This window comes from Acomys russatus, chromosome 29, assembly GCF_903995435.1.
Source record: "Acomys russatus chromosome 29, mAcoRus1.1, whole genome shotgun sequence".
NCBI classification, from domain to species: domain Eukaryota; kingdom Metazoa; phylum Chordata; class Mammalia; order Rodentia; family Muridae; genus Acomys; species Acomys russatus.
In genome coordinates, this window is record NC_067165.1 from 24,318,637 (window position 1) to 24,458,440 (window position 139,804).

The window sequence follows — 139,804 nt, forward strand, 5'->3', positions numbered from 1 at the left end:
GAGGCCCAGCATGGTGAAATTTGTGTCTTAACAGGGTTTCTCTGGGTGGGCGAGCAATGAGTTGGGAGGGCACTGAAGAGTGACGGTGGCCACAGAGAGACCACCAGGGAAGCCATCCAAAAGGAGAGACTTTGTAGGAATGGCCACTGAAAAGAAAGGTGGTCTGTGTGCATGCATAGGCAGAACTCTCTGTCCCTTCCTGTGGATGGGATGAGGTAAGGAGCGGTGGCTCTTGGGCCTCTCTCTTGCCCAGCTGGTCATGCTTCTAGCTTTGGAGCACAAGAAGAGATGCTTTGGGAGACAGTTGTGAATTTGGCCTTGGACGTGTTAACATTAAAATACTTAAGGGGAGAGACATCAGGAGAAAGTAGGCGGTTGGACATACAGGGCTGAAACACAGGAGGGAACTGGCTAGAGATAGTGACATGGCAGGAATCTGGGTTGGAGTGGGTTGCTGAGCAAGTGGGAGGGGAAGAAATGAAAGCAATGTAGAGAGTTCTTGACACAAAGCTTTGAAACAGGGGAGAGAAAACTCAGGCCCTGCTGTAGATGCTAAAGGTGAGTTCCCTGGAGACAGTTACCCCACCCCCTCCTCCCTGGCAAGTTCTCACATAACGAGAAATAACCAGCCGTTCCATGCTGAGGCAGGGTCCTCAGGCCCAGTAATGGGGGCTCATCACAGAGATCGATTTAAACTCGTTGGATGGGCTGCAGGCCAGGTACAGTTCCTAGAGAGGGGAGGAAGGGAGTGCTGGGGGTGGAGGCATTTGATACTGCTTGAGGTCTAAGGCATCTGGGAGGAGGATGCTGCTGGGCGCCATGAGGAAGCTCCCAGGCATGAGAAGAACAAGTCCCACACCCTGCAGCCCCTGCTCCTGCTCCTCCCAAGCAGGAAATGGCAAGGGGAATCCTCCCCACAGCCCTCAGCTTCCTACAGTGCCTGCTCCAGGCTGGTATGTCCCCCTTCTGCTATGGTGGCACTGCACAGCTCCAGCCATCAATCCAGACATCCCTAGAGTCAACCAGGAAAGTCAATATTTAATTTGGGCACCATGTTAATGCCATCGATCGGCAGCCCCCTCCCACCCCCACTTCCTCGGGCTTGTTTGCCTCTTCCTACTCACTGCATGCTCCGGGGTGGGATGCTAGAACCCAGCGGAGGCACAGCTCAGCTTGGAGTTGGCTGTGAGAGGCTGGCCTGTGTCGGTCTGCTGTTTGGAGATGCCCTGCTTTCTATCCTCTCTGAGAATCAGCTCTGCTCTGAGTTTCCCGAGATGACAATGAGTTTGGGGGATGAAGACTTGGAGGGTGTCAACTTTCTCCTAGCTGGGAACTGGGTCTAATTCCCTTAGTGATGCCGTGGAACCCACATGAGGACTCTAAGATAAGGGTATCTCTCTCTAGATCCTAGAGGGGAGATTGGGGGGGGGGTGGTTATTATTGAGCTTAGAGGCTCAGAACCCAAGCCCAGCAGCAAAAAATAAATAAAAGAGGATGAAGAGGAGGAGGAAGAGGAAGAGGAGGCAACTGGAACAAGGGCAGGGCTCCCTTCTTTAAGGCTGGTCTGCTCTTCCCCTAACTCCCACCAACACAGGCTCTTATGTAGCCCAGACAGGCTTTGGTCTTACTACACAGACCCCTCCTGCTCTGGAACTAATTGCGCATCCCTATGTCAGTCTGTGTCCTGGTAGCCGAGGATGACCTTGAACTTGTGATCGTCCTGCCTTTGCCTCCAGAGTAGTTAAGATTCTAGGCATGAGCTACCACGTGGTTCTGGGAATCGAACCCAGGGCCTCTTGCATATTAGACAAACACTCTGCCAACTGAGCTACATTCTCAGACCCTCTGCTTTGTTTTTGTCAGTTCTGTGGATCAGATGGGGTGCTGTGCCTCTCAGACAGATGCCATATCACTGATGGCATTGTTGGGCAAGCCCTGACGCCTAGCCCCTCGGTGACTTGGAGGGCAGTCTATATCCAACTTGGAATATATCTTCCAGCCAGCTGCAATGTGCACAAAATTGTGCTTTGATGAAGATATCCGGGGGTTATTTCTTATTTCAAGAACTAGTATGGTTTCCACTATGGACCTGCATAGAAATGCCAGACTCTTCTAAATGAATAGGACATGTATATATATTCACCCGGTCCAGATGACCGCTATCCTGAGCTATCCGAGGACTCCTTAATAACTCAGATGATCCACTTTGGGCCTTTTAATCAAGCCTTGGGCTAGGAGAATGTGGCTTGATCATTTGGTAAATATTGTCTGTCTTGGGTCACAAGTAGGGCAATGATAACACAAAGTGAGGAGGATACAGTCTCTAAGGATACCAAGGTGGCCACGCTGGGGGAGAGCCACATATATTCTCTTCAGAGGCCTCCGGCTGCCCTTTGAAATGAATGTCAATCTTCTCTCACAGTTCAAGAGACCCAGAACGATTTGGTCTCCACCACTGGTTGCCAGTGTCTCCATTGCTCTTCTCAGACTCAGCTGTGGCTACCTTGGCTGCTTCTGGAACTTGTTCCATGGTTTGTCTCCCGCTAGGGTCTTTGAATTTGCTGTGTCCTTTGCTCCAAATACTTCCTATTTCTCCTTTTCCCCATGGTTCCTGTTGTTTTTTGTTGTCCTGGAAGGTAGTCAGCACGCTCTCGGAGGAGAAAGGTAACCATCAGCATCTCCCACACATACAGTTCCTCCAGTCTGTAACAGCGACCTGCCTACAAGACATCCTGGTGCAACAACAGTGGCACAAATGTTGCAGGCACAGCCACCCACTTTTTGACTGGCTTTAAGGCCCATTCCATGAAATTGAACCCATAGCTGACACTGCTAAAGTGGACAAGAAGCTGACACCAGGTAGGGTCACAGGCCTAGGGTGAAACCTACTACTATTATTCTGCTAAAGGAACAGAACGATAAAATGATTCCTGGTGACATTTTGCTACACCCACAAATCAGTGCCTCACTTAACTCTCGTCAGAGAAGCTTCTCCCTGCAGTGAGTGGGAACCAACACAGAGACCCATAACTGGACAATATACAGAGAGAGAGTGAGAGACTTTGGAGCACTCCTAAGTCCTAAACGGGATGTTTTCATCAAAGCCCTTCCCCTCAAGGCTCTGGGACTCACGTGGAAGAGGAAGTGGGAAGATTGTAAGAGGCAGAGGTGGTGGATGAAACAGTGTCTTTCACTGATGCATTTATAAACTCACAGACGCTGCGGCAACATGCACAAGGCCTACATCACGCATAAGTTCAAGGCAGACCGGGTCCTGAGACTGAGAGGAGGAAGTGAACACAGGGTTCCACCCCGATCGAGAAGCTTGCTGAAGCCAGGCGTGTAGTGGCGCACGCCTTTAATCCCAGCACTCAGGAGGCAGAGGCAGGCGGATCGCTGTGAGTTCAAGGCCAGCCTGGTCTACAAAGTGAGTCCATGACAGCCAGGGCTAACACAGAGAGACCTCTCTCAAAACAAACAAACAAACAAAAAACAAAAAGAAGCTTTCTGCAATTGAAACTTGCTGGCAAAGAAAAGTCAGTTTTCTCTAGTGGAGTTTCACTGAGCATATTCACCACACTTCAAGTCAGGCCCCATGCCTGGGAGTAGTTGGACAACACAAAACAAACTCAATGGGGTTTTTATAAACATTACTTTATTTTACTTTTTTAATGGTCTTTGTTTTTTTTTTTTTTTTTTAGATTTATTTATTTATTTATTTATTATGTATACAGAGTTCTGCCTGCATGTACACCTGCAGGCCAGAAGAGGGCATCAGATCACATTACAGATGGTTGTGAGCCACCATGTGGTTGCTGGGAATTGAACTCAGGACCTCTGGAAGAGCAGGTAGTGCTCTTAGCCGCAGAGCCATCTCTCCAGCCCCAACATTACTTTATTATTTTGCTTTGTTTTTTTGTTTTTTTGTTTGTTTTTTGTTTTGTCTTATTGGTCTTTTGCTTGTTTATTTTTATTTTCATTTTTGTGGAAAAATTTTTTTGTTTCTTGGCTTTGTTTTTGTTTCTTTTTAAGGAAAAAGAACATAAAGCCAGGTAGGTAAGGAGGTGGGAGGGACTAGGAGGTACTGGGGGAGGAGAAACATGATTATATTTCACTAATACATTGAGTGAACAAAAAGTTTGATAAAAAAATTAAAATAAATAAGAAATTTTATTTATTTTATGTTTATGAATGTTTTTGCCTACATGTATGTATGTGTACTATGTGCATGCCTGGTACCCATGGAGACCAGAAGAGGCCACTAAATACCCTGGTACTGGAGTTACAGATGGTTGTGAACCACTGTGTGGGTGCTGGGAACCAAACCAGGGCTCTCTGTAAAAATAAGTATTTTTTCCAGGCATGGTGGCAAATGCCTTTTATCGGGAGGCAGAGACAGGTGGATCTCTGAGTTCAAGCCCAGCCTGGTCTACAGAGAGAGAGAGTTCCAGGACAGCCAGGGCTACACAGTGAAACCCTGCTTCAAAAAACAAAAACAAAATAAAAAAATTTCTTTTCTTACCCACTAAACCATTTCTCCAGTCTCATAACTAACTTTTGATGGTTGTTCTCTTTAAATCATTATAAACAACACACACACACACACACACACACACACACGTGTATATATAACTATGTGTGTGAATATACATGCATATGTATAGAGATGTGTATCATTTACGTGTATGTGGAGGTCAGAGAACAGCTTGTGGGGCCCAGTTCTCTCTTTCCACACTATGGTTTCCAGGGTTGAATCAGGTGGTCAGATCAGGGAATGAATGAATGAATGCCCTTACCCACTGAGCCATTTCACCAGTTCTGAATCATTTGTTTTAAAAATCACATCATATTAATCTTTCCAAAGCACTATTTCTTTTCTTTTTTTCTCTTTCTCTTTTGTTTTTTGTTTTTGTTTTTTGAGACAGGGTTTCTCTGTGTAGCCTTGGCTGGCCTGGACTCACTTTGTAGACCAGGTTGGCCTTGAACTCACAGCGATCCACCTGCCTCTGCCTCCCAAGTGCTGGGATTAAAGGCATGCGCCACCACACGCGGCTGTGCTATTTCTTTTGATGGGAAATTATATCTAGTATGTTCTTGTCTCTGCCCCTGGCCTATGACCTGGTTGGAGTCACTAACATGAGTGCTGTTTGGCTGGCACGCCATAGGGACTTCAGAGATGACACTGAGCGAAGAAATGAAGAGACACTGGGGGGCCGGGGAGGGAAGTGACTTAAAAGCAAACAGAATGGAGGGTCTGGGTCTTAGTGGCTGGCTTGCTGCAGGTGGGCCGTATCTGTGTCTATAGCTGGGATGGGTGGGATGGGATAGGAGGCCAAAGGCTGTGCAGGCTTGAGAAAGGGGAGCCCCAGAGGACACCAGCCTCAGGGCATGCATATTGCAGAAGGCTCATTCCTTGAATATTAACTCGATGCTTGGACCGGCAATCCTGACTGCTTCGGAATTTTTCACTGTCAAAGCCAGTGGCTGACTGGTGATGGGGGGTTGGGAGGCCTTCTGCACGTACATGCAACCTTTGGTTTGCACCAGGGGCTTGCTCCTGGTGGCCGTGTGCTTTGTTATGTGCGTCCACCTGTCTCAACATGCACTGCAGGGGCACAGGTGAGCTGGGTTTTACACGGCATCATTGCCCAGCTCAAGTGGGGGTGGGGGGGGGGGTGGGGGGGAAGACCCATGGACCGCTGAATTCCCTTCCCTCTGCTGTGCGGGGAGAGGGAAACCGAGGCTGGAGAGATGCTGAGGCCACACTACTAGTCCAAAGGGGGCAGAAAGCCATGCCACTGTGCTGGGCACAGGGGACTTGCTACACTAGAGGAGCGGGGATATGGCCTGAGGAGGAGACAGACATGGAGCAATTGGTTCCAGAGCAGGAGGAGTCTGTTCTGCCTTGCAGGGAGGGGGCGTGTGCCTGGGAAGAGCAGGAAGAGAAGACTTGCACTGAACTTAGACTAATTGAAAGCTCAGCAGGCAGAGAGAGGGGAAAGGGCATGAGAGGCGGAGGTGCTGCATAAGCAAAGGCATGGAGGCATGAAGCAACCTGGCAAGTTTGGAGAATTACAAATAGTACCATTTGGCTGGAGAGGAGGAGTTTTCATGGAGGGCGGGATGTAGACACAAGGCTGCGAGGGTGGAGTGAGGGTCGGGCGCACGCTACCATCCCAGGAGGCTTTGTGGGCCACGAAAGCGGATTGTGTGTTAGCTTATTTGCAGGGCTCTACAGGAATACCCTTGTGTATAGCACTGAAACAGACTTGCCTTTTTGACTCTACTGAGGAAAAATGAATTCAACAGAATAAGCCAGACCCCCACGCTGGACCCTGAGGCGGCAATTCTGAGCAAACACATGGTCTCAGCTCTGTATCTGAGATATACACAGGCAGGTGGAGCAGACAGGAATCTTGGCTCAAGAAATACCCTGTCTATATTCTCTTAAAACCTCCTCCAAAAGCCAGGCGTGGTGGCGCATGCCTTTAATGCCAGCACTCAGGAGGCAGAGGCAGGTGGATCGCTGTGAGTTCGAGGCCAGCCTGATCTACAAAGCGAGTCCAGAACAGCCAAGGTTACACAGAGAAACCCTGTCTCAAAACAACAACAACAACAACAACACAACAACACCCCTCTCCAAACTGATCCCCTCTTAGCCCTATCTGGTGAGTTTGCAGAAAATCCCATCTCAGCCATTACTGGGCTCCCCTCCTTCTTCCTCCATAGGCTTGTGCCAGAATCTGATGCTGCTGCCTGCCACCGTGGAAGAGCTGCCTCCTGTCCTGGCTCATCTTAGCCCCATGGAGAGGCCCGCTGTGCTGGTCCCTGTGGGATTCTTGAGATTCACTGAGCCAGCTCTTCCTCTGCCACCAGGGGAAACTGAGGCCAGTTTCCAGGTTCCAGTTTCCCCAGGTGCATTACTGCCCACCCCCATAGATCCTGTCATCTATCAAGGACACCTCTACTCTCAGTGCCCCCCACTGTGGCTCCCTGTGCAACTAGTTGCCAACCTCTTCTCTCTTTGTCCTGTTCTGTGCATCCCTGGAGAACACCTGGCACAGTTGTTTCCAGAAGGTTAGCTTTTTCAAAAGTAGGCAGGAGCCATCAGACTTCAAGCAGCTCTTGTGCGCTACCCAGCACAGTTCCCCCAGGCTAGGAAAATCAAAGGCCCTGGCTACCAGCTTGGAAGTGGGAGGGGAGGGAGAGGCAGGAAGAGCAAAGCAATTAATATCTCCATAAGCCATCCAGCAGTATGACTGGCAGCTAGAGTCCTAGGTGTAGGCTGCCCTGCAAGCAATAGAGATGTGCTGGGGGCCATGTAAGCTCACCTCCTCAAATGACAAGGAGTAGGCCAATGTCAGGGAGGGTTCAGGTGGGATGGGAAGACGGAAAGGAGCCATCAGAGGAATGAAGTCCACAGAAGGTGGCGTTAATGGTGAAGAGGCCACTGAATTCCAAGTGCGAAGTTCACCTGGATCCCGAGAAGCTATGGGGATATTTTAATCATGAGAGTTAACACTGCTAGATTTCTGCCGTAGAAACACTGCGTGTCTATCAGGAATAGATGGGGCAAAAAAAAAAAAAAAAAAAAAAGTAAGATAGGAGGCAGCAGCTGGCAGGTGCTTCAGGGACCAGTGGCTCAGATAGACAGAAAGCAGCTTGGAAGTAAAGCCGAGCAACACGAGACCGGCATGGCTTGGAGCTGGAAGACAGCCATGAGAATGGCTCCTGTTGCCAGCGAGGGAAACCCTATGGATATACCCTAGAAGGATGGTATGCTGGTCCTGGAAGGAGAGAGAGAGAGAGAGAGAGAGAGAGAGAGAGAGAGAGAGAGAGAGAGAGAGAGAGAGAGAGAGAGAGAGAGAGAAGAGGGAGACTCGGAGGGAGGGAGGGGGGTGGAAGAGAGAGAGAGAGAGAGAGAGAGAGAGAGAGAGAGAGAGAGAGAGAGAGAGAGAGAGAGAGAGAGAGAGAGAGTGAGTTAGCGCCCCCCATCTGTCCTCCGCGATTCCTCTACTTCCCACTAGATGGTGCCGGGAGAACGGGCTCCACCTCCCATCCTCCTCCCCCTCCCTCCAGAAGAATGGCCCTCTACTTGGACCTCCCAAAAGCCAGGTCCCATGTGTGTTCAGCTTCCTTCATCCCTCAGAAATATGGCTTCAGCCTCTGGGGCTTAGTAGTGGGGCACCGGCCTAAAGACCTCAATTTGCCTGAGTGCCATCATGTGGCACCCCGGGTCTGTCTAAGCGAGCCTGTTCCAGTGCTTAGAGTTGTCTCGGCCCCTCTAGTTTCCATGTCTGTCTGGCTCAAGCAGATATGTCCTATACCTTAGGTGTCCAATGGCCTCGCCACCGCTGACTTCCTATCCCTCACGCCCCAGGCCTTTCCTCTCTGATCCACCGCCAGAGAGGAGGAGGAGTTGGGCAGGAGTTGAAGGTGGAGTCTTATTGCTCTCATATCAGCCCCGTGTTCCGTATCCGGCCCCTCTAAACCTTGAGATAGGGTGGAGCGGAACGTTCATCCAGGGATGGGCAGAGCCAAGTTGGAAGCGAGACCTAGTGTTAGCTCCTGGCGAGGAAGACTCGCCTTCCGTAAAGGAGGCCAAAGGCGGATGGGGCGTGGCCGGTGGGCGTGGCTATACTGAGGCTGGGAGCGTGGCCGACGGCTGGGTGGGATCTAGGTTCCTGAATCTGGCCGCTCTCTCCTCTCTCTAGCCCGATCGGTAGCCAGAGGCCCTCCAGCCCTGGCCTTCAGTCCAATAGACAGGCACTTCAGCAACTGGAGGCTCCCCGGCGGCTTCACTTAACAGAGCCCACACCCAGCTCTCTAGAACTGCCAGGCCTGGTGGGAGGAGGAAAGGAGACTCATCTCTGTGCCTGCGATGCACCCTCTGCGTAGGTGATGACGCTAGCACCCTCGTGCTTCTATTCATTTCTAGGTGGACAGCTGGAGGGCCTCAAGGCTTGAGCCCCAGAGGAGGAGCTGCTCAGGCGCTGGCGTCTCAAACTCCCCCCACCCTCCTTCCTGCTATCCTGTGCTCAGACCTGGAGCCAGGACTAAAAATAGACACAGGCACTGGAAAATGCCCACCCAGGAGGGGGTCAGGGAGGTCTGAGTCACTAGGGCCTTTTCTCACATCGCCCCGGCGTAGGAGCAGAGTCAGTCTTGATGGCCAGGCATCACTCCTAGTCTTTTGGCCAGACCGTGCTCTTGGCCATGCTGTGCCCTGCTCCCAGGCCCTGTGAGCAGTAGCAGCCACAGCCGGGAAGGATTAGGAGTTCCTTGGCCTGATTTATTTGGTTGTTTTTGTGTGTCTGGCTGCTGCGCCCACCCCTGGCTGAACAGTCACATCTGCACCTGCCTTTCACTACTACCCCAGTTCATTAGATTGTTCTGGGCTTCTGGGTGTGGACCTGGTCTAGACAAATGGCCCATTTGGGGATCTTAGAAGTTCTGGAACAAACACTCCCCATTCTACAGATGAGAAAGCTGAGTTACAAGTGGAAGAAAGGACCAGCACCCAGCAGACAGTGTGTGATCACTTGATAATCTAAATCTCTGCTCTGCCTCTTAGCTGGCTTACTTGTGCCTGTCCAGTAAAGCATTTTCACACCAAGGATGACGCTAGGCTGACAGCTTGCTGACCTGTAAGACGAGGGCAATGAAACTTACTTAGTACCATGTTGCTGCTGAGAATAATTTTTAAAAAGCAGCAGTAGGAGCCGAGCGGTGGTGGCACACGCCTTTAATCCCAGCACTTGGGAGGCAGAGGCAGGTGGATCGCTGTGAGTTCAAGGGCAGCCTGGTCTACAAAGTGAGTCCAGGACGGCCAAGGCTACACAGAGAAACCTTGTCTCAAAAAACCAAAATAATAATAATAATAGTAATAATAAAAAGCAGCAGTAGGTGCTGGCAAGATGGCTCAGCTGGTAAAGTATTTCCTGCACAAGACTGATGACCCGAGTTTGAACCCCAGTCTCATGTCAAGATGGGAGAACTGACTCCACAACAATGACCTGTAACCACATATGAATGCTGTGTTATGTTCACCTGCCCCTCCATCACACACATTAATCAATAAAAGTTGTTACGTCTCAGTGATGGGTTGGGAGCAGCGCTTGGTTCAGTCCCAGCTTGGGCAGTCAGCTGCCATGTCTGACACCTTTGTCTCTTCCCTCCGCTGTGTAATGTGGGCCCTTCTCATCCCTGAAGGAGTTCAGCTAAAGTGAGATGGGGCCTCTGGATGAATATGGGAGAACTGGTACACTGAGGCATGTCCTGGGCCTGAATGCGGGGAGAGGGGATGGCATGCTGAGCCTCACACAGGTCTGGGTTTCTCAGCCCATTCTCAATCCTGAGTTGTGAACATATTTGGGCCCTTAAGATTGCAGATTTGGAGGATGAAGGGGCTCAAAGACCCCTAATTCAGCCTTTCCTTTTGGCCAAAGGGCATAGAGCCACCACCTAAAGCCAAAGGGTCCCAAACAGACCCTGGCCTTGAATACAAACACATACCCCTAACTCTAATCACTGTTTTCTTTTGCCTCCAAATCCTGGTGTTAGGCCTGTACTGAAGGTCAAAGCTGACAGATCCCAAAGTCAATTTTTATTTTTTTATGAGTTATTTAGGCCATTTCACAGGAATAACTATCATATCAATCGGAAACATCATTGGCTTCTTTTGTTTTGGTTCGTGTGTGTGTGTGTGTGTGTGTGTGTGTGTGTGTGTGTGTGTGTGTGTGTTATTTTTTGTTTTTGTTTTTGTTTTTTTCATACGGTGTTTCTCTGAGTAACCTTGGCTGTCCTGGACTCATTTTGTAGACCAGGATGGCCTTGAACTCACAGAGATGCGCCTGCCTCTGCCTCCTTGAGTGCGGGGATAGGAGGCTTATAGGAAGTGGGGGCTTAGAGGAAATGTTGGATGACCATGGCTGTGAGGTGCAGGACAAAGAGTCTTCAGTACATTACCAGCCCCCTCAAATAATGATGATGACCACTGTGACAATTAGCATCTTTGAGTGTTTCCCACAGACTTGGCCTCATCTCATACATGGCCTCACTTAAGCCTCTCAACAGATCGTCCCATTCAACAGACATGGAGGCTGTGGCTCAGAGAACTGAATGGATTAGCCTAAGACAGCAGTTCTTACCCTGTAGGTCGTGACCCCTTTGGGGGTCACATATCAGGCATCCTGTATATCAGATATTTACGTTATGACTCATGACGGTAGCAAAACTACCATCATGAGATAGCTATGAAATAGCTTTATGGTTGGCGGGGGGGGGGGGGGGGGGGGTGGTCACCACAACATGAGGACCTGTAAGAAAAGGTTGCAAGCACTAGGAAGACTGAGAGCCACTGGCCTAAGAGAACAAAGGCAGGAAATTGCGGGACCCTGGGGCAAACCCTTTCTGATCTCTTATTTTCTCTCTTGATGAAAATGTTGGCTGCATCCTTGCCTCGCTGCGGCAGCTTGTCTTGCTAGCCAAGTTGTCAGGCCTCCACAGCTTAGCCGTCAGCACCATTAGAAGGAAATGAAGCCAGCATCAGTCAGAGCTTTTCACTGCCCATAAATTCTAGGATTCTACGAATTTGTGACTCTATGAGTCCAACTGTCTGAGGCAATTGCATGCGAAGAAAGAATGTTGGAGGCATCTCTGGCTACTCCCATCCTCTCATACCTCACCAAGACACTGACTGGCTTGTCCTTAGAAGTGTGTGTGTAGGGGCGGCAGTGGGGGTGGTGCCTTCTTTACACTTGTATTAAGAAAAATAAAACCACTTAGGCTCTACCACTGGCTTTGGGGAAATGGTACCCAAAGCAAGTCCTTCTAGGCCTCTTGTCCATCAGGGCAATAAGTGGCCACTGCTTCCTGGTTACCAAGCATCTCTCTTGGATCTCCTCTCTCTCCTCCAATCCAAGCATCTGTTCAGACGTACCTATGTGCGAGGTTAGTCCGAGTTGCCTTCCCTAACCCGAAGGGAGAAGGAAAACAAATCTAAAGCTATGGCTGAGAGGAGAGGACAGGGAAGGGGGAAGGCATCCAGGAGCTTGTGTGTGCTGTGGTGTAAGGTCGCAAACATGTCTGGAATGGCTGATGTTTATTGGGTTCCAGGAACTATGATCTGTGCTTTACGGGCACTCTCTTAGCAACCCTCCTTGTGAAGGGTGGGCAATTCTATTTTGGCCAACAAAAAGAGGATACTCACCCCATGACAGGGGAGTAACTTGTGAAAACTCAGTGCTAAATATATGGTAGGGGTGAGATCCAATCCCACTTATCCCAGCTGGGGTCAATCCTTACTAGATTTGTTTGTTTGTCTGTTTGTTTGTTTGTTTGTTTTTCAAGACAGGGTTTCTTGGGGTAGGCCTGGCTGTCCTAGAACTTGATCTCTAGACCAGGCTGGCCTCAAACTCACCGAGATCCTCCTGCCTCTGACTCCTCCTGAATGCTGGAATTAAAGGCATGCACCACCACGTCCGGCTTTTACTTGATTTTTATAGGTGAATGAACTTTTTGTTTGTTTGTTTTGACAGAGTCTTACTATGCAGCTCAAGCTAGCCTTGAACTTATGACCCACTCCACCTCCTGAGTGTCCGGGAGTCTAAGGCCTTGCCATTGTGCTAAGCTTTACCATCTCCTTTAACAGTAACCATGAAGTGCTTTGAGTCAAGCGGCAGCCCCAAGTTAGAGTCAGCAAGGACCAGAGCAGAGTGTAAGCCCAGGCCCAGACTCTGACATCACGCTTGCCTAGGCTTCTCCGTGTGTTTCTCTAGGTCAGTGTCACCTGGGAACTTGGTGGGTCTTATGTATGTAGATGCCCAAGACTGTACCAAGCCTTTCCCACATGACAACAGCTTCTACTTCGCAGCAACTGCAACTGCCTGACTCACAGAAGACGTGAGCAGAGCTGAGCTCTCAGCCCTCACTGTGATAGTTAGATCTCCGAATCCCCGCTGTCCTGGTGCAGCAGCGGTGGTGGTGTCACACCATCGCAGGGCCTTTTGACAAAGGAGTGAAAGAAAGAAAGGATTTGCTGGGCCTCCTGTCACGTGGGCTCTTCCTTGGATAGCACTCTGTCCTTGGGACCTATCCCCAAATGACCAGTTCAAATCCATGTTCCGCCTGTGTCCTCTGTGAGACCTTGTGCCGATGACTCTCCTCTCCGCTTGTTTCCTCACCCTTAGAACAGAGCTGGTAATAGCGCCGGGGCCTCCCGCGGTGTTGTGAGACTAAATTGAGTTTTCCTAGACAGTACCAGCCAGTGCTTGATATGGGCTCGATAAATGTTAGCAGAGGTTATTAAAGGCAGGAGTAGGGTCAAATTCTGAAGTCTTGGGTCTTCTAATGTCTCCCATCCCTGGTTAGCGTTTAAAGGAGGTCATTGGATTCTGCAGAGCTGCACTGGTCCTGGGAGGTAGGGAGGGTCTGTCTCTAAGCTTTTCACTCTTGATTTTGGGTCCAGATGCTTCCATATTAGAAAGAATGTCCTGGACACTGGAGGGTGCTCAGCAACAGCTCTGGCCTCTACTCTAGATGCCTATGGCACTGTTCTCTTCTCTTGTGACAAAATCTCCATACGTTGTCCATGTGTGTCTGGAGGGGTAGTGGGAAATTGCTCCCCTGCTGAGGCCCACAGTGTTAGAGCAATTAAGTTTTTTTGTTTTGTTTTGGTTTTGTTTTTGTTTTTGTTTTTTTAGCTGCTTCCACACCAGGCAAGGTGGGTCAAGCTGTGACTGACAGCTTACCGTGTATTACAATAGGGACTGAGGACTGGGGTTGCAGAATAAGTAGAGGTGAGATTTTTGCACCTGCCATTTCTCCGTGGTTCATTCGAAAGAAGAAGAAAGAAGCCAAAGAGCAGCAAGGCTGGGCGGTTGCAAGCATCTCCCTCTTCTAACGCGATCGCCATGTCTATAGCTTAGCCTCCTGGGATCTGGGCTCACCTTTCCAGAAGATCCAAGGTAGCCATATTGAGCAAAAGCCTAGTAAGATGAGCCGCCTGAATGCCCTGACCAGGTGTGGGTAGTGGGTGACCGTTGCCAGTCCTTAGTCTGCTGTGGTTCTGCAGGGCAGGTTGGCATTAGCAGGGCGGAGCACTAAGCCTCCCACCAGGACCATAAAGCTGGTAAAAGACAGGTCCCCCTGCCACAGGAACGCAGCAGGAACGCAGGCAGCTGTGGGGACCTGGTGCTGTTGCTGATCTAGGCCAGGGAGGAGCATGGAGAATGAAAGACAGAAGCAATCAAAGACAGAACGCCAGACCTGGAAACAGTAATGGCCGCATGAGGTACTGCGGTAGTAGGCAGACTGAGGCAGGAGGATCATGAATTCAAGGATTGGCTCGGCTACAGAGTAAGACCTTGGCGACGGTCGGGGGTGGGGAGAACACTAGAGGCAGACATATTGGACCTAGAAAGAGACGCAAAGTGACAGAGACAGGGCGGCGGGGGGGGGGGGGGGGGGGGGGGGGGGGGGCCAAGAGACAGAGAACCGCGTAACATAAAAGTCAGCAGCAGGGACAGGAGGTGGGGACACAAACTCAGAGAAGGTGAGAACAGCAGAGATATGAGAGAGAAATGCAGATTTGGAGGCACAGATCTCAAGGCAGAAAGACATGGGAGAGTTTGAAACAGAGGTGACAGTTGAAAGGGAGACCAGGACAAAGTCACGATGGAGGAGGAAAGAGATAGACCCTATTAGACCCTATGAGACAGGACAGAGACACCAGCGACATGGAAGGAAGGAGAGAAGAGCTCTGCCAGGTTCAGTCTCTTTTCCCTGACTTAGGAGCTGTGTTTGCATGTATGCATGTGTGTACATGTGTGTGCACATGGGCAACGACACCCCCCCCCATGTGTGTGTGTGAACAAGGTAGACAAGAGTACAAGCATAACCCACTCAATTGCTCCTGGGTGCCTGTACGGAGCCAGGTTTAGCCATAGAGCGCTAGGAAGGGCGACAGGGTCAGTCAGAGAGATAACAAGCAGAAACTTGTTATCTTTGGAACGTTCCACAGGGGCCATGTGACAAAGGCCCACCCACTGTGACTCCTCCACAGTGGGAAGTCAGGGAAGGCACTCAACAGAGATCTGGGTATCTAAGAGCCAGGCTGCAAAGACCAGGGGCAGACCCCTCCCCTAGGAGGAGAGGCATAGATACAAAATCCTTGTGCCAAGCCAATGTGGGGGGTTCAAGGCTGGGAAAGAAAATGGGAGGGAGCTTGGGGGGTAATGTGGGGGGGGGGCAAAGTAGAGACTAGATCATGAAGGACTTGGTAAGGCTGGAGGTAAAAATTGGGGTTTTAATTTTGTTTGTTTGTTTTATTTTTCAAGACAGGGTTTATCTGTGTAGCCTTGATTGTCCTGGACTCGCTTTGTAGACCAGGTTGGCCTAGAACTCACAGCGATCCACCTGCCTCTGCTTCCCGAGTGCTGGGATTAAAGGCGTGTGCTACCACAGCCTGGATTTGGGTTTTTTTTTTGTTTGTTTGTTTTTTGTTTTTTAATTTTAATTTTAATTTTAATTTTTATTTTGAGACAGGGTTTCTCTGTGCAACCGCTCTAGCTGTCCTGGAACTCACTCGGTAGACTAAGCTGGTCTTGAACTCAGAGATCCGCCTGCCTCTACCTCCCAAGTGCTGGGATTAAAGGCATGCACCACCCATTTATTATTATTTTATGTATGTGAGTGTTTTGCCTGCATATATATCCATGTGCTTGGTTCCCATGGAGGCCAGAAGAGGACATTTAATCCCCTGGAACTATAGCTACTGATGGTTGTGGTCCACCATGCAGGTGCCAGGAATTAAATCTGGGTCCTCTGGGAGGGCAGCCAGTGCTCTTAATTGTTGAGCCATCCTTTCTCCAGACCCCAAGACTGGGGGGTTTTATTCTAGGTATAAAGAGAGCTGGAAAGCAGCTGAGAGGGGCTGGGAAGGAGCTTCTGGTCTGCTGGGCTAGGGTTCCGGGGTGGGGTGAGCGGTCTGTGAGTAGCAGGCAGAGCATTGGAGCTTTTGCAGCAGTTTCTGGTAAAACGGTACTGGTGGCTTGGGCAAGGGTGGTAACAGTGGACGTGGATGGATATGAACCTATACTGTGGGGGTAGAGGTGACTGGCTTGGGCGGGGGGTGGGGGTGGGGGCTGGGGGCGGGGAAGAGGAACGGAAGGCAGGAGCCAAGTGTAGTCTTCAGCCTGAGCATCAGAATGAATTATGGTGACATTTGCTGGGAGGAAGGAGCCGAAGCAGATCTCTGATGGGCGATCCATCAGGTGCAGTATGTCTCGGGGTGTGTATGCGTCTGTGCTCATCTAGGCCCGAACCTAGGTGGTGTGCGTGTGTACATGTGTGGTCCCTGAGCAAGCCCAAGACACCCAGGTCACTTCTGCATGCATGTGTGGGGGCTCCTGGGTCTGTCCTGAGACCAGGCTTTATCTTGGTCCTTACTTAACCCTCCTCCTAGCCCCCCCAAGGATTGCCCCTGCCAGGTGGGGAGCCCCAGTGGCAGGCTGGGGTAATGGAAAGGCCCCTGAGCTTTGCCAACATCTGTCACATTACCCCAGGCCCAGGAGGCTTTGGTAGCCCCACCCAGCAGCGGCAAGCAGGCTCCAGGGCAGCTGGTGGCGATTAGCAGCATTGATTACCTCGTGGCGAAGCCATCTGGGGTGAGGGCACTGAGCCCAGTCCCATGGGATCCCCTACTTGCTCATGTGTGGGGCTTTCTGGGGCTGAATGCATACAAATGTGGTGGCATAGCTGCATACACGTCTGCGTGTATGTGTGGCAATGTGTGTGTATCTCTGTGTGTCACAATTCTGAAAGTCCCTCTGTTTGCATAGTGGACATGTCTGTGTGAACACATCTACATACATACACGCACATGTATGTCTACATACATGTATGGACACTCAATCTATACAGACTGTTTTTGTTGTAATACTGAGGACTGAGTCTGGTCTTGTATATGAAACTGGTCTATCTACCACTGACCTAGCATTCCCAGTCCTTAAAACAAAACCAAGCCAGGCAGTGGTCCCAGCACTTGAGAGGCAGAGGCAGGTGGCTCTCTGTGAGCTTGTAGCCAGCCTGGTCTACAAAATGAGTCCAGGACAGCCAAGGCAACACAGAGAAACCCTGTCTAGAAAAACAAAAAACAAAACAAAACGATAAAACCCAAACTTTTCTTTGAGACAAGGTCTTGAACTCGCAATCTTCCTGCCTCACTCCTGGGTCGCTGGAGTTTCAGGTGTATAATATCCCACTTCATGCCATATATTTTGGTATTTTTGAGACTCACAGTGATCTGCCTGCCTCTGCCTCCCGAGTACTGGGATTAAAGGCGTGGGCCACCATCACCAGCGCATATATTTTCTGAAAAGATGCACTTGCTTGTATTTGGATACATTCAGTAATCTAACTGTGTGTGTGTGTGTGTGTGTGTGTGTGTGTGTGTGTGGTGGGGGGTCACATCTGTCTTAAAAAATGTGCTCTGTGTGCGCTCATGTCCATATGAACATGAGTGCCTAGAGATACACATGGAGTGAGCACACACAAGGGCTGCGTGCACATATGTCAGAGTGAAGAAAGACATGAGCTCATCTCTAGAGGGTGTTCCCTAGGTTTGGCTGTTCTTTTTGTTGCCGTTTTGTTTTGTTTTGTTTTGTTTTGTTGTTTATGAGACAGGGTTTCTCCGTGTAGCCCTGGCTGTCCTGGAACTTGGCTCTATAGACCAGGCTGGCCTCGAACTCACAGAGACCTGCCTGCTTCTTCAACTCTGAGAGCTGTGGCATCCGGCATGAGTAAGTGAAAGCTGGGGATGGCACAGATGGCAGAAGGGGTGCTCGTTTCTGCTGTTAAGGTTTGTTGGCCAAGGTCTTCACTCTGCCACTAATGGGTTATGCGATGCCAGGCAACTTGTGTTGTGCCTGTGCTCTGGGTTCCCCTTCAGCGAGATGAGATGAGGTGTAGAACGTTGCCCCTCGGTCTCTGTAGATGTGAGGATATCCTACTGGGACTCTAGGTGAGAGAAGTATGGGAGAATAGGGAAATAGAAGGATCCAGAGGGTCCTAGAAACTACAAGAAGAACATTATGACAGGCAAATCTGGGCCCAGGGGTTCTGCTCAAACTATGGCACCAACCAAGGACAATATGTGCAGTAAACATTGAACCCCTACCCAGATCTAGCCAAGGGACAGGACATTCTCCACAGTTGAGTAGAGAGTGGGGACTGACTCGGACATGAACTCTGGTGCCCCATATTTGACCACATCCCCTGGATGGGGAAGCCTGGTGGCACTCAGAGGAAGGATAGCAGGCTACCAAGAAGAGACTTGATACCCTATGAGCATATACAGGGGGAGGAGGTCCCCCTCAGTCACAGTCATAGGGGAAGGGAAGTAAGGGGAAAATGGGAGGGAGGGAGGAATGGGAGGATACAAGGGATGGGATAACCATTGAGATGTAATATGAATGAATTACAAAAAAAAAAAAAAAAAAAAAAAAAAAGACTGCAGGAATGAGCAAGGGTAGAGCTCTCAGGACAGGGCCTGACCTGTGTGTTCCTTCTTCTTCCTTTGAGGCCCAGAGCTGAGCAGGACTCCATTAGCAATCTGCCTGTGCCTGCCCACTCGCCTCTTCTGACAGAGCTTCTGAAAACCCCACCTCCTGCACTTCCTGCCTGCTGAGCTCAGCACTTCCCAGCCCCTACCACTGCCACCACACATCTGGGCCCAGGCTCCGTGCGAGGGGACCACAGTGGGGCGCCTCCGTGGCAGAGCAGCGGTAGTTAGGGATTCCACTAACTCAGCATCTCCAGGGGTGGAGGTGGGAAATCCCAGGCCTGTCATGGCTGTGCCTGGGTTAGATGGATCACAGGTCCCTAGCTAGACTACATGCTCCAAAGGGAAGCCCACCCTCACAGATCAGGATCTTCAGTTTTTGGCTTCTTTAGACCCTGGAGGGAAAGCAAACTCCCCATCACTTAATGCTCACACCGCCCCTACTCACTCTGTCCGCTGCTAAGCATCCAATAATGAAAATAGCAGCAAGTATCCAGCAAGTATCTCCCCCTCTTATGTGCCAGACCACGGCTTAAGCATTCTCACAGATGCTAATGAGTTTCCTTTAACACTGGTCTACACTGGGCAGATGCCATCATCTCATCTCACAGATGTGCAAATGGAATTAGAGATTAAAAAAGTAGATTTGAACCAGGCCTGCTGTGCCCAACCACTCAGGAGGCCGAGGCTGGAGGGTTGAAAGATGTAAGTCTAGCTGGGTGTGGTAGTGCACACCTTTAGTCCTCATGCTCTGTAAGCAGAAGCAAGGGGGATCTCTGTGAGTTCGAGGCCAGCCTGATCTACAGGGTGAGTTCCAAGACAGCCAAAGCTACACAGTGAGAACCTATCTTAGAGAAAAGAAAGTTCTAAGTCTGCTTCTGCTACAGAACAGCTCAAGGCCAGGTTTCTTTGTGTAGTCTTGGCTGTCCAGGAACTCACTCTGTAGACCAGGCTGGCCTTGAACTCACAGGCGTTCACTTGCCTCTGCCTCCTTAGTGCTGGGATTAAAGGTGACCACTAGTAGGTGAGACCTTGCCTTAAAAAAACAGGGCTGGAGCCAGGCGGTGGTGGCGCACACCTTTAATTCCAGCACTTGGGAGGCAGAGGCAGGTGGATCACTGTGAGTTCAGGGCCAGCCTGGTCTACAAAGTGAGTCCAGGTCAGTAAAGGCTACACAAAGAAACTCTGTCTTGAAAAACCAAACCAAACCAAACCAAACCAAACAAACAAAAAAACAAAAAATACACCACCACCACCAACAACAACAAAGAAAACAGGGCCGGTGGGGAAGGGAGGTTGGCAGAGATGGCTCAGCCAGTAGAGTGCTTATCTGCAAGCTTGTGGACCTGAGTTTGCACGGCAGCACCTGGCACTGCAGGGTGCACCAGCAGTTCTATCACTGGGGAGGTAGAGACAGGTGGACGCCCTAGAACTTCTTGGCCAATTAATATGTAGCTGAATCAATGAATTCCAGCTTCAGTGAGAAAGCCTGTCTCAGAGAATAAGAGAGAGTGATTGAGGAAGACATCTCTGGCCTCCACATGCACACGCACACGTGTGTGCACACCTGCACAAATTTTTACAACACACACACACACACACACACACACACACACACACACACACACGGCCTAGGATATATGAACTCCAGCTTCAATCTTCAATTAAAAAAAAAAAAAGCCCAAAGGCCACGGAGAAGGCTCAGCTGGCAGGGGCGCTTGCCACCAAGCCTGACAATCTTTGTTCGATCCCCAGAACCCATATTGTGGAAGGAGATAACCGATTTACGAATTCTCCTCTGACTTCCGGACATGCGGCATGGCGTTTACGAATGTGCCTGTGTACATGTTTCCGCGTGCACACGTACAAAATAAACTAAACTTTTTAAAAAGTCTGTTTAAAGTCACTAAGCTGGAGCAGGGAGTAAGGAACAGGGATCTGAACCTGTTCACTCTGTGGAGTTCAAGAGGACTCATTGATTCTGTAGAAATTGGGGCAGAGCAGAAGGGGTTAATTTAGCGCAGGTTTTTTTTTTTTGGGGGGGGGGGGTTGCTCTATCCCTCCTTCCAGTGCAAACAGATGCACTACAGCCTAGGAATGCTAGGCCCAGGCACTGGAAAAAGCTGACCACTGAGGCTTGGTCAGCAGCCACGTCGCGGGTTCCATGGCTATGGAGGAGGGTCCTTCAGCCCTCTTCAGCTTTCTGGGGTCTGAGCCAAGGAAGAGGGGGGCACGAAGGAAGTCCCTTAAACCCCAGGCCTGACTCTGGGCGCGTCTAGCCTGGCTTTCCTCCTGCCAGCCCGCCGCAGGCGCCCCTTCCAGGGCAGCTCTGGGCACGCAGGGTCCCGCCTTGCCCCGCCTGCCCGCGGGCTCACCTGGCTGGGGAAGCGGGATTGGCGCGCCTGGGCGCAGGGCCAGGCCAGGAGCGCGACGGTGCAGCCCAGCGGCCAGCGCCTCCGCAGCCGCCGAGCCCTCGCGGCCTCCCTCCTCCTCCAGCCTGGCAGGCCGACCCCAGCTGTGTTCCATTAGCCTCTTGGCAGGCCCCCAGCCCCCTGGAACCGCCCTCTTCCCCCTCCCAGAGCGGCCGGCAGTCCCGGCAAGCGTGCGCTACGCTGCACTCAGCCGAGAGAACCCGGGACGCGGAGAGGCTGGGGAGACCGGCAGGGAAAGATCGAGGATCCCCCTGCGGGCCGGTGGACCCTGGGTCCGGCTTCCCATAGCTGGCGGCCTTGGGGCCGCCAGGATTGCTCAGTGAGGGGCTCCCCGGGCCATTGGTAAGTGGGCCAGGTCTGGTCTGCTTCTCGCTCTGGGCTGAAAGGGCATTTTCTGCCACTGACTCACTATGTGGACCTGGGGCAAGCGGCATCGCCCTCTCTGAGGGCCTCGGTGCTCTTCTCTGAGGCAGGGTGATCTGGAAACTCCATTGGTCCTGCCGTTTCTGCCTCAATCTGTGTCTGTGTTGAGGGGGCGGGGTCTCCTTGGAAGCATCTCTCTAGCTATCCCTACAGCCCGCCACCGCTCAAACGGAGGCCTTGGAGTGGAAGCCAGAAGTGAAGAAGATAAGCACGTCTATGTTCACGCCTCCATATGCACCCTCGTGCTGCGCGTAGCCGGCTACCTTTCCGTTGGCTGTCAGGAAGGGAAGACCAGAGGAGGAGATGTGGCAGACGGGGAGATGCAAACCCCTAAGATGGAAGATAACTAGGGTGGGGTCACAGTTCCGTCCCAAAGAGAAGGGAGGAAGAGTCCCGACTGGGTGAGGGGGATTCCTTTCTGTTGTCACTGCGTATCCAGCAACAAGGAAGATAAATTCGGATGGCACTGGACGAAATTGGACTTGCCTAAGAAAGACCAACAGGAAGGCCCCCCGGGGGGGAGGGATGCTCATAGGCTGGCTCTGGACAGGAGTGTATGGGCAAACTGTGGGTTTATCAGTTCTCACATCTCTAAGCATGCTTGCCTGCAGCTAGGCTTGATTGCATACTTATGTGCCTGTACGCCTGTGTGTATTGTACTGGCACACGGGGCTTCTTGTGCTCATGATCTGCCTGTCCTGGAAGGGGCCCGGATGATATATAGCTCGACTGGCCACTTGCTGAGCCTGCATTGATTTATCTGGGCCCATCCATCAGGGTTTAATAAAACAAAAAAAAGACGAGCATCCATCAGCAGGAGAGATTGGCAACAAGGTCCTGAGCCCTGGTGACCTGCTCTCCCGCCCCTGGGCACATAAGGGGAAGCTTTCTTGGCCCATACACAGCCCCTGTGATCCCTGCCAAGAGACTCAGTTCGGCCTGCAGCCCCTGACCTTGTGGGTCCCTGGCAGAGCTACCTGTGCTCAGCTGAGCACTGCTCTTCAGGTACTGGGTTACTGTGTGCTGATGCCAGCACAGAGCACAAGCCGTTAAAGCTCTGGGATTCATCGAAGCATTTTGATAAATTGCCTCTGCTCAAGGCCCCTCACTGTCTCAGCCTCTCTGGTCTTCTAGGACCCTCTAGACCTCTTCTGAATCCAACAACCAGTTCCTGACACAGCCAGAAGCTGCCTGGGCCTTGTTTCTGTGCTTCAGCCAGCCTTCTGCTCTGGCTGGTGGATGGATGTCTGGGCCATACCGGTGGTTAAATATTTTCATTAACACCACCGCCAGATTCTCACCCTGGGCCTGTGTGGGGGCCCATGAGAGGGACCGATGCCAAGTCCTTACCTCTGCAATCCTCGGTGCATGGGCCCCACAGAATGCTGTCACTTACCCACACATGCAGTTGTCCTTTGGGCAGTCTGAAGCCTACCGCCCCTGTCTCTGGTTGTCAGGTACTGAAACTGCAGCTGATCTCTCTGGACCAGCAATGTTGGCATCTTGGGCACCTGGCTTGTGGCTGCTCGGGCTCTGGGCCACCTTCAGCCATGGCACAAATATAGGTGAGCTGCTGACACAGACCTGCATCTGGCTCCCTGAGATGCTTGGGTCTTTGCACATATGTTTAAAAATATGTGTGTGTGTGTGTGTGTGTGTGTGTGTGTGTGTGTGTGTGTACCACATGACTGATGTAGATCCTATATCAGTCATGTGACATTTATGGGCAAATTTATGGGCTGGGCTGAGGTTAACCTGAGGTATCTGCATACTTGAGCCTGTATGAGTGAGTTGGAGTGTGTGTATCTTGCCTCTGAATATCTATGTCTGAGTTTGCAACTTGAGAAGCTCAGTGCACGGTTCTGTACTCCAGGATCTCTGCAGGGAGTGGGGAGAACAGGCCCCCTCTGCTGCGCATCTTTGTACTTCTTGCTGGCTAGCAGGATGGGCAGGGGCACGCACCACATTCTCCCTACAAAAGACAACACTTCCAGAAAGCTGCCCAGCCCTTGTTCCTTCTCATGATGACTCCATCCTCTGATGACTGCCCACCCTACAGCCCAGCCTCTGAACAGGGAGAGGGTGCAGCTTTCCAGGGCCCGAAGCCAAGGGAAATTGACCAGGCAATCTGCCTGGCCTTGCTGGGTGCCCTCTGGATGCAGTAGCCGTACCACCTAGCCAGGAAGGATCTGAACTCCTAGGGCCTAAGTCCAAGCATCTAGGGTGTGTGGGACTGCCAATGGCTGTGTACACATGCGTGCATGTGTGAGTGTGTGTGTGTGTGTGTATGCACATGTGTGTTTCTGCGTACGTATTGGAGAGTTCAGCACTCCTCTCCCTCACTGGGTCCCCTAGAGAGGCTGGGGCAGAGGATTTCAACATCTGTAAGGAATCTAGGCCCATTGCCAAGGGTGAGTCACCCATTGCTGCAGCGATGCTCAAGGCTGTGATGGTCTTTCCGGCCAGACTTGGGGGGGGGGGCGGAGATTCCAGTGGGTCACTGTGCCCAGGGACACAGGGCTTTGTCTTTCTGCTAGACTGGACAGGGAGTTGGAGATCTTCTGAGAGGTGACTTGACTGGCTTGGCCCAGCCTTCCCATCAGCTTTGCTGGAAAGGCTGTTTGAGCATTGCCCCTGTCTCTTTGATGTAGCACCTCCATCAACATTTCTGGTCTCAGGAGGGGGAGCTCAGCTTCAGGGAGAAGGAGGCTCATAGCCACCAGCCTGTCCCTTTGGGGCCTTAGAGACTTGTGCTCATATCCTTTACTATGCCTTGTCTGGAGCCTAAGGCCTTGATGATATCCTTGAGCTTGTGGTCCCCTCAGCCTGTCTCTTTCTGTTGTGTCACCAGCTGGGTATGCAGGCGACAGACAAGTCATTGCGTTTTCTACTTTGAATATGGGATGTAGACTGCCACCCATTGCCTAGGACACATGTGCCAGCGCACGTGGCAGCTGTGGGGACATGGGTACGCATAGCTCATGCGTGTATAGTCATGCACACATAGTTGCACATAACACCAAGTATGCACAAAGCTAACACTTCCTCACCCCTGCAGTGTTCGTCTGTCTCCACCTAGGCACATGGAGGAACATATGCATATCCATGGCTCCCCACTGTGTCTGCTCTAAGCCACCTAAGGGGTTCTTTCACTCCTCAGCTCGGGGTATTGGCGGACTGGGGTCCCTGGGCTCTGGAGCTATTCTGCTTTTGACTCACCCAGTGGCTTTGGGACAGGTCTCAGTGCTCCCAGCTCTGTGTGAACACAACCTCAAAGTAGTCTAGGCTGAAGGTTCACAAGGAAGACTACAGACTTGCCGCTGGGCAGCTGCCCTCCTGAGTTCCTAATGTTCCAGGCCAACTCTCTCCCAGGTGAGCCGTGCCCAAGTTCACAGCAAGAAGGACTCAAGCTGGAACACAGTAGTGACCCATCAACCAATGTGACTGGTAAGTGCAGCCTCAAGCAGCCCCTACCCGCTTCCTGGAGTACCCTGCACTTCTCACCCGCTCTCCCTCCTCTGGTGTCCCCAAAGGCTTCAACCTAATCCGCCGACTGAACCTCATGAAGACATCTGCCATCAAGAAGATCCGCAACCCCAAGGGGCCGCTCATATTGCGCCTGGGGGCTACCCCACTGGCCCAACCCATGCGGTAAAGTATTCAGGGTGTCCCCTGGGGATCCGTACTGACTTCAGCCCCACCCCTGCAACTCTGGATGTGAGACCTAAGCCCAGGGCCTATCTGGAGACTGTTTTTGTGCAGTCCCTTGCCAAAAGTCTACCCCTGGGCCTGCAGGGTGGGCTGTGTGTGTGTGTGTGTGTGTGTGTGTGTGTGTGTGTGTGTTGCCTGGAAACCCAGGATGGATCTTGTTGGCAATGGCAGGAGCAGGTTTGCATCCCACTGTCACCATGATAACTCTAGGGTGGTATCGAGAACCTGTGTCTCCGTGAATGTGACCTTGTATGAAACCCAAACCCTCTGCCCCCTGCAATCTGGCTTCTGTTGGCCAATGTTTCCTTGCTGCTGTATTTATTCAGAACCTCCTTGGTCTTTTTCTCAGCATCTCTCCTTGCACCCCAGGCCTATACATCATGATGGCTTCCTTGGGAGCCCCCTCACCAAAGTTGGAATGCAATGCTGAAATGGGGGAAAAAATTATTTATTTAGTATGGTATATGTGTTGTGACACATTATCTGCATCACATGCATGCAGTGCCTGTAGAGGCCAGAAGGGGGCACTGCGTTTCATGAGAATCCAACTACAGAGGGTTTAAGATGCTATGTTGGTGCTGGGAATCCAAGCCTGGTCTTCTGAAAAAGCAGCCAGTAGTCTTAACCATTGACCCATCTCTCCAGTCCCCAGAGACATGATTCAAGGATTCCCTATTAATGTCCTCCTGCCCCATCAGAAACCCATGAGATTTTATGGGGACAAACTCCTCCGTATTTTCACCACCTGCTTTCCCAGCAGCCAGCCGCCCCTTGTCCAGAAGGTGCTTAGTGACTATGTTAGGACGAATGTGCACATGCTTTGGATGTGTGAGCTCTGCTTGTTTCCTGCAGGCACATCAGTCCTAAGTGCCAGTGTGCTCAGTGGCTGCATGTCACCGAGCCTCAGAGTGCCCCCCCCTTCTCCACTGCAGGCAAGTGTTCCCTCGGGGCCTCCCAGAGGAGTTTGCCCTGGTCCTGACAATCCTTCTGAAAAAGCACACCTTCCGGAACACGTGGTACTTGTTCCAAGTGACTGATGCAAATGGGTACCCGCAGGTGAGCCCACCCCTTCCCTCCCACTCCCCGACTCCTTGGGCAACAGTTGTGTTAGTCCAACTGTATTCAAACTTGTGCTTCCTAGGGCTCCTCTGCTCCATCCCAGGGCCCACTGGGATGCCCTTCTCTGTGACCCCAGCTAGCTTTCTCCCCTCCTGTGAGATGAGCTTGAGGCCCTCGGATTTTGCTATGCTATGCCTCTAGGGCTCTGAATCTCTGTCCTTTTCTCTTTCCCAATTTGTCACAGATCTCCTTGGAAGTCAACAGCCAGGAGCGGAGTCTAGAGCTCCGGGCACAGGGCCAAGATGGTGACTTTGTGTCCTGCATCTTCCCAGTGCCCCAGCTCTTCGACCTGCGCTGGCACAAGCTGATGCTGAGCGTGGCAGGTCGTGTGGCCTCTGTGCATGTGGACTGCATCTCAGCTTCCTCCCAGCCTCTGGGGCCCCGGCAACCCATTCGGCCTGGGGGACACGTATTTCTGGGCTTGGATGCTGAGCAGGGCAAGCCGGTTTCGGTGAGTACTGGGTCCTGGTTTCTGCTCCCACCTCTCGGGGAGCCTTGAGCCCCTGAGGGTGTGTGTGTTTCAGAGCCCTCTTTGGGGGCTGTTGCCTTCCGTGTGCATGCAGCCTAACCATGCGAGCTGACATTCCAGGCCCTCCACCATCTGGGTTCTACGTTTCCCCAGCATTTTCCTTGCATCTTTCTATTGACCACTGTGGTCAGTTCCATCCTAGTCTGATGGATTACCTACTAAATTTCCATATTTGTGCCTTTGCTTGTGTTTTCCCTTTGCTTGCAGCAATACTTTTCCTGGCATATTCATTTATGGGATGGGCCGAGTTTGAATGGAGCCCCTTCTTCCTGCCTGCCTCCATCTTCCTCTGGGAATATTCTCTCTCTCTCTCTCTCTCTCTCTCTCTCTCCTCTCCTCCCTCTTCCTCCTCTCCCTCCTCCTCCCTTCCCTCTCTCTCCCCCTCTCTCTCTCCCTCTTCTCCTCTCCTCTCTTCTTCCTCTCCCTCCCTCCTCTCTCCCTCCTCTCTTCCTTCCCTCCCTGCTCTTTCTGCTTTTGGCAACTGCCCTATTCTTAATGCCCTCCCTGACCAGCCTGGAAAGACCCTAAAGTCAAATCCTGGGGCGAAGACGTCTTTGAGCTTCTTTGGGGAACCATGGAAGAGCTATTTGATCATCTGAAATAAGATGAACTTGTGTGTCCCCCGCAGTTTGACCTTCAGCAGGCGCACATCTACTGTGACCCAGAGCTGGTGCTGGAGGAGGGCTGCTGTGAGATCTTACCGGGAGGGGTGAGTAGCTGGCTCTCAGCGCGTGCTGCAGAGAGGGCAGCCTGCACAGGGATGGCAGAGGTCTGAGGATGCATCTGCCTCTGTACTGACCCTGGCCTTCCCCCCCCCCCCGCCCGACATTGAACAGTGTCCCCCAGAGACCTCCAAGGCCCGCCGAGACACCCAGAGTAATGAGCTCATTGAGATCAATCCTCAGACAGAGGGCAAGGTCTACACTCGCTGCTTCTGCTTGGAGGAACCTCAGAACAGCAAGGTGGGTGAGCAGGGAAGGCACAAGGGAGACTGTCCCACCCCCAACGTGCCTGAGGCCTGCCACCATGCTCAGCTGGCCGTGTGCCTGGGCTGGGGGAGAGTCCTGAATGTGGGCTCAATTTAGATCTTACTTTATGGAACTCAGGGAGGCAGAGAAAGAGGGAGGGAGGGAGGGAGGGAGGGAGGGAGAGAAAGAGAGAGAGAGAGAGAGAGAGAGAGAGAGAGAGAGAGAGAGAGAGAGAGAGAACCCATGGGGTAACCCTGTGCCTGCTACTTGTTGCCATTACGCAAGATGCTGCTCTATTTTTTGACTCTGGCTAGACCATTCTGTGGATGATAAGACCCTGTTGGCAATTTCTCTTGTATGGGGATATCTGAGCCCACAGGCCAGGTTGCACTGCTTTGTCCAGGGCTTGTCCACTCTCCCAGCACCATGGCCAGCTGCCCTGTCCACTTTCAGGTTCTTTGGAGACGGCAAGGGAGCCCCATCCTTCTCTCAGCTCCACCCTCTCGCTGGGCAGTGTTCTTGCCTACCCAGGCACCATGCCCAGCCTTTGGCTGCAGAAACACAAGATCTCATTGATTCAGTCCCGTTTTCTCTTACATCACATGGCAAGGAGGGGAGAAGGGGTGCCTGTAGGGGCAGCCTCAGGGGGCCCAAGCAAACCCTTGATGTCCTGGGAGGTGCCAGATGCCAAACTGAGGGGGTGCCTGGCATCCATGTGCTCTGCACAGACCCCAGGACTGTCTCTCTGTCTGCCCAGGTGGATACACAGCTGCTGGGAAGAAACATACAGAAGACAGAAAGAGGGACAAAGGTAGAGATGGTGGGTGGGGGGCGGGGCCCCCGGTGCCCTCTGTCTGCCCTGCATGCCCTCTCTAATGCCCTGGGAGAAGATGCTGCCCTCCCACTCTCTTCCTGCCCGAATAGAGCTCGGCTGTGTGGTGCCAGCTCTGAGAAGGGAAGACAGACTGGGCGGGACACAGCACTGGGAATTCTCTAGAGAGCTGGCTCCTGCCTGCTCTTGTACAGGGGCTTGGAGCAATGCTTGGTCTCAGATCCCATGCCCACGTCCACTCCCGTGTCTTCCTTTTCTCAGGCCCACCAGGAGTCTGAAGTCAATGAGGTGAGACTTTTGTCTGGGCTGGCTGAGGGACTCTGGGCAGGGAGGTGTCAGCACTAACTCTTTGGGTAAAGCTTTGAGTCCTGAGGTGTGGGGGTGATGGATGACTGGGAAGCACCCAACATTCCTGAAGGCCTAACACTAGGCCCTGTCTGCCTTGCTGAGTTGAAAGCCAATGGCCACGGGCATCATGGGAAAACCTAAAACCCTTCTTCACTGACATGTTGTATAGGGCTGGGCTTGTTACTGTTTCTGTCTGGGCTAGGGTTTTTTTGTGTTTATTTGTTTGATTTTTTGTTTTTGTTTTTTGAAGAGGTGCTATTTTGAGCCTTGACAATGTGTGTGTGTGTGTGTGTGTGTGTGTGTGTGTGTGTGTTATGCACGCTCATGCTGGACAGGGCTACCTTCAGAATTGACAAGCAGGCCTGTTCTCCCTTTTCAGTGCCCGCCCTGTGTCCACGGTGCCCCGGAGAGCAATGTGAGTGAATGGAGGGGTGTGGCCACAGTCTGGGAGTGGTCTTTGCCTGGAGTAGACTGGAGCTTCCTGGTGGAGGACAAGGGGGGCTTTGTTCACTTTCCCAGCCCTCCCCTGCTGGATTCCCAGAGCTGGGCTTTTCTCCATCCCTGAGCCCACCAAACCAGCGCTGCCTCGAAGGCTCCATCCCAGTGGAAGCTTATGATCCAGGGTGGTGGCCTGCTTGCGGGTCAGGGGCAGAGGATGGGTCTTACGACTTTGCTTGCTGGTTCCAGCTGTGCACTTGCCTCCTGATCTCAGATCCACTTTGATTGGAAAGCATTGCATGTCACCTTGGAGGCCTAGAGTAGGGGAGGAGTAGCTCTGTGTCACCCAGCTCAGAGCCTAGGCGTGCCCCACTCTTCTTCCTTGAAAGCTAGCCTAGCCGAGCCTTCCCCTTGGGAGTTTGGGAGGACAGGGCTCGGGCCTCATTTGGTGCCTGTTGTGCCCGCCCCTTCCATGGACAGCAAGAGTTACCACGCTATATATCGATTCACAAAGAGCCTGAATCCCCTAACTTTGTGTGTGTGTGTGTGAGAGACTTAGAAGTACTCCCATTTCTGCCTTCTTCTCTGTCTCTCCAGTCTCCCACCCAATCTGGTAAGGCAGTGGTTCCCAGATGTGCTGGGGTTTCCATGGCAACCGAGTGGCCAGCTTTAGCCTAACAACCTGAGGTGGGACTAGCCAAAGGCGGGCAGTTTAGAGAAGGTAGATTAGACCCTTCCCTTGACTTTACAGCCTGGGAAAATAGAGTCAGCACACTGATTGGCCTGGCGGGCAGAATAGGGGCTGGGACTCTGGTGTTTGGTGCGACCATCATGGGTGTGAGCCTTGATGACTTGTTTGCTCCCTCTGGGCCCCTGGCTCCTTCTTGCTCCCTAAAGTTCAATGTTCTCCTCCTTCTTCTGTTCCCTTAGGTCACACTTGGTCCCTCGGGCCTCAAGGTAAGACCCAGTATGGAACAAACTTCTTCTGACTTCCTTGGTGACCTCATGTGGCCCTGCAGTTTCATGTTTATATCAGGACTACCCCAGTGCGTTTAAGTGCGTTTTGGAGCAAGTGGGTATGTGTGTAAAGTCCAGAACTACCCTTTGCTGAGGCCCTCTGTGTACCAGGCCCTGGGCCCTGTGTGCGCTATACTCAGCCTCTGAGGTGAGTGCTCTCCTTTGGCCTCAGGGGAGACTGAGGGCTCACCATGCCAGACGTTTGTCAGAGTGATTGTGTGTGGGTGTGCCTGTGTGTTCTGAAACATGCATCTGCACCTATGTGGTCCACAGGTTGAGGGTTGAACCTCACTGGTCCCAATGAGTCCAAAGCTTATGAGTGACAGGGTGGGTGTGACTCATGTAGGCACGTGCTGTACTTCCTTTGCCAGTGTGCGAGTGTATGGGCTCTGCCCATCATGTTGCTTACAGCATTCCTTGTCGTTTTTATTGTTGTTGTTGTTGTTTTGGGTTTTCGAGACACGGTTTCTCTCTGTCCTAGACTCACTTTGTAGACCAGACTGGCCTTGAACTCACAGTGATCTCCCACCTCTGCCTCCCAAGTACTGGGATTAAAGGCGTGCGCCACCACGCCCAGCTGCATCCTCTGTCTTTTTTGCACACACCCGGAGGCGGGGTTTTTGCATCAATTCTATTTTATTGATGAAGAATCTGAGTCTCCGTGACATGAGTCTGCCCTGAGTCCTGTGTCAGCAAACACGAGACTTGAGCTCAGGAAACTTGACAATTAGCTGCCATGGGCTTATGTCATTCTGCGTGTCTTCGCAATGTGTTCACGTGCCATGGATACGCTGTGTGTTTGTTAATGTGCATGCCTGTGGGTGTGGGGGAAGGGCTACTCCCTGCATGAGACTGTAGGCTTGCCAAACAGCCTTTTAGTGTATATGGAATCCATATACTGCGTGTAATGAGGGGGTGGGGGATTATGTGTCTGCATGCCTGTGTGTGTGTGTGTGTGTGTGTGTGTGTGTGTGTGCGCGTGCGCGTGGGCGCTCGTGTATTGGCATGGTAGATGAGTGGAGGCAGCCAGGGGTGGGGAGCACTTCCCAGAGGCTCCCTTCAGGCACAGTCTTCATCCTGGTTTCACCCACAGGGAGGGAAAGGTGACCGAGGCCTGACTGGACCATCAGGCCCCAAGGGAGAGAAGGGAGCACGGGTAAGTGGCCTAACCAAGTCTGCATCAGTGCCTCTCCCACCTAGCTGGGGGCCTGGTGTGATGTAAACCAGCATGCCCCTGTCTCAGTGGGAAGAATGGCCTCGTGGGTGGGCCTCTGGACAGGGTTCCACAGGGGCTAATGTGTAGAAGCCTATATTCTAGGGGAACTTAGGCCTTCACAAAGGCAGGGTTTTGGTTTTTTTTGTGTGTGTGTGTGACTCCCCCCAGAAGGCCTTGCCTTGACCCCTGTTTGTTTACTCACAGGGCAATGACTGTGTTCGAGTCTCCCCAGATGCCCCACTTCAGGTAAGACTGGGAGGTGAGGCCTGTTTCAGGGCTAAGCCAGAGCCATTCTGGCCACTTAGCCCCTCTGTCTCCCTTGTCAGTGTGCAGAAGGCCCGAAAGGAGAGAAGGGAGAATCAGGAGACTTGGTAAGCCTCGGACCAATCACAGGGCATGGATGATGGGTCCTGGCCCAGCCTCACTCATTCATTTGTGGCCCCCTCCTCATCTTAGGGACCCTCAGGACCCCCAGGCTTCTCAGGCCAGAAGGTAATGGGCTTGTGTTTGGAGGGGTGGGTGCCTGGATGCACCGCAGCCCCTACGTCCAGGAAGAGGGAAGTGTTTAAGGTTTCCCTAGAGGCCCGAAACAGTCAGCAGAGTTGACTAGCCCCTCCTCGCCTCTTCTGATCTTCTGCGTGGTCCAAACGGCCACCACATCTAGAAGGAAACACCACATGCTTGTGGAATGAGTTGTCTGGAAGTCCTTTCTGTTGCCCACCCTGCTGTGGAAGGCATTCCTTTTCTGAAGAAGTAGAATTAGTTCGGTGTGTGTGTGTGTGTGTGTGTGTGAGAGAGAGAGAGAGAGAGAGAGAGGAGAGAGAGACAGAGAGAGAAAACGCTTGCCCCTCTCCCCATCTGGAGCTGCTGTTTCTTTTCCTCAGTCCCAGTCTCTTCCTTTCCCAGGGCCAGAAAGGCGAGAAGGGGGATGGAGGCCTCAAAGGACTGCCAGGGAAGCCAGGCCGAGATGTACGTTTCCTGGGGACCCTCTCCCCTAGGCCTCAAAATGCTAGAATGTAACCAAGAGATCCACCCCCTCCTCCTGGCCAAGGAGGTTAGGGTGCTATGTCCCAGGAGGCATAGCAAGGCAGGTCCAGGTGCTAAACCCAGGCCTCCTGACCCTCATGCTTCAACGGCCTGTTAACATTTGATGGTCCTGGGCTGGAGAGTTGGCTCAGTGGTTAAGAGCACCGGCTGCTCTTCTAAAGGTCCCGGGTTCAATTCCCAGCACCCACATGGCAGCTCACAACTGTCTGTACCTCCAATATCTGACACCCTCACACCAATGCACATAAATTTAAAATTTAAATAAAAATATTTAAAAAAAAAAACATTTGATGGTCCTACAGCACCAGGATGGGGTCTGGCGTGGAGAAAGGACAGTGAGGGTGGGACAGGCAGGGATTTAACTTTCCTGTCTCAGTGGGGCAGATGCCAGGCCCCTGACTGGCCCTACCTCTACTCTCTTTCCCACAGGGCCGGCCAGGGGAGATCTGTGTCATTGGGCCCAAAGGGCAGAAAGTGAGTTGTGGGCCTGGGTGTGGAAAGAGGTGGTAGGGCTAAAGTGTGGGTCTCTAATACTCACTTACTTGTGTGCCAGGGAGACCCTGGCTTTGTGGGGCCAGAAGGACTGGCAGGAGAGCCTGGGCCTCGCGGTCTCCCCGGGCTGCCTGGGATAGGATTGCCTGGAACTCCTGTAAGTATCCCTTTGCCTCTCTGGCTGCCCTCTCCTGAGGCCTTTGCTGGGGGCGGGGGTTGGGGCTTAGTTAGGGGATTAGACCCAGTTCTAGGGGTGCAGATTGGAGGGTGGCTGAAGACCAAACCCCTCATGATGCTGTAGAGAGGAATCTTGCATCATCCTGTCTCTGCCATCAGGGAGAGCCGGGAGCTCCAGGTGGCCCACCAGGCCCTAAAGGAGACAAGGTAAGCACAGGGGCGCTGTGGGCATGGCAGGGAAGGGGAATGTGACCCTGCAATGGGCATGTCTCAGGAGGTGGCCAGGCCTTGTCTGAAAGAGGTTCAGTTCAGCCAGGGTTGTAAAGGGGGTGTCTCTACTCTGGTACTTGCTGAGGTCGGGGTGGGGGGCCTTTGGTCTTGGTGAGCGGCAAGCCCTGGAAATATCTGTCTGTCTGTCTGTCTGTCTGTCAGTGGGAGCCTGCCCTTTAACCTTTCTTCTGATTACAGGGCAGCTCTGGGATACCAGGAAAGGAAGGCCCTGGAGGGAAGCCTGTGAGTGAGCACAAGTAGAGGAGGGGGTCCTTGCTCACCATGCCCAAGTCCGCTCTTCTGGGGCTCCCAGGGCTAGGGGGCTTGGGTCCTCAGCTCTTTGCCAGCATACTAATCCCCCTGCCTGGGCATTAATGACCCTGATTTTTTTTTTTTTTTTTTTTTTTTTTTTTTTTTTAATCTTTCCCAACAGGGGAAGCCAGGAGTGCCCGGAACTAAGGGAGAGAAGGTGAGCTCCATGCCTGGCTACCCTAGCTTGAGGTGGGAACAGGATTCGCTCTGAGTAGCAGGGGCACCCTGCCCAGGTGCTGGGCCTATCTCAGGCTATACCCTCGCTTTATTACTGTGGAAGGTATATGATTAGATCGGGAGCCTGCCTGGGAGGCCAGCCCAGACCCAGACTTTGCCTCTGGCATCTGCGTGGTGTATGAACATGGGGGATCACTTAGCTTCTCTCTTCTGCTAGGGTGACCCCTGTGAAGTGTGTCCAACGCTGCCAGAAGGGTTCCAGAATTTTGTGGGGCTCCCTGGAAGACCAGGGCCTAAAGGGGAACCAGGTGATCCTGCTCCAGTCAGGGTGAGTACCCAAGTGGCCACTGAGGGACAATATACAAGACAGACCCCCCCCGTCCCCGAGGGATTGGGTACTTCTCAATGCCACAGAGATTGTAGGCAGAATATAGCCCAGAAGGGGGAATTTGAACCATAGGGCTTGGGGCTGCCTAGAGTGTCATCCCAGGTTTCCATGGCAACCTCCCAGCACATTCCCCTATCCCCAATAGACTCTAGGATACTTTTTGGCCAAGATAGAGGAGCCATCTCTTATTGTGAGTGAAGCTTGACCCTGGGCTTGGGCGTTGGCTAGAGATGGTGGAAGAAAGTGGTCAGGGCAAGGGTTAAGGTCCTGGTCCAGCCTCCTCACCCCACTCTTTCATGTACCCTTTCTTTCAGGAGGGCCTGGAAGCTGTTGGACTGAAAGGTGACCGGGTATGTAAGGAACTTTCTTTCTTTTTTTTTTTTTTTTTTTAAGTTTTTCAAGACAAGGTTTCTCTGTGTAGCCTTGACTGTCCTGGACTCACTTTGTAGACCAGGCTGGCCTCGAACTCTCAGCGATCCACCTGGCTCTGCCCCCTGAGTACTGGGATTAAAGGTGTGCACCATGATGCCCAGCCCTTGTAAGGAACTTTCTAACGGGGACATTTAGCCTAAGTTTATTTCCCTTTTGGCTATATGGGCTGATGGGCACTGCCTCTGGGGCACTGGCTTTGAATCCCACAGGAATGGAGCAGTTCAAAGGACACATATGTGGTGTGTCACACTACTGTCCTTAATAAATACAGGTAGAGAGTCTGGGGTTCCAACACACCCAGTCTCAACCTACAAACCATTTTTTTTGTGTGTGTGTACAGGGAGATCCAGGCATCCAAGGGATGAAAGGAGAGAAGGTAGGAGACCCCTATGCCCTGGTCTTTGCCTTCTGTCCACCGGAAGGACTTTTAATCCTTCTCTTTCTTCCTAGGGGGAGCCCTGCTCATCCTGCAGCTCAGGGGTTGGGGCCCAGCATCTTGGGTCCTCCACTGGAGTCAATGAAGACTCCCTTAGCTATGGTTTACCTGGCCTTCCGGTGAGTGGCCTGTCCTTGGCACAGTAGTGGCTGTCCTGGCTCTTTGGATCCCATGCTTTGGGGCAGGAACCAGGAAGTAGCCAGGAAGCAGCCCTGTGCTAGGCTGCTGCTTGTAAAGTAGCAAGTGTCTAGCAAGCCCCGCCCCCTTGTTCCTTCATCTTGCTGGTTGGACACTGGGACCCTGCGGCTTGGAGGGGAGTCAGGCAAAGGCACTGTAACTCCATCTTGGCTTTTTGTTTTGTTTTGTTGTTTTAAGGGGAAATCTGGAGTTCCTGGGCCAAGAGGGCTGAAAGGAGAGAAGGTGGGTGCTACGCTGGGTGTCAGGGACACGGGCAAGGTAGTGGGAAACAGCCCTGAGAGGCAAGTGAGGCAGAGATCGCACTGTAACTTCACGGTGAAGCTCGTCCATCAGGGTTTCCCTGGGCAGAGTCAAGGAATTTATTTCCAAGAACCTCATGTTCTCCAGGAGAGTTCCTTAGTGTTGTATTTTTAATCTAATGATAATCTAAAACGATTAAGCTCATCCAAGACTACCTTATAGCAAAATAATATTTAACTCTTCTTTTCTGCTTATTATGTGCCGGGCACAGTTCCAAGCCTTGTGTGTGTTTTATATTCTTGTTTCATTCTCCCCGGTTCTAATGGAGAACATTTCTCTGCTAGTCCCATCTTATGGATAAGGAAAAGGAGACAGAAAAAGGCCAAGGGAATCTCCCGTTGCCCTGTGGGTGTTTGGATACAGAATTGTGATTTGAGCCCGGGAAGTCTGGCTCCAGAGTCTATAATCTACACTGCTCAGCTGGTCGGCTAGATGTCGATGGCCATGTTAACATTTGTATTTATGGTAGTGTTAGAAACAAATGGCAGCATTGAACTTCTAATAGAATGGTGCTCAAATGAGGGGTTCTGTGGACGAGAGAGTGCTCAAGGGAGAGACACACTGGGGTGTGTGTTCAGACTCACCTCTAATAGGCAAATCACATGAGGCATTTCTCTAATGGAGTTTTAGTACCCCTTGCCAACTGCTGCTCTCTCTGTGTGTGCGCACACACATGTGCATATGTGCATGTGTGCTAGCATGTGTGCATGTGTGTGCATGCATGTGCACATGTATGCTAGTGTGTGTGTGTGTGTGTGTGTGTGTGTGTGTGTGTGTGTATGTGTGTGTTACTGAGATTGAACCAGGGTCTAGCACATGCTTTGTAAATATTCTACCACTGAGCTACATCTTCTGCCCCATAGAGACCTGAGGAACCCTTATTTTACTCTTTATTTTGAAGTAGGGTCTCATTAAGCTGCCCAGACTGACTGGATTAGAGGCCCGTGCCACCAAGCATGACCAGGCTTTTCCATCGCAGCAAATAGCATAACCCAAATCCCCAAAGCCCAAAGCTGACGTCATCCTTCTCCTTTCCCCACATCTTTTCCTCTTCATCCATCCCAGACACAAGTCCTGATGGCTCTGCCCACATCTTCCCCGGCTCTGCCCTCCTCTCTCCATTTGTGCCACTGGGTCCCCATGGTCCCGCTCCTGACGGTAGTGACCTCCTCTGGCCTCCATGTGTCTGCTCCGGCCCTTCAACAGCTCGTTTATCACTGAGCAGTTAATGTGCTTTTGTAGAAAGAATTCCAGTGACAGAACGTGCTGCTTACAGGCCTGCTGGGACTTGACTCTGGGCCACAGTCCTGCTGGCCGTCATTGGGAACAACCTTCCTTCTAGATTCTCATCCTCCTTCTCTCTCTGCCTTCCTTGGCTTTAGCCACCTGACCCTCCTTCCATTCTGGAATATGTGGAGACTGCTCCCACTTCCAGACTTCAAGCCGGTCCCATAGCAACCCAGAATGCTCCCACCTTCTTTCACTGGCTGGCCTCATTCCCATCTTCTGGTAACTGTGGTCCGACTTCGCTGGGATTTCCTCTTGGTCTGTGTCGTCCCTTTTCTTCCTTCATGGCCCTCACGACCGCTGAAAATTACTATTTTAAGAAGCTCCAGTCATAAGGTGCTTGCCACGCAAGTTTAAGGACCTGAATGTGAACTTCCAGGAGCTGGCACTGTGTGTGAGGGAACAGGCGAAGAAGCCCTGTGACCCATTGGCTGAGCTGAACTGATGAGCTCTGGGGTCAGTGAGAGAGCTAATCTCAAAATGTATGTGGAGAATGATTGAGGAAGATGTCTGATGTCAACCACTGGCCTCTCCCCACCTGTGTGCATGTGTACATAACACACACACACACACATACACACACACACACATACACACACACACACACAGGTTGGGGGAAAAGTTGAGAATATAGCTCTGTTGGTAGAGTATTTGTCTAGTATTCACAAAGCCCTGAGATTGATCCCCAACACTATATAAAATGGGCAAGGTGTTACAGATAGGAGGATCAGAAGGCCAAGATTATCCTTGACTATATAGCATAGGGTTACTTTTGGAAAACAACAACAAAAACTCTTTTAAAAAATTTTATTTATTTATTGAGTATACAGTGTTTTGCTTGCATGTGTGCCTGCACATCAGAGAGGGCACCAGATTTCATTATAGATGGTTGTGAGCCACCATTGATTGCTGGGAATTGAACTCAGGACCTTTGGAAGAACAGGCAGTGCTCTTAACCTCTGAGCCATCATCTCTCCAGCCCAACAAAAACTCCTAAGTGTGCAAGGTCCAGGAGGCACCTTTTTTGTGCTGTAGCACCTAGCCCAGTGCTCATGAACAGCTATTGGAGAAAAGACTTCATGGTCTCCCCCTGGCTAAAGGCAAAGTTTCTGGGGTGGGAGCTGGTTGTAGAAACATAGCTTTATGACTGTGGCTGGCCAGGGACTCCCTGAGGAGTTTGGAAGCCTCACTTTCCCTTGCCAGTAGATCTCAAAGGTCTGCTCATGTACCTGGCACCTCTGCCCTGTTCTCCCTATAACTGTATGCTCTCTGCTTGGCTCTCAGGGTAATTTTGGTGATGCAGGGCCGGCTGGAGCTCCAGTAAGTGTTCTTCAAATGGCAGTGGCTTAGGGAAGGGCAAGGTGGGAGGTGCTGCCCTCCACAGAGGAACTGAGAGGCTTGGGCTGTGCCTCTGCACAGGCTAGCCTGGTACTGGGCATCATTTCACATGGCTTCTCATACAGGGGCCCCCAGGACCAGTGGGACCAGTGGGCACCAAAGGAGCAAAGGTGAGTCTGGGGCATCCCTTGCATGCTGTCAGGGCATGCCTCTGAAGAAGATGCCTCTGTTCTGGCCTATTCTACTCCAAATCCTGGCTTCCCTGCAATCTGTGGGGGTACATTCTGGCTCTTAGCAGCATGGTCTTGCTTCCATCTTTGCTTTTCCCCATGCTCCCGGTCTCTCCTGAGACACTCCTCACTCGGCAGAGGTTCCATGTTGGAGCTGGCTACGTTCCACAGCCCAGGACCCGGGGAAACCCTTAACCCAGTATATCCTTGCTCTGCAGGGGGAGCCTTGTGTGCCCTGTGAAGACTTGTCTAAACTTCAGAACGGGGACAGCAATGTGCTTCACTTGCCTGGCCCAGCTGGCGAAAAAGGAGAGCCTGGGCCCCCAGGCTTCGGGTTGCCTGGGAAGCAGGTAAATCCTGGAGATGGATGTGGGCAGGATGCAAGAAAGAGCTCTGGTCCCTCCCTCCACCTTGCACCTCTAGACTTCTTGGGCAGGAGGGCAAAGTGGGATGGGGTCAGCATGCCTGTCTACTGCAAGCTGCTTGCGACCGTCACACAGACCTCTCTGCCCTTCTTCATCCCGGAACACAGAGTGGCACAGGAAGGACAAGGCACAGCCTGGAGGAGCTGGGGTTTGATTCCGACTCTGGCTTTTATAAGATCTTTGACTTGAGCGAGTCACTCTTGTTCTCTGTCCCTCTGGGTCCTGTCGTTAGAGGCCCAGTCATGGTGTGCGCGAAGCCCTGAGCAGTACACAAGGGACGCTGGAGAGATGCCAGTTTGGTACGATGGTTGCCGCTTTAATGACGGCAGCAAACGCTGGCCCAGCAGAAGAAAAATCTCACAGGAACCCTATGGTGCAGAAGCCTACACTATCTTATCATCCCCCACTTGACAGGTGGGGAAACTGAGGCTAGGTGAGGGACTAGAGGAGGTAGCTTGCCTAGGACATAACAGGCAGAAGTGTCTCCAGTGCTAGACTGGTTCTCTATCAAGAGAACAGATGTCATAGTGTCTCATATTCTGCCACATGCCCTGGGTCTCATGCAGTGCAGGGTAGCCAGGAGCGTCCACTCTGAGCGAATGAGTGTTGTGACCGTTTTCTCCACAGGGCAGAGCTGGAGAGCGTGGACTCAAGGGGCAGAAGGTGAGAGGTTGTGTGTGGGCATAGAGATGGATGGGTGTCTGGTTGTCTTAGAATCCTCTCTGCCCTCTTCCTTCCTTCCTTCCTTCCTTCCTTCCTTTCTTTTTTTCTTTCTTTCTCTCTCTCTTTCTTGAAAATAAAATTTTGATGGAATATATTCTGATCACAGCTTCCCCCCAGCATCTCTCATTTCCTCTCTACTTCCCCACCCATCCATCTCCATGCACCCACTTCCACCCATATCTCCCAACCCCCTGCCTCCCCTCACGCCCCCCTCAAACAATCTGCTCCCTTGTGCCAATCTCCACTCCCTTCTTAGATCCCAGCCCCTAGCCCCTGGAAGGGACTGTGTTTGCCCACAGGTCTCAAGGGCCAACCTGCCCCCGAGTAGGGTGACACCTATCCTCCTTAAACACTGTTCCTTACAGGGGGAGGCTGGGAATCCAGGAGACCCTGGAACGCCTGGCACCACGGGGCAGCCTGGACTGTCTGGAGAGCCTGGGGTTCGGGGGCCTGCTGGGCCAAAAGGAGAAAAGGTCAGTCAGCCAGACCTGGGAGAGGAGTTCGTTGCATAGGCAAATAGAAATCAAGGGGCCAGTTAATGAGGAATAGAACTGCAGAAAACCTCAAGGGAGCTGGGCAGCACCAGATTCCTTGGGTCGTTACTGCAGTTTGGAGAATCTGCGATCTATTTTGTTTTCTCAGAAGAGGAGGTCTCTCAGAGGATGCGGGGCGGGGGGGGGGGGCTGGGGGTCGGGTGGGGAGGTGGGGCTTTATGATGCCCCTTGGCCTGGCTAATCCTGGCTCACAGGCTCCTCTTTCTCTGACCAGGGTGATGGCTGCACTGCCTGCCCTAACCTGCAGGGGACGTTGACCGATGTATCAGGACTGCCTGGGATACCAGGTCCCAAAGGAGAGCCAGGTCCTGTAGGTGTGGGTCGACCTGGTAAACCAGTAAGTGCCATTGGCTCATCCTCTCATTGTAAGCCGCCTGTGTGTTGCCTTCTCTATCCACCCAACATACCGAGGGTATCCATGGGTTCCCTTGTGCCTTTTAGGGCCGACCTGGTCTACCAGGAGTCCAAGGGCCCCCAGGACTGAAGGGCACTCAGGTGCGTGTGGGAATGAAAGCCCCGGGCTGCGGCTCTGGGCAGAGGAGGATGGGAATGCCAGACCGAAGACCCATGTGATAAGGGTTTGAGGCACAGAGTGATGAAAACAGAGGAGGCTTCTGAGAGGCTCCTCGGGAGAAGTTGGGAGATGGGCTGGGAATTCTCAGTCAGGGGTTATATCCTTTTACCTCCTCAGGGAGAGCCTGGACCTCCAGGCACTGGTGCTGAGGGACCCCAGGTGAGTAGCTCACCTCACCTCTGCCTTCCTGCTTGCTTCCAACACGTCCATAGCTGCCAGCTCCCTAATCCTAGGATTCCCCCAATCCTGGGGTTCCCCAATCCTGGAGTTCTGCTTGTTGTTAGACACTAAGGGCACAGCTCTGTGGCCAGGGTCACATAGCTCTGTGGCCAGGGTCACACAGCAAACAGCCTTGCCCTGATGTTGCTCTATACAGGATTTGTATTTTATTTATTTGTTTTTTTTGAGACAAGGTCTCTCTGTGTTAGCTTTGGCTGTCCTAGATTCGCTTTGTAGACAGGCTGGCCTCGAAGTCACAGTGATCTGCCTGCCTCCGTCTTCCAAGTGCTGGGATTAAAGGCATGTGCCACCATGCCCGGCATGATTTATTTTATTTTGTTCTGTTTATTTTTATTTGAGACAAGGTCTCTCTATCCCATCTGTCCTGGAACTCATTCTGTAGACCAGACTGTCATTGAGTTCTCAGAGATCTGCCTGTCTCTGCTTCCTGAGTGCTGGGATTAAAGAAAGGCATGTGCCACCACGCTCTGGCAGAATTTGGCTTTGCCCTCGTTACTCTAACCCTTGAGTCTTTTCTGTGGGGGGAGCCTCCTTGAGTTGGGGCTGGCAGACACTCTCCCAGGTCTGCCAGTGACACAGGTTCAAGGGGCAGGTGGCTTTGGCCGCTGTGCCTCAGACTGCCCATTCTTACTTGCAGGGGGAGCCTGGAGCCCAAGGATTGCCTGGCATTCAGGTAGGTCTCTTACAGCCTAGAGGTGGCTGGCAGGGGAAGGGGCCATTTTACAGTAAGGGATAGCCAACTGTACTTCCATCTGCAGGGGTTTCCAGGACCTCGGGGACCACCTGGCTCAACTGGAGAAAAAGGTACCCAGGTAAGTGAGCATCTTCTGCTGTGGTTGTTGGAACTGCAGGCGGGGACCTGGTGATGCCCGTCAGAGGGGTGTCTGAGATCCAATTATGGACATCTCACTGCCGGATTGTGCTGGCTTCAAATCAGGCCTTGGTGGTCTATCTATCCTCTCCCCACAGGGACCTCCAGGGCTCAGAGGAGCCACAGGACCCATGGGACCTCCTGGTGCTAGTGTCTCTGGGCCTCCGGTAAGAATCTTTCCTACACATGACTCTACTGGAGCTGTTGTTGGGCTCATGACAGTGTTGATGGAAAGAGGGCTTGGAACTGACACTGTATGTCTCAGCAGCCTGGTGTGGGAGGAGACAAGCCTTCTGGGCCATCCTCAGGGTAGGAAGATACACTGGGTTGCCTTTAAGTGATAACGTGTCGCTACCACGTTTTTCCGCTCTTCCCCCCCCCCCCCCCCCCCCCCCCCCCCGTGTGTGTGTGTTGCTGTCTGTCTGTCTGTCTGTCTGTCCGTCTGTCTCTCTCTCTCTCTCTCTCTCTGTCTCTCTCTCTGTGTGTGTGTGTGTGTCGCTGTCTGTCTGTCTCTCTCTCTCTGTGTCTCTGTGTCTGTCTCTCTCTGTCTCTCTCTCTCTCTGTGTGTGTGTGTGTGTGTGTGTGTCGCTGTCTGTCTGTCTGTCTCTCTCTGTGTGTGTGTGTCTCTGTGTCTGTCTCTCTCTGTCTCTCTGTGTGTGTGTGTGTGTGTGTGTGTGTGTCGCTGTCTGTCTGTCTGTCTCTCTCTCTCTGTGTCTGTCTCTCTCTGTCTCTCTGTGTGTGTGTGTGTGTCGCTGTCTGTCTGTCTGTCTCTCTCTCTCTGTGTCTCTGTGTCTGTCTCTCTCTGTCTCTCTCTGTCTCTCTCTCTCTCTCTCTCTGTGTGTGTGTGTGTGTGTGTGTGTGTGTGTGTGTGTGTGTGTAGCTGTGGGTGCTCAGAACTGAACTGGGGTCCTCTGGAAGAACAAGTGCTCTTAACTGCGTAATCATCTCTCCAGTCGGCCTCTCTTAAAATTTTTTAAAAAATATTTTTTCAAGGAGCAGGGAGCTGTCCAACAGGTAAAGTGCTTGTTACGCAAGCACAAGGCCCTGAGTTTGATCCTTTTACCCCCATATCCATGTGAAAAGTCAGATGTGTGAGGTATGGGGGTGCATGCCTTTAAACACATCATTCAAGAGGCAGATGCAGCTGGGTCTCTTCAAGCTCGAGGCCAGCTTGGTCTACATAGCCTGTTTCTGGCCAGCCAGAGCTACATAGAGAGATCCTGTCTCAAAAACGAGCAACTCAGAAGGCAGAGGCAAGCGGATCTCTGAGTTCAAGGCTAGCCTGGTCTACAGAATAAGTTCCAGGACAGCCTGGGCTACACAGAGGCATTCTGTCTTTAAAAAAAAAAACAAAAACCCACTACCACCACTACCAATAGCGATGATGACCAAACTGAGGTCAGATGTGACTGGTCGTGTCTATAACCCCAATAATGTAATCCCTAGAACTCACTTACCAGTCAGCTTAGACTAACTGAGAAAATCCCAGGTACCTAAGAGAGACCATATCTTAACAACAAACAAACAAACAAACACAAGGTAAGGTAGATAGCTTCTGCAAAATGACAGCCGAAGCTGACTTCTGACCTCCTCTCATGCATGCACATATATATGTGCACACACACACACACACACACACACACACACACACACACAGTATTTTCCCTTTAATTTTTGTTTTATGTATATGAATGTTTTGCCTGCATGTGCATCCCTGGTGCCTGCAGAGGTCAGAAGAAGGCATCAGATCCCTGGATCTGTAGTTGCAGATGTAGGTTCTCAGAGGGCTCTATCCTGGGTCCTTTGCAAGAGTAATAAGTGCTTTTAACTGGTGAGCTGTCTCTCCAGTTGCACAGTATTTCACTTTTAAAACCAGCCCCTCTAACTATCCATGTACACAGAGTGCATTCACACGAGGCATGCCGAACAAAGCTGGGCGATTAGCATCCCATCTTATGATCATTTCTTTGTGTCTAGAACCCTCAGCCACTCTGCTGTTCTTAAACTGGGTTCGCCCTTCCTGTTCGGCAGGGGAATAGAAAATGTCTAGCCAAACTATTAGGGATTTGATCTCCAGTATCTGTTCCTTCAGCCTCTAGGAATCACTGTCTCACTCCCCTCTGCTTGGAGATGCACATTTTTAGCTTTTGAAGAGTGAGAACACAGCCATCCCCATTTTTGGAACGGTGGCCCGCTGAGCCCTGTGTGCAACCAGCTCTGAACATACAGAAATGTGCTGTTGAGATTATTACTCTTGTTTTAGAGACAAGAACTGACACTCCAAGCCAGACTTACCTGGAACTCCATTGTGCAGTCTAGGCTTGTACCGAACTCTTTTTTTTTTTTTTAAAGATTTTATTTATTTATTTTATATATATGAATGCTCTATCTGCATGTACACCTGCAGGCCAGAAGAGGGCATTAGATCACATTATAGATGGTTGTGAGCCACCATGTGGTTGCTGGGAATTGAACTCCAGGACCTCTGGAAGAGCAGACAGTGCTCTTAACCCCTGAGCCATCTCTCCAGCCCTTGTGCCGAACTGGCAATCCCCCTTTCCTAGCTTTCTAAATGCTGGAATCACAGGTATGAGCCACCAATATGGGCTGGGAGCTGCTGTCATTTTTCATATCCGTACTCAAGGAGGGCAAAGGCCAGAGAGTAGAGGGTGGAACTGGGAACTCGAAGCCCACCCCTTATCGCAACCCTGGAGCACATAGGGACCATCCACTGAGTGTCTGTGGGGATGGGAAGGGTCTATTCTGCGCTGCCCAAGACAATGACTCCTGTGCTTAAGAGACGTGTCTATTGAGCAAATTGCATAGCTTAAGTAATAATAAGTGCATTTTCTCATTTTAGTCATCAAAGACCTATCTAATAGTCAGCTTTTACTCCGCGTGAACCCACTAGAATTCTACAAGATGATAATTTTAGCCCAAATCAAAGAAACACCACTTTCCAGCCAGCCCATACCATGCTGGGCCGTGGGCAAATGTATAATTTTTCTTGAGCTTTTGGTAATGTTGAAAATAGGATTGTGAGCCTTATCCTTTCCCTATCCTTTCTCTAGAGAAATTGTTGTTTGAGCTTGGAGAGCATTGATAGATTCTGCCTGGTGCTGTGCCAAAGCCTGGGGGGTGGGGGCACGGATTTGCCCAAGCCCATGTGGCCAATCTGCTTTGCCCAGCAGAAGTAGACAGTCAGGGTCCCTGCTGGTCTCAGAGAGTTCCAGGGTTAAAGGTGGAGTTGCAGGCTTGTCCCAGGATGGCTTGGAGCCCTGAATGCAAAGGTGGAGCACCCCCCAGGAAGGCAGACGTGGGATGTCTGCTGTGCAGCGAGGCTGATCTCTGGGGCCTCAGCACATCTGTGTGTTTGCTTAAGCTGCGTTCCTAATCAGAAGCACTGACAGACCCCATCCCGTTATATCCTTCCCCACACTCACTGTGTGTCACTCACCAACTGTGCATCACACTCACTATCTATGTGTCATACTTAGTATCTGTGTGTCACACTCACCTTGTGTCACTCACCAACTATGTATCACACTCAACTATCTGCGTGTCATACTCACCAACTGTGTGTCATACTCGCCATATTCACACCACAGTCACTATCTGTGTATCACACTCACAAGCCATTTGTCACATTCGCTATCTGCGTCACACTCACTATCTTTGTCACACTCAGCAGCTGCTTGTCACATTCACCATCTGTGGGTCACCCCCAACAGCTGTGTGTCACGCTCATCATAATCAGGTTACACTCACTTTCTGTGTATCACACTCACAAGCTGTTTGTCACATTCACTATCTGTGTCACACTCACTATCTGTGTGTCACATTCAACAGCTGTGTGTCACACTCACCAGCTGTGTGTCACACCCAACAGTTATGTATCACACTCATTAGCTGTGTCATATTCACCAGCCATGTGTGATACTCACTATCTATCTGCATGTCACACTCACTATCTGCGTGTCACACTCACCAGCTGTGTCACACTCACTAGCTGTGTGACTTTAGGCATGTGATAAGGTCTCAGAGTTGATAAAACAAGGTCTGAACCCCTATTCCCCCAGCTCAGCGCACAGAGTCACTTAGATAGGGTGCGTGTGTGCAAAGAGAAAAAGAAAATGGGGATTCTGGGTCCACAGCTTTCTGGGCCAGGTTTCTGTGCTTGGTCCTGTGGCTCTGAAGGTTCTTCAAGCCTCAGTTTCCTAATTTGCAAAGCAAAACAGCACTGCCCTGCAGGGGTCAGCAGGGGGGTAGGTGTTCCCTGATAGGTGCAGTGCCCGCTGCTTCCACAGCCGCTCCTTCCTCCCTCCTGCCTCCTCTCCTTCCTCCCTCCTCCTTCCTCCCTCCTGCCTCCTGCCTCCTCTCCTTCCTCCCTCCTGCCTCCTCTCCTTCCTCCCTCCTGCCTCCGCTCCTTCCTCCCTCCTGCCTCCTCTCCTTCCTCCCTCCTGCCTCCTCTCCTTCCTCCCTCCTGCCTCCTCTCCTTCCTCCCTCCTGCTCTCTCCTCTCCTCCTGCCTCCTCTCCTTCCTCCCTCCTGCCTCCTCTGGAACCTGAGCCCCAGGGAGCCTGAGGCTGCCTCCATTTGTCCTATGGTTCTCTCCTCTAGACAGGCCGAATCCTACTGACTCTGGGCTCTTTCTCTTCAGGGCCAAGTTGGGCCGAGAGGACAGACTGGGCTTCCAGGAGCACCGGTGAGTATAGTGGCCCAGGCAGCAGGATTCTGAGGCTGGACCTGCCTCCTGCTCCCACCTACTCAGTTCTCTGTGTTTTCTCTCTGCAGGGTGAAAAGGGATCTCGTGGAGAGAAGGTAAGTCTCAAGGGCCTGGGGCGGGGGGGGGGGGCACTGCTCTTTAGGATGGGCTCCTGCAGTCCTATAGCTCCATAGTAGCCATTCGGGATGGAGGATGGAGGATGGGTGGGGCCACCTTGCTGTTCACGCGCTTCCTGATTCCAGGGACTGTGGGTACCACTCTGACTTCACGTAGGTGATGATGACTGAGAACTCAACCATGATCTCAGGAGACCAGAGAACTCCAAGGTCCCCTTAGTGGACAGCTATACTTTCACACGGAGGCTGGGTCAGAAGATGAGGCAAGAAGAGAGAAAGGCAGAGGGACAAAGGACCAAGGCAGAAGAGTACAGAACCAGGCAGGGCTTTGGAGAGTAGGATACAGTGATACTATGTGGGCAGCTGCTGATGGTGACTTAGCCAAATGACCTCTGCATCCTGTACATTACCCATCCCCTGGTAGTCTATGGAGTTGAAGTTACTATTAGCCACATTTGGCAGCCGAGGAGGTGGAGGCCTGTGGGTACCCTGACATAGGAGGCTAACCCAGATCTCTCCATCCCTAAAGCCTATGCCACTCCTCCCAGATAAGGTTTCCAAGAGGACTTTTGCCACCTTAGACCAAGCTTCTTGTCTTTCCAGGGTGAACCAGGAGAGTGTTCCTGTCCTTCTCCGCCCATCTTCTCCGGCATGCCGGTGAGTGGGCTCAGAGATTCTTTCCTCGCCCTGCCCAGCCTTCCCCACTTCAGGGAGAGGCTTGGCTCCTTGCCTCACCTGATGCCAGTGAGCAAGAGCCCTACCAGGCTTTGTGTCCCAGCCAGCCCCCTTCCCATGCAGCTCTGTGCTTGGTGTAGACGTCTATAACCTGTCCCCTTCTTTTGCGACCCCCCACTCCCACCCAGGGTGCTCCTGGACTCTGGATGGGCAGCCCCTCGCAGCCGGGCCCGCAGGTGTGTGTGCCTTGTCATCTTTGTCTTGCCTCCTGTCGCGGCTTTCCCACCCTGGCACTACTGCCATCCACGGTGGCATCCCCAACTCTGATTTTGTCTTCTCTCTCCGCAGGGGCCCCCAGGTGTCCCCGGACCACCAGGTCCCCCTGGAATGCCTGGAATACAGGTAAAAGGGCTAGAAGAGAGGGGGGCAAGGCCCAAGCTATTGTGGGTCCCTTCCAGGCTAGACCTGAGTACATTTTCCCTTCTCACAGATCTGTCAGGGTTTCTCCATGCTATCGCTTCCCAGCATGGTGTGGAGGGCTCGCAGATCCCTGGGCCAGGCTTGTGGACTCATTTTGAGGAATGTCCTGTTATGTTTTAGCCCAAGTACCCCACTAATAGGATTCAAGCCCAGGCCTGGCAGGAACCCAGGCTTTGAGGGAGAGCTTTACCCTGGTTCAGATTGCACTGTTGCCTGTGTGATCTTCTCCAGGCTTGGTTTTAGATTCTGGGGTGTAGCAGTGGGCCAGGCATTAGTATCCCTGCAAGAGAGACAGGCAACAAGCAGGAAATATCAACTTGATATGTTAGAGAGCTGGGTACGGGATGGACAGTGGAAAAAGAGCAGGGAAGACATTTGTGAAAACGTGACATTGGGAGCTGGGAAGATGGCCTAGTCAGTAAAATGCTCTCTGTACAAGTGTAGAGACCTGCATTCAGATTCCCAGCACCCACATAAAAAGCCAGACATGGTGGCCTGTGCCTGCAACTTCCCGTGCTTGGCAGGCAGAGACAGGAGGATCCCTGCCTGGGTCTTCCTGGCCAGCCAGTCTAACTGAATTAGGGAGCTTCAGTTTCAACAAGAAACCCTGACTCAGAAATTAAGGTGGAGAGCTGATGAAATGATTCCACTGATAAAAGTGCTCGCGTGCAGGCCGGCTGGCTGGCCTCCCTTCCATGCCACCATTCCACAAGGTGAAAAGAGAGGACCAAATTCTCAGCTGTCCTCTGACATCCACATGCTTGCTGGGGCACTGTGTGCCAGTGCAAATGCATACACACATGCACTCACACACATGCACATACTCACACATATACACACAGAGCACACATGCACTCACACACAGCACACATGCACTCATGCACACACAAGAAAATTAAAATAAGATAGAGAGAAAAATAAAGTGGAGAACAACTAAGGAAGACCCACAATGTTAACATCTGGTCTCAACACGCACATAAATCTGCACATACATGTGCACATACATATAAACATGTACACACATGCAAATAAAATAAAAGATGACATTAGAATCAAAATGTAAAGAAAATGCAAGTGAACCTGTTGAGGTGAGAACACACTCTGGGAAGGAGCACACCTGGGGAGGAACACCTTTGAGGAGGAGCATCCTTGGGGAGGAGCATCCCTGAGAAGGAGCACCCCCTGGGGAGGAAGAGCATCTTAGGAGGAGTATCCCTGAGAATGAGCACTCCCCTGGGGATGAGCATCCCTGAAGAGGAGCATCCTTAGGGAAGAGTATCCCTGAGAAGGAGCACCCCCTGGGGAGGAGTATCCTTGGAGAGAAGCATCCCTGAGAAGGAGCAACCCCTGGGGAGGAGGAGCATCTTAGGGAGGAGTATCCCTGAGAAGGAGCACTCCCCTGGGGATGAGCATCCCTGAGGAGGAGCATCCTTGGGGAGGAGTATCCCTGAAAAGGAGTACCCTAGAGAGAAGCACTCCTAGCAGGGAGAGCAGCAGGTGCAAAGGTCTAGAAGTGAGGATGCCCACGAGGTCCTCAGGAAACAGCACAGAGGCCAGAGGTAGTAAGGAGAGAATTTCAGGATGAGCCGAGATCTGTGTCACATTTCATTCTCAGAGCCAGGCAGCTTCAGCATGAATCTCTTTTCTGCCATGTGGTCTGTGACGCTGGGCAAGTTCTTAACCTCATGGTCTCTCCATACCTTTACCTATTAAATATAGGTAATTATAGCAGCCACCTTACTTGGGCTTCTTGTGGGTATTAAATAAGCTTGTGTGTACAATGTGTGTGACATCTTTCCTAACACACAATAAATGCCCCAGAGGCGTTGGCTGTCGCCACAGTGCTTACTACGACTATTATTATACAACCATCCTCCTATCCTGTTTGAGCCTTATGTTAATCCCAGAAGGAAGATGGTGCTGCCCCTGTGTCACATCTTGGCCAGCTTAAGCTCTGAGAGTTGAGGTGTCTTGCCCTATGTCACCCAGCCAGGTATTAAAGAGCCAGCTCTGGGCTCCCCCGAGTGGAGTGCTTCCTCCTCCCTTCCTCTGCCTTTTAGGACAGTTCTCAGGGGTTCGCTCACCAGGAACCAGAGCCCACACCACACACTTGGCAGTCTTTGCACTTGATGAAAGTGTCCAAGCTTCCAGTGCAGTGGCAGCACTCAGTGCTCTGTCAGCAGGGGGCATGGAGTTTGCCGAGGGAGGCTGAGTCACCTCAAAGTTACCCATTAGCCAGGGAGAGCTAGGGTAGTGTGAGCAGTGCCAAGCCACACTGGGCGGCGGGTGGGGGGGAGAGTGCTCAGCGGACTCCCAAGACCCAGAGTCGAATCCAGTGCCAGTGCCCGCGACCAACCTGAGGCTTCCACAAACAGGCACCTGTGCCAGACTTCTCTGTGCAGAGAGATGGGCTCTGAGGTGGACGACATTTATTTGCCCAAGGCTGAATCATTCCAATGCCTGTGTACACCGAGGCTAAGAAATGTGCCCAAGATTTTTATAAGTGATAGGTGGTAGTCAAGCTTGGGAGAACACGGGTAAATGATTCTATCAGAATAAGAATCACTCTCAGGCTTGAACTAACATAGCACTAGTGAGTGGAACAGTGGATAACAGGGCTGGGGTGTGGCTCCGTTGGTAGGGTGCTTGCCTAACATTCAAGAGTCCTGGGTTAGATCCCCACCACCCCATAAACTGGGTGAGGTGGCACACGCCTGTGAGTCCAGCCTTTAGGTAGTAGAGGGATCAGAAATTCAAGACCATTCTCAGCTACCTAGTGAGTGTGATGAGGTCATCCTGGCTGCACTACCCATGTGCTAGGCACTGGTGGGTACTAGAGGGGGCTGGTGGTTACCTGGGAGTAGGATAGCCTGCTTTACATAGGATGGGACGACTCAGCGGTAGCTGACCTGTCCTAGTGCATGGAGCTGGGTCTTGAAGGGAAGCCTGATCTCACAGCAGGCCCAGGAAATCCTGTACCTGTACTGGGGAGGAGCAGGCTGTGATGCGTTCATTCAACACATATTTAATGTGCACCCTCCTCCTTGTGGGATGCTGGGGATTCCAAATGGAACATCCTCCCTTCCTCAGCAGAGTATTTAATATGCAAATGTGCATTGTGAATATGCAAGAAAGCCAGAGTCTGGGTGGCAAACTCTTAACGGGAGTATCCGGGTACATCCTACATGGGGGCTCTGTGCTGTGTGCCTCGCAGCATGACCTCCTTGAAAGCCACACATGGTGGCTGTTTTACAGAGAAGGAAACTGAGGCACAGAGTCGGATTTACACTCTTCCAAAAGTTCCTCAGGTGGTGACTTGCACCCAGAGGGTCTGATTGGCAAGCATCCGATGCTCCAGGGACATCTTTCAAGGGATGAGGCACAATTAGCAGATGAAATGGATGTTGGGAGGCAAGTGGTCCTCACTCCCAGTCTCATCTCTGTCTCCCAATAAAATGTTTGTTACCTCCAGGAAACTATGATGATGATTAATGAGAAAATATAGGAAGGTGACAGGACAGACCATAGCAGTTTCCCTATAGAAGACCCTCTGCCCAACCTCTGAACTGCTGCGCAAGAGTGCAGACCACCCCTCTGTGACTCCTTGGCTCCCACAGCCCCCAACTGTGTGAGGCCTTCAAGCTAAAGTGGCCAGGTGGTCAGGGTTCCCACCCATACAGGAGCGGGTGACAGGTGGCAGGGCTGTGAGCCAGTGCATGGAGAGCACTAGGCTAGGAGAGGCGTCTGATCTCCCCTTTCTTTTCTGCTTCAGGGAGTGCCTGGACACAATGGCTTGCCAGGACAGCCTGGGCTCACTGCCGAGCTGGTGGGTATCAGCCAGGACACACTGGCCATCGTCCTTCCTGTCCTTCCCGGGGGATGAGCTGGCCATGCAACCCCTTGAGCTCTGGGGGTATCAGGGGGAGGGGGGCGTCCTCCTTCCATCCCGATGATCTTGAAGCTGGATGCTCCACTGGGCTGTATAAGCTCCCCATCCCGGCCAGCGAGGACTTACATCTGTTTCTTGTAGGGATCCTTGCCCATCGAGCAGCACATCCTCAAGGTAAGAGGGCACAGAGAGAGGCGCCGACAGGTGCTGCCAAAGGGGAGTCTCACAGCAGGTGCTCAGTTGCCTGCCACCTAACGAAATAGCAGGAGGTTGAGCCTGCTGGTTCCCTGCTGGTGGGGGAAGGGCCTGGTAAGCAGCTGTGAAGGAGGGCCTGGCTGGGGCTGTGCCTCTAGGCAACATTTGCTGAACGAGTGCTTAAAGGAATGGTGCGGAAGGCCCCCACCAGGAGCGTGCTTGGTGACAGAACCCAGCCTGAAATCAGGCCCCCATCAGATGGCAATGAAGCACCATAGCACCTGGGTCGCCTGGGTCATGCCAAGGCAGGGCAGAGTGCAGAAGGTGACAGTGCAACTGTAAGGGGCTGGGTGGGTGTCACTTTGAAAATAATTCAGTGGAGGGGGAGTACAGGGGTGGTGGGCAGGGAGAGACACTTAAAAAAGCAATTGTGGAGGAAGAGTCGGCCTGCAGTCCTACCAAAGGGCTATAGCCTGGTCTGGCTGACCAAGCTCTCAGGGTCCCCTGGAAACCAAGCTTCCTATAGCCCACTCCCTGCCCCCTGCTCAGTCACCTCCAGAAATGACAGTCCAGTTGGGTCATCCCTGTAGGCTGACTTCAAGTTCTGGGACCTCTCTCCAAGAGCTCAGTATCCTCAGGATGCCCTTTCCCATCCCTCCTCCTCTAGCTACCCTCTAGCTAGTCAGTGTTATGGTGCAGTACGAGGGCCGCCTGCCCTGCCCCTCTCTGAGCCACAGATGTTTCCAGAAACAGCTGGTGGAGGTAGTCAAGATAACCTGGCAGCAGCCATGAGCTGCATCACGGTGAGGTTGTGCCTCTGAGAGACCCCAGCTCTTCTCTCCTAGCCTTAGTAGAGCCTGAGTCCTCCCCAGGTCCTGTCCCCACCTCTACCGCCCAGGCAGTGATTGTGTGACTCCAACCCCAGACGGGACACACTTCTAGCACCTCACATGCTGGCTCTGTAATCAAGCACCCCACAAAGGGGCTCGCACAGGAACTGAACTCAGGCCTGGAATAGAGTCAAACGGCAGCCAGGAGAGGCTGCCGGGAGTCCCAGCAGTCACCGTGTCCACAGGGCAGAGAAAGTGGTGACTTCACACAGACAAACAGGGACCAATCCCAGCTCATCTGGACAGATCACACCACCTTTTTTGAATACCAGTTTTCTTATCTCCACAGTGCTCATATCATACACAGCCTCTCAGTGAGTCCGTGTCCTTATGGGTGCTGAGGAAATAAATGGTCATTATCCTTGAGTGTTGCTCTGAATGGTGAGCATTGGGGCTCCTGCCTCAGGTCCCATTTGCCATGCCTGGTGACAGGGAGGCTCCAAGCTCCCAAGGACCTTGGAACAAGAGGCTAGCTTCCCTAGTTCTGATGGAGAGAACCCTTAGCTTCTGTCAGTCTCTCAGAGAGTCTGTGACCAAAGAAAGACAAAGCCTGAGTGAGACAGAGGAAACCTTTCCTGGAAGGACAGTTCAGGCCCAGGGACCAGGGGAGCCTCTGACAGTCGGTGAGCCGCAGGCCTGCCCCAGGAGTGTCCGCCGAGGGCCTGCTCCCCACGAGGCCGTCTCCTGGCATCCCCAGGCAGAGGGGCTAGCCCTGGGAGCCAACCTTTTCATCCTGGATCCTTGGGGCTTGTCCTCGCTGCGGGTGCAGGTTGCAGGAACAGCCGGGACAGATGGTCCCTCTGCGGGTCCCTCCACCTCCTCCCACGCGCCTGTCTGGAAAGCACTCTGGCTTGGCCCTACCTGAGCCTCTCTTCCTGGAGGAAACTCAGAGCCAATTGCTGGGATTGGGTCCCCTGAGGACAGAGCAAAGCTGCTGCAGGGGTGTGGCTGGGGAGGGAGAGGGTGAGGGTGAAGGACTGCTGGGCAGGGTGCCCAGGCCCTGGATTCTATGAGGGAATTCCCCCCAGGAAGCTCTTCCTACCCATCTCTGACCCAGGTCCCTCTGACCTTCCCATTTCTCTCAACAGAGCATCTGTGGAGACTGTGCCCAGGGCCAGATGGCCCAGACAGCCTTCCTCCCGGAAAAAGTGGATAGGGGAGAACAGGGTATCCCTGGCGTGCCAGGCCTCGACAACTGTACCAGGGTAGGCACTGGACAGAGGCAGACTGGTGCTGGGGGGGGCGGGGGGGATTCCCTGGTGCAGGAGGGCTCCCAGGTGCAGGAGGGCTCCCAGGTGCAGGAGGGTTCCCTGACACAGGAGGGTTCCCATGAGCAGGAGGGCTCCCAGGTGGAGGAGGGCTCCCTGGTGCAGGAGGGCTTCCTGACACAGAAGGGTTCCCAGGTGCAGGAGGGCTCCCAGGTGCAGGAGGGCTCCCAGGTGCAGGAGGGTTCCCAGGTGCAGGAGGGCTCCCAGGTGCAGGAGGGTTCCCAGGTGCAGGAGGGCTCCCAGGTGCAGGAGGGCCCCCAGGTGCAGAAGGGCTCCCAGGTGCAAGAGGGCTCCCTGACACAGAAGGGTTCCCAGGTGCAGAAGGGCTCCCTGGTGCAGGAGGGCTCCCTGACACAGAAGGGTTCCCAGGTGCAGGAGGGCTCCCTGGTGCAGGAGGGCTCCCTGACACAGAAGGGTTCCCAGGTGCAGGAGGGCTCCCTGGTGCAGGAGGGCTCCCTGACACAGAAGGGTTCCCAGGTGCAGGAGGGCTCCCAGGTGCAGGAGGGCTCCCTGGTGCAGGAGGGCTCCCTGGTGCAGGAGGGCTCCCAGGTGCAGGAGGGCTCCCTGGTGCAGGAGGGCTCCCTGGCACAGGAGGGCTCTCTGGTTCTGGCCCTGCCATCTCCATCTGGTAGGTACCTGGCCAGGATAGCTGGCAAGCCTGGTGTGGTAGCGTGTACATGCCTCAGGCCTCCTGACCAGCTTATGTAACAGAGCCTCTCTTTTCTGCCACAGTGCTTCACAGGGAGGGAGCGCCCAAGAGATGAGGCCAGGGTGAGTAAACTCTTGCTTCCCTTCGTCTGTCCCTCCTGCCCTGTCCCTGTCCCCTTCCATCCCTTATAATCACTCCCGCTGTGTCTACTCCCCACCCCAGGGAGACAACAGTGAGGGAGGACCGGGCTGCCCTGGGAGCCCTGGCCTGCCTGGTCCTCCAGGACTGCCAGGCCAAAGAGGAGTAGAGGTAAGTCCCTTATCCAGGTGGGGGTCTCAAAGACACAGGGGTCCTCATCTATCTGGAGCACCCGCCTTGCTCCTCAGGGTTTCCCATAGCCTGGAGTCCCTCCCCTCCTTGGCCTCCCTAGGCACTCTGGTTCCTGGCTGCTTCCTCTCCTGGCACCGCCCCCCCCAACCCCCTAACCCCCCAACACCCCCTCCCCAGCTTCTCCAGGCTTGCCTCCCCACTTAGCAATCAGGTCACATGTTAGCTTCTCAGTGAGGCCTCCATGCGTCAGCCTTTCTAATACGGAAGCTCCCCCCCCCCCATCCCATGCACTCCCTCCCCAGGCTCTTTTGCCTTCATTGTACTCACCACCATGCAACATTCTGTGCCTCTGCTTCCTTCAGGAACATTCCACAGGTATGGACTGAGGACCAGCTATGTGCCAGCTGCGTTCTATTTGTTACCGTTCACCTCAACTCTAGGACATAAGTGCCGTGAGGCAGAGATTTTAATGTTTTGTTTATGGCTGTGTTTCCAGCCCCTGGGCTTGTGCCCGGCACATAATAGCTGCTCAATAAATGTTTGTTGGATGACTGAATGAACTGAATGAAAGGCCATTTTAGAATCAGCTAAATGGTTCTGCTTTGACATCCGTGGCCCTCTCCTGTCTGCAGCTGCGGGGAGCTGGAGGAAGGCGCCACAGCACCAGTTGTTGTAGGGGGGGTGGCCTTCTTCATCTAGTTGCTTTGGTTTTTTCTGCAGGGTCCACCCGGTATGAGGGGCTCTCCAGGTCATCCAGGCCCTGTTGTAAGTATCTCTGGTCTGTCTGAGCAGATCTCAGAAAGTCCCAATCCACACACCATTCTGTGGGCAGGCAGGAACACCCTTTGCCCTTTCTTTTCTCTCATGAGAGCATCTTTTGCGACTGTGGTCTCTCACTTGGAATGCCCTGAAACACCCTGCTCTGGCCCTGCCTGTGGACCCACTTCGGGAAGGCCCTCGGGTCAGGCCATGTATTTGGGCCCCTTTTCTTACCTGCTGCATTTAGTGCCACACTAGAGGGCCCAGGTAGCTTACAGCTAGCGTGGTGTATGGCTCCCCAGCCGGATCTCTTTCTTTGCTCACCTTAACAGTAGTTCCTACAAGAGTCTGGGATGGTTGCCCTCCATGGCTCTATGGAGCCATCTCTTGGGAAGTCTGCAAAGACCAGGCCAGGTGTTGTTACCCAGAATCCTCAGGGATGTTGATAAAGCAGGAAAGACATGGCTAGAAAAGTGGGAAGTGCTGGCAATGCGTTCTTTGGAGGAAAAAAAAAATGGCCCATAGAGGCCTTGGAACTACTCTCCCAGGGGACTTCGGTGGTCAGGTGGCAGGGGTGGGGGTGAGGTGGGCGACGGAACCAAAATGAACAAACTTTGCACTCCACCAAAGACTGACTTGGGGAGCCCTGGGAAGGGCTTTCCGGCTAGAGAGGCTGCTGGTATCTCTGCCTCTGAAGGATCCCATCCAGCGATACCTTCTGCTAAGACTCCTTTTCAGCAACCTTGGAAAACTCCAGAACCACCTCCCCTGCAAAACTCCCAACTACAGACTGCCTCCAGGCTACCCCAGGGTGACTGTTCTAGTGAGATGTGACCTGCCTGTTTCTCCCACCAGGGCCCCCCAGGTTTTCCTGGTGCTGTTGGCTCCCCCGGATTACCTGTAAGAATCTAGCACCACCGCCAGCCAGGTCTCTGTGGCTTCAGCTTGTGTCCCCCCCCCCCCGCCTGTCCTGTCACGCCATCCCCCCCCCCCCACCTCCGTGTTCTGGCGTCCTGTTCAGTGTCCCCTGCAGGCACGGTAGCTAACGACACAGGTTCCCCTAAGTCCCAGCGGCTTGGAGACCACCGTCCCAGTCTCTGATTTCTTTCCGTGCTCCCTCGGCCTCTCCTCCAGCATCCTTTCTCCCATCTCCTCACTTTCATCTCCCTCTATTTCCACTTCTCTTCCCATCCAAGCCCACACACCACTCCCCGCATGTCCCCCAGGCTTCTTTTAACCTTCTTACTGGAAGTTGGTGCCTCTAAGGAAGGAGCCCAAGCCCCCTTTCTCTTTCCAGTCTCCCTCCTGCCTCCCTCCTGCTTCCCACCACGGCTGGCCATGTGGACTGAAGATTTGCTGAAAGTAGTTCTTGGGGCGCTGCCAGGCACCTGGCTTTGTGCCCAACAGAGATGCCAAAGCTTTAGGGCTTCACACTGCAGGCTGGCACAGGTTGGCTGCCCTGCTGCCCGGTAGGACTGTCCAGAGGCGCCCTGGAGATTTACAGGCAGCCCTGCGTGCACCCTTCCCCGAGGCTAGAGGAAGCCTCTTCTTCTTTGGCTCCAGGCCCAGCTTGCTCCAAGGCTGGTTGGGTCTGTGGTGTTAGGGCCCTGCCCCTCTGTGCCCAGGGCCTTGGGCTCATCCTTCTGCCAGGTGTCGTTAATTGCTCTGCCTTGTCATTGTCCTTGTCACAGGTGTGTTTAAATTGTAAACCTCTTCCCCCGCCCCCCCAACCTCCCACCTCAGCTCCAAACCTCGCTGTTGCTCTCTCCTGGGTCATGGAAGCTAAACCTCTTGTTTGTTGGATTCATGTTCTCGGGGCTGGTGGTGGAGGCCAGGGGCCAGCGTCCCTCCTTGTCACATTTCCATCTGGACCCCACGTCTTCATCCCCAACCGGGCCATGTCCGTTTCTGCTTGCTTGGGTGAAGGGGCCATCTGTCTGTCTAGCCATCTGTCTTGTGTCATGAAGAGGTTTGGGTGCTATTTCTAGAGGGCACAGGGGAGAAGGGGGCAGAAAAGATGTTTTCAATGGTGAGTTGGAACTGTGATGGTCAGGGTGAGGAATGAGGCAGTTTGATTGACACTGATGGCCAGTTCCGTGTTAGTGTTACCGAGTGCCATGAGATTGCTCTGGAGAGAGCCCTCTTGTGCCTGTCCCTATAGATGGTGCTTTGGGGCTTGGGTGGGAACTGGGACAGGTAAGATCTAGGGATTTGGTGAGACTCTAAGAATATCATTTGTGTGGGGGGGGGCACCTATCCTGACAACCTTCCCTCATAAGGCGCACACCTCCCAGGCAGCCTCCACAAGAGGGCACAGCAGTAAGAGTCACTCACTTAGAGGCAGGTGTCTCTGCTGCTGCCTGCCTGGAAGCTGTGGTGCTGAAAGGCACCCATACATTCAAATTTACTCATTTACCCTCCCAAAGCACACCCAATACAGTCACTTTGCCAGAGACACTGGGTTGCCACTTGTGACCTTTGTCCAGTGTGGAAAGAGGCAGGCACGGGGCAGGCAAGAGTCTGGGCTAGGTAGGGATTAGCCTCCTCTAAAGTGTCTCATGATCTCTCTTTCTAAGGGCCTTCAAGGAGAGCGTGGCCTCAGGGGCCTGACTGGAGAAAAGGGAGAACAGGTAAGAAAGATGCCGGAGGAGCCCCGCGGAGCTGGCTGAGGGGGCAGCCACTGAGTGGAAGATGGGGAGATGGCTTCTTCATCTTTCTTCTTCTTCTTCTTCTTCTTCTTCTTCTTCTTCTTCTTCTTCTTCTTCTTCTTCTTTTGCTGCTGCTGCTGCTGCTTCTTCTTCTATCTTCAGCCACTCATCCCTTATCTAGAAGGGCCTGGGTGTCCATGTACCCTACACCCTGGGAGCACATACAGCTCCGGCTCCTATATAGCACTGTCGGGGACCCTCTTCTTCCCTCAGCTCACAGCATTTGTGCACCCTTCCTGTATATCTGGTCCTGCCCACCTCACTCTGAGCCTTCTTTCCTGCTCTGATCCCTCTGTTGAGCCTAGGGCTGGCTTGGGAAATGGCCTAGAGTGATAGCTGTACCCAAGTGGGTAGGCACTTGCTGGGTAGTAGTGTCAGGTGTTCAGGCTTGGGTCACTCTCACACAGGGAAGAGGAAACAGAAATGCTGAGAGCTGGCCCATCATCAGCTCTGCCTCTCTTTGTAGGGTCCTCCAGGACAACCTGGCTACCCAGGTACCATGGGCCCCCCAGGACTGCCTGTAAGTAAGAGGGCTCTGGTGCTAGGGGTACTAGAGGTACAGGCTGCTAGTGAGAACAGGACCAGGCAAGGTGTCCCTCAACTGGGTTCCTCCTTTTCTATGCCATCCATATAGACCCCCCTCAACTCCACTTTGACCCCTTGGGTAATAAGGTGTGGCTCCGCCATTGTGATGGAGGAAGAAAAGGGACACTCTCAGAACCCATTATGAGTACCAATCTCAGAAAGAACTGAGATTTGCTTCCCGAAGGGTTCTGGGAGAGTGAGGGAGACACCTGAGAGGTGCCAACCCTTGCCCAGGTGCCCTTCAAAGTGGGTGTGTCCCACTTTCCAGCGTGGGCCACAGTGATGGGTAGGAGGCCCCACTGGCTACTGGCTACTAGCTCTTCCCTCTAGTGCCCCACCTTGGTGCCCTCAGCCTTCAAGTGCCAGTCTGGGTGCCAGCTGCAGCCCCACCCCTTGCATAAGCACCATAGGCAGGGCCACAGAGCTAATTCTGCTATCGCTTGTCAGGGCATCAAGGGAGAGCGAGGATACACTGGCCCTGCGGGAGAGAAGGGGGAGTCGGTAAGTTGCAGCATGGGTGCAGCATGTGAGGGTGAGAGAAAGGGCTTCAAACAGGGTGCCCCCCACCACCCACCCCACCCCTCGGCCACCTTCATCAACAGTGCTGGAGATTTTCCTGTGAGGAGGAGCCCCTGTGACCCCCACTGCCCCTACCCAAGAGTTACTCCAGCTGCGTCTCTGCACACGATGGTGGCTGCGGAGGCGGAGGCAGAGGCTGTGAGGAGATCCCAGCAGGCTTTGGGCAGAGAAGGCAGCTGAGGGAGGGGAAGGGCCCAGTCAGCTGGCAGAATTCCCTCCCTCCTGCCAAATCAGGGCCAGGAGCTTTTTTTTCTATTGAGGCCACCTTCATGGGGGGCTCCTACACTGACTGAAGGAGCTGGGGACTGCTAGCACACGTGGTCACAGGCTCCTGCAGCCTGCTAGGGAGTTAGTAGCAGGGAGGCCTGGGCTGGAGCCCAAATCTTTGTGGTAAGGAACCTCAACTCTCACATCCGGGACCTGCCAAGCTAGAAGTGGAGCCTTGCCTCTCCACCCCCCCCCCCTCACGAATGTCAGCGAGGCCTCGTGGGACTCTGCCAACACTATCGCACTTTTATTCTGCAACAAGATGGTCTCCTGGGCATGCTGAGTGCTGCAAGTCCTGAGGGTTCTGCACTGAGCAAAGCAGGCCCTGTGTACCTTGGCCTGCAGCTGAAAGCGGATAAAATATGAATAGATAGGTAGAAATGATGAGAGTTGAGACCCTTGAGCCTGCAGGGTGGGGGGAGCGGAGTGGGGCTGGGGTAGTACAAAGATGCTATCTGTGTAGAAGAGGAAGAACGAGGTCTTCATGGAGGATTCTCAGAGTTCTGAATGGCGGTGGGAGGAGCTATGCGGTGGGAGGAGCTATGCGGTGGGAGGAGCTATACCGTGTCCATACAGAGACCAAGGTCGCGGGGTGGGTCCAGGCAGGGACAAAGCTATGCACTGGTTTCCTAAGGGTTCAGGAGGCACTGAAGGAGATGACCAATGATGGCTGTTCCAAATAGAAGGAACAGCAATGCACAGGTCTAGGGGTACGAACCTCCGGGAGCATGTTTAGGGAACAGCGGTTCTGCGCTGAGCAAAACACAGCAGAGGGAGCGGGGAGAAGGAAGTGAGGCAGGAAAAGGTGGTTGGTGACAGATTACAGGATGCCTGTGAGCCCAGCATGAGTGGATGGGCGTACGCCTCACTCATGAGACAGAGGGAAGTCGTGGAAGGCTTTTGAACAAGAGAGTGACATAGTCAGAGCTGTGCCTAAGTGAGATCAGCTGTTCCTTCTTGGCCATATTGGCGCAGGCCAGGAGGTAGCAGGGTTAGTTAGGAGGCTAGTTCCAGGCAACTGTGGCGGGGGTGGGGTGGGGGTGGGGTGGGGTGAGGTGGGGGGGGCGGGGGCTTCCCAAGTGAAGAGGGCACTGCCACCACATGCCCTGCCTACCCCCAGGCCCCATTCCTCATGTTTCTGAGCGACTGATTCTGTTCCTTTGAGTCCCCAGGGCCCACCAGGATCTGAAGGCCTTCCAGGTGCCCAAGGTCCAGCGGTGAGTGAGTGAGCGAGCAGGGACACGGAGATGCAGAGGGGGAGGCCTCCTGGTCCCTTCCCTGTGGCCCGCGAGGACAGGAAGAGTGGGTTTCAGCTGCATTGTTCTCTATGGTGACAGGGTCCCCGAGGAGAGCGAGGCCCCCAGGGGAGCCCTGGGGAGAAGGGTGACCAGGTAAGTGATATCAGGGGGACTGAAGGGGCTGGTCGCTACCCACCCTCCCTCCCACCCAGACCCTCACCTATTGGCCACCTTGGGGAACAAAGCCTATAGACATGAGGCCACCCGACCTGTTCCTCTCTCCACTGAGTGGCCAGGTGGAGGGGTGACCTCCTCACTTCTTCTCCTAGGGATTTCAAGGCCAGCCAGGCTTTCCAGGCCCACCGGTAAGTAAAGATAGAAAAATCTCCTGTAATGTGTTTCCGTTGGGAGGAGCAGGTCTGCCCAGGTCTGGATGAAGGTGAACTTGGCAGGGTGGGGCGGCTGGGGGGGCCGGGCAACAGGTGATAGAAACAGTCTACGTGGCCATGAGAGCCAGACAGATAAGGGAGGGAGAAGAAGTAGCCTACTTTTTTTTTTTTTTTAAGATTTATTTATTTATTTATTTATTAAGTATACAGTGCTCTGCCTGAATATACACCTGCACGCCAGAAGAGGGCACCAGATCTCATTCTAGATGGCTGTGAGCCACCGTGTGGTTACTGGGAATTGAGCTCAGGACCTTGGGAAGAGCAGCAGTGCTCTTAACCCCTGAGCCGTCTCTCCAGCCCCAGGAGGAGCCTACTTTTATTCCTGCCTGCTTCTTTGTTGCTACAGGGTCCCCCAGGATTCCCAGGCAAAGCTGGAGCCCCTGGCCCACCCGGCCCCCAAGCAGAAAAGGTAAGCAAAACCCCACATCTGCCAAAGGCACAGATGTGAGCCATGCAGCTCTCCGTGAATCTGCTCAGGCCCCCAGGAAGTCCACAGTCAAGGCTGTGCCTTTAAGGCTGGGCCCACCAACCGCTGGCTCCGTGGATGGCGCTGGCACCTTCTCCTAGCCCTCCCTATACCTTCTAACAGCCTCTGGATAGCCTGCACTCCCATTTGCCAGGGAAGTAGCAAAGGCAGGGAGGGGAAGGAAGCAGGGAGTGGGAGAGGTGTATAACTGGACTGTGACAGGCCGGCTTCGCCCAGCTTCCCCTCTCAGGAGGAAGCTGAGAGGTCATGGAGCCAAAGGAAAGGATGAAACCGGGATCCCTTGAATTAGGGCATACCTGGAGGAGCAGTGTGCCTCTTCCTGTAAGCGGTCTCCAAGGGCCCAGAAGACACAGGACTTGCCTGTGACTTTGTAATAAGATAGGGATAGCAGCCTTGGAGCTCCACAGCAGTTGACTCTGAGACTGCCTTGATAAGCTGGGCACATAGCCCCACTGTTTTTTGGCTCAGAAGCTGGGGCTCCCTTGGGTGCTGGGTGGGACCCATCAGAGACACCAAGCTTGACTTCTAAACGTTGGGTGGAGACGAGGTCCATAGGGAGCCGTGATCATCTGCAGTCTCTGGGAGCCTCTTTCCTCTCCTCTCTGTACAGTGAGGAAAAACCAGTGGAAGGACCCAAAAGATAGGGAGGCACCCAAGGCACAGAGTCTCAGAGAGAGCAAAGTCCCTTGACTGCCCCCTTCTCCCGCAGAAGCTAGTGCCTATCAGCCATAGGTGGATCTGTGGTGGCTGTCAGCTCCCTCTCAAGCCTTCCCTATGAAGGATAGAGGTGGCAGCCAAGTCATGCATAGGCTGATCATTGCAGTGAATCCCAAACTGCTGGATGGAGGCGCTTCATGGCAACTCTCTGTGGGGGCTGACATTGGCTAGAACTGTGCTGACCCCTCCTGGCAGATGGTAGTATTGCAGTACCCCTGGCTTCTGTCTTGTAGCTGTGTTCTTTTTCTGCAGCATTCCCCTCCTGCCCCCCCCCCCAAACACACACACACACACACACACACACACACACACACACACACACACACACACACACACACACACAGATATAGGGCAGTGCCTCTCTCCAGGGGAAATAGGAACCTTTCTTTGAGCATCTTGTCTTCCGATCTGTTCTCATCGCTGCCCTGCTTTGGGCTTTCGGTGGCTGCTGAGGGTCTATGGCTGTGTTTGCAGGCTGTTTTACAGTCCCCGAGCCTTTCATTAGACAAAAGTTTGTGTAAAGCCTCATATAAAATAGGCACAGGAGAAGAGACTCTATATAAGACCCAGAAGAAGGTTCTGAAGTCCCATCCTCTGGGCCAGAAACCTGCTTCATACTCCTGGCTTCAAGGCTCCCCATAACAACCCCTAGGGACACTGAGAAGTGATTTCAAAGCCACTAGTTTCTTGACAAAGTGCAGCATGCTATTCAAGGCCCCCTCCTAGTCATGTGCCCAACTTCCCAACCTCATCTTCCAATCCATCCTACCATAAGGGTCCTGACACCCAGGTCAGGCAGACACGTGACCACTTCCTCCTGCCTCACCCCAGGCATCCTTCAGAGTCTACCATCTGGAGACACACCTGTGACATTGTCCCTGAGCCCTGGCCACCATGGGCTTCCACCCCCCATATCCTTGAGCTCTGCAGCTCCATCCTCGCAAAGCAGATGGGGTACTTACTGCACTGCCATGGACTTCAGCAGGCCCATGGCCCTTGAGGGACCCGTGAAACCCTGGAGTCTCCCCACATTTTTCATCTTGAGTCATCAAAGCCCATATACGTGACATGTTATTAGAGCAATATAAATTAAACACATGCACCCACCCATGTACCGGTTCCTGGGACAACTCTGAGAAGGGGCTGATTAAGCAAACTCTTGCTCCCCATAAAGCAATGAGGAAAAGGGGGCCTTGGAAGATGAGGACATAGGTTCTCAGGCAGCTAGCATATAGAATATGTCAGTTAGGCCAAGACAGAAGTAGGGCTGGAAACCCAACTGTCCTGACTCCCAGGGGTCCCTAGCATCCCTGGCCCTGACGTCATCGGATGTTCTGGTTTCAGGGCAGTGAAGGGGTTCGAGGCCCATCAGGCTTGCCTGGCTCCCCTGGGCCTCCAGGCCCTCCCGGGATTCAGGTGAGTATGTGGCCCTCTGGGCCTGGCAAAGATGGGGGACCGGTACCTGTGTGGGTGTACGCATTATGGGAAGGGTGTGCGTGAGTTGGGTAAGAGGTAGAGAGGGCCATGGGGCTGGGTCAGATGTCCCTCCTCCTAAGCCAGAAATGCCTCTCTCCCGTGTGCAGGGCCCTGCTGGGCTGGATGGACTGGACGGGAAGGATGGCAAGCCTGGCCTGAGGGTAAGACAGGGCTGGGTGGGAGGCGGGAGCTTCCTCCTTCCCCTCATGAATGAGCTGAGGAGCCCTCCACCCACCTTCATCAGGGTACCCAAGTCTCCCTTGCATGTCTCCTCCTCTCTGCTGGCATCAGACTCCCCCGGTCTCTCACTCCTCCTAATAGATTTACCCAGGTTAGATGAATTGGTCTCACCAAAGACAGGATGGTGACAAAGATGCCAATTATATCCAAAAACTTGGGGCAACTGGAAAAAGCAGGCTGGGTTCTGGAAAAACTCTGGCCGTAGCCATGACAGTCCTGAGCCAGCCCTGGCTTCTCAGTTGAGGTATTTTTTCTGGGGAATCTGAGACAGATGGGGGCATGGCAAAGGGGGAACACAAAGGTCAGTTCCCCTCCTTTTGTTTGTTTGTTTTTTGTTTTCGAGACATGGTCTCTCTGTGTAGCCTTGGCTGTCCTGGACTCGCATTATAGACCAGGCTGGCCTCGAACTCACAGGGATCCACCTGCCTCTGCCTCCCGAGTGCTGGGATTAAAGGCACAATTCCCATCCTTAACCAAAAGAAAGAAAAGCAAGGCCCACAGGGGCCTTGGGACCCATTCACAGGCCCCAGAGGCCAAGCCAGGCTGAGATGTCCGCCCCCTCTGCCCCCATGAGGTCTCCATGAAATCCAGGAATGGGAGATTCAGAGAGGCAGAGAGGGTGGGGAATGAATTAGGACAAAGCTGAACCAAACTGACTCAGCTCTCTCTTCTCTTTCCCTAGGGGGACCCAGGTCCTGCTGGCCCTCCTGGACTCATGGGACCCCCGGTAAGTTGAGCTGCAGGAAGGAGCTGGGAGCTCTGAGCCTCCTTCCAGCTATCCTTCCAGCCTCTGTGTCCTCAAGTACAACCTCGGCCTCCTCACGCTATGACTGCAATAGGCCTCATTGATTTAATGTGAGCAGGAAAGTGTGTGAGCATCTGGGGTGGGAGGTGAGAGAAACAGCATCTGTTTTCCCTTACAGGGTTTCAAGGGGAAAACGGGGCATCCTGGCCTCCCTGGGCCTAAGGTAAGGGGGACTTCTGGTCAATAGGCTTTCCTATTCTCCTCAGGCCCAGTGTCAGGGAGACATTGCTGCATGTCAGCCAATCCCCGGCTGAGATGTTACTCCAGCATCCTAGCTTCCTGAGGCCACTAGGGCCTGGTGCACTGGGTTAGGACTCTGCTATCTTCCAGCTGAAGGGTCCCAGAGTCCCTCTGGCCAAAGCCAGGGCAAGGTGGCAGAGTCCCCTTGCTCCAGGGTCAACATGAGGTAGAAATACCAAACTCTACTGTCCCCTCTGTCTTTTAGGGTGACTGTGGAAAACCAGGTCCTCCTGGCAGCAGTGGCCGGCCAGGTGCAGAGGTAAGGCCCAGGGTTCTGTGCATGCATCTCCGACACAGCCTTGGGCTCCACTAAGTTCAAGAATGTAGCCTCGGGGCTGGAAAGATGGCTCAGTGGTTAAGAGTGCCCTCTGCTCTTCCAGAGGTCCTGAGTTCAATTCCCAGCAACCACATGATGGCTCACAGACATCTATAATGTGATCTGGTGATAAAGTACTCATATACAATAAATAAAATGAAAAATAAAAAGAGTGTAGCCTCTTCCTCCCTCTTAGTGACAAAGTGGCTGCCTTCTCTCCTTGGCCTCCTGATGTGAAATTTTGCGCCTCGCTGCCCATCTTGACCCTTCTCTTGACAGTTAAAACTGGTCCCCTCCCTAGGAGCACCATTGGACGACCACCCAAAAGGCAGGCCAGGCCTTCTTAAGCCTTGGAAGGCTAGACTCTATAAAGTTCTGAGCTCCGTCGGCCCTCCAGCTATTGCTCCATGCCACCACCACCCACAGCTCTGCTCAGCCCTCTCCTCCATAGCAGGTACACACGTGCAGGTCAGTCCCTTTCTGAGTCACCTCTTTCTTTCTCTTCAGGGTGAGCCAGGTGCCATGGGACCCCAGGGACGACCAGGACCCCCAGGGCATCTTGTGAGTTTAAACTGCTCTTGTTTCTGTTTCTATGAATTAGGGTGCCACTGGGGTGGGGGTGGGAATGGGGCAAGCTGGTGGTGGCCACAGGAGCTGTTCCAACCGTGCAGTGATATGGGGGGGGCTTTAGACTCGTCTAATTGAGTGCTTTTTTTTTGCTTTTCACCACTTCTTGGGTTCTCTGGGCACATTCACATTTGCTTACCAGAGACAAGTCATTCAGTTAGTCAATAAGTAATTATTGACCATCTGCTCCAAATCAGGCCCACAACACGGAGCCAGATAGACAAGGGCCCTTATCCCACAGGCACGGGGAAAGAAGTAAAAGAAAGGTTCAAGGGATGGAGCGATGTTACAGGGAGGAGGAACCAGGAGGAAGCTTTAGGGCAGCAGTTCTCAACCTGTGGGTCACGACTCCTTTTGGGGGTGGGGGGGCAGCAGAGCGTTACACATCTTTTTTTTTTTTTTTTTTTTTTTTGCTTGTTTGTTTTGGTTTTTGTTTTTTGAGACAGGGTTTCTCTGTGTAGCCCTGGCTGTCCTGGACTCACTTTGTAGACCAGGCTGGCCTCGAACTTGCAGAGATCTACCTGCCTCTGCCTCCCAAGTGCTGGGATTAAAGGTGTGCGCCACCACTGCCCAGCCTCACATCAGATATCTTGTATGTCAGTATTTGCATTACGATTCACAACAGTAGAAAAATTAACAGTTATGAAGTAGCACCGAAAATAATTTTATGGTGGTGGCGGGGTCACCACAGCATGAGGAGCTGTAGTAAAGGGCTGCAGCATTAGGAAAGTTGAGAACCTCAGGGGAACCCTTGCTGGAGAAATAACTGCACTGGAGCCAGAACGAAGAGAGGAACCAGCTATTGAGTAGCCTGGGAGAAGAGTCCCCGGCAGAAGGGACAGTGACCCATACAACCAAAGGCAGCCAGGAGCTTGGTGTGTCTGAGGGACCTCAAAAACACCCTCACCCTGGGCACGGGAAGATGGGGGGGGGGGCAGTGTGGCCTAAGAAGTGCTTGAAGGACCAGAAAAGTTGAGCTTCAAAAAAGATGCCTCAGAGGTAGGTTAAGGAGCCTGGAGCTCGCATAAGCATACTCGGGAAGGGCTGGTAAGTGGCAGGTGGGTGGGGGGAAGGGAGGGGGAGCAGAGGGCTCAGGGGATCTGGGGTATACTTAGAGGTGCATGGCTTGCTCCCTTGGTCTGAGGCAAGGGAGGGCTGAGTGGTAGAAACAGAGGAACCAGGGAGTTGGGCTGAGCAACTGGGTGGGCAGTTGGTGTTTTTACCATTAGGGTGAATTGGGGAGAGCATTTATTTAGTAGCGTCGCATTTCCCATCCACTTTTCTCATCAGTGACACAAACAACTGCCAATTGGTGCCTTTGATCAGTGTGACGGCACCAAGCAGATAGGGCTCCAGAGAAAGCAAAACCTACTTGTGTGCTAGTATAGGACAGCTGTATGATTTTCAGGATGCATTCGGGAACATTAAAAGTAGTTCATGACAAAAAAAATTTAAAAATTAAAAAAAGGAACTCTTGGGTCCCCATTTTTATGTATCTCAAGGAGTTCAGAGGCCCCGTTCTGGGCACCCCAAGTCTCCCCAAGTCCCCTTCACAGTAAATATGAGAGAGTCACACACTGAATGGCAGCCTCAGTAGAGACTCATGGTAGAGGGTAGAGGGTCGGGGGAGGGGGGGCTGTGGATGAGGACCTCCTGGGTTCCTCCTGTCATCGCTCTGTCTAACCCAGGTCCCCTGCTATGTACTGGTCCCAGCGATGACCCATTCCCTCCCCAGGAGTCTTGCATGAACAGTGTAGGAACCATGGCCTACCCTGTGTGTGGAGAAGTATGCTCTGAGAAAGAGCTGAGTGTTCTTAGGTTCAGAGAAGGTGTTGTTCTGAGGAGGAACATGACCTCTGGAGTGTGGGCATTTCAGACACAGCCTCAGCAGTGTCAGGAAGGGACATCCCTGGGGGGATTAGTGTGTCATTGCTCCCCAGGGTAAGGGGCCACCGAGCTTTCACATATGGATGTTGGGTCAGGCTTTTTTTGTCTGCCCCAGGGACCTCCCTGATGATCCGTGATCTGGCAAAAGGCTTCGGAGACAGCAGGAGTCCCTTCAGTGGCTGTGGGAGGTGGGGGACACATGTGGACCCTTGCTGTGCAGACCCTCCCCCATAGGACAGCAGGACGCTGGGCCCACCTTCAGGAAGCATGGGAGATACCCCGGCTAGTGGTTTTGTTCTCTCCTGCCTTTGACCTCTGCACCTCACAAGCCTGGGCGCACCAACCATTGAGCCAACACTGGTCACAGGACCCTGTACACTTAGCCCTTCCCCCGCCTCTGCTCTGAAACCAGAGCTCCTGGAAGGAGTTCAAGTGTAAGATCAGAAAGGAAGGATGAGGGGGCTGGAGAGATGGCTCGGAGGTTAAGAGCACTGACTGCTCTTCCAGAGGTCCTGAGTTCAATTCCCAGCAACCACATGGTGGCTCACAACCATCTATGATGTGATCTGATGCCCTCTTCTGGCCTAAGGTGTACAAGCAGGCAGAACATTGTATACATAATAATAAATAAATAAATCTTAAAAAAAGAAAGAAAGAAAGAAAGGATGGAAGAGAACACAGGCAATGCGGTGTGGGGATGTTCTTGCCGCCTAACTCCCCTCAGCCCGGGCTTTTTGTTAAAGTCCATTCCATCCTTTGACTCTCTTCTTCTTCTTCTTCTTCTCAGGGGCCACAGGGGCCTCCAGGCCAGCCAGGTCCACCTGGGATCTCCACCATGGTGAATGACTTTACCCTGCCACCCCCACCCCCTGCGGGCCCCCCTCCAGACAACATCACTCTTTTGGGATGAGGCAAAGGGGCTTGGGAGGTAGCTCACGGCCATCCTAGGGCCACGCCACAGGTGCAGGCATGCTACCTGCCCCTCTGGGTCTGGCCTCTGGAACATGGTGAGGGGTCTGCCTCTGGCTTTGTGGGTTCTGCGTCTCCTACTCTCCACTGATCTTCATCCTATTGTTTTAGGGCATGAAAGGAGATCAGGGAGCCCCTGGAGAAAGGGGCTTGGCTGGCCTCCCAGGCCAGCCTGGTACACCTGGACACCCAGGCCCACCGGTAAGACTCCACATCCTTATAGCTCAGGCCAGGGGAAAGGACCGTTTGGCTTTGCATAGCACACCTGGGGTCCTTAGAGAAAGAGAGGGTTGTTAGCATGGCAGAGCGGCTACACGGGGCCTACATCCGGGGATTGTATGGCATTAAAAAAAAAAGACGAGCCCTGCAAAGCCAGCACTGAGCCAGCTGCAGACAAGAGCACTGCCTCTGAAGACACACCACCAACCTGACAAGGTATCAGAAAGAGAAGCCTTGGTCCATGTGTTACCTCTGCCCCTGCCCCTGCCCCTGCCCCTGGCCCTGGCCCTGGCCCTGGCCTTGCCCTTGCCCCTGGCCTCTCCCCTGCTCCTGCCCCTGGCCCTGCCCCTGGCCCAGTAGAGCTTGTAACTACAGAAAATATCAGGAACCAGAAACACAGCACATTATTACAGTAACTTACTGAGCTCCTCAGAAGCCAGCCTTGATCTCAGCCCATTTAGCACTCAGAATGAAGCTGTATTGGTCCCTGGCTAGGCCGAAGTGAGCCTTAGCTTAGGTTGGATGTGTGTTTTCTTTTTTTCTTTTCTTTTCTTTTCTTTCTTTTTTTTTTTTTTTTTTTTTTTTGTGGCGGGGGGGGGGGCATTTTTGAGACAGGGTTTCTCTGTGTAGCCTTGGCTGTCCTGGACTCACTTTGTAGGCCAGGCTGGCCTCGAACTCACAAAGAACCACCTGCCTCTGCCTCCCAAGTGCTGGGATTAAAGGCGTGCGCCACCACGCCCCGGCTTGGATGTGTGTTTTCTTAAGGTGTTCTGCAACAGTATATGGAGGTGCAATTGTCCCTGGGCATTCAGACGAGGAAATGAGAGCTCAGCGTGGCTGAATTGATTTGCTCCAAGTCACACAGCTAGTAAAAGGAAGAGCTGAGACTTGATCCCCAGCCTGCTCCATTGCACAGTTTGCACCCCTTAGCCAACCTGTGGAGCTTTCCCTGTATAGAGCTCTAGAGAGGCAAACCTCAGGAGGTGGAGCTGACTACTTGTCTCAGGGATGCAAAGCTTCTGGGAAGCCAAGGAAGGGGGCTCAGGTTTCCATGACAGTGGCTTCCCACCAGGCAGACTCTCTGCCAGGGCACAGTAGCAGACTAGGGCTGGTAGGCCCTGCTGAGATGGATGGCTCCAGTCATGTGGGCATGCTCACTAGGCCCATTTCCCAAAGGGCCTGGGGTCAGCACTCCTGCTCACCTTGAACTCTGCCCACTGTCCCTGAAGACGTCCTCACTTCCTGGCTCCCTCCCTACCCACAGACTCAGGAGCTGCCCAGGGCCTTGGATTTGTCCACTCCTTGTCCTGCTATCACAGATTTCTCTTCTCCCGCAGCCCACCAGAAGGGCCTAGGCAGGGGTTCAGAGCTGGACAACATTTGCCGTGGTGTCACGGGGAAGGGAGGTCGTCAGCTTGTCCTGGCCAGTCTCATGGAGGACAAGGGTCTCACGGAGGACAAGGGTCTCACTGTTCATGTGGTTCCTCAGCAAACATTGAATGCTCTCTCAGAGCCAGGGACTGCGTACAGATTTCAAGAAAGGGCACCTAGGTCTAGCTCAGGAAGGCTGGGGGGAGGGTGTGGGGGATTGGGTGCGGGAACTGCAGGATCAGGGCTCCTCGTTGGGACCAAAGAGAAGAGTGGGGCAGGGTGTGAGGCCCAGGAGGCTGTGTTGGGTGACAACTCATGTTTTCGATGCCCTCTGCTCCTCAGGGAGAACCTGGGTCAGACGGCGCAGCTGGCAAAGAGGTACCGTTGCATCCTTCTCCCTCTCCCTTGGGGACATCCCTTCCTGACTCATTTTCTAGTCCTCGTCCCCTCAGTAAGCACACTAAGTGGGCACAGACTCTCTCCTACAGAATCTACACCCGCAGTTCCCACAACAAGAAACCCAATCAATCTCAAGTTGGTTGAAAATATTCAGGGGAAAATCGCAGGTGTATTGAATATATACTGATACAGACGGTTTCGTTCTTTGGTTTTTTTGTTTTGTTGAGACTTTGTACCCATGCTGGCCTAGAACTTTATACCCCCAAACTGGCCTCGAACTTACGATCCTGCTGCTTTGGCCTCCCTAGAACATAGGTGTGTACCACCACGCTGGGGCACTCCCCCCTTCCTCACCCCCCCCCCCCTGCTTATCATTATTTGCTAAGCAATACAGTATGTCAACACTGTGCAGCGTTTACACTGTGGTAGCTATTGTTGAGTAATCTAGAGATGATGTAGAGCATGCAGGCAGGTACATGTAGGTTATGGCCAACGGTCACACCATTTTACAAATGGGACTTGAGACAGACTTGGGGATCCATGGCGATCCTGGAACCAGTCCCCCGCAGATCCCAAGTGCTAATTACATGTAAGAAGCTGGTATCTCTTGTTGGTCTAATGGAATTAAGGGACCCTGCTTCCAGTCAGAGAGAGTAGTGATGACAAATTCCAAGCAAAGGCTCCCCGGGCCCTGGCTCCTGCCAGGCCCTCCGCTGTTTCAGACTGGCCTCCCACTCTGACTTCTTGTCACATCTGTTCATCTGTGATGAGGGACCAGGCCAACGCTATCAAACAAGGCCATGCCCCAGGGGACATCATCCTCCCTCCCAGCTGTCAGCCCTACCCACCCCCCCACCCCTGTCCCCGGTTGGCAGGGAAACTGTCATCCTTTCTCACACAGCCTAGCTGGACACAACCAGGATCTGAGGGTGGGAGAAGGTGGTTTTCCCACTGCATGTGACCCACCCGCACCCCCAGAGAGCCTTAGGGAAGCTGCCCAGACTTGACCCTGAACTTGTGCTTACTTATAGGGACCTCCGGGACAGCAGGGGCTCCATGGAGCTCCAGGCCCAAAGGTAAGCAGGCACTGGCTGGGTTTGAGAAGTATTTGGGAATGCCAAGCTGCGAGTTTAGCCACAGAGTAGGCCTAAGGTGGCCAATGGGTAGGAAAGGGAGATGTGACCTCACCTTGGACTGTCCCGTCTATGTTTGGGGGGGGGACACGGAAATCTCTTTAATCTTCTAGTCATTGCCCACTCTGGCTCACTCCAGGGCCTCTGGGTTGGTCTGGGGTGAGGTAAATAGAAGTCCCTGAACAATGACATTCTCTGTGCCTAGACACAGACACTAGAGTAGGGCAAATTTTGAAGAAGCCCGTGCTGAGGGACCCCAGGAAGGGCTCCTAACTCTAACTGGAAGTGAGGAAGGCTGCAGAAAGGGCAGGCGTATTCCAGCTGAGGAGAGGAGAGGGCTTCCCATTGGAGTGCTGAGGCTGGGGAGGGGGCGGTCCAGACCACAGATTCAAGCTAAGAGAAACAGGCAGCTACAGCTGGCAAGAGAAGGCCAATGAAGGTGTGTGAAAAGGACATTACGAATGGTCCTAGGCAAGGAAGGGGCCCGTCCTACCAAGGGCATGTGGGAGCCACAAGCATTTCCCAGCTAACAGTGATGCCAGCACTGCCTTGTGGAAGCATTGCCCTTGGAAGGGGTGAGGCAAGGGCACATCAGTGTATCACTGTAGCCACAGTCCAGTGGGAGATACTGGGCACTTGGGGAAGGGCAGGTTGTTGATACATTGTGACATAGACTTAGAAACAGTTGGTAATGGATGGGCATTCTCCACAGTTGTGTGGAGAGCAGGGACTGACTCTGGCATGAACTCTGGTGCCCCCTATTTGACCACTTTCCCTTGGTGGGGAGGCCTGGTGCAGGCTATCCAGATGAGACCTGATAGGCTGTGATCATATGGTGGGGGAGGAGGTCCCCTCTGTCATAGGCCTGGGGGGGAGGATTAGGGTTAAAGAGGGAGGGAGAGGGAGCTGGAAGATACAAGTGAGGGGATAACAATCAGGATGTAAGATGAATAATTTACATTTAAAATGCAAAAAGAAAAAGAAGAAAAAGAAACTGTTGGTAATGCTGTGCCTTGACTTGTCCTTGTAGGGTGACCCAGGACCTGCAGGACAGAAGGGCCAAGCAGGAGAGAAGGGAAGATCTGGCATGCCTGGGGGGCCTGGCAAAAGCGGTTCCATGGGTCCTGTTGGGCCACCAGGTCCTGCAGGAGAGAGAGGCCACCCTGGGTCCCCAGGGCCTGCAGGGAGCCCTGGACTGCCTGGCTTACCAGGCTCTATGGTAAGGGGAGGCAACCACGGTCAGGCACATCCCATAGGGCAGGCACATGGTCACTTTAGAAACTCCTAACATCCTGCAGGAAAGAGCTTGGCTGGCTCCTAGTTCTTTGTGAGGAAGGGGGGAGCTACAGGTGTCCCTCCCACCCCAAACTGCCTTTTTAGCACAAGACATGTATTATTTCAATGTGGGTAGCACTTTGGATTAAGACTCTGCAGGAGGTTCCCAGGACCTTTGCCCTCCTCGCCATCCTTTATTTCTGGAAATCAAGTCTTATTCACTGGGAAAGTGCCAAGCGCGGACATATAATTGAGGCCAGGTTTCTCTCTCTTTCCTCAGGGAGACACGATGAATTATGATGACATCAAGAGGTTCATCAGACAAGAGATCATTAAAATGTTTGATGGTAATTGGCAGCTGGCTGGGTGGCAGTGGGCAATGCCTGCCCTTCCCAGTTACTTCTTCACCCAGCCCTGCCTGCCTTCTCCTTAAAGCTTCAGTGTCCTCCCCTGTCCACCCCCCACACATTTACAGACAGCAGGGTGACAGGCACGTGTTCACCTATCCATCAGACCTTCCTTGGCACCTGCTCTGCTCAGAGATAGATTGGTTCTCTTCTGCCCTCCTGATCCCCTACTTGAGCAAAGGAGGTTAAGAAAGCCGATTTCAATTGAGCCCTGTGTGGAGGGAGCTGTGGGGAGAGGGGCGCAGCAGGTAGAAGGTGCTGCTGGGGTTTGAAGTGGTTTTTTTTTTTTTCCTGTCTGTGTGCTGTGGACTCGGGGTGGGGATGGGGGCAGGGGACATGGATGCTGGGCATCCTGCTTGGGAAAGAGACCTGTCTGGACCATATTCTGAAGCTGGTGGTGAACCAGGGACGGTGGCTAGATGAGATGCCAGGTCTGCACTTCTGAAAGATCTACATGGGAAAGCATGTGGAGGCCATAGTCTAAGACCTCCTTCAAGAGACCAGCTCACTCTCCCCATCCTGATACTCAGCCAAAGGCCGTCCCATGCTGGTGGCGTGTCTGCAGCATCTACAGTCACTCAGGTGCCTGGTCACCCAGGGACCTGACCTTTGTCTTTGTTTTCAGAGAGGATCGCTTACTACACCTCCAGGATGCAGTTCCCCATGGAGATGGCTGCAGCAGCTCCAGGCCGGCCAGGGCCTCCCGGGAAGGATGGTTCCCCAGGCCGGCCAGGTGCTCCAGGGTCACCTGGGCTCCCTGGTCAGATAGGCCGAGAAGGACGGCAAGGTTTGCCAGGAATAAGAGGTAGCTCTACCTTCAGGGTCTCCAGGGCGTCTATGAGGGCTGACTGTTGTGAATATGGTGTGTGTGTGTGTGTGGTATGTGTGTGTGTGGTGTGTGTGGGGTGTGTGTGTGTGTGTGGTATGTGTGTGTGTGGTGTGTGTGTGGTGTGTGTGGGGTGTGTGTGTGTGTGTGTGTGTGTGTGTGTGTGTGTGTGTGTATGTGTGTGTGTGTCTCAAATCATGTGGCTGCCATTTTTGTTTAGGGGCAGGACTTAACTTCATTTCTTTTGTCTTAGGACTGCCTGGTACCAAGGGTGAAAAGGGAGACATTGGTGTTGGCATCGCAGGAGAAAATGGTCTCCCTGGCCTCCCAGGTAGGAGAACCCAGCCTTTAAGAGCATGAATCCAGAACAGCAGGGGCCCGACTCCCAACGCACATTTCTTTATGACAACATAACCGAGTAGAACACCAAACAGTGCCAGCCTAATTACTACTTACAGAAATGCTCCCAGTTCAAGGGCTGAGGGGGAGGAGTGGAGAGTGTGACTGAGCCTCTGCCTCTGTCCTAAGCTAGGCTTGCATGATGCAGTGTGGTGGGGATTGCATGTGTATGGACCAGAACCCCTAGTCCAAGGCCTGTTTGGTACCCTATTGGCCCTGTGATGTTGATGAGGTTCTTTAAGCCATCAAGAGTCCTTCTCCAGGGCTAGAGAGATAGCTCAGAGGTTAAGAGCACTGCCTGCTTTTCCAAAGGTCCTGAGTTCAATTCCCAGCAATGACATGTGGCTCACAACCCTCTATAATGAGATCTGGTCCCCTCTTCTGGCCTGCAGGCATACATTCAGGCAAAACATTGTATACTTAATAATATATATGGTTTTTCAAGACAGGGTTTCTCTGTGTAGCCTTGGCTGTCCTGGACTCACTTTATAGACCAGGCTGGCCTCGGAGATCCACCTACCTCTACCTCCCAAGTGCTATGATTAAAGGCATGCACCACCACTGCCTGGCTAATTTCTTTTTTTTTTTTTTAAAGTCATTCTCCAAGAGGATTGAGAGTAGTCAAAGCCTGATGACCTAGCTATGAGGCCCAGCTTCACTACTTACCCCATGGGTATTACCCCTGAGTGACTTTCTGAGCCTATACCATTTCCTCAGAAGTAGTTTGTGGATACAATGATGTATGTATTGAAAACTCTCTGTCCTTTTCCTGGTACACAGATACTCCCACTAACACTAGCCAGAGGTGTGGTGTCTGTGTGAAATCAATGCAAGAAGCAGACAGGTCTCACGGCAGCATGCCTCAACCTGGCAAATGTGTATGAAATGAAGGTGTCACATGTCACAACCATTGTCTCGTCTTGTCATCTGGGTCTCCTGATTTCTTTTCTGTGGCTCTTCTCTCTTTAGGTCCTCAAGGCCCTCCAGGTTATGGCAAGATGGGAGAAACAGGGCCAATGGGCCAGCAAGGCATTCCTGGCATCCCCGGTCCCCCAGGTCCCATGGGCCAGCCAGGAAAGGCTGGCCACTGCAACCCCTCAGACTGCTTTGGGGCCATGCCAGTGGAGCAGCAGTATCCACCCATAAAGGGGCCTTTTGGCTGAATGCACCACCGGTGCTGAGGTGAAGGATTCCATTAGGAATAAACGGCCAAAGCTTACAGGACTCTGATGGGTTGTGAATGTTTGTACTATTCTTGTTTGTTGATATTTTTTTAAACAATAAACAAAATTATTTGTAACCTCACTTCTATGGGGTTCCCCTGGTGTTGAGCTGCATCTTCTCTGTCATTTGGGCCCAGGTTATAAAAGGGTGTATCCGTCAAGGTCTTGGCCAGCCTGCAGGTTTGTGTTGCTATGCTTGGGATGTCCACTTACCCTGCTCTCTCTCCAGGCAGTCCCAGGGAAGAAGCACTAGCTTAGCCTCTGAATGAACCAATAGCAGGTTTGGAGAACCCCCCCACCCAGTCCAGCTCAAAAAGGCTGCTCCCTATTTGCTTCCCAAATGAACCCAGTATTTAGCACTCATTCTTTGTGTGACCTAAAGCTGAGCCAGCTTGCACCTAGGGAGATGTCACCCAGAGCTGAGGTGTGCTCATCCACCCGGACACCCCTCCATGCATGCAGCCACTTCTCAATGCTCCAGTAATTTCATGAGTAGAAAACCTGCACAGAAAGGGGGAAAGATGCCTAGGTAGCCAGGGGGTGCTCCTCTGGGAAATGAGATGGAGCCTCTAGCCTGTGCCCACGCCAGGCTCTGTTACCGACTTCCCAGCTTCAGGCGGAGACTTCCTAGACTTCAAATAGTGATGTGCATCTCAGGCTGGGCCTTCAGAAATAGCTGGGGTTAGATCGCTGAGAAGAGGTCCCAGGCAAGCCACGGTTAGATCTAAGCTTGTGGTCTCCCAAGTCCACCGGGGGCTTTCCATCTGCTGTGCCCTCCGTATGTAAAAAAGACAGGAAGAAAAGAAGAAAACAATGAACTGAATATTATAGGAACGGGCTGTCTCCAGTGCCTTTCTTCTCCGCTCCTCAGATCGCGGGTCCTGATGGGCTGCCTGCCCTAGGAGAAAGCAACAAGGCAAATCCAGGGGGACTTCCAAAGAAAGCCTATTTTACTGGCCCCGGCTTTCTGGAGGGCTTATTCAAGTTGGATAAACTTCAAAGGGATCACAGAGCAGGCTCAGAAATGAACTCAAAGTCTAGATGTTTATCCAAAGTGCCTGAAGCCTTCAAGCTGGCTGTCATATCTCTCTGGAGCTGGCATTTCAGCACATTTTTGAACAGTCCCTTCTCTGCTTTGGTACCAGCCTATGGGTGGCTCTTCAGAACCTTTGCCCTATTTTTTTTTTCCCCTGCCTGAGACAGAGGTGTGCACGTGGCCAGACTATGCTCCTGAGCCTGCCAAGTGTCTCCCGTGCTGTTTTTGAGATATACAGGAGAGTTGATTCTCTTTTCATCTCTCACCAGCAATTCTCTGTTAACTCTGGTTCTAACAGGAAATGTTCAACAGCAAATACATCATCATCGCCCTGATGGAGCATCCAGGTTTTGGACAGTGGACAAGGACAGATGTCAAGGCGCTCCCACAGGAGGGCTGGCTTTCACTCTCAGCCCAGCCTGTGAGGCAAGCTGGTGATGGGTCCCAGAGACCAGGAGCCTGTTGGCACAAGTAGAAAGAAAAAGAAGCGAGGACCAGCTGTTGAATCGAGCAGGTTCGCTCTGAAGGCCAGAGGGGGGAGACAGGCATGAGAGACATCAAACTCACGCCCTTTTGAGGGTCACTGGAGAATCAATCCTTAGGAACAGCGCCTCCTTCACTCTTCTTCCTGAGTCAAACCGTGCTGCTCTTTGTGGGATTCTATGACAGGCTAGGCTGAAGCTTTCACAGTTTGAGTGCCTGTCTCTCTGGAGTTTGAAATTGCTGTATTTTCTTGGACCATGAAGAAGCAGACGGGAGGCTGGGTTTTATAGTCTCTTCTTCTGTGGTCAGCAGAAAAAAAAAATCTGTGCATCTTGCTCATCAACTCAGGAGCTGGGAAGCTGCAGGAAAAGGGGGGGGGGGTCCCTTCCACGCTCCTTTGGCAGCTTGTCACATCCCCAGCCCCGTTGTGCTTCTGTCTCCACTCCTCAGGCTGTTCCAGACTTTCAAGGCAACACAGAGATCATTCGGATTGACAAGGTCTAATATGAGTCCATTTCCTCTTCCTAGTTTGTGCCAGGAACTACACTGGGCTCTGGAGATCCTGAAACAAACTTGTCAGATATGGACCCAGCCCCCACAATGACAATAAAGACAGCAGTTCATTAAGCGACTACAACCAAGTGGGATGACCGGACAGTGCCAGGTGGCAGGGGAGGCGCATCGCTGCGGGACCTAACTGTCTAGACACAAGTTGATCCAGGCACAGGGAACAGCGTGTGCCAAGGTCCAGAGATGATTGAGCACAGCAGGTCGAGAGAGGGGGACACAGGCAGTGGGGGCTGCCATGCTGAGCATGAGCACGGGTCACGCAGTGGGTAGCCACTGGTGAGTTTTAAACAAAGGTTTGCCTAATGGGGAGTTTGCCAATTGCAGTGTGAAGGACGCACTGGAGAGCCCTTAATTTGAGCAGCCCAAGGCTACTGCATATTTATTCTGCAAAGAAAAAGAAATGCCACGTTGGATGCCTTGGAAGCTGAAATCTTCCCTTTTGTCATAATATTTTCCTTCCACCACACTTCAACGTAATTCAGTCGCATTTATGCTTTACATGAGGCCTGTTAGCCCCTCACAAGAGAAGCTCTTTCTTACCTTCCGTGCTGTTCCCAAGGGGCCATAATGTAGGGGGCCAAAGGTCAGACACCCGTATGTGCTGCTCTTATTTTACAGTGGGTTCTATAGCAAAACTGTAGCGAACCTTCCTCTAGTCCACAAAAATCCAAAATGAATCTAAACTTCAAGCCAGAACCTAGTTGGAATGGAAGAGAATTCCATAGTGAGGTGGGTGGTGCCGTGCCTTCCTAGAACGCTACACAGGAGCTTGGCACCCAGCCAGGTGATGTTGGGGAGGCCTTCTACTCTCAAGCTCTGCACCACCTCTGATGGTCAAGCACACACCTTCGGTGACCCGAAAGCTCTCATGGAGTTCACCAAGCTTCCTCCCCTTCCAGCAGAGCTGAAACAATAACAGGAACACCCACCCACTTCCGTCTGCCTTAGGTGGTTAAGGTTTGGAAAGGAGCTGGTTGTTTTTCAGTCTTTGAAAGATCTCTCTTTCGTCTTCTCCTCCAAAGTAAACACACCTGCCCCCGCCCTCCAATTGGCTTTGATTGGTGTCTGGCTGCTTGAGAAAAGACTTGGGTGCACCCTTCTGACCCCCCCCCCCAATAATGCAGACCTCCAACTGTGAGTTCTCTTAGACCTTTTACTGGAATAAAAGAATGCAAAGAATTTTTATGAGGCGGGTGAGATGGCTCAGTGGTTGCTGGCAACATTGATTGGTGACTTGGTTCCGTCCCTGAGGCCCGCATGGTAGGTGAGAATTGACTGCCTTGAGTTGTCCTAAGACCTCCACGCATTAGATAACACACACACACACACACACACACACACACACACACACACACACACACACACACTAATAAAAGGATTGCCATAGGTGGGGAATCCTCAGCATCTAAGGGACTCAGACTAAAATGCTTGTGGAGCAAGTGAGGTGAGTCACATGACCTCACTTCGCAGGCTAAGCGTCAGTGTTCCTTCTGGGTAAATGTTCCTGACCTTCAGCCCCATACCTCAGAACCGCTTCCTTTTTGAGATTCCACAGTTGGATCCCACCAACAATTTTTTAAGAGGCTGCATTTGCTGGAAGCATCAGCTGGCCACTGGGGCGGCGGGGTGACTGAAAGCGGGATGAAAACATGGCGTCTCCACTTTTGTTTCCCTCGCCTCTTTTTGCTACTTTAAACTTTGGGACCGGGACTGGGATGGCTGCGCAAGGAAACACACCTGCTGCCAAGCCCGAGGACCTGACTTTGATCTTTCCAGCCCTACAGAGTGGGAGGAAAGAACTGATTCCAAAAAGGTGTCCTCTGACCTCCACATGCACACGACCATGGCACGTGAGTGAGCAGATGCACACCACAGAATAAACTGTGATGAAAACCTCTAAGTCAAATCCCTGCTCACCTCTGCACGTAGGCATGTTAATCATTGAAGGAATGTTCTACACAACTGATGCTCTTCCCCATGCAAGACTGAAGACAGCGCGGTAAACAGGGCTGCGTTAGCTTCAAGATCCACAAAGAAGCCTGAAATGATTTTTGTAGAAGGCAAGGTGTTAGGGAATTCGGAGAGGAGGCATATACTCCAAAGGGCATCTTTTTTTGTTGTTTTGTTTTTTGTTTTTCAAGACAGGGTTTCTCTGTGTAGCCTTGGTTGTTCTAGACTCGATTTGTAGACCAGGCTGGCCTTGAACTCACGGCGATCCACTTGCCTGTTTCCCGAGTGCTGGGATTAAAGGCGTGCGCCACCACATCAGGCTTCAAGGGGCATCTTAAACCCAGCAAATGAGGACATTACAGCCAGCAATCTTCTGCTTGTAATGCTTATAAATGAACCAGAGTGCCTTAGAACTTTAAATAGGCCACAAAGCTAAAAGGTAAACTGATGACAAAAAAATATTCTGATTGGCTGTCCCTTCCTAGCCTGAACTCATGGAAGCCAAGCTCACCGCCTCGGACGCAGTTAGCTATTGCTTACCTCAAATACCTATCCTGAGTTTTAGGCTGCACAGAACTGTGGTCAATGTCTTCAACTGACAGCAAAATTAAAGCAACTGTAACAGAACCTGGCTGTTCTTCTTGGATTGAACAGAAAAAGACAGAGCACACATTCCTCTCAGTCTGGGGCACTCACATTTTACACAAGGACTTGAAGAGACCAGCTTGTCTGGTTTGCCCCTGTCCCTCCCTTTCATATGGGTGTTTTGCTGGTATGCCTGTGCACCACTTGGATGCAGTGTCTGCAGAAGCCGTATGAGGGTGTTGGATCCAACCAAACTAGAGTTACAGACAATTGTGAGCTACCATGTGGCTGTTGGAACTGAACCCGGCTCCTCTCTCCCAGAGCCACCTCATGCCTTCTTGCAAAGTGCACTGCCCTTCACTTGTGATCTGGTTCCATCAGAAGCTCCCTGATCTTCTGGTGTGTGGCCTTTGTCTGGAAAAGTGCTCTAGAGAAAATGTCCCTAACATGAGGCTTCTTCAGCCAAGGACTGGGGTGGGCTTGGCTTCCGACTGTTCAGTAGACTGCCAACTGCTGGCTTTTTGGTTTCTGTTTTTAGGTAGTCTCACTAGGTAGCCCAGGATGGCTTCAGACTTGAGATCTTCCTGGAGCAGAGTGTTGCACGTCCATAACCTCAGCACTTGAGAAGTGGAGTCAGGAGAATCAGGAATTCAACATCAGTCTGGATACACAAGACTCTAAATGGGAAAAAGAAAAAAGAAAAAAGAAAAAAAAAGGAAAAAAAAAAAAAAAAAAAAGACCAAATCATCTTACTTCATCCTCCAAAATGCTGAAAGGATGAGGCTTTGTGTGTTTGTGTGTGTGTGGTTTTCTCAAGACAGGTTTCTCTGCATAGCCCTGGCTGTTCTGGAACTCACTCTGTAGATCAGGTGGGCCTCGAATCACAGAGATCCACCTACCTTTGCCCCACAGTGCTGGGATTAAATATGTGTGCCACCACAGCCTGGCAATGAAGCGCTTTTTCAAGAATGGTTTCTATGTGTAACCTTGGCTGTCCTAGAAGTAACTCTGTAGGTCAGGCTGGCCTCAGACTCATAGAGATCCACCTGCCTCTGCCTCCCAAGTGCTGGGATTACAGACATGCGCCACCACCTGGCTGCCATCCGGCTCTTGCAATGCCCTGTTCCAGACCACAAGAGCAGCGCCTAGAAGTCTCTCCTTGTTGCCTTAAGCTTGCAGGCACCAATTACTGACAGGGCTCCATCTTCTCTTCCTGGCTTGTCCTGAGTTATACTCTCTTGTAGTTAGATTCCAGGAGTTGCAGGTCTGACTGATAAACACTCTGTTTGGAGCCAAAACTATACCTCAAGCAGCAGCAACCTTGCTACTACCCAGAAGGTTCTGTATAACTCACCTCAGGATGCTGGTTACCCAGACCGCAGCCAGAGCTGTTGACAGCGTGTTTCTCACCACCAGCTTTTGTTGGCTCCTTACATGAACTCAGACCCCTTGTTAGCTCCATGAAGACAGGATGGAGGATGCAGGCTCCTGTTCCTCCTCACGGTGGCTGGATGGAGTCAGCGTCTTCCCTATGTTGACCACTTTTTTCCATTTTGTCTTTTGGGGTGCGTGGTCAGGCATGGTTTCTTAAGTTCCCCCACACCAAAGCCAGACTCCCAACTATAACCCAACATGGCATACTAATAATAGCATTACATTGTTAAAATATTCAGAACCTGGCCAGAAATCCTGGCTTCTCCATCAATATTTTTAGATTTATTTTTATCTGTATGACTATTTTGCTTGCATTTATGCATGTGTACTACATGTGTGCACGATCACCTCAGAGGTCAGAAGGAAGGAGTTGATCCCTCTGGAAATGGAGTTATGGATGGTTGTGAGCCACCATGTGGGATGCTGGCAACCAAACCTGGGTCTTCTGCAAGAGGAGCAAGTGCTGTTGAGCCATCTCTCCAAAATACTCCTTTATTTTTTATTTTTTATTTTTGGAGACATGATTTTACTATGTAGCCCAGGTTAGCCTAGAATTAGTGATCCTCCTGCCTCAGCATCCCGCACACTGAGATTGCAGGCATGCACCACCATGCTCCGGCTCGCCATTTATCCTTTTTATATTAGAGAAGTCATTTAGCATCTCTACTCCTCTGCTCCTCTATAACTAGATAATAACACTTATCTCAAAAGCCTGTGCTGGAAATTGAACAATGTGCAGGACTTAGCACGGTGTCTCATAGCTAGTAAGCATTCAGTGCATGTCGATGATAGTGTTGATCAATAAAACTTACCGTGTTCATGCAGGCTCTGTTCTAAGCAGTGAGTACAAACGGAGATGGAGCGATGGCTCAGCACTTAAGAGAGTTTGCTGCTTTTCCAGAGGACCCAAGTTCAGTTCCCAGCACCCAGGTCAGTTGGCTCACAACTGTCTGAAACCCCATCTCCAGGGGATCTGATGCCCTCTTCTGGCCTCTATAGGTACCTGCATTCACATGCACATACCCCCACACAGACACACACCAGTACAGGTGACTATCTATAAATCTTTTAAAAAGAACACGATAATCCTTCAATACACACGTACACTTTATGATGTGCATGTAAAGTCAGATTTAACAGGGAGAGACCTCCTGAAGATCTTGCCTGCAGACAGAAGGAAAGAAGTCAAGAAGACCAAAGAGGACAAGAAACATAGTTTGTTGATCCCTCCACATGGGAACAGCTCTGTGATTGATGTCCCCAGCCAGGACTTCAGCTATGCATGGCCAATAAATCTTTGGCTGCAAAATCCTCAGAATTTCTCATGCCATCCTTTTAAATGGCATAGATAAACATCTATTTTACAGTTTATTTATACAGTCCAAACTAACATATAGAAAAACAAATGCCTTGCCTTCTTTAAAAAGAAACAAAACAAAAACCATCTTTTTTTTTTTGAGACAGGGTTTCTCTGTGTAGCCTTGGCTGTCCTGGACTCGCTTTGTAGACCAGACTGCCCTCGAACTCACAGTGATCCACCTGCCTCTGCCTCCCGAGTGCTGGGATTAAAGTTGTATGCCACCTCAGCCATTAAAGGCTAGGTTTACAACCAAAAGAAAACCCATCTTTAACTGTACTGTGCTCACTGCACAGCTCATACATATATTAATACAAAATTGTATAATACCTTTGAAAGTTTATGTATTTTTTTCAGAACAACAGGACCAGACACCAAAAAGACGAGTAGTCCAGGTGATCCTACCTCACAGACGGCCTTGATAACTGTTTCCTCAAAAATATGCATCTGGGACAATTTCAAAATGGCCAGCTGGACAATCCAGCATCACAGACTGTTCCAGTCAGGACTTCAGTTAAATTCTGAACTTTCTCAGCATTCAGAGGCTAGACAGCAAAAGTTATAGCTAACTATCTCAAGACTGGACAATATCCTAAATTTTCTTGTGCTTCACAAAAGAAAACAATGTCCCAAATCAGCAGAAAGCAATTTAAGAAAACTACACCCCATTCCCAAGACAGATGGATGGTTTTTGGTCATCTATGGGTGATGGATGTTTGTTATTGTTTTTAACGTAGTTGGCTATAGGAATGATAAGTAAGAGGGTAGATTATTGAATCTACTTTTAGACCAAAAAACATTAATAAGCCAAAATATTACATTGGTATGTTAATACAGATTTAAGATTATATTTGGTTATAACATGTTAAGGTATTGTACCTATGTAATTCTTTAAACTGCAATGTTAAGTTCTATTCCTTTTGAAAGCTGCTATTATGAATTGTTTAGGATAATTAAGAAATGTATATTAGCGTTAGACAATCATACTCATGGTCATGTTAAATACTAGACTAAGATAAAAAAAAATACCTAAAAACAGACAATTCCTATAAGATAGATGGTCTTTAAAAACCTCAGAGATCTACAGAATGTGGCATTTAAAGACTTTATTGGTGTAAGGCTTTTTTGACAATGAGACAGGTCTGCTCCTGGCAGCACCCCATCCCACTTCAAAGGCTTCATATGTGGCAAGGTAGCCACTGGGTGAGAAAATGCTCTTGTGTCAATTATAGACAGAATACTGTCCAAAACTGGACAAATTGGATGCAGGAGAGTTGACTGCCAAGCTTTGCAAGGACAAAATAGGCAAGCCCTTTATAATTCCTACTTCATAGAAAAGTCTGCCAAATATTTTGAGCCAGAAGGTTGGAGATAATGCTCCAACATTATCAATTTTGGAGGGCTGTCCAGGTAGCCAAATACTTCTCTTATGTCTATACTTTTGGAAGCTGCTTGCCTGCATTTCCTACATATTTAGGTAATATTTATTCCTTCTTAAGTCTCTGATGGGCTTGAAGACTAGATAGTTATAGTCTCACTGTTAAACTTAAATTGTTTAGGATGATAGAAATTGATAGTAGAATACTTTATCGTAGGGTGACAAATATACAAATGTAAATCTTACCTAATAACTTTCATAATTATTATTATTACATAGTTGTTATCGTAAGAGAACGAGTCTTTTATTAGACTAAAAGGGGGAGATATAGGCATAAGGTTATTGTATAATTCAAATGCTGATTTCCATGCACTCCCCCCACAGGGGACAATTCAATATAGTACATTATATGATACAATGAGATACAGTGGTTATGTCTGATGACAGGCATATTCTTGAGAGACAAGATATCTTAGATGTGGTGTCAAGGATGCCACCACTCACCCACAACTGGGAGCTGGATGACAAGACAGGAAAAAAGTGGAAAGTTAAAAGGAGAGCACTCGACACAAAAAGAGGGAACGAATCCAAAGATCCTGAGATGGAATGAGCTCGGTTTGTTTTGGGATGGTGACCAGGCTGTGGCTGCAGTGAACTGAGGACAGCAATGGCATTGGTGAGGCTGGTGTCACATGCTGGGTCTAGGTCCTGTAGGACCAAAAAGTCATAAAAATGACCTTAGATTTTATTGTTTAAGAGTGATGGGAAATCCTCAGAAGAGTTTAAAGAACAACAGCATTTAATTCACATTTTTAAGGTGCCTACTCTGGTTTCTCAGTGGAGATGGGAATATTGGAGCTTCATAAGAAGACATTGATGTGGAGGCCAGATTACAGAGTGCTCTCGGAGTAGAGTGATGGTTGGAACATGGGGCAAAACAAATATCTATGTTTGAATGAAAGCAAATGGAGGTTGGGGAGTATGTGGGGAAAAAAAACCAGACACACAAGAATGATCCTGGGTCTTTGGCAGGAGAAATTGTGCAGATTTTCTGAGACAGAAGGGGCAAGTTTCCTTATACTGGGCTTGACTGTGACACAGAGGCAGGACTGGGTACAAAGTGAGACTGAGAGGAGGAGCTAGTGAGCTGGGAGCCATGAGGGGATTAAATGGAGGTTGGGACTAAAAGACTGAGTGTGAGGGGACCACTGGTCTTTATAAATGAGTGGCGTGACTCTTAAAGCCTGAGTGTGAGAGGCTATAGTAAGTGCATTTTCAATTAGCATTGTTTTAACTGACCTTTGGGAAAACTGTGACTCAGAGAAATAAAATAACTTGTTCAAGATCATACTGCTAGAGACGGATTTTTAAAGTATCTTTAAAAAAAAAAAAGATTTATTATTTATACAGTGTTCTGGCTGCATGTGTGCCTGCACGCCAGGAGAGGGCACCATACCTCATTATAGATAGTTGTGAGCCACCACGTGGTTACTGGGAATTGAACTCAGAACCTTTGGAGCCAGCGCTCTTAACCTCTGAGCCATCTCTCTAGCCCTAGAGACTGATTTAAAAACAAAAACAAACAAACAAAAAAAAACCACCTGAACAAGAAGATCTGCTTGCAAAGCCGGGCATGGTGATGCGCGCCTTTAATCCCAGCATCGGGAGGCAGAGGCATGCAGATCTCTGTGAGTTCAAGGCCAGCCTGGTCGAAAAGTGAGTCCAGGACAGTCAAGGCTACACAGAGAAACCATGTCTCAAAAGAAAAAAAAAAAAAAAAAAAAGAAGGAAAGGAGGAGGAGGAGGAAGAAGAAGAAGAAGAAGATGATCTGCTCACTAAAGCAAGAGTTGAAGGGGGAAAGTGAGCATAGAAATAGAGAGAGGGACACTCACTGGGTCAGGTTAGGCCAGGTCATTAAGGGCCCGGAGGATCAGAGTGAAAACATCTGTCTTCCTTTGCAGGTGTGGATGAGGAACCGGTGCTGCAGGCCTTCCTATGGACAGCACCGTGATCACGACTAGACATGAGAAAGTGCCTGGCTAGATGATAAGCCTGGCCTGGCTGGATAACAGGTCAGAACTCTTTTTTTATTCGCTCATTTAAAAAGTATAGTGTTGGCGCTGTAGATACTGGGGTACAGTTGCAAGCAAACCAGACACAATTCTTGTCCACATGGAAGTTTTGTTGTTGTTCTTGTTTTTATTTGTTTTTGAGACAGGTGCTCACGACGAAGCCTTGGCTGGCCTGGAACTCACTATATAGACAGGCTCGCTTCTGTCTGCTGAATGCTGAGACTAAAAGGCATGTGCCACCAAAGCAGGGCCATAGGGGAATATAACTAATCAAATAAGCAATGCCAACAAGTGTAGACGCTAAACCCCCAAGAGACAAGTACACGAAGCTGGTTACTCAGGAGCTGGGCTTTGACCTAAAAACGGGACGAGACCTTGTTGAGAACTAGCCATCCAATGACACTAATCCTCGGCCACATTTTGCTGTGAATGCACTGAAGTTAGGCAAATAAGTCACTGGCTTTCTGGTCCTCAGTTTCCCCATTTATGGAGAAAGAAGGACCAGGTCATCCTAATTTTCCTTTTACCCTGGTGGCTTGATCTTTCTCCACTGACCAAAGATCTGTTTAGCACCTAAGTACTAAGTAGCACCTGAGTCCCAGGAGGCGGGGTCAGTTCCCAGTAGCCATGGCAACCGCCTGGCGTAAAAATAAAGTGATGACAGAAAGAGATGTAACTAACATGAGTCCGATTTGCCAGCTTATAATATGGCCACCTCAGAAACAACCTATCCAGTCTCCCCCATTAGGTAACCTGGTCTGACCAGCCCCGGAGTCCGCTCCTGGTCACGAAAACCAAAAATAAACCCGCCACTACCGTCGCCAACACTTCCGGACACGCCTACCCGGGCCTCCGCTCCTCCCATAAATCGGCTAGGTGCCCGCCCACTGCCCTAAGTGTCATTTCCGTTTGTAGGCCGGAAGATTGGCAGTCTTACCGTCCAATCAGAAGCAGGCTCACCCCCCAACCTACCGAGAAAAGGAGTTGAGGGCAGGAAGCCCCGCCTTCCACAACTGTATGACGTCATAATCGCCATGGCCAGCTATCCGTACGGGCAGGTGAGTTGTAGCCGCGGCATCAATGTCTGGACTTTGTCTAGAGGCAACTCTCCCTCCTCGGCTCTTTCGCCTCACTTAATCTGCGCCTTTTCCACGCAGAGGCTCATCTCAGAAAGGCCTTGCGTGAGCAGAAAAACAAAGAGGCCAGTCTGTCGCTCTCTTCATACGTAACCTAGAATCCCCCGCGAGGTTGTTGTGTCGCATCCCCTCTGACGTCGCTCAAGCCCACCTTTGCGGGGTCTGTGGACTAGATAGGTTCTAGCTGGGCCAGATCAGAGCTCACCCCTCGAGTCTCCGGTGGGGCAGGATCCTCCGTGCTGACAAGGTGTTTAGAGCGCTGGTTCTCTCTTGTCTTTCTGGGCGTGGGATAAAAACAAGTTTCCCGACTCACTCAACACGTACTGCGACAAAATAATCAGGACAGTCAGTGATAGCAGGTGCCAGAAGTGAGATGCTTACACTACTCACGGTAGTCAGCGTCATTTCACACGTAGATAAAGGGAAACCCAGAGAAAACATAGAGTTTATCTGAAGTCACAGGTAGTTGGGCATCAGGAGCATCATAGCAGTATGATTGTGTGTGTGTGTGTGTGTGTGTGTGTGTGTGTGTGTGTGTCCTGAATTAGGTAGATGACAGAGCAGTGAGGTACTTAAATGTAGTTTTGAGTCAAAAGACTCAAGTGTTGGCCACGTTAGTTTTAAGTCGTTTTTCTGAGCTAGTTTCCTCTTATAAAATGGGTTGAGTAGTAGAGCCCACCCCACAGAGTTATTAGAACTGTGTGATCCCTGTACAGCATATGCAATAAAATGTAACGTTACTTTCTAGGATTTTTCAAAGCGTTCCCCTTACTTCACACTGGACAAAATAATCGCCCTGATCACAGAGTAATTTTTTGGTTTGGTTTGGTTTTTTGAGACAGGGTTTCTCTGTGTTAGCCTTGGCTGTCCTGAACTCACTTTGTAGACCAGGCTGGCCTCAAACTCACAGTGATCCGCCTGCCTCTGCCTCCCGAGTGCTGGGATTAAAGGCATGCGCCACCACCGACCAGCTGATCACATAGTAATTTAAGAGATTAATATCATGCAAGAAAAGTGGAAACAAAATCAAATGGGATATTACCAAGCCTTGATTGACCATGGTCACAAGCTAAAAGATGTATAGGTCTGTACAGTTAATACAGCATTTCTTACATTTACTTTGTAGGGGGGCAGGAGCGGGGAAAAGGGGAGCGATGACTAGACATGTGCACAAACACAAGACGACTTCTTCTTCTCCTCCTCCTCCTCCTCCTCTTCCTCCTCCTCCTCCTCCTTCTTCTTTTCTCTATCATGTGGGTCTTGAGGCTCAAACTCCTTTGCCCTGGCAGTAAGCACCTTTACTCACAGAGCCATCTTGCTGGCTCTACACAGCAGTTGGGCCTCCATTATGCTCCTATAAAGACCCTGCAGGCAAGCAAGGCTTACTATCTCGACTTACGGCTGAAGGAGAAAATCCAGAGAGACGTAAAGGTCACACATAGCAAGTGAGGGTGAGGCCAGGATTTGAGCTTTGAACTCCGTTTATTGCATACTTAGCAGACGTGAGTAGAGAGGCCAGTGTGGGCTGAGGCTAGAAGTGTAAGAGCAGCGTTTCCCAGACTTCGTGCCACTTGCTGGCTTTTGTGAGGTGTTAGCACACGCTGTTCGTAGAGAAGGGTGCTGTGGTTAAGCAAGTTTGTGAAATGTCCTGTTTACTACAGCTTGCTAATGTTCACTGTAAATCTGTCAGAAAGGCATAGAATATGTAATATTTCTAAAAACTTAACCAGGGAACACCCTACCCCATCTGTTTTGTATTATGTCGTGTGTGTGTGTGTGTGTGTGTGTGTGTGTGTGTGTGTGTGTGTGTGTGACACACTGGTGTTTCGGAGGAGCTTGGTTTGGGAAAGCATTGCCATGGTACTTTTTTTTTACAGAATTAAAAAAAATTTTTTTTATCTAGTTTTACTTCATAGGCACTGATGTTTTGCCTGCATGTTGTCTGTGTGAGGGTGTCGGATCCGCTAAAGAACTGAAGTTACACACAGTTGTGAGCTGCCATGTGGGTGCTGGGAATTGAACCCGGGTCCTTTGGAAGAGCAGCCAGTGCTCTTAACCACTGAACCATGTCTCCAGCCCACCATAGTACATTTTTTTAGTGGCTGGTTTGTATTGGAATTACCTGAGAGCTTGTTTAAAGGATAGATCTGGGTCCTACCTAAGACCTGTTCTGAGCTCAGAATGGCACAGATCCTACCCCAGAATCCTATGGGGGGGGGGAGTGAGGATCGGGAGGTCAAAGGTTGACATTGAGTAGCTGCCACAGTTGCTCTCCAGCTTACTTTTTGAGACAGTCTCTCACTGAGCTGGGAGCTCACTGTACTGGATTATCTGGCCAGCGAGTTCCAGGGCTCCCCACCGTCTCTGCCACTCCAGGCATGCTTTGCCAAACCTGGCCTTTTTTACTTAGGTGCTGAGGAGCCATGCAAGTAGGTCCTCTTGCTTGCAGGGCAAACAGGATACTGACGGGGCTGTCCTCCTAGCCACAGTAAGCTACGTCTTCATAAGTGCTGGGGATGACCTGTATGCACTCCAGAATCAGTGACAGACAGACCTGGGCTGGACCCCAACCCTACCCACTTAGTAAGTGTGATATGCTCCTGGATAGCCAGCCCACTTAAGGGCTGGCCCTTAATTCCCTTACCTACAGAAAGGGAGAAATAGCACCCGTGAGGTGGGTGCACAGAGGATGGAATGCAGCAAAGGATATAGGGAGCTCTGCGTGTCAGTGGTGCATAGCACGTGGCAGTGCATGGTAACGGCACTTGCTGCCACTGCCATGATTGGTACTTTGCCATCCTGCCTGGGCTTATGCTCAGGGCAGAATACTGAAAAGGCACACTAGGAGAAAGTGTCTGGAATAGAAGAAGGAATGGTGCTTTTATCCCCACCTTATAGTTGCCCGCCTCCTCGTCCCAGGTGTTCTAAGAAAGGAAAACCGGATGTTTGAAGTCATGCAAAGGCTCAGCAGAGCTGCCTCCCTTCCACCCACTGCATAGTTCTGGAGGATTACAGCCATCGGTGGGAGTCACAGTCCCTGTAATTTTCCGCTACTCAAAGGCTGCCTGGGTGTTGGGAGCAGTAGAAGTCAAGCGCCCTTTGCCTCAGTGGGGGAGCCTGCCTGATGGAACTCAGAGCTTAGGAGCTTGGTCTCCAAGCCAGAGAGATTGGTTGTCACATCCCTGCTCCGCCACTTGCTTAACAGAAATTTGTTGTAAAGACCCGAAGCTCAGTATCCCATTCTTTAAAGCGGGGTCACAGCAGTACCTATAGCTGACTCACTGAGAATAGGAAAGGACATAATTAACGTCAAGTGTGGCATGTAGAAAACACTCCACATGGGAGATGAACGCAGGCGTGTAGATTGTATTTGTCGAGCGGGAGTGGGTGTAAGGCATTAGGACAGTGCAGAATGGCCAGTCTGGTGGGGGTGGGGCCAGGGAGAATCACTAGTTGGTGTAAGCTGGGAGAAGAAAAAAAAAATGTATTCCAGCTAAGGAAATAACCTCACAAAGACCAGGAAGCAAATAAGAACGTACATTCCAGCCGGGCAGTGGTGGCGCACGCACTTGGGAGGCAGAGGCAGGCAGATCTCTGTGAGTTTGAGGCCAGCCTGGTCTACAGAGCAGTTCCAGGACAGCCAGAGCTATTACACAAAGAAACTCTGTCTTGAAACCCCCCCCCCCAAAGAAGAAGAAGGAGGAGGAGGAAGAGGAGGAGAAGAAGAAAGTACATTCCAGCCTGGTGTGGTGGTGCACACTTTTAATCCCAGCAGAGGTAGAGGCAGGCAGATCTCTGTGAGTTTGAGGCCAGCCTTGTTTATGAAGTGAGTCCAGGACAGCCAGGGCTGTTACACAGAGTTATCCTTTCTCAAAAAAAAAAAAAAAAAAAAAAGAAAGAAAGAAAGAAAGAAAAGAAAAGAAAGTGCATTCCATAGTGCGTTTTTCTTAGTGCAGGTTTGTATCAGAATTATCTGAGAGTTTGTTTAGAGAATAAAAAAAAGTCCAATATTTTGGGGCAATTTTAAGATTAATCTGGTTTTAATAAGGAGGGGCCAGGAGGCAAGAAAATGAGACCAGAAATGTAAGCAAAGGGCAGATCCCAAAGGGTCTAGTATATCATTTTGAGGAGTCTGGTTCCCTCCTAAGAGTGTTGAGGGATGGGAGCTGGTGAAAGGGTTGTTGCATTTGTCCCACAGAGCTCTATGGGGCCTTGAAAGAAGAGATTGAACGGGGAGAGGTTGATCAAGGTGGCCAGGATCAAAGCTATTGAAGTCCTCAACTAAAGAGGACGGTGACCTGGTAAAGGCTGGTGTGACAGGCTGTTGGGAGGAAGAGTTGAGGGAATACACTGTTTAATCAGGGTGACAGGAAGGAAGGGAAGTACCAGGGAGGGCACGAAGGCTTTGATTTGGATGAGTGGGTGTCAGGAGGCTGCTGGGCGTGTGGGGCTGCAGCTCAGGAGAGATGAAGCTGCAAAGATGTTGGAGTGTCAGCACAGAGGTGGTAATTAAAGTCTCGGGACAGCTCTTGGTTCCTTGTTCATTGGTTGCATGTTTTTGACCTTTAAATATTACAAGGCGCTGCTGGTGATTGCCCAGACCGGTCCTCCTGTCTTCTCATGGCTGTTTAACCCGTTAGTTTAGGCTCCTGCCTCTTCCATCAGGCACTTGAAAGGCAGCTTTGAGCAGGCTTGCCTTTGCATTGCCATCTCCTCCCTTCCTCCTCAGGAGTCAGTCTAGACCTGCTTGTTATCTCCGAGCCTCCCAAGGGCTTATGGGTAGAAGAAAGAGCTAAAAGAGAATGCAGGGATTTCTGAACTGGGAGAGGCTGAGCCCTCTGTCACCTGCAGGAGTGCAAATGGACACTGCTCTTAACTGTGAGGTTGAAGCAAACTGTTATGGGGTCTAGGCGCTACAGTGTAATCTAAAATTCTCTGTTCTGGGTGCTGAAAGGCCACCTCCAGCCTTTCCCGCTATCTGTGTCCACGGTGGAAAGCCATCGTATTCGACAGGTGTTTAGCACAGCTCTTGGCACAGGCGTACGCCAGGCCCTCACATGTGCAGGTGCTATTTTGAATCCATTTCTCATTTTAGCCACATGATCTAAAATATATTTAACTTCAGGCATCTTTGTTTTCTCGTCTCTAAAATGGGGATGAGCAATTAGCTTCAGGTTCAAGGAACCAGTCAAAGATGATTGAGCTTAAAGCACCTTGCCTCATTATGTCCCCAACCCTGAAAAATACCGAGATAATTTTCTGTGGTGCTTTAGAAACCATGGTTACTGAACTCTTGCCTTTTGCCCTCCACCCCAAGTCTCATGTTTATGGGTCTGAAATACTGTTAGGAACTGTCTGGAAAGGGTTGGTAGTGGGGCATGGAGTCCAAGGCCTGGCTCTCATTTCTGGTTCAGACTTTAACTTTTCATTCAGTGACCCTGGGACCAGGCCAGAGCCCGACACAAGCCTCCTCCCCAGCCTGTCCTTCCTCCGTTGATGGCTCCACCTTTTTCATCATGTGCAAGCTAAAAACCTGAGTCATTCGAAACACTTCGCTTTTTTCACTCCCCCTCCATCTCTTGCCTAATCCAATTAGTTGCCAAGTCATGTCTAGTCTCTCTCTGAAATAGCTTCAGAATCCACCCCGTTCTTCCCATCCCTGCGCCTGCTGTCTGGCTCATGCTCCGCCTGCCCAGCACCTGGGCTGCACTCCCCCCTGTCTCTCCACCCCTCTCCCTCCACCCCGCAGCTCATCCTCCAAACCCACACTGGCTAATTCTCCAAACAAGGCTCAGAGCACATATTCCTCCTGTATGGGAAACGCTTCTGGGGTGATCTGTTTTCTCCAGCATAAATTCTTAACTCTGCAAAGCAGTGCTTATTTGTTCACATATTTATGGAGGCTTACAGGTACCAGGCACTGTGCTGGGCCTGGGGGATGATGATGGGTGACTGATGATGATGATGGTGATGGTGGTGGTGGTGGTGAAGAAGAAGAGGAGGAGGAGGAAAGGAGCTCTGTGTCTGTCCCTCACCCACCAACTGAAAAACAACAAAAGAAGTGCTTGGTCAAGGAGGCTGTTGAGGGACCTTCCTTTGTGGGTTCACAGCGTGCTCTCACCATTCCTTGACCACACCATGTTCACTCCTAAGTCTGTGCTTTATCTGTCTGCTTGTGTCTACAGGGTTCCCCTCTATCTTCTTTTGGTGAGGAATAGCTCTACGCCCTTCAAAGGCCAGCATGTCACTATTAGCTTTGATCTAAGCAACTTTTGGGAGTGAGAGATAGATACATAAAAATAAATAATACATAGTTCGTTTGTGCTCTGCCAAACCCATGTAGGGATGGGAATTGGACCACTCCGAGCCTCCAGAGCTCCTAGCTGGTAGAACACAGAGGTGGACAAGAGAGGGAATGTGGCTGGAAAAGCTATAGGTCTCTCCCAGGAGACCGGCTTCTGGACCTGGCTCCGACAGCTTATGTGTGACTTCTGAGTTTCCTCCCTGTTGCTGCATGCCAAGCTCTTGTTCCAGCAGGCTTCGTGCAGCGAGTCTCATTTCATCCGTATAGCAGGCAGTGTGAGGCAGGCACTGCTACCTAAGGACCCTGAGGCTCGTCGAGGGCGAGCCACCAGCTAGTGTGCCGATACGTTTCCCTGAAAATACCTCCTTCATTCAAACAGACTGAGTCTTTTCCCAGACCTAGCAGTGAAGTTCATGTGCCTTAAGATCAGTGAAGACTGTATATGCAGTCTACTGTTTTACTGTGTGTCCAGTCTGCTGTCCTACTGTGTGCTCAGCCTGTATAAGCCTGTGTAACCTGTCTTGGATGCCCCGTGCAGTCGGTGCTTACAACCCAAGCTACATGCAGAGCCTTGCTCTTAAGTTATATCCTCTCCCTGGCCCCTGACTCAGAACAGAGTGTGTGTGTGTGTGTGTGTGTGTGTGTGTGTGTGTGTGTGTTCGCCTGTATGTTGTTGTAGTTGTAAAACTATGCTAATGATCTTTGTAGAAAAGTCCCTTAAGAGCTGCATGGTGGCACATGCCTTTAATCCTGGCATTTGGGAGGCAGAGATCGACAGATCCCTGACTTTGAAGCCAGCCTGGTCTACCAAGTGAGTTCCAAGGATGGCCAGGGCTACACAGAAAAACCTTGTTTCAAAACAAAACAAAAAACCCAAAAACCCAAAACCCAAGGGAAGAAAGAAACAGAAGTAAGGAAGTGTCCTTTGTTCTCCGTGCTATTCAAAATACAGAGCTTTGTTAAGAGTCCTGTTGCTGCTGTTAATTTAATGGTATGGCCTAATAAATGTTTATTATTAGGCTTATAATTATTATAGCAGTATTATCTAACCCACTTTTACAATCAATAAAGACACAGACACCTGATGTATTTTAGAATAGCCTATTTTCACCTGGAGCATGACAGATATTACCTCCTAAGCTCCCTTCATCTATATCCCAGCCTCCATCCCATGTCATCTGCCTCTAATATTTTCTGTTTGGATTACCTCCCATCCATAATCCCAAAACACTTCCTAATGTTGTTCATCTGGGCCATTTCTTTCATATGGAATGTCATGTTTTTTGAGACAAGGTTTCTCTGTGTAGCCTTGGCTGTCCTGCACTCACTTTGTAGACCAGGCTGGCCTGGAACTCACAGCCACCCGCCTGCCTCTGCCTCCTGAGTGCCTGGCTTCATTTTCATTCTTATTATGTGAGTTTTGCTGTTGGTGTTCTGTTTTGTTTGTTTTTCTGTACTGTCCTGGAACTTGATCTGTTGACCAGGCTTACTTCAGACTCACAGAGCTCCCATCTGGCTCCTGCTTCTGATTGCTGGGATTAAAGGCAAGCCACACCTACCTCCTTATTGTGGTATTGATGAGTTTGGGTGCCCCCTGATTGATCTGAACTCACATGAGCATCTGAAGAACCCTAGGAAAATGGGATTTTTAATTTTGGACATCTTGGCCATCAAAGGAGACAAGGAGCAACAGGCATCTCCCGGGAAGCTCCTTCCTGGTCCACCTTGCAGGGTGGAGAGATCTCGAGTGGGGAAAGGGAAATCAGGATATCTCAGAGTGGCTAAATTGGTAAGCAGATCCCAGAAGCGGGGGACACATACACACCCGTGCTTACTCTTTTTTTCTTCTTTTTCTCGCCATCAAGCCCAGTTCACCTTCACTTCTCAATTAGCCCCAAGGAGCAAGCAGGCTTTCCCAAAAGCCTGCCGCCTCTGCCTTCTCAGTGTGGGGAATTCTGTCTCCTGAAGCTCACTTTACTTAGAGAGATTGGAGCTAAAATGTCATTAAGTCCAACTATCAGCTATTGACTGTCACTAAGATACGTTGTCTCTGGAATCCTAACCACAGGACACTTGATTCAGGAGTCTTGGGAGAGACTTGATGACCAAATGCATTGCTCTCTACAACCAGTGCAACTAAAACATTTAATCTCGGAACCAAGTTTGGGTTAGCCATACAGCCTTCCCAAAAGAAAAAGAGGTGTCCCAGGAGTGTCTCCTGCTGCATCCCACACACCCCCTCTGCCTTCTGCCTGATTCTCTGCCAGCTGCTAATATAATACATTATCCACACCCATAAAGTGGCCTTGAGCTTCTGAGGCAGGAGAATGGGCAGCTGCATTTCCAGTCGTCAGAGTAGGGCCAGACTCCGCCCACGAAGGGCTGCACTTGCCACATCCAAAGATCTCACAAAACTTGTCACAGAGAATGAAGTTGAAACCATTTTACTAGGAGAATAATAATGTTATTGCACATACATATGAAGAGTTATCTTTGACTGTCAAGCCCTTATAAAAATTGTCACCACTGTTCAATAATGGCTCTGGGAATGGATGGACAAAGGCCTGTCCGTTGTAAAGGCAGACCCCCCACCCCACGTTACTTTTGATCTATTTAATCAGACAAGGAGACTTTTAAGACCCAGCCTCAGCTGCTACTACAGTGGCTGGGGTCAAAGTTCCTGACCCTACCTCCCTCAGGGTCCTTTTCTATTATCAGACAAAAGTCTACAGAGCCTTTTATGGACTTCGGTGGTCGTCCACACCGCAAGCAGTGGAAAGGCAGAAAGACAATAAAGAAGTTGCTGTCTCCTTACCTTTCATGGGCTCACACAAATTCAAATTCCATCTGCAAAACCAAACAACAAAAAACCCTTTGCCCCGCGGTGGTGGACCTTTTCAGTCATAGCACTCAGGAGGCAGAGGCAGGTGGATCTCTGAGTTTGAGGCCAGAATAGTCTATAGAGCTAGTTCTAGGAGAACCAGTGCTACATAAAGAAATCCTGTCTCCAAAACAAAACAAAAAAATCCTTCTGTAGTTGCTAATCCTTTTCATACTATGCTGATACAATAAACAGCCCGCCAAAGCGTTGACACAGAGGAGCAGCAGCAGCCTTGTGGCCCTCTATTCCAAATGTGAGAAAGGAGGCCATTTCCAAAAGCAGTGTAAACAAAGCTTACTACATCTAGAGTTGATGGGGAAAGTGATCCAGTTTGGGGGGGACACAAGAATGAGCACCCGGACTGACTCAGTGGTACAAGCAAACCCCCTTTCACTTCCAGTGCCCTGCGCTGTGCTCCCTCGGCAGGAGCACAAGGCTGGAGTCATTTCCACACCTTGTGGCGCCTCTGCTGCACGCCACCCAGCTCTGGATTAGATTTACCTCTAATTAAAGATAGAAAATCAGAGGCATTGGGAGAGGTCAAGAGGCTCCCCATAGATGTGTAGGAACCCCTTCCAGTGAATGTTCTGGCTTGATTTTAGGTGAATCGGACTGGACTATAAAAGGAATTTTGCTTGCCCAGATCTCTTTCCTCCGCATGCCATTGATTCAGATTGCCCTGCTCAGATTCATGTTATAGTTATTTCCAGCTGCGCCAAGAAATTCCAACCCTAACTCAATCGACAAAATTTATTATTATTCATTCCCCACTTCCACAGACCCTCAGTAATGGTTGCTAAGCCAAGAACTCGATTCCTCGGAGCACACTGGACTCAGTTGGTGTTTCTGTCAACTAAATCCCCATGAAGGGCATTAGAGGCACAGCAGCTGGTGTTTCTGTTATGGCTAAATAACCCTAGCCTTCTCATGGGCACATTCAGTCCCCAGTTTTAAACATTCAAGGAGTTAGTGACAAAAGTAATCTCTACTTTTGTAAGAACAAAAAAAACCTTATGTGTACTTTTCAAAAATTGAACTGCCATTTTTTTCACCGTTTGTTTTACACTTACTTTTTCTTCCCTGGAGTAGAGATCCCCTTTTTCAACAGGCTTGTGCACCTCTGTACCTGAATGTCCTTTGTCCTCAGGGACCATGAGAAATACCGACACAAACTTTGTTGGATAGAGGGTCCCCCGATGGGAGATCACTAGCTAATTAATGGGGACAAACTTAGTTACATCAGCTAATCCAAGAAGAGCTTCAGGCACACCATACAGAACCATTCATTATTCAGCGCCTGGAATTATCCTGTCCTCTGTAGTCCCCAAAGTCTGGTAAATGAGGCGTTCACGTGCTCTCTGTGCTGCTAATCTCGTCTCCATCCCCTGGAGCCATCCAGCCTAGTGTTCCTTCAGAACTATTGTGCTATAGTTATTGATGTAAAATACTGCCTTTCTTAAAAAACTATTTTCCATTACACCCTGATGATTAAGAATTGCTTTGGTTTGTTTTGATTTGTTTGATTACAATGGTTTCTTCCCAAAAAGATAATGTTAAATTCTTTTTATTAGTTCTTGGGCAATGTCAGTTTGCTTTGGCCTTCCGTGGAAATTCCCAGAGTGGCTCTTTCTCCTATTTCTGCCTCTCATACAGGACTTGAACTCACCTCCTACAGTAATTCCTTTTGCATTACAACAATTAGAAATAATGGCTTGAGCCCTGGAAAAAAGACAACTTTCCCAAAGATGCTTAGATTTACCCATCTCTGTTTATCTTGAACACTCCTCTTTTCCCTGCAGCCATTAACTCTCTTTTTAGCCATTTTAGAATGGTTGTTTCTTCTCAATATACCTTTTTTTAAAAACCCCAAGCCAACAGAGAATGACTCTCATTCAACAGGACAGAACCAGAGTTATCCAACTTACTGGACAAGCCCCTGATATTTTTTATTCATCTATATCTCAAAATAATTTCAGCTTCTTTTCACAAGCCTCAGAAGAATGGCAAATGGCTTTTGCTTGTTTTTTGGGACAAAACTCCTTTCATTCCCTCCTATAAAGACTCTATAGAATTTCATTACTTCCATACAGGGCTTTTCTCCAAGAAGTACACATCCTATTCCTAATGCACTAACTGTTCTTTGTCAGTGTCAGACAAAAGGCAGAGGGAGAGGAATGGAGGATTCATATTTGGGCTGGATTTTGTTCAATCTACTCTGAAGAGGAAGTTGCTTCAGTCTCCTTCCTCAATGCATTAGTCATATGAGTTAGTGGATGACAAACCCAAATTGTGGTGTTTGGTCATCGTCCCCACTGGCCTGGGACTAGGCTCCGCACCTGCCTCAGAGTCACAAAGACAGGGAATGTCCATGCGTGGTCAGCTAATGTAGGCGGAGAGGAGCTGCTGTGCAGGGCCCATGCTGTGGGAACATCAGTGGTGGCTGATGAGGCCCAAGGCTGTGTGGCAGAGACTGCACTCGTGCTGTGAATTCTGCAGGTGAAGGCGGAGGTCCCAAAGGCTGAGCATTTTGTTTGATTCATTTGGCCTGTTCATGTAAGTCTACTGAACATCCATTGTACACGAGAAGCTAGGGATAAAGCCGCAAACTTTGCAGGGCCTTTGATGTGCAGGAAAGAGGAGTCAGCTGGACAAGGTTCCAGCCTGAACTGTACGCCCTTGGTATGACCTTGTGTAACTGGTCGCTTCCCTGAAAGTCTCAAGGCCACCTGAGCAAAGAGCTATAAGTCCAGCCTCACCTGTAGAAGCAGCCATAAGGCCAGCGGGGCAGGTGCTCTGTAGCTGTAAAGTGCTATGCTGGGGCCTCTTTCATCTCCCTGCTCGGGCCTGTTCTTCCTACAGAGTTGCCCAGGAGCTGCAGGACAGGCACCTGGAGCACCCCCGGGTGGCTACTACCCTGGGCCTCCCCATGGTGGGGCCCAGTATGGCAGTGGACTGCCCCCTGGCGGAGGCTACGGAGGTCCTGCCCCTGGAGGACCCTATGGATACCCCAGTGCTGGAGGAATCCCGTCTGGAACCCCAAGCGGACCATATGGTGGTGCACCTCCAGGGGGCCCCTATGGTCAGCCACCTCCAAGTTCCTATGGTGCCCAGCAGCCTGGACTTTACGGACAGGGTAAGTGAATCTTCAGCTCAGGGACCCAATCTAGAACCTCTAGCCTGCTCTGCAATATCCATGTCCCACCCTGATGCTTCCTATGGATGTGCTAGTGCCCCGGTCTCTGGCACCATAGCCCCTCGCTTCCTGCTTTGCCTGTACTGTTGCTCACTCACTCCTGCTTGTGTGTCAGCAGCTGCGGGCTAGCAGCTCAGTCTCTGCCTCATGTGTCTTTTCATTCTGGGGTCAGTGCTGATCATTCCTTCTGGGGGACATGTTGTCCTTAGGGTGGAGAAAAAGAGTAAGAAGCTAGCAGGACTGGACACTACCTCTTTAGGTTCTTCTCCAAAGGACTGATGTCTCATTAATTCAGCTTTTTTGGCCGGAGCGTAGCCTGCTGTGAAGGCTAACCCCAGCAGGAGATGGTGTGCCTCTCCCAGGGAGCTCCATAGGCTGCCAGGCAGTGGGCGAAGACATTCAGTGCTTGTCCTGGGAAGGGAGATCAGCAGCTAACTGGCAACAGCAGGAGAAGAAACTCCATTCCTATAGAAGGACTAACTTCATCAGTAAGAAGAAGAAGAGATGGTGTGATTAGTTAACGCTTGGCTTTAAAGATCAGACACTGACCTGACCACACTACCTCAGTTTCCACTTCTGTAAAATAGGGACAATGCCACAACCTCACAGGCTGGATTGAATGTGAAACTGCAGCTTAATACCAGGCACAGCGCCTGGGCTTGACGAACAGACAGCATTCTGTGAGAGGACTTGTTATAGGGCTGGAGGTATTGTCATTCAAACAAGAGGATGCAAGAGAAGGGGAAAGAAAGATGCAGGCTGGAGGGAGGTGTTCGACAAGGCAAGGGAGGCAGAGATTGAAGAGCCACAGCTGGGGTCTCTCAGCAGATAGTTGGGAAAAGTAGGTGCCACCCTTGCCGAGCTTAAGTCAGCTCCTTCCCAGAGTGGCTATTCACAGGAGGCAGGGCACCAGCAAGGCAGCCTGGACCCACCATGGCCTGGAGAAGGGCCTCCAGGGAGTGCTGTGCTTAGGAAGCAAGCAGCAGCTGAGTGGATATACCCAGGCAGGTGGCCCTAGGGGAGATGCTCGAACCTCTGGGGTTCTGAGCGCTGCCGGACAGGGGCGTTTATCTTCTCAGAGCATCTGGCTGTTGGCTCTCAGCTCTGCCATCGATTTCCATCTCCTCCAAAACCTTGTGTCTGTGCTCATAGAAAGTCTGTGGGGAAAAGAGCCCCTGCTTCAGAGGCCTTTCCTCAGGGGCCCGAGAGTGACAGTCATCTCCAGGGTAGGGGAGGGAAGGAGGGACGTGCCTCATGTGCTCAGCCTCCCTCCCTGCTGCTCTCTCTCATCTGGTGGCATTGCTCCTCTCCAGGGTGGCTAGCAACACCTGGGAGCAGTACAGCAGGCAGCCTGATCACGCATCTTAGAGTTTTGGCAAGTCCCACCTCCAGGGTTCAAGACTCACCACTTCAGAAGACAGAGCTGACCGTTAGAGGTGCCTCTGCAGCAAGAAGATCCCAAAGGGCCCCATTGGCCATCAGCCCTTGCCTTCCGTCCAGCAGAGGTTACTCAGAATGCTGAAACCGCATCCCGAGCCTTGCCGCCTTCCCGTCCACCGCAGCTCCTCATTCCTCAAACACAGCTGAAATACCCTTCTCTGAAAACGCCTCTTACCACTCCCACCCCGCCTTGGCTGGGGGCTTTATTTTGCTGTTGTCTCCTGTAGTTCATTCCAACAGCCTTGGCAGTGGTTCCTGTTATAAGTATGGAAGTTGGCATTCAAAGAGGTTACTCATTTCACCTGAAGTTACACAACTGGTAAAAACCAGTCAGGGCTTGAATCCAAGTCTGCCTTGAATCTCAAGCTAGACTCTTGTGTGTGAAGCACATAGCTACACGTGTGGCAGGAACTACTGCCAGAGGTGGTGGCTCTCCTCTCCCAGGGACCCTGCCGGTTCTAGTCGGTTTCTGTTGTGATGAACACCGTGACTGGAAGCAGCTCAGAGGAAGAAAGGCTTTTATGTGGTTTACAGGTGACAGCCCATCCATGAGGGATCCAAGGCAGGAAGCTTCGAGCGAAACCATGAGGAGCACTGCTTGCTGCTTTGTTCTCCTGCTGGCTCCCCCAGCTCCTGCTCAGCTAGCACAGGCCCACCTGTGTAGGGATGGTGCTGCCCACAGTGGGCTTCTGTATCAACCAGCTATAGGACAAGTCCCACAGATGTGCCCACAGGCCAGTCTTCAAGGAAATCCCTTACCCTAAAACCAGAGCCATAAAATGGGCCCAAGGCTTCAAGAAACCTGCTGCCCGTGGAATAACAGAAAGCTAGCCCTGGAGTGCTGGGTCTCAGAAAAGGCAGTGTGAATTCTCTCCACACTGCAGTTTCAAAACTCTTTATCCAGAAAAAAGTTTCTGGGCCCTCCTGTCCTTACTCTCCTCTGCAGAAGTGATTCTTAGGCCCTGTACGGCAGGCGTGTTTTCCTGCATGGCAAACTGCAGGGTTTGGAGGTACGAGTGTCCTTCGGTTTTCCTCTGGTGACCTGTTTCTTAGAGTTCTGATCTGAGCCGTCCTCAGTTGAGGCCCCTTTACCCTGGTGGCTCTAGTTTGTGTCAAATCTACAGTGAACACTAACCAGTGCGCTGTCATTTGAGGTGGGCAGGCCCACTGGGTTTCCTGCACCACTTCAGGCAAACCTTGTCCTTCTGGCCCACCCTCCACAGTGCGCATGTCTGTGTGTGATGCCTTCTTGTGTGAAGAAGTCCCTTTTTGGCCAGTTGACCCTGCTTCACTGAGACAGACTGACTCTGCTTCTCCACCTTTGTCACTTGTCCCCTCGGGCCATTTACTGAGATTTCTTGCTGTATTGGGGGAGGGGTGTAAAATCAAGTAGAGAAGTCACTGAGACACTGCACCAGTTGCTGTGGAAATCAACCACACGCTCCCTCAGAGAAGGGTGTGGGCTTGGTGGGGCATGGGGGTAGACCTGAAGTTCTGTGGGTAGAAGTTCTAGTTTGCTTTCTGTTCCTGTGGTAAAACTCTGCTGAAGGGGAACTTAGGGGCTTACTTCCTGTCACTGAGAGGAGTCAGGACAGGAACTCGGAAGCAGGAACCATGGAGGGGACACTGTTTGCTATCTCCCTAGCTGGCTTATACTTCCTTTGTTTTCTTTCTTTCTTTTTTTTTCTTTCCCGAGACAGGGTTTCTCTGTGTAGCCTTGGCTGTCCTGGACTCACTTTGTAGACGAGGCTCGGCTTGAACTCACAGAGATCCGTCTGCCTCTGCCTCCCGAGTGCTGGGATTACAGGCATGCACCACCACACCCAGCCTTTTCTTAGTTTTCTTAAACAGCCCAAGATCATCTACCCAGGGATGGCGCCACCCACAGAGTGGACCCTCCTACCTTAGCCTATAATGAAGGCAATCCCCCATAGGCCAGTCTGATCTAGGCAATCCAGTCCTTCAACTAGACTCCTTTCTCAGATGCCAGCAGGCTGTGTGGCCAGGAGGTGCCTGGAGTGGCTCCCCGGCACTTCCTTCACCTGGGTCGGACTACCATGGTCCACACCTCTTCCTGCAGGTGGTGTCCCCCCAAATGTGGATCCTGAGGCCTACTCCTGGTTCCAGTCAGTGGATGCCGATCACAGTGGCTACATCTCCCTCAAGGAGCTGAAGCAGGCCCTGGTCAACTCCAACTGGTCCTCGTTCAATGATGAGACATGCCTCATGATGATAAGTGAGTGTCCCACCCTTCCAAGAACGTGCAAGCTTGAGCCAGGCCCTTCTAAGAGTGTGCAGGCTTGAGCTGGGTCAAGGCTACCTGACAGCTGACAGAAGTGGGCAAGTAGTCAGTCTGAAGAGACCCATAGCTAAGGAGGAAGCTGGGTTCAAGATGCCATCTCCTTTACCTTGGGTCACTGTCAAGTTCTAGGTTGCTAAGTTACAGGCTGGTCCAGTTTCCCATTCTGCAGGCAGGAATTCCCTCCCCAGGAAGACACTATAGGCAATAATACCAGCACTCAGGAGGCAGAGGCAGGCGGATCACTGTGAGTTCGTGGCCAGCCTGGTCTACAAAGTGAGTCTAGGACAGCCAAGGCTGCACAGAGAAACCCTGTCTCGAAAAACCAAAAAATTTAAAAAAAGAAAGAAAGAAACTACAGGCAAGGGGTCAGCATGGGCCCAAGGCTTGGAGCTAAGCCATGAGCCCTGCAGAATCTGGATGGGACAGGGCTGAGAGTGGCTAGGGGGAGGGCAGGTACTGCAGTTGGTCCATGTCTCAGGCACAGGCCTTTGCTTCAGCTGCCTCAGTGATGCCCTTGACCCTCAGTCTTGAAGCCTTCTCCCTCCTTCCCCTCCTCCTGCTCAGACATGTTTGACAAGACCAAGTCTGGCCGCATTGATGTCATTGGCTTCTCAGCCCTGTGGAAATTCCTGCAGCAGTGGAGAAGCCTCTTCCAGCAGTATGACCGGGACCACTCTGGATCCATTAGCTCCACAGAGCTGCAGCAAGGTAAGGACCATGGGGGGGGTCAGTGGGCATGACGCAGCTAGACTCCTTCTCACACCTTAAAACCCATCGAAGTGTTTGCTCTCACTGCCGAGTGCCTACCTGTACCACTCATTCCACCTGTTCTGCACCCTGGATGGGATCTGAACCAAGATCCAGGATCAGGCAACACTAGGTCTAAATCAGTGCTGGGTTCCCTGGTGACAGGACTCCAGACAGTGCTGAGTGGGACAGCCCCTCTGGCATCAGAGAGATGGGCACTTGGAGAGTGGCGTGCTTCCTTCTGCTCCCAGCATGCAGCTCGGAAAGAGCCACGCTTCAGAGCTCAGTCCTGTTGCCACTTGGCCAGAGGTGCTTTCCCTTCTACTCTGAGACCCAGTGCCTTCTCAAGAGTCGTGGGTAGGTAAGAGCACCTGGGGCCACAGTGCCACATCGGGTTCCAGTCTGACTCTGTAGGTCAAGCCTGCAGCCTGGGCTCGGGCCAGTAAGTTACAAGGACAAATGGCTAACGTGGCTATGAGAACCTAGGGGAGATGGTTTCATCACCTCAGAGAGGAAGGGGCTGCCCAGAGAGTCCCAGTCCTCTGCCCAAGCCGTGCATTTCACTCAGGTGGGTGGAGGTGAGTGTGCCATGTCTGTCCCTGCTAGAAGGGAAGGGTGACCAGGACTGAACACCGCCTTGCCAGCTCATTTCACTGACGTTGGTGAGGCTGATGGCAACAACAAGATTAGCATCTAATGTGTGCCATGCCCCAGGCACTGTGGTGAGCGTTGTACAGGTTCCTGAAACTCATCTTCCCAAGGGTTAGCTCCTGTTTGCCATTCCACACATTTGGTGAGGGAGCCCTTCTAGTCACCCTTTACAAGTGACTAAACTGAAGCTTAGTTCCTTGCTCGGGGCCTCACAGAGCAGGGAGCTCAGATTGCTCCTGGGCAAGGAATGCAGAACAGGCAGAGGCATCTCAGTGGGGTGCAGGCTGTGGCACCATACGGACATATGACTTTTATTTCACACTGTGTGCGGGATACTGTGCAGAGTGCCTCTGTGGCTGCGTTAATCCTTATTAGAAGCACAGGTTAACTATCGTCCCTGCATGAGCGACAATAACAGGGGCTAGTGAGGCTAAGCAGGGGACCAAGAACTGCCTGCCTGCTGTCTCTGATGTCTGCCTCGCCAAGGTGATTAGTGGCTCACACTTCCTTCTGTAGCACAGATGCATTGGATGGTCACAGGTAGACCACCAGCCTCTCTGGGATCTCATGAGCCTTGACAGTGAAAAGATGGGGTGGGGGCACATCCAAAGAGCTCCTTCTGTGCTCCTGACATCTCACTGGCTCCCCCAGGACTTCTGTGTCCTCGTGCTTCTGAGCTGATGCCCCCAGGTCCCCTGAGCTGCTGTGAGCCAGTGCTCCAGTTCCTAGAGAGGTGCTCACAACAGGCCTCTGCTTCCTGTGCCCTTCCTCTGCAGCTCTGTCACAGATGGGCTACAACCTGAGCCCTCAGTTCACCCAGCTCCTGGTTTCCCGCTACTGCTCGAGATCTGCCACCCCTGCTATGCAGCTTGACTGCTTCATCAAGGTGTGTACCCAGCTGCAGGTGTTGACTGAGGCCTTCCGGGAGAAGGATACAGCTGTGCAGGGCAACATTCGCCTCAGCTTTGAGGACTTCGTCACCATGACAGCTTCACGGATGCTATGAGTCAGCCTACCTAAGGAAGTGGAGCACACCAAGGGGTGTGGGCCTCTCTCCTTTTCCTCCGCTCCTCGCAAAAAGTGTGTCCTAGCCAGAGCTAGGAAAAGACAGAAGGTTGACTATCCAGGGCTGTGGGGTGTCACTGCCTTGGAGTAGGGGCACTAGTGGTGCCAGTGGAGTTAGTGTCTGGTCGGCTATGAATTCCCCTCTACTCCCCGATGCCAGTGCTAAGTGCTCATTGGCCGGCCTCTTCAGGTACCACCTGTCATCCCACACTGAGCCCACCAGAGCACACGGGCCCAGTTTCTGCAAAGCAGACAGACTGAGCATGAGAGAGATTTGCTGGGACCAGTGCCTGGGATTCCTTAGCTCCCACAATCCTTGTGTGTTAGCATTAGTCCACCTGAGACTTTCCCTGCTCAAGAAGCTTGGACAGTCTGCCATCTCAGCCATTTTGGAGGCCCATAGCCTCTAAAACTTGGACCCCTTACTGGCCTGCCGTGTTCCACTCAGCTTCACTCCCCAGGGGACGTTTGTCACATTCTACTGCCAATGTTGTTTTTAATTTGCTGTTTTTTTTTTTTTTTTTCCCATTTGGGGCCAAAAGTCCAGGAAACTAAGCCTCAATAAAAGAAAGACAGTATACTTCCGTGTTTCTGACCGTGACTTTGCTGCTGTGCGTCCGTATTCATCCATTCAATGACTCGTTCAAGGACGGAAGTATCCATTGCTTTACCAAGCCACGCAAAAGAAGCCATGCTCGGGGTCTCGGTGGACCTGGTGATCATCTTGTTTGTCAGCGTGGAAGTCGGGGCTCTGCCAGGTTCCTCAATGTCTGCGATCTGCCCAAAAGGCTGGTTCTTAAAGTTTTCGCACCACCATTCTGGGCTGGGAAGCAGCCACCTCTAACAGCATGGCCTTTTTATTATCGCAGGCCTGAGTTTTATCTCCCAAACTCCATTTATGAAGTCATAACTCTCCCCCTACTTTTATTAAGCGCAGACACCAGTCCCTGCCAGTTGCCTCTCTAGATCAGCATGATACCCAGCCTGCGCTCTGTCTGTAATGAGCTGACAGGATTTCAATCAAAAGCTGAAGACACCAGACATTCTAGTTTGCTGTGGGGGAGGGGGCCAGCTTATCACAGATGATGGTGTGATTATACTCCGGCTTTGGGAGATGAAGATAAGAGCTCTGAGGCTCAGAGGCCTTCAGCAGGGCTGTCCTCCCTGTGGGGTGGGGGTGGAGAGCGGCCGTGACTTTTCCAGGTCACAGAGGCCAGCGGGCCTGTCAGGCTCAGCTAAGTCAGTTCATTTGGGCTGCCATGACTCTACAGTCCTAGCAGGAATCCAGAACCCAGAGGCCAGCCCCATCCACTTCTGGAGTCCTCATAAGGGACCCCAAGAAGTCCAGCCTCTGTTTGCCAACCTCCTGTGGCCAAAAGAAAAGGAGGATGGGACTTTCCAGGTGGCCTGCTTTATCTGCAAGTGGCAGAAGTGTGTTCCTGTTCTCCAGCTTGGGAAACACCATCCACTGGCCTTAGTTTTCTCTCTTGGGCTGGCCAGAGCACAACGCTCTCCTTTCTGCCTGCCATTCTTCTGGACAGTTGAGCCTACCACCACATCTCCCCTACCCCACCCCATCTTCTAGGTAGCACTGGGCTTGTCCCCCATTCCCCAGCCTGTGTTCTCTTGTAGCCCTGGTGGTCCTCGGCTTGGAGGTTGCCTTTCCCCAAGCGTCACTCCTCTTGACATTTTGGCTCCCTCCCCAGGGTGTACTTGAGTGTATCAGAGCTCCCCAGGCAGAAGTGTAAGGCCCACCCTGGTGCTGGCTTCCACCAGCAGAGTAAGGTAGTGCTGCAGCCCTGCAGGAGCCTTCTAACACCCCTGCTCCTGCCCAGCCAAGTGTCCACTGGAATACGTCTTTGTTTTTTTAAGTGGTGCTAGAGACAGAACCCAGTGCCTTGCCTTACACATTAGACAAGTACTCTACCGCCTAGCTACACCTCTAGCCCCCAAACCCACCTTTAGAGTAGTGTCAGTCATAATCTACTTTAGCCTGGAAGAGGGTGCTGAGCCCAAGACCTGGGGAACCCAGCCCTCACACATCCCAACTACATCGCACCTCCAGACCTGCTTACACACTTGATTTGGATTCCAAGGCAAGTAAAAGCACAGAGTGGTCAAGACTGCTCACCCCAGCTCAGCTGATGAGACTGTGGAGCAGAGGGGCTACTTAACACACCTACAGCTCATCTGGGCAAAATGGCTTGCCTAGACGGAGCCATGATGTCTAGGCACTCCTGGGCTGGGCCCTGGGTCTCTGCCCCACTTCCTGACCGGTGAGCTCAAGGAAATCTGTAGCCCTGTTAACACCTGCCTGTGTGCCCTGGTGGCCTCAGCCAGGTGTCCCCTGCTCCTTGTAGCAGAGTGGCACTCAAGAAGGTATTCTTGTTCTGCTCTGACAACAAGTATTGGAGCCTTTTTGGCAGCCTTGTAATCAGCTCAGGTGCAGCCGGAGCATGGCTGGCCAAATACGTGGCTCTCCCTTTGTATTCTGTGTGTTCATAGAAAATAAACGAAGCCCTGATTTCCAAGGTTAGGAACAGTAAGTCTGTCAACCCACTGTCTGCCTTACCTTCCAGTCCAGAGGCCAACAAGCAAGGAGCAGAGAGTGTGTCAGAGAGCGGAGTCCTGGGCACCAGAGACTGGGCAATGCCAGAAGCAGCAAGGCCCTGCAGTCAGTCCATCTGGGGTGGGGGTGGGGTTGTGCAGATAATAGCATTCCAGAGCCATCTCCTCTTGCCACTCCCCCCTTGTGTCCCCCCCTGCCCCATCCCCGAAGCTGCCCCACCTTCCACTACTAACCTGACTGGCACAGATTTTGTGTAATGACAAGGAAAGAGAACATTCGGTGCCAAGCTTTTAATTACAGTTGCTTCGGGCTGCTGGCCTCCGTGCTGAACGGCCACATGGAGGGTGTTTAAGCACTCCACAATGCCAGTGAGATCCAGGCTGTGGTGCGTGCAGTCCACACCTGGAGAGGATGGACTGTGCTTCAGAGCCCACTGAGAAGGGCTGAACCCAAATTAGTTCACAGGGACATCAGAGCAGCTGGCCATGTGCAGCCGGGGCTTCAGACCAGGTGGATATGCCTGTGGGGACCTTTGGAGCAGACTCCAGCCGGGAAGGCCTATAATTGAGTAGGAGACAGGTCTTTGGGAGGCAGGCCAAGCTCTGAAAGGGTGGGGTGGCACTGTAGGGTATAGCCACACGAGACAGGTACGACAGTAACCGTGTCCACAGCACTAGACAGTTTACAACGCTCTCTGCTTCCTTGAGCACGCTTAAGTCGCCTATCAACCCAGCTTAGCAGACACAGCCTCAGAGAGGGAATGACTCTGGCTCGAGTCACCCAAGCAGAAAGCCAGGACTGAAGTCACAGCCTCTCACTGAACAGCAGCAGTCTTTCCATGAGTGCAGGGGCGGATCCCAGGCCAAGGATCAGGCTGTGCCTCCCAGAGCTGGGGCCGGCCCCCACTCAGGACAGTACTGTGGTGACGCTGGCCAGCACGACGTGCTCAGAGACTTTGGAGACAGAACAGCGGCTCTGTAGGGACAAGGACTTGTGTCTGGCAGAGGAGCGGGGACCCAGACCAGGCAGGCAGCAGGAGAAAGCGGCCTTAAACTGCTCCCGAAATTTGCCTTGGTTGGGAGACAAAAGACACAGCCGTAAGGGGACAAATGCATCAAGAGGGGGCTTGGAGCTTTAGAAACACCCGCATAGCTCCAGTCAAAGCTACCTGATGGGGACAGAGAGGGAGAGAGGGGAGCTGGGGACTGAGAGCCCAAGGCTACCTCAGCCCTGTTAGGCAGAGAGGATGAGAGGGCCCCAGCGGGTTCCTGGAGCAAAATGCAATTGTCTTGATTCCTTGACTGCAGTCTGGCTAGGAGCCTGGCTTAAGACGTGGCGTCTGGCTCAGAAGCCTCAGGTAACCTGTGCCCTCCATGATGTGTGTGTGTGTGTGTGGCTGTGCCAGTACCTCAGACTTCATCCCCCAGAGCATCCCCACACCCCGAGAGGCTGTGTTTCACATCTCACATGAGAGATGCATATATCTTCCCCAAGGCCACCCAGCCAGAAGTTGACCCTGAGCATCTAACTCCAAGCCCATCTCTTAAAGAGGATAGTAGAGCGGGAGAAGAGGGATGGCACAGCACTGTGTTCAGCTCATGTGTATATGCCAGGGGGACAGAGGTTTTCTTGAAACCAAACCCTCCTCAGTTATATCACCAGCCTGCCATTCTCTAGGATCCAGCTCAGGGAAGAACACACAGTAGGGACTCAGAAAACACAGGCCAGGCTAGGCATGTGCGTCTATGTGGCTGTCTTGTCCTCTGAGCTGGGAAGCAGCCAGGCAGCAGTGGTTGAGTAATTCCTGAGCCCCAATGAGAGTGACCTCTGTCCCCTTCTCAAACATCTCAACTTTTTTTTTCCCCCTGAAAGAATTGTATCCAAACTTGGGCAATCATCCGGACAGTTCCTCCAAAGTCTTGTCCCAAATCTGAGGTCTGGTGAGCTGCTTCTGCTGAGCCAAAGGCAGGGGACCCACTGAGACCAGGGCTGGGGGGGTGGGGTAGAAGATCTAGGTGGGAATACAGGACAACAGGGAGGGAATGGAGTCGGAGGGCCTGGACTCCCTGAAGAGAGTAGACACTTGCTTTAAGGTTTGTGGATCCAGATGTAGCCAAGATTCTGGCCACCCTACCCAGTGCCTGGCTGTCTCTCCACTAGATTAAACAACCACCTCCCCCTCAGTCAGGCCCAGTTCCCTCTAGAAACACAGATTGCTCTGTCAGTACCAACCAGAGAGAAACTAACAGGAACACTTGCTGTGCGTGCTCCCTGGGTCACGGACAGAGTCCCAGGCCCTGGTCTCCCAAGTATGTCAGACTCCATCCTGGGTGCTCAGACCACGGCTTGTGGGAAGGGCAGTGGACTGGAGTCTCCCCTATGAGCAAAGGGTTGGTTCCCAGAGAGGCCTAGAGAGCGGTGCACCCTCCCCTACCAGCCTGAGATGGACTCAGGGCTTGTGCCACCCTCAGCCACTGCACATACGGTCCACTTACCGCTGAGGAAGCTGTAGATAATAGGGTTGGCAGCGCTGTTGGCATACACCAGCCAGTGGGAGAAGGTGAAGCAGGCATAGACAGTTTCCCGGTCGCTGGCTTGGCGGAACATCCCGAACACTCTAGCACCAGCGAGAAGGATGGTGAGAAGTCAGACAGGTGGGCAGTGGAGGGGTACCCACAGAGCTCCAGCTGGAAGGTGTCTCTATGGCTTACTACCATCCCCTGGAGGCCCTTGGTCTGAGATCTTGACTACAATTTTGGGTACCCAAGCATGGATTAGGACTAGAATGGGTCCTGGGACAGGGACCAATATGATCTGCTCATACACCAGTTATTGGGTCCCCTGGAGCCACCCCATTTACCTCTCCTTCTTCCATCCCAACAGAAACGACATACGATGGACTGCATCCATCTTTCAGTTAAAGAAGCTGAGGCTTAAGACCACACAAGTCAGGATGTGGCCAAACCCACACTGGCCCCTGCTGATAGCCCATGACCCCCTCATCTGCTGGGTCCTTGGGCCCTTTGGCCTAAACTGCTATCCTCCTGATTTCCTGATGTTTGGTCTGGCTTTGAACTCATGATCCTCTTGCCTTGGCCTGCTGAGTGCTGAGATTACAGGCTCACACCTCCCAGCTTCCCAGAGGAGCCCCTACAACAAGGACAGGGACAGCAATGACATATCTGAGACATAACCAAACCTAGTAGCGCCCCCCCCCCCATCACTCCGTTCTTTTTTCTTATTTTCTTTTTCTTCATAGCCCTCATTGCCTGATACACACTGATTTTTCTCCTGATTTTCCTTCTTTCCCACTGGAGGGCAGCCTCTATGAAGACAGGGAATTTGTCCGTCATTTGTTCCCAGTCACCCTAGAACTATGACAGCCAAGTGTACGAAGGAACAGGTTTTTCCGTATTGCCCCTGGAGTCAGGCCTGATATCCCCCGTGCAACACCAGAGGAGGTGGAAACAGGGCAGAGCATCTGCCTGGCCCCAGGATGGAGAGGAGTGGAGTGAGTGTTCCCCAGGTACCCTCACCTCTTAAGGACATTGAGGACACTGATGGGCAGATAACAGAGTGCAAAAACCAGCAGAACCACCATCAGCATCTTAGCCGTCTTCCTCCGAGCACGCATCTGCTTCACCTCAGCCAGGAAGGCTCGGGCCCGGGGTTGGGGCTCTGAACCCAGGCCCTGGTGCTGAGCCTCCAGTTGCTCTGAGGGCCGCTTCCAGTTCCGCACCAAGGCCGATGTGGTGCCAGGGATCTATCCAACACACACAAGAGAGGTGGGTGGCACTCTTTGAGAGAGACAGAGTCATTCCCTTTGACTAGGGCCTGGTGAGCAAGGTGGGGGACACACAAAGAAACTGCCACACTGTGGGGTCTGAACACCTTCCGAACTGCTCGCAGAGCCTCCTGAGATCTGCAGTTCCATCTTTGGGGATGGGATGAAAAGCTGAGTCCTGGAGAGATGTGCTGTGTCACTGTGGGGAGGCCTCAGGGAGGGCCTGGGCACCAGAGCTTAGCTCTCCACCTGGGTGAATGAATGCTCAGAGCCCCTCCCACCACTGGAAGCCCCTCCCACCACTGGGCATCGCAATCACCCCACAACCAAGAGGCATAGAGCCAGAAGACAAGGAACTAGAGTTTAGCCACGTCCACCAGCTGTGTGACTTCTTTAAACCTTTGTTTCCTTAAGGTAGAACAGTCAGGGAAGGCTCTAACTGGGTGTGCCTGCAAGGCAAGTCCTGGGTTTAACCCACCCATCTCCCAGCCTACTGTCCTGCATGACCTAGCCATGGGTCAGCACTGTACAGATTGTACGTGACATCCCAGAATGTTGATATCATTGAGAGCCATCAGCCTGTGGCCCATGTCCTCTCACTGCCTAGATACTGACCCAGACTTACTGTCACTAGTGCAAATGAACACAACCCCAGGGTCCATGTAATGAGGGGAGAGTCAGGCCTAGAGCCAGCTGGCTTCACTGGCCTTGGCAGTCACACCCTGAACTGGACAAGAACGCCTCTTTCCTTAGCTAGCTGTAAGGCACTGGACGTAAAGCCTAGCTGGGCCAGCCGTTTGGAACTGCTATGATTACTGTTTGGATACTAAACTGAGCGCTGCACCCTCAGATTTTTGGTTTAGACCCCTGATTTTTCTACTCACTAGCTGAGTGCTTTGTGTTGAGGGGGGGAGCATCACCTTGCTTCTCTGGATCTGTTTTTCTCACATATTTAGGGGAGAGGGAATAAGAGGTGGTGGTTAAAGCTGGCTCTATAATCCTAGCCACTCAGGAGGCTGAGGCAGGAGAATTGCAATTTCAGGCTAGTCAGGTCGACTTAGCAAAACCCTGTCTCAACATTTAAAAAGGAGGATGGGAATCAGGGGTCAAAGAGAAATGGTCTTGGAATATTTGGTGGTAGAACACTTGGCTAGTATATGTCAAAGCCCTGGTGGCTCTGGTACCAAAAGTTAGTTGACTAATTAAAAGAGGCTGTAAGCTACACTGGGGCCTCCGGCTTCCCACATCCCTAGACCTGGCCTCTCTGTACTCATAGCACGGATAACATGTCTTAATGTTAGGGGCCATCTACTCCCTTAGAACAACAGCTACATCTTCCCAGCCCACACCAGAGTGAGCCTCACCTGGCGGCCCCAGAGCTTGCGGAAGATCTGGAAGTAGGCCATGGCCATGAGGCTCAGTGGGGCCAGGTAGGTGACAATGAAGAAGCAGCTGTGATAGATCTTGGGGTAGAAGTCATCTGGAGGGGTCGTGAGATGCAAGAGTCAAATCTATCCTGGGAGTCCCAGGCTGCCCCAGCAATGCCACCTTGTCCCAACTAGGACCAAAGCAGGACCTGAGGACAACTGATTTTCACATAGGCACCATGGCAGAGAGCCTAGAGTTGCCCAGTCTAGTGGTGTCATCCCTAGCTGATGACCACACGAGGAGAGATACCTCTGCTGGGGGTACCCACCCTGAAAGTCCCCTGTCCTATGAATATGTACTCCCCCAGAGGCACCCACCATTACCTGCCCAGTGTTCATCACAGACAGAGAAGAGCCGGGTTCGATTGGCTAGCTCAGGCAGCACGCTGCTACACTCCATGACAGCAGCCTGGGGCACCATGACAGCCAGCGACACAGCCCAGATGCCCAGGATGGAGCCACGGGCACGGCGAGCTGTGCTCTTGAACAACAGTGGGTGGCAGATGGCATACCAGCGGTCCAGGGCGATGAAGCTGAGAGTCAACACTGCCACTGACACCGACACGGCCTGCCCCATGGGGACACAATGTAAGAAGTGTGGAGAGGAGAGCAGTTCACAGCCCAGAGCTACCAGGACAGCAAATTCTGACTCCACCCCTTTCTGCTGTGTGAATTTGGGCAAGTCACTCGCCCTCTCTGAACCTCATCTGCAGAATGGAAATATAGCATCTATCTGGCAGGATGCTGGAAAGAATGAACGGAACCATGTACGGAAATATCCAGCTGGAGACCCAGGCACTACCCTGCTGTTAACAATGACACCGTGGAAGACACTCCTCGCCCCTTCTTTTCTAATTTATTTATTTATTTTTTGTACATTGGTGTTTTGCCTGCATGTATATCTGTAGGAGGGTCTGGGTCCCTTGGGATAGGAGTTACAGACAGTTGTGAGCCTCCATGTGGGTGCTGGGAATTGAACTCAGGACCTCCAAAAGAGCAGCCAGTGCTCTGACGCACTGAGCTACCTCTCCAGTCCTTCTTTCCTTATTTTCACAACCTGGTGGGGGGTATGCACTGTGTTACAGGTGAGAAAATGAGACCTGTGATTCCCTCACCCTTAAGCTCAAAGAAGTGAATCAGTTGGGCAGAAAAACTTCAAATCGGTGAGAAATCCAAGCGGCATCTCTGTCACCCTGGAAGGTCATCCCTTCCCTATGCTGTTGGCAAAGCTCTCTTGTTCTGATGAGTGGGCTGTTAGCACAGGCAGGCACTGCCTCCAGGGTATCCGGGTTTCCCAGGGTGCAGGGAGAGGACTGAGGGTGACTGAGAGGCCATGGTGGCTTCTGGCCAGCCCTCCTCCTATTCCACTGATACCATCTGGGCGTCCTGGTGCCCAGTGATAGGGAAAGGGGCTAGAGAGGCAAGCATTCCATTTAAGTCTCTCGGTCCTCCCTGGGGTCAGGGAGCAGGCCTGTCACTGTGGGCTCCTGCCTCCCCTCTCCTTTCTGCATGTTCCTGTGTACCCGGAGGTAACTGTGTGTGTGCACACATGGCCAAGTTTGTGCCTGTCACCAGGAGGGGATGTCTATGTGAGTATGTGGGGCTGAGTGTCCAGTGTGATGGTCTGGATGACCCTGCACAAGTCCTGAGCCACTGTGACTTACCCGAAAGGCAAGCCTTAAGGTTCCTGAGACCCACCAAGGTCGTAGCTTGTTTGTTTGTTTGACAGCTGTAGTAGAGGCTGCTTCGGGGCATGGGAGAGCTAACCTGTAGATATGGGATGACTTTGCACAAGGCATGGCCGAAGAGCCACGATTCGGTGATGTCTACTAACAGGCTGGCAGGCAGGCAGATGGCAGTCACCAGCACATCCGCCAGGGACAGGTTGACAATGAAGTAGTTGGTGACCGTCCTCATGTGGTGGTTGCGCCACACAGCCAGGCAGACTGCAGAGAGCAGCAGGGTGAGGTGAAGCCAAGCAGCAGAGCCGTGCCCATTCAGCCTCTGCAGGGATACCAAGCCCCCACCCCCACCTCACTAGCAGGAAGGGTACGAAGACAAAGCCCAGGACTTCCTCTAGTCCCCAGAAGAAGACAGATACTTACCCAGGGTATTGCCCACCAAGGCTATGAGGAACACAGCCACGTAGGCAGCGATGAGAACCCATTCGTACTGCTTTGGGTAGAGATAATCGCGCCACAGGTATCGAAGGAACTCGTCCTCATAGTCTGGAGGCAGGTGGAAGGGTTTCCCGCTGTTAGTGGGGACTCCAGGCTGGGCCCCGGGAGTGGCCGAGGGGTCCATGAGCTCGGGAGCCACTTCAGCTGAGGAGCATCCTGGGCTCTGTGGAGGAAGAGGAACTCCCACAAGCCCTCAGCCCACTCCCTTCAGGGGGCCCTCATCTCACACTCTTTGGGGTCTTTGGGGTCCCAGCCCAAAGAAGAAAAGAAAGGGAAAGAGGGAGGGAAGGGAGGAAGAAGAGAGGGAAGAAAGGAGAGAATATTAGGAATGTTGCCTACCTTCCCTCTTTATTCTTAGTCATGAGTTGGGACTGATGGAGAAGAACATCGTACCTCCCTCATTCGGCCTCAGTTTCCCCGGCCAATGGAGCCCAACGGAGTATTATTAAAGGTACCTACCTCCTAGGGCCACGATGAGGAGTACTGAGCTCTAAGGCTGGGGCGCTACTTCACCCAGAGCCTGGTACACCCAGAAGCTGGCCTTCCAATCAGGGTCCGGTATCATTAGTGAGCCCTGCTGTGTGAGTGAAGAAAAGGGAAGCTGAGAGGTTGAGCCCCTTGTTCAAGGTCACAAAGCCAATCTAGGCCTGTCTATGTCCTCCAGCCATCACGGACGGACGGACGTAGGAAGGGAACCCAATCCCCATGGCAAATTTTGTCTCCTGAGTCAGTTCTCCAACCTTGACTAGGGGTTGGGAAAAGGGTTCAGAGAGAGAGTTAAGACCTGGGTCCCGCCCACTAGACCTCCCAGATCCTCCTCAGTGCGCGTACACGCGCAGGCGCGCGCACACCCGCGAAGAAGAGTGAGGAAAGGGATTGGCCATCTTCCCAGGAGAGAGGAAATAATCCCCTGCCCAGAAAACAAGAGCTCTCAAGACCCCCTTGCTAAGAGTCCTGGAGTCCTCAGGGCGGCAATGCTCCCCGACGGCCGCCAGGGGTCGCTGAGCTGGCACGCAGGCCGTTCTCCATTCATAAATCCGGCTTGGCTCAGGCCGCTCCCTCCACTCTCGCTGAGACCCCTCTTTCCTCTGGCCCGGTAGGGACGACCCCAGACTGATGTAGGAGGGTGGATGGTCCCCAGAGAGCCCTAAGAGGAAGGGGCAGGGGACGCTGGCCTACCGATATCCCAACGGGACCTCCTTGCTCCTTAGGGAGTCTGGGAGGATTCCCAGAAAGGGCAGCAAGTGAGCTAAAGGGTTACGCGGGAGCCGCCCGGAGGTGAGCGAAGTGGGTGTTGGCGCAGCTTCCCAGCACGCAGGTTATCCCCAGAGACTCCGGGCTCCCCCTATCACCTGCCGCTGCACCTCTGGAACCCCCATACCAGTCCTGGGTGGTCCCCCACTTTCCGCACCTGTTGGCGCCCGGCTCCAGGCATCCTCGGTTGCTGGTACCTGGACCTTGCTCGAGGGACTTCGCCTTGGTGCGGGGCTAGGGACGCGGCGGGGTAGCCCCCTCCTGAAGCCGCGCTGTCCGTTCGGTGGCTGCGTGGTCCCGGCTCTGGCGCTGGCGGTAGCTCGGGAGGGCTCAGGAGGGCTGCGTGCCGCGGGGAGGGGAGCGGGGCGGAAGGCTGGGCAGGGAGGGGAGGGAGCCCTGACCTGTCTGCACTCGAGGTCTCCCAGCTGGAGCCCCGCCTTTTACTTCACGCTTTCATCCACCTCCATTCACGTGTCCACTAGCTCATTCATACAGTGAGCATCCTTTCGACACTTAGCTCCCGCCACCCTAGATTCAGCACGCGCCTAGGATGTAGGGAGGGGTGCGGCATAGGGGGCGGGGGGCCACAGGGCAGGGGCTGCCTCAGCCGAAGGACAAGGGTGGTGGCACAGGTGGGTTGCACAGCGCTGAGAGGGTTCCGGTGCAGCCTCCTGGCCTTGATATCTCCCGGGTCTCTGCCCAAATCCCTTTTGTTCGCACCTATTTTCCCCCTCCTACTGTACGAGCAGGGACATTGGGGGGGGACGGGGGGGGCGGGAGGCAGAAGAGGGGATGCGTTCACTAATTTAATAAATGTTTACCAAGCGCGATGGCAAGCCACGAACCCACACTATGGCCGCCATTTCCACAGGCTACCAAGCGCACGATCCCATTTAATCCCCGCGTAAGCCTGGTGAGGTAGTTGTTTACTGTCCCCATTTTACAGACAAGTCCTGCATGGCTCAGGGCTTTGCCCAAGGTCAGAGGCAGAGCCGGGGTTCGAACCTGTGTTCCACTCAGATCCACCAGAGCTCCCCTATCCCCAGCCCTGCTTTGGTTTGGGAGCAAGGCATTTATTTGCCTATGGTGTCCACAAAGCTGGTAGAGATCCCAGGGGGCTGAGGGTCACAACAGGGCTCACCAGGGCTTCCTAGAGCACAGGTACCTGCTCTGCAACTTGAAAGAATGACAAAGTGGCGGAAGCCTAAGGTGGAGGGTATGGGAGGAGAGGTTTTTAATCATTTGCAGGTGCAAATTATTTGCAGGTGTGTGTGGGGGGGGTTCCCCTGAGAATCCTAGCAAGTGAATGGGAGCCTCCCGGGGCTTTCACCTTGTCTGCCTCTAGCCTCAGGACAGGGTCATCCAAAGTCTGCTTTCTCTCACATCCCCTCCCCTCCTGAAACCCCTGGCCTCCTCTTTGTAGGCAGAACCCTCTTCCAAGGTGCGAGGGGTGCAAAAGGGACTTTGTGAGCAGAAGACTAGGGCAGCACGCTTGCTTGCGGGTCTGGTGCCCTCCGCTCCGGAAGCACCTGGACCCCCGGGCAGAACTCTGTCCTTGGGTAGCTGTGGCATTTGTATGCAAGACGCTGGGGTCATAGATCTCTAGGATGCTAGAACTGTCTACTCTGAGTGCTGCCCCAGGCAGGGGAGGGATGAAGGACTCCCGAGAAGAGGGATGTGGGGTGTGTGTGTGTGCATGAGTATTAGAGCTTATGTATTGACAGAGGGGTTGTTAGGGTGTGTCTAAAGAATCCAGACTATGGCTATGTGTATTCGTATCTGTATAAAAGCAGGCTGTTGGGTGATGCCTGGGCTTCTCCTCCTGGGTAAGATATGTATGGGTGTTGATTTTTCCCTGTGTTTTGGTGTCTGTGTCTAAGGACTCTGTGTGTGTGTGTGTGTGTGTGTGTGTGTGTGTGTGTGTGTGTGTGTGTGTGTGTCCCAGTGTGCATCTGTGGTTTTGACCAGCATTGGCCTCACACGCGTTTCCCTTGAGTTTGGGAATGTGAGTGTGGGCATGCCTCTGTGTCTGCAGCTCTGCAAGTGTGTGACTGTGGAACTAGTAATCTGCTCCCATGGTGATGACTCATCCTTCTTCATCCTGCTTCCCCTCCCCCCATCCTCCACCAATCTGGAGCTGCGACCATTTGCCATGTAGGGGTCCCAGAGGAGGCTACAGCCTGTTGGGGGATGGGAGGCAGAGCATGCAAGGACATACAAGTTACAGCTGCTGCAGGCAAGGTGCAGCCAGGGATGTGGAAGATACAGATCCCTGCGTGGGTGGTGGGCAGCCCAGGCTCTGAACTGACTCTAGAGCTCAGAGCTGTGGATTCCAAGCCCCCTAGCACCGTGGGTTGGAGTGAGCGAAAAAGCCTCCACTCTCCCCAGTCAGTGTACTCCTGAGGGGGGGGGGGTGGGAGGGCAAGATGTGCATTTGTCCCTATGTGTGGAGGGAGACTGGCTGCTATCCCCCTAAACCACTGAAAACATGCAGTATCTTAGCGCCAGTCCCAGCCTCACTGACCAGGAATCTCCAGTTGCCCATTTCTCCCCCATTTATTCCTCTGTACCCCAGAAAGGGCTGCTTTCTAAAATGAGAGTCATAAGGGACTCCAGGAGACTGTAGGCCCCAGGACTCTCTGATCCTGACTTGGGTACCCCAGTTCAGCTACAGAAAGCTGATCATTGAGCCTAGACAAGCAATAAGAGGCCTTAATTGACTGCATCGAGGGCTTGCCCTAAAGACCCCGAAGAAGCTGCAGCTGTTTAGTTCTTGGGTATGGTGGTGGTACTGGCTTCTGGGAGCTCCCAGCAAAATGCCAGGGCACAAGAAGGATCAAGGACTTCAGGCTTTCCATCTCCCGACTGGGCCCACCAGCCCTGGTGCCTCCTCTGCTCAGGGAAGGCCAGCCAGAAGCCTTGGCTTTGCTTAAGCTGTCTGTCAAACCGTGTCCACATGACCTTTTTCCTGGAACCAGCCAGCCCCAGCCTTGTTGATCTAATCCTGATCCTCCAAGCCCCAGGTCCCTGTCACATCCATCTTTAAGTGTCAGCCCAGGCACTGTCCTCAGGTGCTGGTTCACCCTCCCTCCCTCCCAATTCCCATGCGACTTACAGTAACCTCTGTCTGGCTAGGACTAGAGCAATTGAGCAGTAATTGGCTTTGCAATTTGTGGATGCCTCGGGCCTGGCTGTAGGTGGGCAACTATATCCAGGGGGGCAGAGCTGTTGTTTAGAAGACCCTAAGTCATGAAACAGATTGGGGTGCAGGTCTCTATTGTGCTCCAGGAAAGGGGTTCACAGGACAGGGACTAGGGAAGTCACTGAGGTAGCTGTGAGGTTTTTGGTGCCTGGGTTCAGTGGCAATGGCATCTGGGAAGGGCTAGCCAAGTGTTCATGTCCTGGGTGCTACCCAGATACCTCACGTCCTCAGCATCTCCATATGATGTCCTCATCCCTTGGAGGAAGAGCTCCGTACTTCAGGCCTGGAGACTTTGAAGGATCAGGATGCTCAGAGAAAGGAGGGACGCTAGGTCTGGAATCGGGGCCCTCAGAGCCGTAGACAGCGTCTTCCACACAGGGGTGGGCCAGGAGAAGGGGCTTGCTTACTCAACAAACCCTGAGGGTCCTGCAGCAGCAGAGTGGGCCCTGCAGCTTAGGCTGGGGAGCCCCTTACATAGAGGTAGTTGGGCATAGCCAAATGCATGATGGGTATTGCATTGCCACAGACTTCAGTGGAATGAGTTTAGGACCCACAATGTAAGTCCATGCAGAAAACCTACCGCTATACTTGGTCAAGAGGCTGTTGCGGGGAGGTCAGGGACACAGGGTCTGGGGCCAGAAAGGCCTGGCTTAGCTGCTAGCTTGGTGCTCCCTGATATGTGCTCCTGACCTCTCACGTCTTTGTCCCTGGAATTCTGTAATCCGTTAGATAAACGCTCAACAAGACCCCAATCTGACATAGAGCTCAGTGGCTGAGCAGTTGTGAGCCTGTGCGAGGCCTTGGGTTCTGTCCCTAACACTAAACAAAAGGGGATTTAGGCCTAAGGTGGTAAAATTGGAGTCTGCAGATGGACCTCAGTGGTGGAGTGCTTGCTCGGTACACACAAAGCCCAGGGGTTGTACACCAACACTTCAAAAATCAAAAACAAAACCTGAATCGCAACAGTCCCTGGAAACGGACAATGAGTCCACAGCCAAGGACACTGCAGACTGAAGAAGGCTACGTCATCGGCGTCTTGTAGGGAGCTTAGGCTGAACCCCCCAGGTGGCTTCTAAGAGGGAATCAGGAGCCTCAGACAGGGGTGCTTCGGAGGAAGGGGCCCCAGGCTGAGTGATAGCAGCGTGGGAAGTGGCCACAGCTGCACACCGAAGACAGCCTGCAGCCTGTGCACCTGGAACCGTGAGGGAGTCACTCGCCAGAGCCGGTAGGAGTGCTGCCGTCCAGCCTCTATCCTTTGGTGGTCCTCCTTGAGAACTCATTTGGATCTGGGCCCTCAGCCCTGGAGAAGACCAGCTTACATGGCTTTAGGCCAATACGATATGCCGCTTGGGCGCGCATGCGCACACTCATGCTGCTGGTTAAGATCAAATAACAGTAGCTTTTCCCCCTACAGGGAGGCGTGTGGGAGGACTTCCTGAGACCAGGCAGGTGTGTAGAGTGGCAGGGTCGGACACTGGCAAAGTGAAGATTGACACCCTTGGGTGCATTATATTTCAACGTTAGGTTTACATTTTAAAATCACAATAGTCATGGGGGGAAGAATTAACACTGTCAGACAGGCTTAGGCTCAACTCCGTGGTTTGGTGTTGTTTGTATTTTGAGCACACGTTAGCAGTTGGGGGCTGACAGAGTCCTAAGTTATTAAATAACTGATATTAATATCTTAGTCAGGGTTACTATTGCTATGACCTATATATTATTGCTATGACACTTTTGACCAAAAGCGACTTAGGGAGGAAAGAGTTTCTTTGTCTTGTGTCTCCCAAGTCACGGTCCAGTGAGGGAAACCAAGGCAGGAGCTCAAGCTGAGCTGGAACCTGGAGGCACGATGCAGAATCATGGAGGAGTGCCGCTTACTGGCTTGTTCTGCCTGCTCTCTTCTAGAACCCAGAACCACCAGTCCAGAGGTGTCGCCCACTCACAGTGGGCTGGGCCCTCCCCCGCTGATCACTAATGAAGAAAATGCTCTACGGGTCTGTTTACAGCCCCATAATCTGGAGGCATTTTCCTCAACTGATGCTCCCTCCTCTCAGATGCCTCTAGCTTGCGTCAAGTGAACAAAACTAGCCAGCACAATTAGTAAGCAATGGTCCTTGTGAATGCATACAGAAGAAGCAAAAACAAGAAATGGCCTGCTTTTCTGGGGTGGTCTGGTTAGGGGAAGGACAGAACAGGTCAAGAGTGGGCAGGGGTGAGAATAATTGTCTAACCATGACCTGAGTTATCAGATGTTTGAGGGAAAAAAAAATGTTCAACAGGAGAGAAAGAAAATCTAAATATTCCCGAAGCAACTTGGGCTGGGTCTCGAGGGCTGAATAGGAGTGAGCCGGTATTTCTTGAGCAAGATGCAGTCGTGGTTTGAAGAAGGGCTCAGCTCATGCTAGGGGGCGTGGCCTTGTTGGAGAAGGCGTGTCCACTGGGGTGGGGTGGGGCGCTGAGGTTTCAAACGTCATCAACGCCATTCATTCCCATGGTTGTTGTCTCAGGAGGTGAGCTCTCCGCCACGGCGCCATGCCTGTCAGCCTGCTGCCATGCTTCCTGCTATGATAGCCATGGATTCGGCCTTTAAAATTTAAGCACCCAATAAACTCTTTATTTTGTAAGTTGTCTTGGCCGTGGTGTTTTGCCATGGCAATAGAGAGGTAACTAAAACAGAAGTGGTGGGTAAGAGTGAGAAAGGAAGGGGGCGGGGTCCAACCACTGGGGACAGCATGAGCAGAGGTGTAGGGGGGGCAGGGGGAGAGCTGGATTGAGAGCTATCAATCTATCGTGTTGTTTGGCCCCAGAGTGTTTTCAAAAGGTATGATGACCAATAGAAACATGAGTCACGCCGTAATCCCGGCACTCTGGAGGCAGAGGCAGGTAGATCTCTGTGAGTTCAAGGCCAGCCTGTGGTACATGGGGAGTTCCAGGCCAGGCAGTGCTGCATAGAGAAACTTGAGAGAGAAAGAGAGAGAGAGAGAGAGAAAGGAGAGATGGGTTAGGGCCTGCCCCCCAGCATGGGCGGAAGCCTTTGAACCCAGGCCATCCTAGATGCAGCACTCCATGCAGGGCTTCAGCAGGGTATGATGCAGACAGATCACCAGGCTTGCCATACGACTTCAGGACATTTGAAGTGAATGCAGAATACACTCTCTCCCTTTAAAAGAAATCCTTTGGAAGAAAATAAGGTGAAATCATTTTTAATTGGGTAGAGTAGCTATGGACGCTTGCATTTGAATACGGCTACGTACGGTAGCAGATGGCACTGGTGTCGAAAGATGACAGCATCTCTCTCTCTCTCCGTAGGCCACACAGGGATGGCGAGGCAGCTCTGCCGTTACCAGGACACCAGCACTCAGAGAAGATAGAGGAGGGTTTCAGTTGTGTGCAGACACACTGGAGCCACACTGGATTTACATCAGCATCAGCTCCTTTCCTGCTGTGTGACTCTGAGAGGCTACTTAACTTCCCTGGGCTTGGCTTTCATCCTCTTTTAATGGGAACGACACGCTGGACCAAATTGCGGTGGGAAGAATGATGTCCCCACCCCCATCCCCATCCCCATCCCCGTCTCCCCCACAACCCCCACCCCGTGGCTACATCCTGGTTGCTAGAATCTATAGCAACTGGAATATGCAGAAACGATTAAGGTTTTTGAGAGAGTGAGGATGTAGCTGATCAGGTAGAGTGGTTAGCGTGCACAAAGCCCTCGGTTTGATCCCCACGGCTACTGCATAAATTGGCCATCGTGACACATACCTGTAACGCCAGCACTCGGGAAGTGGAAGTTAGAGGATCAGAAGTACAAAGTCATCCTTGGCTACATAACAAGTTCAAGGGCAACATAGACTACACAAGACCTAGGGTTTTTTGGTTTTGTTTTTTTTTTTTTTAAAGAGGCTTTTGTTTTGTTTTATTCTGTTTTTTTTTTTTTTTTTTTTTTTTTTTTTAAACAAGGTTTCCATTTGTAGACCAGGCTAGCCTGGGATTTGCAAAGATATGCTCGTCTCTGCCTCTTAAGTGTTGCAATTAAATGTGTGACTACCAGCCGGCTGTGGTGGCACAGGTCTGTAATCCCAGCACTTTGAGGCAGCGGCAGGTGGATCACTGTGAGTCTGAAGCCAGCCTGGTCTACAAAGTGAGTCCAAGACAGCCACGGCTACACAGAGAAACCCTGTCTCGGACAACAAACAAACAAAAAAGCTTGACTGCAAGCAAAGGAGGGAGGTAAGGAGGGAGGAGGGGGAGGAGAAGAGGCATGGGGAGGAGGAAGGAGAAGAGGGAGAGGAGAGGGAGATGGATGGGGAGAGAACGCATCTTGAGATAGGGTGCTAGGCTGGATTGCCCTGGTAAGCCTAATGTAATCATAAGAGCCCTTACCTGAAAGCTGGAAGTGGGAATAGTCAGGGTTTGCTGATGGGAGCACATGGGTGGAGATCCCAGGGAAAGTGATGTGGGGGGTGGGGGTGATTTTTCCCTGAGTCTCAAGCAGGAAGCATTCCGAGCTAACACTGTTTTTAGACATCTGCCCTCCAGGCAGGCCCATTTTAAACCACCGCACAGACCAGTGAGATGGCTCAGTGGGTAAAAGGACTTGCCACCAACCTGACAACCTAAGCCCCAGCCTCAGGACCCACACAGGTGCCCACAAAAGTGCCCACACAGGTGCCTACACAAACACACACACACACTAATAATTAAATGCAATCATAAGCCACATGCTTGTGGTCCTTTGTTTTAACAGTCATAGGGAAGGAACACACAGTAGTAAGTTAGGTGAGCTAAGATGTACAAAGCCCTCAGGGAAGTGCCTCGCATGCATATAGTCAGTACGTGTGCACGTGTGTGTGTGTGTGTGTGTGTGTGTGTGTGTGTGTTGTCCACTGTAACTTATGATGAGACTTAGCCTGGGCTTGTCACATTCATAGTCAAAGTAATGAAAAGAAGTGTCATTTCTGCAAATATCCAGGTCACCTGAATTTGATTACCTGAATAAATATAGCTATAAGGGCTGCTGGAAAATGTGCCTTTTCTTCAGGGAGACATTTCAGTTGGCGACGCACAACTGCCACCTAAGTGTTCTGTGACTCAAGGAAGACAGGAGGCAGTTGCTGAAGAACCAGTGTCCAGCATCGTGACAGCCTTCGCCGTCGTAACTTCCTCCCAAGTTTGGTTACATACACATTTTTTTCCACTCTTCTTTCTGGTGACATTAATTTCAGGCTGGGTGTGGAACCCAGGGCCTTTCAGACGCTAACCAAGTGTTTCTCCCACAGGAGCACATCCTCAGCCCTCAGAGCCATTAGTTTTTTTATGTAGTTCCTGGACTCTCCAGTGTATAAAACGAGCCATCGTTGTTCATCACTCTTTCCTGCCCTGCCCCTCCACGCCTCTGTTAACTGTGTTTGCATCCGGTTCTGTATCCATAATTGAAACCTCTATCTTTGAATTTCAAATATTGAAAATCAATAAAGCATTTCAGGGATACAATTGTGTAAACACGGTCCTCTGTGGAGCCGAGCAGCACATCAGGATGGACCGTGGAAAAGGTGTAAGTTCCACTTAAAGGGACATGCTTGAGGCATTGAGTTCAAGCGTGTTCTCCCACATTCCGGTCAATACTCCAGTTGTTAATTCCTTTCGTATTTGTGCCATGACTTCCTTACACAGCTTCTTGCTCTCTCAGAGTTCTTAATTGTATTTCTCTTTTCTTTTTTTAAAGAAAAGAAACATTTGCCTTTTAAATCGAGTTGCTCAAACTTTCCTGCACCTTTTAAAAAAAGATTTATTTATTAATGCATGTACATATTAATGCATGCCAGAAGAGGGCATTAGATGACATTATAGATGGTTGTGAGCCACCATGTGGTTGCTGGGAATTGAACTCAGGACCTCTGGAAGAGCAGGCAGTGCTCTTAACCTCTGAGCCATCTCTCCAGCCCCAACTTTCTTGCATTTAAATTACAGTACTCATTGTATGAAACTGACTTCTGTCTTGAAGATTTTCTTCTTTGGATCCTCAGATTTTCCCATCCTAATTCTGGGGATGGCTCTGAGGACCTCTGGTATTTTGAGTTGTTGACCCCTGGATCAATTCCAGTGTTTTGGAAAGCTGGGAAGCCTCTTGTTCTTGGATTATCTGTTTTACGAGGTGCATCTTCAAATAACATTAAAAAAAAAAAAAGAAATGCATGGAAGGAGCCCGAATCCTCGTGTGCACAAATGTCATACAACCTTAGCTGCTGAAGTTGGGGGGATCCCTAGCAGGCTGGGCCACAGGGCACCAGCTCACACATAGCACATAGGCTAGTGTCCAGGTTACCACGTGGGTCAAGGTGAAGAGAGGTTCCTTGTAGATACCAACACTCACACTAGGAACACCAGCCTCATGAGAAAAACCCCTGAGGTTGGGGGTTGTCTTATCTTAAAACACGTCCCTCTCCCTGTATGTGTGTTTGTACTCTTGTATTTGGGTCAGGGGGAAGTTGAAGGTTCCTGTTGACTTGGTATGTGCTAAGCAGACCTTTACAAGACGGTTTTCCAAACTTTTCTCTTTATAAAGTATTTGTATTACATTTATTTGTCTGTTTATTCTGTGTGTGTGTGTGTGTGTGTATGCTTGTACATGTATATGTGTGTAGGCACGCCCTTGCCACTGGGTACATGTGATCAGAGGGCAACTGCGGGGAGTTAGGTCTCTCTTTCCGATGTGTGGATCCTGGGGGCTTGAACTCGGGTCTTGAGGCTTGGCAGCAACACCTTTACTCTCTGAACCATTTCATCATCCCTCAGACTTTTCTTACTCTCACGCCGTGTCTCGGCATTGGCTACATCTTCTTACTCCTTTATTATAATGTCTCATGGTGTTTTTTTAAGTGACTGTCTTAGTCCTTCTATAATCTGTACATTTCGACATTTGATGTACTAAAGCTACCTCTTTGTAGCTATTCTACTGCTTGCTTGCTTGCTTGCTTGCTTCCTTGCTTGCTTGCTTGCTTGCTTTTGGGGGACTACCTCGTATGGCCCAGGCCAGCTATGTACCTGAGGATGACTGAACTCCTAATCTTCTTGGCTCCACCTCTAAGGGCTAGGATTGCAAGTGTGTTTACCATAATGGTGCTTGTGTTCCTATGCACACGCAAATGTGTTGAGTGTGTGTAGAGGTGGCTCTCTTTTCCCATTGCCTTCCATCCTAGTATTTGAGGCAAGGAATTCATCTATGCAGCTAGATCAGCTGGCAGGAAGCCCCAGCAATACTCCCACCTCTGTCTTCCCAGTGCGGGAATTACAAGCATATATTGCTGTGTCTGTTTTTTTACATAGGTGATGGGAATCCAAACTCAGGTCCTACTGCTGTGTGGCAAGAACCTTACCGAGCCATCTCCCATCTCCTCACTATGTATGTATGTATGTGTGTATGTATGTATGTTTGTATGTATTTTTATGTGTATGGGTGTCTTGCCTGCATGTATGTCTATGTTCGGTGAGACTTCGGTGACTACAGAGGCCAGAAGATGGGGTCATGCCCACTGTCTCTGGACTTACAGATGGTTGTGAGGCACCATGTGGGTGCTGGGAATGGAACCAGGGTCCTCTGGAAGAAACAAATGCTCTTCAATGCTGTGCCATCTCTCCAAGCCACAAACACCCCCAACAGCCTTCCCTTTGCAGGTGAGAATGGCTTTAAACTTCTGATCTTTGTAACTGCACTGGGATTAGAGGTGTGGGCCATCATACCTGTTCCATGCGGTGCTGGAGACTGAACCCAGTACTTCCTGAGTGCCAGGCAAGCACTCTGCCGACTAAGCTGTATCCCTGGCCTTCTATCTCTAGCTTCTAACTCACATTGAAATAATAATATAGGGGTGAGGGAGGGAGGGGGGATGGGACTGGGAAGGGAGGGGGATGGGGCCACAACCAGGATATAAAGTGAATAAATAAATAAGGAAATAATAATAATAATATTAATAATAATAATAATAATAGTAATAATAATAATAATAATAATAATAATATAGCTCTCTGAATAATGGAATTCATTCATCTTTCACTAAATGCTGCCCTTATATTCTCGGGAGAGAATGTCTCTGGCTATTTGTCAGTTACCTCCCGATCAGTTACCTAAGCAGCAGATTCTCTCCATGCCCGCTGCTTTGAGCTCCGCAGAGAATCTCCTTTAAATAGCCCTTCTCCTTGCCCAGTTTCTGACACACTGGAAAATAAAATGAATGAGTAATGACAGAAGACAAAATGTCCCTTTTGTTATCACTGTTCTAAAGCGGGAGACCTGGTGACGGGGGGGGGGGGGGGGGGGGGGAGAACACTGAGGGAGTTTCAGTCACAGGCCTGACCCGCACACGCTCTCTATCCTGTAGTGAGCCATGGTCTCAGTCCGCTCTCTCCCTGGTCCACTGTGGCTGTCCTGGTGCACCTGCCTGTGTTAGGGAAGTAACCAGGGCGATTAGAGCAGCTGAGAAGCCTCTCAGGAGAGAGTCCTCCCACAGACCAAGAAGAAGGACACTGAGAACTTGACCTGGTGGCAAATCTTGTCATCAGAAAGGAGAGGTTTTGGGGGAAATTGCACGTAGCTATGACAACTAAATACCACGGACTCAGGTACATATTCAGGGAGCAGAGAGTCCATATCTTGCACAAATTGCCTCAAATGACAGAAAAAGAGGGGAAAGTACCTGCTGTGTTTGGTGTGGTTGGAACCTACATGATGACCACAGGGGACCAGAGGGGTCGTGTGTAGGTCAGTTTCAGTGATGACTATAGATGCAAATATCCCAAACGATTAAAAACGCCTAATTACCACGTTTGACTTCTTCCAGGGATTTGAGAAATTTTAACATTAGAAGATGTCACTTTAAGCTATGACATCAACAGAATAACAGGCAAACACTCTTCTCTTCCACAGGACAATTTTGGAGGGAAAAAAAATTGGAGAAGAAAATTTTGATAAAATTAGGCATCTGGGTGCATAGCTTAGTACATAGAGTGCTTACCTAGTACAAAGCTTTTAGCTGGTCCCCGGTGTCATATAAAGACAGGTATGGTGGCACACGCCTGGAATTCCAGCACTGAGGTGGGGGCAGCGGAACCAGAAGTTCAAGGCCATTCTTGTCCACAGAGCTAGAGTAAAGTCAGCCAGGGATACCTGAGACCCTGTCTCAAATACATTGGCTATCTCAACTTATCCAACATATGACCTACTTAGAAAACTGATGGGCAGCCAGGCAGTGGTGGTGCATGCTTTTAATCCCAGCACTGGGGAGACAGAGGCAGGTGGATCTCTGAGTTTGAAGCCAGCCTGGTTTACAGAGCAAGTTCCAAGATTGCCAGGGCTACACAAAGAATCCCTGACTCAACAAACAAACAAACAAACAAACAAACAAAACAACAACAACAAAAGGCGCCATCTTCTCTTTCAGGGGACCTGGGTTTGATTCCAAACACTTATAGTGTGTCCCACAGCTGTCTGTAACTCCACTCCTAGGGGAATCTGACGCTCTCTTCTGGTCTTTCAGGGCACCAGGTGTGCATGTGGTAACTAGACAGCAAAATACCCCTATTATAAAATGATTTTTAAAAAAGATTAAAAATTTTTTAAAATAAAAATTATTGGGCATGGTGGCATATGCCTTTAATCCTAGCACTTGGGAGGTAGAGGCAGACAGATCTCTGATTTCAAGGTCAGACTGGTCTACAGAGCAAGTTCCAGGATAGCCAAGGCTATACAGAGAAATTCTGCCTCAAAAAAACAAAAATTAAAAATAGAAGAGTTAGGGACGTGTCTCAGTGGAAGAGCACTTTAACAGGTGTGGGGCCCTGACTCAGTCCCCAGCACTGAGGAGAAAACCTGCTCAAGGACTTGAAGCCGTTGCCAGGTGTGGTGGCACATACTTGAAATTTCATCACTCAGGCGATGGATGCAGGAGATTGGGGAGTTCAGGGCCAGCCACAGCTACACAGCAAACTTCAAGGCTAGCCTAGGCTACATGAGACCCTGTCTCAAAACCTAAAATAATTAATACATAAAAAGAAATTCAAGGGGCTGGAGAGATGGCTCAGAGGTTAAGATGGCTGCTCTCCCAGAGGTCCTGAGTTCAATTCCCAGCAACCACATGGTGGCTCACAACCATCTATAATGACATCTGGTGCCCTCTTCTGGCCTGCAGGCGTACGTGCAGGTGAAACGCTGGATACGTAATAAATAAATCTTTTTTTTTTTAAAGAAAATTTAAAAAGCGTTTAAAAGAAAGAAAGAAAGAAATTCAAGTGGGGTATATCATTAAGCTGGACATGGGAGTCTTCTAAGGATGGAACCCAGAAATCCTGCCCCACCCGGAAGTGGCAGACGTACCCTCCTACTGTATTCTATTCGACAGCCAACTCTGAGAGAAGAATGGCGACACCAAGTTCTCCCTTGCTCTTTACTTCCTCTCTGAGGGTTTAGATGTACCTTGCTCTGCTGTCTGTCACCCACGGGCCCTTCCTCAGTGTTGGTCCGCATCTACAATAGTTGTAGGGCAGCTTTGAACTCCGACCATGGTTTCCTGCCCCTTGTTTTATTGTTTTCCAGATTCTTAGTCTTAATTTCTTTGCTTTTGTTGTGCTGGTGGCTGAACTTGGGGTCTAGCGAAAGCTAGGCAAGCGCCCTACGGCGGAAGCACCCCAGCCCTCTCACTTTGACAGTTACTTTGACACGGGGTGGGGGCCCCACTGAGTGGCTCAGGGTAGCCTAAGAACCCCCCCCCCCCGACTTCGGCCTCTGGGAGTAAGGTGGCATTTACAGGCAGGTGATACCACAAGGTTTTGTTTTGTTGATTCAAACAGTCTTACTACGTAGCCCAGGCTGCCCCAATCAACTCAAGGTCTTCCTGTTTCAGCCTCCCACGTGTTAGAATCACGCTTTCCTTTCTAAGGCAGCCTGTAAAGGCTTTCCCTCATCCACTCTGAACTTGCTTGTCTCTCCCAAGGTTAGTAATTCTTTGCTCTCCATCTCCTCCTGCCAGCTACTTCTTCTGAGTGTGGTTTCTGGAATGTTCCTGTTCTCTTAGTCTGATGACTTGTCAGGGACTCGGGTCCCCAGAATGTATTCTAGTGATTTTTTTTGTGACATTGGTTACGTCTCTACCATAGATTTTTTTTTTCCAGTTCCCAACAGCCTTTCCTCTGCACTTGCGATTTGCTTATTTTATTAAGGCTCTTAAAAGAATAGGCTCAGCTTTTTACTGTTTTCTACTCCACCGCTTTCTGTTTTCTCTTTATTATTTCCTCTCTTTTACTCTCTTTGGGTTTTCTGATTGTCTCTTCCCAGTGTCTTGAGTTGGTAGCTTAATTCATTTGTTGCCAATTCTTTGTGTTTTTAATAAACTCGGTGAAGGCTATAATTTTTCCTCCAAGTTCCACTTTAGCTTATTGTTACTCTTTTTTAAATATCTTGCAGTTTCCATTATAATACCCTCTTCTCCCCGTGCATTCTTTGGAAATGAGTTTGTAAGTTACCAAGCATATTGACTTTTCTCTAGCCAACATTTTAGTGTTGATTTCAAATTTTATTATATTGTGATTAGAAAATGTCACCAAATGGTATTGATTCTTTATTTTTATGTTTCTCTATGTTGTCTGCATCAAACCTGCAGCCTGGAGCACACTAAGCAATGCTGACTCATCATTCTGCCTCTGAACTGCACCCTTAGCCCCATGTTAATAATCTGACTTTTTTTTTTTTTAAACTTCCTTTATTTTCTAAGTGTCCAGTGTTGTTTGTTTAGTTGGTTTGGTTTATTGAGATGATCTCTTACTTCAGGCTGGCCTTGAACTCACCATTTCCTGCATCAGTTTCCCAAATGCTGGGGTTACAGACTTGAGCCTCCAAGCCAGGCTCTAAGTGTCAGTGCTTAAAAAGAAAAAGAAGAAGAAGAAGAAGAAGAAGAAGAAGAAGAAGAAGAAGAAGAAGAAGAAGAAGAAGAGGAGAAGAGAAAAGAAAAGAAAAGAAAAAGAAAGAAAGAAAGAAAGAAGGAAAATGCACTCATCGAGTGCATAGACAATGAGTTTTCTGGTGTAAATGCCCCTGATAGACTGAGCACCGTCATTACAGGGCTCAAACTCTTGCATTCCCCACTTGACCCATCAGCTTTAAGAAAGACCAACTGACATTTCTGCTTTGGAGATTCTTGACCTCCCCACAGTCCTGCCAAATCTGCATTCTATGTCTCACCAAGCTAGATTAGCGCTGCCAGATGCATACAAGCGCATGACTGTTAGAGCTTCTCGGTAGGGCTTTTCCTCTATGAGACTTTGGCTTACGCTATGGGCTAGACCAGTGCTACCAAAGGCCTGAAAAGAAACAGGGGTTTAGGTGGAATGGAAATGTATTTCCTGGGGCTGGAGAGATGGCTCAGCTGTTAAGACCATAGCATGAGGACTGGATCCCAGCACCCACTGTAGACGCTGGATGTCTCCAGTAACCCCAGCTCTGAGACAGGTAGAGTGAGAAGGGTGGCTGGAGCTTGTTGCCTCCCAGGCCAGTGAAAATATATGCACTCCAGGTTCATGGAGAGATCATGCCTCAAAGAGACAAGGTAGACAGTGATGGAGGATGATACTCAGTGTCCTCTGGCCTCTGTGTGCATGCAACACACACACGTACACACACACACACACACACATACACACACACACCGAGAGTTTTATTTCTTGTTCCATTCCTTGGTCCACAGACACAGTCTCCTGCCCTCAAGCTTCCTGTGAGATTTGAGCTTTAGTCATGAGCAGCTCAGCAGGAAGTGAGAGGGAGGGGAGCGAGATTGCGAAATGTTCACCCGGGCTCCTTGAAGGCAGGTGAACTCTGCTTACAATGCCCTTTCAGAGGCCCCATGACACCCTGTACCCTTCTGCCCTGCAGCTCTACAGTGAGTGGCTACTGTTAGCCTCAGGGTCTTGCACCCCCACCGCAACTCCGACACCCCGGCTTTGTTGAGATGTTTTGAAATAAATTCTGCTCAAATTCTCCTAATTAGACCTCACCATCTGTTTCCTGCTGAGGCCCTGAGTGATACAGGCTGGCGTGGTGTTTTTAAAAGTCACTTGCTTTGAATGCCTTTGGGCAAATAGGCACCGTCTGACAACCTGGTCACCGGCCTTGCTGTTCTCTACTGCCACCCACAAAACTCGTCCTTGTCTCAGCCTGATCCCATCTGAGGCTGAGACCCTTGCTTACAGAACCCAGCACATCCAGGTCTCCAGAGCTCCATCTAGCGATGAGAAAAAGACCTACTCAAAGCCCTTCCTCGTTTCCATCTTGACCAAGGCCCTGCAATGGCCACTGCTCTGCTGGCCTGGAATGTCTCGTAGCCTCTCCAGATCCTGGTGACTTGCCTTAGTCACAGGATGCTATAGATGGGCCTCTGCGGCTTTGCAGGCCCCAGAGGAAGCAGCCAGGCCCCTCTGTGATTTGATCCATCTCTGCTCTTGTTCTCTGTTGTTGTTGTTGTTGTTATGGTTGGCTAGCCCAGGCTAGCCTGAAACTCATTCTATAGTGGAGGATAGCCTTGAACTCTTGATCCTCCACTGGGGTTACAGGTGTGTGTCACCATATTGGGCTCTCTTTTCCTTCTTTAGGTCCCATTTTCCCTAACCCCTGATGGAAGCCTTTCTCGTTCCCTCATCCTTTACTGTGCCCCAGTCTAGGTCTGTTCCCATGCAAAGACAACAGAAAGGCTGCTTGAACTCTGTTTTGGAATTTGGAGTGGAAAGTGAGCCTTTGGGAATCCTGTACATCTGAAATCGCCGCACAGGTCCACCTGGACCTGAGAGGCCTTCTGTGGGCCTGTAGGGGACAATATGGGGACTGTGAACAGAAACACAACAGGACAGTGGCATGAGGAGGAGGAGTCCTCAGGACTAAATGTGGACCCTCTCCTGGCCAGGCGGGAGCACAACATCTTAGCAAGGGCAATGGAGCAGGGGTTTCAACACTGCTCTGCCTCTGGCCCCCACACAGGCTGAGGCTCACTGTAAGCATTACCCCAGCCTGTTTCGCACACACACACACACACACACACACACAAACACAAACACATACCGCCTCCGCTGCCTGGGTCAGTCCCCTGGCCTCTTTGAGCAGCTATGACTCAACCAGGAAGATGTGTAAAGCAGAGTAAACAGTAGCATTCCGTTCTGAGACCCCGTACAGGTGACTTCTCCACCGGTCCCCTCTGCTGTGGCAATGATGAGTAGGCGTGGTTGTCAGAAGGCACTGCTGTGGGGTTACCTTGCCCCTGGCATTTCAATGTGAGCCCCAGTCTTGCCTCTCTGCTATTCTCTTACAAAACAGTGCTGCTTGAGCTGAAGAGGTGCCTCAGCAGTTGTGAGACTGGCTGCTCTGCCAGAGGACCCAAGTTCAAGTCTTGGCGTCCACATGGAAGCGCATAATGATCTGCAATGCTAGCCCCAGAGGATCTGATGACACCAGGCACACATGTGGCACACAGACATTCACGCATGCAAAACATCTCATACGCATAAGAAATGTTAAATATTAAATTAAATATAAACATAAGAGAGGAAGTTGGAAAGATGGCTCAGTGGTTAGGAACACTGGCTGCTCTTCCAGAGGACCCAGGTTCAATTCCCAGCACCCACATGGCAGCTCATAACTGTCTGTGACTCCAGTTCCAGGCTTTTGACACCCTCACACAGCCATGCCTGAACATAAAATAAAAAATAAGTTATATTTTTTAAAAAAGAGAGAAAGAAAATAGTACTTCTGTCTTAAAGGCTACTGAGAGCAGAGAGGGTGTCCCAGAAGCTGTGGAGAAGGGTTTGGAAGAGGGCTGCTCTTATGTGAAGGAGGAAGACTAGTATGTGTAGTCAAGAATGGATGATAACTGGTGGTGGTAGTGGGGTGGTGGTGGTGGTGGTGGTGATGGTGATGGTGGTGGTGGTTATGGTGGTGGTGGTTATGGTGGTGGTGGTGATGGTGATGGTGGTGGTGGTTATGGTGGTGGTGGTGATGGTGATGGTGGTGGTGATGGTGGTGGTAGTGGTAATGGTGGTGGTGGTGGTGATGGTGGTGGTGATGGTGGTGGTGGTGATGGTGGTGGTGGTGATGGTGGTGATGGTGGTGGTGGTGGTGATGGTGGTGGTGGTGGTGGTGGTGGTGGTGATGGTGGTGGTGGTGGTGATGGTGGTGGTGGTGGTGATGGTGGTGGTGGTGATGGTGGTGATGGTGGTGGTAATGGTGGTGCTAGTGTGGTTTGGTGGGTGTGTTGGTGTGATGGTGGTGGTGATGTGGTGGTGGTGATGGTGGGTGGTGGTGGTGGTGGTGGTGATGGTGGTGGTGGTGGTCGTGGTGCTATGGTGGTGATGTGGTGGTGGTGATGGTGGTGGTGGTGATGGTGGTGGTGGGTGGTGGTGGTGGTGTGGTGGTGGTGGTGGTGGTGGTGGTGATGGTGTGTGGTGTGGGTGGTGGTGGTGGTGATGGTGGTGATGGTGGTGGTGGTGGGATGGTTGATGGTGGTGGTGGTGGTGATGGTGGTGATGGTGGTGGTGGTGGGTATGGTGGTGGTGGTGGTGGTAGGTGGTGGTGCTGGTGTGATGGTGGTGGTGGTGGTGGTGGTGGTGGGTGGTGGTGGTGGTGGTTGGTGGTGGTGGTGGTGGTGTGGTGGTGTGGTGGTGGTGGTGGTGGTGGTGGTGGGGTGGTGTGGTGTGGTGTGGTGGTGGTGGTGGTGGTGGTGGGGTGGTGGTTGGTGGGTGGTGGGGGGGGTGGGGGGGGGTGGTGCTGTGGTTGGTGATGCTGGTGGTGGTGGGGTGCTGGTGGTGGAGATGGTGGTGGTGGTGGTGGTGGTGTGTGGTTGGTTGGTGGTGGTGGGTAGGTGGTGTGGTGTGTGTGTTGGTGGTGGTGTTGGTGGGTTGGTGGGTGGTGGTGGTGGTGGTGGTGTGGTGGTGTGGTGGTGGTGGTGGTGTGGTGGTGGTGGTGGTGTGGTGGTGGTGGTGGTGGTGTGTGGTGGTGGTGGTGGTGTGGGTGGTGGTGGTGGTGGTGGTGGTGTGGTGGTGGGTGCTGGTGGTGGTGTGGTGGTGGTGGGTGGTGTGGTGGTGGTGGTGGGGGTGCTGGTGGTGATGGTGTGGTGTGGGTTCGTGGTGCTAGTGGTGGTGGTGATGGTGGTGGTGGTGGTATGGTGGTGTGTGGATGGGTGTGTTGGTGGTTGTGGTGGTGGTGGTGGTGTGGTGGGTGGTGATGGTGGTGGTGGTGTTGGTGGTAATGGTGGTGGTGTGGGTGGTGGTGATGGTGGTGGTGGTGGTGCGGTGGGATTGGTGGTGGTGGGGTGCATGTGGTGCTGTGGGTGGTGATGGTGGTGGTGGTGGTGATGGTGGTGGTGATGGTGGTGGTGGTGGTGGTAGGGTGGGGTGTGTGTGTGTCTTGGAGGAAGGGGCTGTTTCAGATCCTTGCAGCCCCAGCTCAAGGCCTTTACTCCTCTCTTCAAGTAGCACCTTGGCCAGCCACATCCCTGAGCCCCAGGCTTTAGGCTTCAGAATCTGCACAGCTGAGGCCAAAACACCTGCCTGGTCCAAGCTGAACTGTCGCTGTGTGTGTTTGGGGGTGGGTGGTCATTCAGGCTTTGAAGTCTGACAAATTAGATTCCTCTACTATAGAAATAGCAACCTTGGGCTGACTCAGTTTCCCTTATTGTGCACTCACAGCACAGCAACCAACATAGGATTTCTGTCATCTCAAAGGTTGGGGTAGTAGGCTGGAGATATGGGTCAGCGGATAAAAGTATTTGTTGCTCTTGTAGAGGATCCATATTTGATCCTTAGCACTCACATGGTGGATCACAACCATCTGTAACTCCAGTTTCAGGGAATCTGATGCCTTCTCCTGACCTCCATGGGCACCAGGCATGCATACGTATACAGACAGACAGGCAGACAGACAGACAGACAAACCACTCGTGCACATAAAATAATAAATAAATATAAAAACTTTTTTTTAAAGGTGTGAGGTTTTTGCCCAGCAGGGAAGCTGCTCTTCAGCAGAAATGCTTGCTGGGTGTCTTCTGATTCAAGTTTGACCTGAAAGCTACAGAAAGTGTCCCCTCCCCACCCCTCATAGTCTGAGAGCACAGCACCCCACTTTAGATGTTTATCGTCAATCTCAGGTTTCTTTTAACCTGTGCTTCTGGGTTTCTTATTTCCTTGGATTTTTTGTTGTCTTGTATGTGTGTTGTTTTTTGAAACAGAGTCTTATGTAGCCCAGGCTAGCTTTGAACTCACTATGCAGCCGAGAATGACCTTGAATTCCTCACCCTTCATTCTCCATCTCCCAACTGCTGGAATGACAGGCGGAAGGCACCTTCCCCACATTTATCTGTGCTTTAGATGGACAGGCCCCAAGGCAGCGTTCCCGTGACCACATCCTTGTGTTCAGTTAATTTGCTCAGGAGGTCCACACAGCAGAACTCGATGGTGCACACCTGTGATAACAGCACGCAGACAGCTGGAGCAGGAGGCCAGCTGGAGCTGAGGCCAGCCTGGTACTCTTATGAAGACTGTCACCAAAGGCTGAAGTGTAGCTCAGTCATAGGATACTTGTGTAGCATGCCAAGCCTGAGAGTAGTGTGACAGAACTTGGAACACAGTGTGTGTGTGTGTGTGTATGTGTGTGTGTGTGTGTGTGTGTGTACGCTCATGTGTATGCACACGCATGTGCCAGAGGTTGGCATCAAGTATCCTCCTCAACCACACGCTCCATCTTACTTTTTTTTTTGAGACAGCGTTTCTCTGTGTTAGCCTTGGCTGTCCTAGACTCGATTTGTAGACCAGGCTGGCCTCGAACTCACAGTGATCCGCCTGCCTCTGCCTCCCAAGTGCTGGGATTAAAGGCGTGCACCACCACACCCAGCTAAC

At 51.5% G+C, this 139,804-nt stretch overlaps 3 protein-coding genes across 3 annotated transcripts; 2 read left to right on the forward strand and 1 right to left on the reverse strand.

Annotated features, from left to right (window-relative positions):
- Positions 1-21,137: 21,137 nt before the first annotated feature.
- On the forward strand, positions 21,138-76,989 carry Col16a1 (collagen type XVI alpha 1 chain). The gene is made up of 72 exons (XM_051171632.1): positions 21,138-21,336; positions 22,875-22,982; positions 24,790-24,864; positions 24,951-25,068; positions 26,061-26,184; positions 26,432-26,698; positions 27,405-27,485; positions 27,613-27,738; positions 28,502-28,555; positions 28,838-28,864; positions 29,304-29,339; positions 30,293-30,319; positions 31,473-31,535; positions 31,800-31,841; positions 31,922-31,966; positions 32,052-32,087; positions 32,502-32,564; positions 33,072-33,116; positions 33,196-33,291; positions 33,471-33,518; positions 33,780-33,824; positions 34,015-34,050; positions 34,288-34,398; positions 34,773-34,808; positions 35,231-35,266; positions 35,341-35,445; positions 35,702-35,746; positions 38,396-38,431; positions 38,575-38,619; positions 38,898-39,029; positions 39,732-39,767; positions 40,193-40,300; positions 40,596-40,718; positions 40,823-40,876; positions 41,073-41,114; positions 41,833-41,868; positions 41,954-42,007; positions 42,165-42,233; positions 46,726-46,770; positions 46,860-46,886; positions 47,511-47,564; positions 47,771-47,818; positions 47,931-47,984; positions 51,835-51,888; positions 52,093-52,125; positions 54,125-54,241; positions 55,037-55,075; positions 55,176-55,262; positions 56,004-56,048; positions 56,898-56,942; positions 58,619-58,672; positions 59,217-59,270; positions 59,783-59,836; positions 61,354-61,398; positions 61,519-61,572; positions 61,749-61,784; positions 62,215-62,277; positions 64,417-64,488; positions 64,656-64,709; positions 65,471-65,515; positions 65,712-65,756; positions 66,039-66,092; positions 66,657-66,710; positions 69,451-69,501; positions 69,744-69,833; positions 71,565-71,600; positions 72,653-72,697; positions 73,785-73,973; positions 74,310-74,376; positions 75,062-75,241; positions 75,516-75,593; positions 76,631-76,989. The coding sequence occupies exons 2-72, from the start codon at positions 22,910-22,912 to the stop codon at positions 76,822-76,824; spliced, it is 4,857 nt and encodes a 1,618-aa protein (XP_051027589.1). The 5' UTR covers positions 21,138-21,336; positions 22,875-22,909; the 3' UTR covers positions 76,825-76,989.
- Positions 76,990-88,650: 11,661 nt separating this feature from the next.
- Positions 88,651-108,021, forward strand: Pef1 (penta-EF-hand domain containing 1). Its single transcript, XM_051171626.1, has 5 exons — positions 88,651-88,808; positions 100,931-101,204; positions 104,785-104,940; positions 105,571-105,714; positions 107,181-108,021. Exons 1-5 carry the CDS (start codon positions 88,785-88,787, stop codon positions 107,408-107,410), a joined length of 828 nt encoding a protein of 275 aa, XP_051027583.1. The 5' UTR covers positions 88,651-88,784; the 3' UTR covers positions 107,411-108,021.
- Positions 108,022-109,777: 1,756 nt separating this feature from the next.
- Hcrtr1 (hypocretin receptor 1) lies at positions 109,778-117,654 on the reverse strand. Its single transcript, XM_051171625.1, has 8 exons — positions 117,355-117,654; positions 117,017-117,195; positions 115,574-115,817; positions 115,187-115,302; positions 113,575-113,801; positions 112,534-112,655; positions 110,272-111,108; positions 109,778-110,153 (listed from the first exon to the last, which is right to left on the reverse strand). The coding sequence occupies exons 1-7, from the start codon at positions 117,551-117,553 to the stop codon at positions 110,945-110,947; spliced, it is 1,251 nt and encodes a 416-aa protein (XP_051027582.1). The 5' UTR covers positions 117,554-117,654; the 3' UTR covers positions 109,778-110,153; positions 110,272-110,944.
- Between the last annotated feature and the right edge of the window lie 22,150 nt (positions 117,655-139,804).

What these genes read in the sequence shown, in the direction of transcription:
- Col16a1 (XM_051171632.1), top strand. Translation starts at nt 22,910, where the DNA reads ATGTTGGCATCTTGGGCACCTGGCTTGTGGCTGCTCGGGCTCTGGGCC. An exon ending in CTAGTGTCTCTGGGCCTCCG is followed by an intron (nt 42,234 to 46,725) that starts GTAAGAATCTTT and finishes CTTTCTCTTCAG; the next exon opens with GGCCAAGTTGGGCCGAGAGG. An exon ending in GCCTCGACAACTGTACCAGG is followed by an intron (nt 54,242 to 55,036) that starts GTAGGCACTGGA and finishes TTTCTGCCACAG; the next exon opens with TGCTTCACAGGGAGGGAGCG.
- Pef1 (XM_051171626.1), top strand. Translation starts at nt 88,785, where the DNA reads ATGGCCAGCTATCCGTACGGGCAG. An exon ending in GCCTGGACTTTACGGACAGG is followed by an intron (nt 101,205 to 104,784) that starts GTAAGTGAATCT and finishes CTCTTCCTGCAG; the next exon opens with GTGGTGTCCCCCCAAATGTG. An exon ending in CTCCACAGAGCTGCAGCAAG is followed by an intron (nt 105,715 to 107,180) that starts GTAAGGACCATG and finishes CTTCCTCTGCAG; the next exon opens with CTCTGTCACAGATGGGCTAC.
- Hcrtr1 (XM_051171625.1), bottom strand. Translation starts at nt 117,553, where the DNA reads ATGGACCCCTCGGCCACTCCCGGGGCCCAGCCTGGAGTCCCCACTAAC. An exon ending in CTTGGTGGGCAATACCCTGG is followed by an intron (nt 117,196 to 117,354) that starts GTAAGTATCTGT and finishes TGCTCTCTGCAG; the next exon opens with TCTGCCTGGCTGTGTGGCGC. An exon ending in AAGTCATCCCATATCTACAG is followed by an intron (nt 115,818 to 117,016) that starts GTTAGCTCTCCC and finishes CCCATGGGGCAG; the next exon opens with GCCGTGTCGGTGTCAGTGGC.